Source organism: Pantherophis guttatus, chromosome 1 (genome assembly GCF_059756535.1).
Source record: "Pantherophis guttatus breed Tessera chromosome 1, ASM5975653v1, whole genome shotgun sequence".
NCBI lineage: Eukaryota > Metazoa > Chordata > Lepidosauria > Squamata > Colubridae > Pantherophis > Pantherophis guttatus.
Genome location: NC_142063.1, coordinates 34,607,303 through 34,709,253, shown reverse-complemented (window position 1 = coordinate 34,709,253; position 101,951 = coordinate 34,607,303). Strand labels below are relative to the sequence as shown.

The following is a 101,951-nucleotide window of genomic DNA, read 5'->3' as shown; positions in this document are numbered from 1 at the left end:
ATATGTGTGTGTAATATGTGTGTGTTTGTGTTATACATACATATATATACGCGTGTATGTATGTGTGTCTATCTGTCCTATGGTTAGCCTCCCTTCTGATAACATGACCCAGAGCATAATGTATGCTTCCCAATGCATATGTTCAAATATGTAACATATTATTATACAGAATGGTTTTTTTTAGCAGGTGCCCTTTCTTTACATATGTCTTCCATATTTTAGAAAGTTTAGCATTTATGGTCCCAAATTCTTCTGAGAGATAAGGGTCATAGCACCCCATCTTCCAGTTCTAACCCTTCAACCACAATCTTGTGGTGAGTTGGGTTGAGAGAGTAACAAGTCAACGAGCTGACACCAAGTCACCAAGACAACCTCGGTGGCTGAAGACGAATTGGATCACTCCTATTCTTGTCTGACACCTTATCCGCTCCACCACTTTAAACAATGGCTTAAGGGTAGTAGTAGATCTGTATGAAGGAGAACAGCTTTCCTCAACTGGGGGCAACCTGAGTTGGTCTAGAAGGTCTAGAAGGATGGTCATTCCCAGCTAACATGACTATAGTTTAATATACAATACTTGGGATTTGCCAGGTTAGGGATACTGAACTGCACTGTTTATTTTCTGCTCATCCACTTCTTTCGTTAAATTTTGCATCACTAATTAAGAGGGCAAATAAATGAGAGCCAGGAAAACATCTGTCAGGGGTTGGGTTTCCGAGAAAAGATGACCAGTGCTATTGTCTAAATCATTTTTCTTTTTCTTTTTTTAAAAAAACTGCCTTTGATTTGAAGCCCTATTGCTGAAAACTGTTTCCATGAGAACAGGAGCTGGGCCTAGACGCTAAATTGAAAGTTGCTGATGCAAAGAGATGAAATACTGTAATATGACAAAGGAAAGTGAATTGAATGGTTCATTGAAATATGTACAGGCCAGATTATATATTCTGCCAATCAAGTGCAATCCCTTTCCGGGATGTTATCAATTCAGGCTGCATATCGGTATGTATTTTAATGTGAAAAGAGACCTGTGTAAACAGAAAGAAAACAGAACTGTACATGTAAGAAAATAGAACATCAAGTGAAAGAAATTTTACTTTCTGGGATGAGAAACTCTGTTTGGGGAATCATTTCAACATTTAATTTCCTCACTGTGGCCTAAATTAGGGCAATCCCCAGAAAGCTTCAGGACTTGATTTCACTAAGTACTACAGTGAAATAAAGGGTTGAGAAGAGAAAAGTGTCCCGCTTAACTTTAGAAAGTTCCACAGGGGAAATGTGTCTTTTGAAGTAAGGGTTTTACAGACATTTAAAAACCAATCAATTTACTGTTGCATAAACTTTCATGGATCACTCAGCAGATGCATGTGAAAACTTATGCAATAATGAAGGACTAACTTTTAAGGTTAGTCCCTGCCCTCCACCAGTAGGTTTTCTTTCTTGAGTATCGTGGGATTTACCTTTTAATTTATGACTATCTGGTTTGACTGTCTGATTTGATTGTTTTGCAATGTTGTGGTTTTTAATGGTATTTTTGATTCTGTTCTCTGCCCCTTTGGTGGAGAGGGCAAATAAACATCATGCTGATGTACCTGGTCTACCTATGTTCTGGTGGCCATTTTCTTATTCCAAAAATTGTGAAAGGAAGCAATTGTTAAAGTGATCTGGGCAGAAAAAAGGAGCCAGTCCCAAAGATACATACTAAGGACCTGTCCACATGGCTTAGGTCCATCTTGATTCAAGAGTGATTTTCTCCCTCTAAGAAATGTGGGAGTTGTAGTTCTGTAAAGAATAGGAAACAAATGGTAGCTAAAAACTCAACAATCTTGTAGAAAACTCTACAATTAATATACACTGTTCTGTGAATATAATAATATAATAATACAACATTATACTACAGTACAATACAATACTATATGATGCTTGCTTCTTTACCAATAGTTTTATATTATGTCTTAGATACACCTTTTCTTAGCCATTGTAAATTCTTTGACTTGGATTATCCTTGCTACATAATGAAAAAAAGAAAAATGCATCTCTTTCATCAGAGGGTTTTTTTTTATTGTTTTTGACATCGATTTTTTTTGGATTCTATTTTTTAAACTTTTGTTAGCCTTGAATACTTAGTGGCTTGGTACATATTGAAAGAAAAACTTGAGCTGTATTAGAACTTTCACCTCAGTGGTAGAGGACATGTGCTCAATATGCGGAAAGTTTCAGGTCCAGTCTCTGGAATCTTTATGTTCTGGTAGGAGGTGATGGAAGACACCTCTGTCTGTGATCATAGAGAACCAACATTGTCAGACTAAATCCTATTGCAGTGTTCCTCAATTTTGGCAACCTGAAGATGGGTGGACTTCAGCTCCCAGAATTCCCCAGTTTAGCATGAGTGGTACGGGAATTCTGGAAGTTGGAATCCACAGGTCTTCAAGTCACCAAGGTTGACAAGCACTGCTCTGATGAGATAACCTTAATGGATAAAGGGACAGCTCTGCATAGCCTCCTACTCTCCCCAATTCTTGGGAAAACTAAAAAGGCAAGTCTTTTTTCTGTATACTGAGGCATTGAAAAAGCACCTTCATGGTTTTTCTCACCAAATATTATTGTCCTTCAATACTTCTTGAAACCTGTGAAAAGCTTACTGCTCCCAGCTTCAAAAAGTCCCCAAAACAAAAAAACCCTCTAGCTATCTTCTGAGCGCATGTCACATTTGCAGTTAGAGAATCTACAGCTTGTAATAGATGCAATTTCTTGCAATCACAAAATGTTCCTGACCTTTTGGTGGTCATAAAGCAAATGTGCCTTTACTTATGTCAAGTAACATCAAATTTTCTTTCCTGTTGGCTCAGAAGAATGAAGTTATATGCCATTCAGGCTAATAGGAAATTTGAACCAAGTATTTGATTAGAACAGTTTCATTTAATATTTTAATGGCCAAAGCTCTGCCTCGGTGTTCTTTTCAATATGTCTATTCCCTTCCCCACTCCCCCATACATATATACGGATGCAAAGCAAACTCAATAAGAAAGGCGACTTTTAGAATAGTGGTGGTTTTAAATAGGGTATTGTGGGAATTTATACAAGACTGAAGCATGTATGAAGTATGGCTATGCCATTTAATTGTTCCTTGAAGTGAATGAACCTCTAAATCAATCTGAATGAATTCTTGGGTATAATTCGTTTATTTTCCTTTTTTCTTTACCGGTATGGAAAGACAACTGAACATTTACATTGCAAACATTTTTTTTATATGTGGTATAGTACTGGATTGTTGATCCAGTGGTGGGGCTAATTTAACACCCCTGAGCCAAAACCAAACTACACTTTGTTTTACTACAGTATGATCTGTAAATCAAGCATCTGGGGCTTGTCAGGCATTGTTTATGGATTAGCTTTATGTGTGAACCCATCTGTGGTAGTGTATTCAAATCAAGGTTAAATAAATCATGGTTTAATTTAACAAAGAATTAAATCCAAAGTTGTAACTATTACTTGCTTCTAAAGTATTTTTTTTTCATTGTCATAACAATCAGTTTGGCTTGGATTACACATCACTTAATTTTATCTATCCAAAATCCACCCCCTGAAATTAGTTTTTTTTTCAACACAGAGATAGAATATATGTCACCTGAAGAAAACTCTAATCTCTCTCCTGCAATGTTCTCTTCTCATGGCTAAACATATCACTTCCCCTTTTTCATTAGATTTCTGTTTCCATACCACTAAATATCCTCATTGCTTTCCTCCAAATCTATTTCAGTTTGTTTATAGATCTAAAAAGGTTCACTGCCCAGAACAGTACTAATGCAAGATCAAAGCATGGAGAAAGTTGGTTTACCATCTATACGTCACCTGGGGAGTGCAGTGGTCCAAGAAAATACAGCATCCTGAAACAAATGAAGATTTTCCTCTCCCTGTAGCTAAGACCCTATATTTAAAAGATTCTTCACTGCTTGAAACCAGGTTCATTCTTATTGTCCTTGCCCTTCCAAATGGGTTGAAGAAGCCCTGTTTTATTTCCTATTGCAATGTTGGAACCAGTGATGTTCAGTGTTGGATTAGTGATCTAATTAACAGATTTGAGCAATCAGGATTGGACTACATGCAGCCAACTGTGTCTGTCAATCCCTACACATTCAGCTGTGGGAGTCATAGCAGGTACAAAGTGAAATAAGTTTTGAAAACAAACTTGAATAATACACAGTTGTATGGTAGCTTCCCCAAAGTGATGTGCTTCAGATATGATGAGCAACAGCTCTCATAGTGTCTAACCAGCCTGGTCAAAGGCTAACAAATGAAACCAATGAACTATATGGCATCAATAACAAAAAAAGAACACACCCATGTCAACTATCTATTAGGGAAAAATAGGGTGGAAAAATATATGGTAAATAATAGGGTGGCCTATGGACAAAGCACATTTTGCTTTGTTGTGAATTGCTTAACCAAGTGTTCACCACAATTAATACAATATGGGTAGATTCACATGGGTAGATCTTCACAAATTTAATTCACATCTCTTCCTATAGGCAAAGGTAACATAAAAAACAGCAACAATATAATGAATATTCTTCATAGAGGTAAAACAGAATGATGTGATTTACTCATTTATAACTGTTTTAAGCTGTTCTATTTCATTGGAAGTACAGATTCTCTATTGTTTGAAATGCAGAAATGGTAAGGTATATTTCAATCCTTTAAAACAAAACTGTAGATTCAATTTTTCCATTCTATGTGTTGGACTGAAGCTCCCATTATAGGGATTTTCCCACTCAGAAGCATCAGGCTGGGTAGCTATTGTAAATAAATTGAGTCCTTGGAAAAATAAATAGAAAATGTGATATTTCAGACCCAAACACTATTTATCTGTGTTTGGGTGCCTCAGATAGCCGGATGTGAGTCCCTTTTCGTGAAGTGGGGTCGTGGGGTGCAGATGGGTCTGTTGATCACGTACCTGGCTCCCTGCCACGTGGCGACGACCCTGCCCGAACTCCTCAATGTTATAGCCGAGGTGGCGGCTGATACCCCCAGACTTCTGGTCATGGGGGATTTCAACTTGCCATCCATTGGGGAAACTTCTGAGGTAGCTCGGGAGTTCATGGCTTCCATGACGGCCATGGACCTGACCCAAGTAATTCACGGCCCTACTCACATGGGGGGACACACTCTGGACTTAGTTTTTGTCTCTGGTCAGTGGTTGAGTGGCCTTGATATAGGGGATATAGATACTGAACGCTTGTCATGGTCTGACCACTCGCTCCTTCGACTTGACTTTCTGACCGCCGCACCCCGTCGCAGGGAGGCAGAGCCGACCAGGTGGTTCCGCCCCAGGTGCCTGATGGATCCTGATAGGTTCCAGATGGAGCTTGGGCCATTTCCTGAAACTCTAGCTCACGACTCAGCTGATGACCTGGTGGCCGCCTGGGATAGTGCGGCTGCCGGGGCTTTGGACCGGGTCGTGCCTTTGCGGCCTCTGACCCGGCACCGAACTCACTTAGCTCCTTGGTTCTCCGAGGAGCTGAGAGAGATGAAGCGCCGGAAAAGACGCCTAGAGAGCGGTTGGAGGGCCAGTCGTTCCGAATCCGACTTGACACTGGTAAGGTCTCATATTAAGACCTACCTAGTGGTGATAAAAGCGGCGAAATCTAGCTATTTTGCCGCTCTTATCGCGTCATCAGATAACCGCCCAGCCGCCCTGTTCAGGGTGACCCGCTCCCTTCTCCATCTGGGAGCGCGGGAGGACCCCTTGCAGGGCTGAGCTGAGGATTTTGTACAGTATCTGGATGATAAAATAACTCAGATTCGGGAAAACTTGGCCACTGACTGGGTTAGTTCAGACGAGATGACTGAGGCAGGCCTTGAGAATGTTATCTGGGAGGAGTTCGATCCTGTGGCTCCCGAGGACGTGGACAGGATCTTGGGACGGCTGAACACCACCACATGTTTATTGGACCCGTGTCCCTCCTGGTTGGTGCTGGCTTCCCGGGAGGTTACACGAGGCTGGCTCCAGGGAATTATCAACGCTTCTTTGAGTGAGGGTGTCCTGCCGGCCGCCTTGAAAGAGGCGGTGGTGAGGCCTCTCCTCAAGAAGCCATCCCTGGATCCGGCTGTTTTGGCTAACTATCGTCCAGTCTCCAACCTTCGCTTTATTGCGAAGGTTGTTGAGAGTGTGGTGGCGCGACAGCTTCCACAGTACCTGGATGAAGCTGTCTATTTGGATCCGCTCCAGTCCGGTTTCAGACCTGGGTACAGCACGGAAATGGCATTGGTCGCGTTGGTGGATGATCTCTGGAGGGCTCGGGATAGGGGTTACTCCTCTATCCTGGTCCTGTTAGACCTCTCAGCAGCTTTTGATACCATCGACCATGGTATCATGTTGTGCCGGCTGGAGGGACTGGGAGTGAGGGGCACCGTTTTGCGGTGGTTCTCCTCCTATCTCTCCGACCGGTCGCAATCCGTGTTGACAGGGGGGCAGCGGTCGACCCCGAGGCGCCTTGTTTGTGGGGTGCCACAAGGGTCGGTCCTCTCGCCCCTCCTGTTCAACATTTATGTGAAGCCACTGGGTGAGATCATCCGTGGTTTTGGGGTGGAGTTCCATCAGTACGCTGATGATACTCAGCTGTACATCTCCACCCCAGACCATCCCAACGATGCCTTGGAAGTGATGTCCCAGTGCCTGGAGGCCGTGCGGGTCTGGATGGGGAGAAACAGGCTTCGACTCAACCCTTCCAAGACCGAGTGGCTGTGGCTGCCGGCGTCCCGGTATAGCCAGCTGACGCCATCGCTGGTTATTGGGGGTGAATCATTGGCCCCCACGGAAAGGGCCCGCAACTTGGGCGTCCTCCTGGATGCACGGCTGTCCTTAGAAGGGCATCTGACGGCCGTGGCCAGGGGTTTTTTTTATCAGGTTCGCCTGATACGCCAGTTGCGCCCCTTTCTGGATCGGGACTCCCTACGCACAGTCACTCAAGCACTCGTCACTTCTCGTCTGGACTATTGTAACGCTCTCTACATGGGGCTCCCCTTGGGGTACACCCGGAGGCTCCAACTGGTGCAGAATGCGGCCGCACGGGGGATTATGGGAGCGACTGGGCGCTCCCATGTGACTCCTCTCCTGCGCGAGCTGCATTGGCTTCCGGTGGACTTCCGGGTGCGCTTCAAGGTGTTGGTGACCACCTTTAAAGCGCTCCATGGCTTAGGGCCGGGGTACTTACGGGACCGCCTTCTGCCACCAATTGCCTCCCACCGGCCAGTTCGCTCCCACAGAGAGGGCCTCCTCAGGGTGCCGTCGGCTAGACAATGCCGGCTGGCAACCCCCAGGAGGAGAGCCTTCTCTGTGGTGGCACCTACCCTTTGGAACAATCTACCCCCAGAGATACGAGTGATCTCCGACCTCCGGACCTTTCGTCGGGCCCTAAAAACTCATCTCTTTCAGTTAGCCGGTCTCTCTTGATTTTATGATTTTATGGTTGGTTTTAAATTTTGATATGGATTTTAAATTGATAAATTTTAAACTATGGGCCAAATTTAATTATTTTAAATCTGTTTTTAATCGTATTTATGTATAAATGTTTTTATTTTGGCTGTTCACCGCCCTGAGTCCGAAAGGAGAAGGGCGGTATAGAAATTCGAATAATAAATAAATAAATAAATATCAACACTATTTATTTTATCTCTCTATCTATCAAATCTTAGAATCATCTTTCAGTTATATGACTCAAATATTCCATTTAAAATAATAAAAATATATAGCAACTACAAGTATTTGTAAAGATAAAGGTTCCCCTCGCACATATGTGCTAGTCGTTCCCGACTCTAGGGGGCGGTGCTCATCTCCATTTCAAAGCCAAACAGCCAGCGCTGTCCGAAGACGTCTCCATGGTCATGTGGCTGGCATGACTAAACACCAAAGGCGCATGTTATCTTCCCACCAAAGGTGGTCCCTATTTTTCTACTTGCATTTTTTACGTGCTTTCGAACTTACTAGTACTTAAATGCCAAATATGGCATTTAAAATAATAAAAATATATAACAATTACAAGTACTTTTATTAGGAGCTGAAATTAATAAACAAGCAACAAGCAACATAACAAGGAAAAGGTTCCCTTACACATTTGTGACCTTCCCTAACCATTAACATCTTAGTATATGTTTGTAGTCTATTTGAATTCATTTTGTTTTTATTTCTCTTTATTTCATTTTAATTCTGTTTTTATTATACACTTTGGTAAGCATTTATTTGTTTGTTTATTTGATTAATCAATCTATATGCTGCCCAAATCTTATTTGCAACTCTGGACAGCTAACATCAGATTAAAAACAAGTAAACAAAAGATCACCAAAACCATAAATAAAAAAACATGTCGCAATTATTCTCTTAAAGCTTGACAGGATGGGTTCATCCACAGCTTGGGCCAGTCCCTGGGTGAAGAATCTGCTTTTCAAGCCTTGATCAAGGCCAATAAGTTGGAGCTTTCCAAAGTTCAGTGATGTGGTGTTTCATAGAACAGGCACAACCACCAAATACATATGCATCTAAAACATATAGAATGTTTTATCAACTGCTTCATAAATTTTAAAGTAAGAGGTACCATATAAATATTTACAATAAACAGCCATGTAATAAATCCAGGTTATGCTGATTTGAAAATAAAACTTTTTTGAATATAGAGAAAAAAGTTCCAACAAATATTGCAGATGGATACTAATAGGTTTTGCACACCGAAGAAGAAAATATCACTTCAAGAAGCAAGAAGAGTGCGAAGAAAAGAGACACTTCTTCCTTTCGCATTTGCTCCTGTTTCTCTCCTCTGCCAAAGTATATCATTAGCTTCTTTTTTTAGCAGCTCTTAAAAACTAATTAAATATGCTCACAGAGGGACAGCTTGAGGATGGGGTGGGGCACAGAAGGAGTGTGAACCACCAAGTGCTCCATAAAAACACTTCGTGAAATTGAGGACTGGCACCGTATTTAACAAACTGAAAAAAGCTATTCATACCCTAAAGATATTTGAGAACTGCATAGGGAGAAAAGAGAAAAGAACAAAGGCAGACTCTTCAGAAGAAATACATTGAAGAAGTATAGCTTCACTTATCTACAGTTGACCAAAAAAATGAAGAGAAAAAAAAAAGTAAAGGTGGATTAAAGCTAAAAAAAAAGTAGTGTTTTTCTGAGCCTTTAATTAAAATACAGACTTGATGTAATAACTATTTCTCCCTGATCCTATCACTTTCACTCCTTGATTACAATTAGGAAGTTTCATCAGGATAAGTGTCATTTTTACTATTACTACTGCTTTTTTTTTTTTTTTTACAGATTGGTGATTTTAGGAAAGCGGTATGATAATGACAGGATTTTCTCATGGTTATAGTTATTATTTCAGATAAGGAGGTCCAGAAGTCAAATAAACTAGCTGCTACCAGCCTGGAAGTAATGGTGAACCAAAGTCTTTTTGCTGTTGTGTGATTGGGGCTGAGAATATTTGGTATGGTTGTCTTGTCCCTTCAAGAGAGGGCAGGAAAGAAAACCAAGTTTTCTTAGAAATTTTTCCCATAATCAACATGATCCCAGCGCTAATATATTCTGGGACTGAGGAGTTCTAAGAGCAGAGATACAATATGGGCATGATTGCAATTCTTAAGGTCAGATATTTTTTTGCAGGTTACTGTCTATGCACATGTAATAGAAAAAAAAATAATTGAGTGAAAGATAACATCTGAATTGCCTTAGATTGCTTGGATGTAGCTGTTGTGATTTCAGAGAATGTTGACAGACACTTTTTCTTTTATCAAAAACTAGGTGTGTGCATAAGAAAGATTGCATAATTTCCCCCCCTAAACACTGAGCTCAAGAACCATGTATTAAAACAACAAATTAAGGGAGGGTGTCCCCTTAGATAATCTGTGAAATGCTGTTGATTTTCTGACAATAAGGGGGAAATAATAAACTATTATCGTTTCTTATACAGCTGGAGCCCGCCTTTATGCTTGTTATCAATACTGCAGAAAATGAGACAGTTTTGATTACTCATTCAAGCATAAAATAAGACACTTACTACTAAATCCAGAAGTTTCCCAAGTAACTGGATCACTTTATACTTCTTCCATTTCTGATGTTATTGAGTAGTTTAAAGCTGTTTTAGCCAAATCATTTTTTGACAAGGTAAATTACCCTCATTACTGCTGAACATTTTCAAGATAGAAGAAATCATCTCATAAATTAGATTCCGAAATACGTTGGATGGTCAACAATAGATGCCAAGCAACATGATTAGTCCAAGTAATATGTACTTAAAAATATTAATAACATTTGTGATGCTATTTTTTTTTTTAAAAAATGATTGAATTGTTTTAATTGTTGCTTCCCCCAAATTCTTTGCACAGCTTCTTTGCACAGCTTCTTCGCTCTCTACATGGGGCTCCTCTTGAGGAGCACCCGGAGGCTCCAACTGGCGCAGAGTGCGGCCGCGCAGGTGGTTATGGGAGCGACGTGGCGCTCCTGTGTGACACCTCTCCTGCGTGAGCTGCACTGGCTCCCACTGGTCTTCCAGGTGCGCTTCAAGGTTTTGGTTACCACCTTTAGAGCGCTCCATGGCTTAGGACCTGATTATTTACGGGACCACTTGCTGCCACAAACGGCCTCCCACCGGCTGGTACGCTCTCACAGAGAGGGACTCCTCTGGGTGCCGTCGGCCAAACAATGTCGGCTAGCGGCCCCCAGGGGGAGAGCCTTCTCTGTGGGGGCACCTACTATCTGGAACGAGCTCCCCCCGGAGATACGGAGGACAGCTTGCCCGGCACATTTTCTACAAATATTTACAAGTAAAGTTTCAACTAAACATCAAATAATTACCTCCCATTTTCAAAAGAGAGAATCATAGCACTAAGTCTGGGTTTGAGAGAAAGAACCATATTCTGTGGAGAGACTCTTATGCTGTGAGGTCTCGATCCCTCGCTCCATCAGAAGAGTTTTAAATCCAGAGTGCAACTCATCTCAAGAATCTTGGAAGTTCTTAAAGTAATGATATCAAAAAGAGATTTATTTATTTATTTTATTTGTCAAGAATGTATTTGATAATAAGTATAAGCATGGATTGGATACATAAAATTGGTACAAATAGAAGAAACATTAGGACAGGGACGGTAGACATGCTGGTGCTCTTATGCACGCTCATGTATTCTCATCTTGTGCATTCTCATGCATCTGGCTGCCACTAAGCTTCCAAATGTGTTTACAGGAAAGATTGGGCTTTGCCATCTCAGAGAGTTTGATGTATTTGTATCTGATTGTCAGAAATAGGTCCCAACTTTAAATGGATTCCAGACCAGTGGTGAAATCCATTTTTTAAACTACCGGTTCTGTGGATGTGGCTTGGTGGGCATGGCAGGGGAAGGATACTGCAAAATCTCCATTTCCACCCCACTCCAGGGAAGGATACTGCAAAATCTCCATTCCCACCTTACTCTGGGGCTAGCCAGAGGTGGTATTTGCCGGTTCTCCGAACTGCTCAAAATTTCCCCTACCGGTTCTCCAGAACGTGTCATAACCTGATGGATTTCACCCCTGTTCCAGACAATATATGTGCTTATATGCATATTCATGAAAAACCGTTAATGCATTACCCATTTCTTCTCCCAAGGTGGGATTCAGAGTATACCCAGATACCTGCTCTGTTTTCCTTCATCAAGAAGTACCTTTTTTGGATTGAGAACCTTATTTAGCGTGTAAGTAGCATGCGAAACATTATACTTAAGCACAATATTCAAGGCAAAGCCATGGCAAAATTAAATTCAATTAATGGATTATTCTTCTCTATTTTACATATTTTCTTCCTCCTGTCGCAGTAAAATTTACAATTTAGCAGCAATTTAGAGCTTAGCTTTGGAGACCATACCCAAGATTCTCAAGAACTGAATGAAATCCTGGAGGATTGAAGTAATGGGTATTGTAATATGATTGTATCTATTTTTTAGTCATGTTTGTGACTAATTATTACTTGTTTTTTTCACAGATCAACTACATTCTTGTTTCCTCCCACTCCTCCAATTGTTTATTTTTTATTAGAAATATGGCATAGCCTGGTGATTTGCAGGTGACCATATTCAGTCATTTGTTACAGATGGATTATGTATAAACAATTTTATCTGTAAAAATGAGATTAAACCTGATTATGCAATTTTGCTTAAGCATCTAATAAAAGAAAAAGTTTGCTATAGAAAACTATTAAAGCAGTCCTTTGTAAGGATTCCTACATGAGCATTTTTTAAAAAAAGGAGTAATTCAAGCTCCCTTCTGATTAGAATCAGTTATTTAAAGGACATAGACAATTACATCATTCAACCACAAAAGGATCTGATGGATATGAGAACAATTCTTAATCTGCAATTTTGATTTCGGGTTTAATATTCTATTTCTACACGTGCCATAGCAGGTCAAACCTATCAACAATATATTGTAATTGAAACCAGTTTAGGGCCAGTAAAATATAAAGATGGATGATGATCTCCATCAAAGCATGGGACACTTTTTATCAGACATATTTGATTATATTATTTGCTTTCTTGTTTTGGGGGTTGCAATTGTGGTGATTACAAATACTGTAAAATAAATAAATAAATAAATAAATAAATAAATAAATAAATAAATAAGCAAGCAAGCAAGCAAGCAAGCAAGCAAGCAAGCAAGCAAGCAAGCAAAACATGGTCCAAAAATTTGTAATCTGTAATCAGGAAAATGATCCAATTTCCTATAGATGCTAATGTGAACAAAATAAGTTCTATTCAATGTAATGGGATTTACTTCTAGATAAGGATCATGTGATTACAATTTACATGTATGTATGTATGTATGTATTTATTCCACCCATCTCATCTAGAGGTGACTCTGAGTGGCTTACAAATATTAAAACCAGTAAACATTAAAAGGGATAAAGCAATAAATATGAACAACAACAACAATAGTAATAATAATTTATCATGAAAAGATGGTGAGGAGAAGGGAGCATGAAGATCATGGGGAGAGGTGGGGTCTTCTCCTAATCTAATAGCCACCTCCAGAGTGATACCTCCCCCATTGGCACCCCAGACTAATTTATAGAGTTAGTTCACTAGAGTCTTACAGAAGGTCAGGAGGATGAATAAAGATCTCACCTCAGGATATTCCAAAGGGCAGGGCCCATGGCCAGAAAGGCTTTTCTCCTGCATCGCACAATGTGGAATTCCTGAGAGGGTCCACAGCATGCCCTTTCTGTTGGCACAGGTGGGTTGGGCTAATACCATCGGGATGACATAGCCCAGATAGCCTAGACCCATGCCATGAAGGGCTTTAAAGATGATAACCAACACCTTGAATTGGACCCAGAAGCAAACAGAAGCCAATGTAGTGGAACATCCTAGGGGCCCCAAAAACAGCCTTGCCATCACATTCTGCATAGTTGGGCAACCTTTTGCAGATGCAATAATAGTGGAGAAATAGTGATGTTTTGCCACTCCTTCTGTCACGAGGTGGGCCTTAATAGTAGCTCTAAGTTGTGTCTGGTCAGAATCATCTCTCATTTTTCTGCAACAGCACTCTAGGCATCTCTTAACCCTTTTCAGAATATGAAGCTCTTCCATGAACCACAGGGAGGGTCAGAAATGATGGGTCAAGAGGGGCTAAATAGACACGATCCTGTCCAAGGTCTTGACCTCCGTTGATTCCAGGACATTACAGATCTTTGGCAGGATCATGCAGATAAAGTCCCCAGCATTTCCTTCAATTTCCTCTGGAACCCAATCAGGCCCATTAGTCACTGGGCACAGACCACCTAAATGGGTCCATCCTCCCTGCCAAAGGGGGTTGGTGGCATAAGGACAGCAGGGAATGAGCTGACCATGGCACCATGGAAACCAAAGGTCCGCAACAGGTCATGTTGCCATTGCTCCAACAAGAAGGTCATACCTGGTGTCTGACCACAGTTCAGAGTTAGACCTAAAATGATCTGGGATAGGCCCATGGCTGCCATGATCTCCTGGGCTGTTTCTGAGGCCAAGCCCAGGGATGGAAGATTGAAGTCTCCCAGGACCATAAGCCTGGGGAAACCTCACTGCCAGCCCCAAGATGGCCTCCAGCAGTTCTGGCAGGGAGGTTGCTATGCTCCAGGGAGGTTGGTATAGTAGAAACACTCCTATAACACTTCATCTTATAGCTGAGTATGTCCAACAGTTTCATTCCCCATTAAACCACAGAGGTAGGTACTATTAGATTTGCCCTCTACCAGAGCAAATGAAAGAATATTAAACTGAAAGAAGATTCCTTGATGGTTAGACAGTGTCGATGTAGTAAGATATTTAGCTGGGAGTAGGCTTATATTCAATCTCCAGGATTAGAGAAAAAGTTTCACTTACAGTATTTTGCCATTCAGGGTCCAGAATTTAAAGGGGAATCTGGCCCTGATCATAGTGTTCTTAAAGTATTTCTGGTTTTCTTAAAGTGTTTTTGGTGTTTCTTCTAAAGAAACTAGTGTTTATTAAAGTGGGTGCCTAGGATCTCCATCCTGGGTTGTATGTGTCTGTCTCAAAATCAAAATGATTTACCAGCCTATGTTGAAAAGTGATATAATATTAAAATCTTTTCAATTCATTGTGAGAAGCAATTGAATCAATTTAAAATTTTAAATAGGATAAATATCAATAAATATTGAGAAATATAACCAATAAAACTTAAAACAATAAAATATAACCCTAAAAACTTACTTTTTTCAGCTAGCCGGGCTGGCCTGATTCCATGTTGGTTTTAACATTTGATACTGATTTTAATTGATATGTTTTAAATTATGGGCCAAATTTCATTAATTAGTTTTAATAATTATTTTAACTTTTGTGTACAAATGTTTTTATTTTGGCTGTTCATCGCCCTGAGTCCGAAAGGAAAAGGGCGGTATACAAATTTAATAGATAAATAAATAAAATAAATAAATACACACAATTGTTCTTTTGGGGGCTTTTAAAAATATGGAGTCTTGAGAGAAAAAAAGTTAAGAGAAACAGAAAAAAAAAATAGCAACCAAAGTGAGAATTAAGTCAGCAGTATTGAAATTCAGCAGAAATTATTAGAGGAGCCAGGTCTATGGAAGAGCAGTTAAGCTTCAATCAAAAATGAAAGTTGTTCCCAAGTCTCCCTTTTATATAATGGCAACATTAAAGATGCACCTGGAAATCTGCCATTTGGATTGTACAGCTTCTAGAGAAGAATTATTTGGATAGGGACCAAATTATGCTCCACATAAGAGATGATTTTAAAAACGGCATGAAACGGTTTGATGACAATAAGCAGGAAACTGGCTTCTTTTGAGTCTGAAGTACCTGTAGCCCTTTCCGATGCTGCCTCCATGGCCTTTTCAGCCTCCTTGCCTGAATCATGAATGCTACTCCCAGATATTTCAAGCAATTAACTTACTCAGTGATAGTGCCCTAGCGTCTTTTGCAAATATTACAGTCTTTGTCTTTTGATAATTAGTCAGAAGATTATTTTTAACAGCACAGTACTCAATATTCTCCTGAGACCAATTGGTGACTGTAATAAAGCACACAGTGTCGTCTGGGTAAAATAGCATTGATGCACCGTTTCCACTATTTTAGGAGGTTAAGGGTGTAAATCATGCAAGGATGTGACTAAGCAGTTAATATAAAAGGTGAACAGTAAAAGCTCTCAGAGAAAGGAATTAATAATTGTACAGCCAAGTAATGTACAAGAAGGGGGAGGTAATATTCAGGAGAGAAAGTGGTGAAGGAGTCATGATGGGAAATGAGAACTGAAAGGGGGAAAGGTGGGGGGCACCTTCTGAAGGCTTAGGGCTTCTCCAGGCATCCAGTTTAATGTCTGTTCTCCAGTCTACCAGGGGACAAAGTAAGACAGCAGTGTCCCAAAGACCAACTGCCTTTGGAAAAAGCACCTTTGGGACAGCCATGACCTAGATGACTGAGAATCTCCATAGACATTAAGCCAGCAGTGATTTGTTCAGCTCCAGAGGTGGGTTTCCACAGGTTCTGACAATTTTTGGAGAACTGGTAGCGGAAATTTTGAGTAGTTCTGAGAACCGGTAGTAAAAATTCTGACTGGCCCCACCCCCATCTATTCTCTGCCTCCCAAGTCCCAGCTGATCAGGAAGAAATGGGGATTTTTCAGTAATCTTCCCCTGGATTGGGGACGGAATGGAGATTTTACAGTATTCCTTCCCCTGCCATGCCCACCAAGCCACACCCACAGAACTGGTAGTAAATTTTTTGAAACCTACCAGTGTTCAGCCCCCATAACCACTTTAAATTCTGTCTGAGTAACAAAATAGGACTGATCTAACAGTTTACTGTGGGGCAAGACATAACAAGTAATGTGGGGTGAGTTTGGGGGAGAAGGCAAGTTTTGAGAGATGGCTACAGCAATGGTTTAACTAACTCTCAGGGGCCACTTCACAGCTGGTGGGGATTTGACTTCTGCTTTACCATGAAGCAGGGCTGGGTTGACACCATATCTTACCAACCACTACTCCCTATATCACAGTTATTGACTCTCCACTTTGGGGGATCAGGTGGACAAGACCACATGGGACAGTTTAAGCAAACCCACCCCCCCACGGGTAGTTCTCAATTTATGACTGCAATTGGGACCAGAATTTCCATCATAAATTGAGTTGGACCTGACTTGATGACAAATTATGTTGGCCATGAAACAAATCGCATGATTGTTAAAGAAATCCAGCTTCCCCGATGGACATTTTTGCTGGGAATCAACAAAAAAGGTAGCAAATCAAGGTCATGTGATCGCAGGATGATGCAACCGGTCATAAAACTGAGCTGGTTGCCAAGTGCATGAATTGTGATAGTGTGACCATGGTGCTGTGACAGTCATAAGTATGAGTATAGGTCATAAGTCACTTTTATGATGCCAACGCAACTTTGAACTGTTGTTAAATGAATAAGTTGAGGATTGGCTGTCAGCCAGGAGTTACTCCTTTTGTTTGGTGTTTGTGTGTTTCTGCAGATGGAGTGGCAGGTGGAATGATGCAGTAGCAACATGCAGGATTGGAAATGAGGAACCAAGAAAGCAAGTTTTGGAGTTATGATTATTTAGATCTCTTTTTTACCTTTATTTTCCAAATGTGAGCCTTTACAGCCAGCACATGTTATTTAAAGCAACAAATATGTGGCTCTTTTTCCTGTGCTTTTGGCAGAGGGGGATTCAGCCTTATGCTTCTAAGAATATGAGACAGCTTGCCCCTGGGCAGAGTACACACAATGGGCAGTATTTTCTTTATCAGGTTGCAAATACATTATCACAATATTGCCCTGCAGAGTGGCTTGTCTGTTGGCAGCACATCTTACCCAGCAGCCAACACCAGATATTCAGGGATTAAACAATCCCCCTTGATATGCCAATAATCAAGCAGAAAACAGTAGCCTAATCAAGAAATGTTTGCCCCCAGTCCAAAAATTCCAAAGTTAGGGTTCAGCTATGGACTAGGAAGAAAGAAAGTTGTGGCATTAAGATTTCACCTTTAAAAATGGTTAGCAGGGCATCTTTGAGCTGAAATTGGAGAATGTGTGGATATGGTCTTAATGAGACTCATAAGGAAACAATTAACATAGATGATGGATGCCAGTCTTATTTTGGGAAGCAAGGAAGGCTCAAGCCTATTGTCCTTTCAGAATGTTAAAAGAGTTTCCAATGGTTGGTAGGGATATTTTCAGGCCATTCATTCATAACTCTAGTGCAGGAAGGTAGATGTATTTACTATATTTATTTATTATTTGATTTATATAGCTGCCCATCTTGCAACAACACACAAAAGTAAGACAAATATTAACAAGGAATAAAAACCTACAAGGGTTGCTGAAGATAAGCCCAAATAAAACAATCAATAGAAACCTCTCAATGGATCATCTAATCCCCTAAACCTCAGGCCCAGGTCTTCGATGCTTTATGAAAGGCTGACAGAGAAGGGGCCAGTCTAATTTTGGGAGTATGGTCTTTTGAAGGAAATGCACTGTGACAGAAAAGGCCTGCTTTCTAGGTCCCATTAGATCAGGGTATGGCTGGCTGAGGAATTCTGAGAATTGAAGTCCAGAAGTCTTAAAGTTGCCAAGTTTGACTGTAAAGTTGCCTGCATTAGACTGTATTCTTTAATTGAAAGGACCCTACTGTTAAGCCTTGTGGGATGGGTAAAAATAACAGCAGAGAGGCAGTCCTGCAAATAACTTAGCCTCTTGGTATGTGTGGTGGTTAGAATAGAATAGAATAGAATAGAATAGAATAGAATAGAATAGAATAGAATAGAATAGAATAGAATAGAATAGAATAGAATTCTTTATTGGTCAAGTGTGATTGGACACACAAAGAATTTGTCTTGATGCATATGCTCTCGGTGTACATAAAAGAGAAGATACATTTGTCAAGAATCATAAGGTACAACACTTAATGATAGTCATAGAGAACAAATAAACAATCAAATCATATTAGGAAACAGTCAATATAAATCTTAAGGATACCACAACAAGGTTAGAGTTGTATAGTCATAAGTGGGAGGAGATGGGTGATAGGAATGATGAGAAGATTAATAGTATTGCAGATGTCTTGATTGACGATGAAGGAAGGGAAGCAACAGAAGCATAGTCATATAATCTAAACATGAATGAAAAGTTGTTACAATATTCACAATTGGAGAAACAATATAGTAATGAGTAAGTTAGTCCCAAAGCCAAACCAATCTGATCCTAATCAGTTCCAGAGCCAAACCAATCTGATCCTAATCAGTTAAATTCATAGAGCCCTTTGTGACATGATTGTCAAGTATAGTCAGGATTACCTTCTCTAATGAGGATTGGTTTATAGATAGTTAGATAGTTAGATAGTTAGATAGTTAGATAGTTAGATAGTTAGATAGTTAGATAGTTAGATGGATGGATGGATGGATGGATGGATGGATAGATAGATAGAAATAAATTAGTGATCCTCCAATTTGAGGAGGTTAGCTGGACTGAACTCAAAAGCAATGTTTCTTGGATAAGGCTTCTGTTTATGGAATAACTTATCCCCAAGTCCATCCATCTGCTGAATGATTTAAAAACAGTACTTATGATGTTTTCTTATTTCAGCCAAGCACCAGAATAAGGTAAAATAAATAAGAAAGACAGTCAATTAGAGAAGAAGGATCTCAATCCAGGCAAAGAGTTAGAACACAACAAAGTTTGTCAGACAGCCAAATTTAATGCTGCAAAAGTAACAAGTTACTTAATTCACAACCTGAAACCACAACTCCCAATAGATATTACTGAAGGCTATGACTGCTTCACCCTTAGTACTAATTAACCTGGCTGTAAAAGTAGGTAGGCATGCAAGATGACTTTTCAGTAGTCCTTAAGGGCAATCCCAGGTTTTTTTCCTAAAGTAAGATTATTTTATATTCTAACATCATTATATTGTAATAACATGCTCAGTGGCCAAGATGCTGAGCTTGTTGATGGAAAGGTTGGCAGTTCAGCAGTTCGAATCCCTAGTGCCGCATAACAGGATGAGCTCCCATTACTTGTCTTGGCTTCTGCCAACCTAGCAGTTTGAAAGCACATAAAAAATGCAAGTAGAAAAAATAGGGACCACCTTTGGTGGGAAGGTAACAGCGTTCTGTGCGCCTTTGGCATTTAGTCATGCCGGTCACATGATCATGGAGACGTCTTTGGACAGCTCTGGCTCTTCGCCTTTGAAACGGAGTTGAGCACTGCCCCCTAGAGTCAGGAACGACTAGCATATATGTGCGAGGGGAACCTTTACCTTTACCTTTAAAGGCACTAATACATGGTAACTCTTTCCTGTTCTGGAGAACCTCAAAGATCTGACAACATGGGAAGAAAAGTTCATACTCCTAGAAAGTTATAATAAATCCAGGACTGGCAGCTGCAAGGTTGCACAGGTTATGAAGCTCATGAGGAGAAAAGAGGTATCATAGACAATTAAGAGCAGGTCTGTACATGGGTAATATTTGAAGAGGCCCTGAGCTTGAATACTTGTGATTGCTGGCCCTGTTCATAAAAGTTTTATGTCATGAGAAAAACCATTTTCTGAAAGATGAAAATGCAGAGATGTTGAAACAAACAAAGTGGGTTCTTCTGAGCAACTCAAGTTCTTAGCAAGCTAGGCAAAGAAAACATGTTGTAATCTCTCATCAGTCCTAAATTTCCTCAAAGCAAACCACTCCAAAGCTATGTTTATGCCAAGTATTGGCACTGAACAACAAAGAAAGCTAAGTTTTCGATAGGTCTGGGTGCCTTATAAGCACCTCATCCACTTTATGTAATTCAGGTTTACTTCTTTATATACTCTTCAGGACCTCCTTTCTGAACATTTCTAGTCTGAATGACACAAAACTTACTATAGCTGAAGAATTTAGTCCTAAATAACTACCTATATACTGTATGAAGAAGTTCAATCGAGTATTGGGCTGGGAGGAAACAGTTGATTGCTTTTTTTTTTAAAAAAAAAACGTATTACCTCTTCATGCTTATCATATAGTTTTAATTCCAGGCTGGAGTTGGGAGAAGTATGAACTTTAAATCAGATGAAAAGAACTATTCAGAGTCTATCTTTTCGCAGAGGTACTCAGTGGTGAGCTGGGTGTCAACTAGAGGCAATATAGAAGGGGAAAAAAATTGACTTCTCAAATATTATTACTATATCTGAAGATGAGCAAACATATGGCAGCGTATTGCTTAATTTGCTCTATGAAAATAAAGAATGTCTCAATAATTTGAAAGGGGAAAGAAAAGAAAAGAAAATTCTCATTGGAAAAACGTTGGACTTGGTTAATACTGAATGAAATTATATAGTTTCTGTACTGTATGTAACTCTATAGAAATGAAATGAAAGCTGACTAGATCAGATCTTTGATGGCTCCTGTCTATACTGCCAACACTGATTGATAGAGGCTGTCCAAGGTTACAATTCATCTTTTCCAATTCACAGGAGATTGTGAAGACTGAACCTGTGACCTACCTGAAAAGCTGTGCTTCCTAACTCAGCCTCAGCTTCCGTTTCCAATGCAATAGTTGCAGCTATAAGCTAAGGGAGGAGGAAGGAAGAGGACTCATGCCCATTGCATTATTGTGTAATATTAAAATATACCGATTTGGATCCAGAGCAATATATAAAATTCTTCAACCTGTTTCAGGCTGCAAATGTCTCATCTGGGGGCTGAACATTTTATTTTGTTTATTTTTTTTATTTATTCCAAAGATTTATAAAGCCATCCATTTTATAACCAACTATGGACAGCTCCCAATTAAAAAAAAAATCTAAAAGTTTGAAGATAATCTGAGTAATTTTAATCCAGTTCAATTTTGGTCAACTGTTAAAAGTTCTAGCTAGCTGCAAATCTGCACTTGCAAGTGGAGGAAAGTAGTAAGAAACCTGTGGAAACATAAAGCTTTGCAGTTCATTGACAGTTATTGTCCCTTTCTATTTTTGTAGATTTAACTGTAAGGGTGATAGTGATGGTAGTAGAGATTAGATTTATGAGGAAGAAATATTTCCAAGTAATGTTTGTAGTATCAATAAAATTGATTATTCAAGTAATACTTATTCTAAAAATATTAAAATAATAGCAGAGTTAAAAGAATCAACTCAAACCACCAGCAGCACATAAAACAACTTACATCACGAAGGAGACAAAAGCAACTACTGTCTCATTCAAAACTGGTCTCTATTTAGAACCACAGAATGATAGAGTTGGAAGGAGACATTTAGGCCAAAGTGCTCATTAGGAACCCAAATTAAAATATGTTAATTTGCTTTAAAGAGCCTTCATGGCATAGAATCGTGTCATCACCACATCACCCTGATTTCATTGGCCTGTCTTGCCAGATCTAGCAGACAGAGCATGTTATGAGTTGCGTTGCTTGGAAACTAACCAACCCTAGGTTAGGCAGGGGTGGCTTTCTGCTATGGTGCCCATGCTGTGGAACCTTCTTCCCCCTGAAGTGAGGTTGGCCTTGTCACTATTGAATTTCTGGAGATTCCTCAAGACCTAATTATGCCAGCAGATCTGGGAACCCCAGTGCTCGGGTGAATTAGTGTGGTTTTTAACATCCCTTCTATTATTACAAGGGACGCGGTGGCTCAGTGGCTAAGATGCTGAGCTTGTCAATCGAAAGGTCGGCAGGTCAGCGGTTCAAATCCCTAGTGCCACGTAACGGGGTGAGCTCCCATTACTTGTCCCAGCTTCTGCCAACCTAGCAGTTTGAAAGCAAGTAAAAAAATGCAAGTAGAAAAATAGGGACCACTTTTGGTGGGAAGGTAACAGCGTTCTGTGTGCCTTTGGCATTTAGTCATGCCGGCCACATGACCACGGAGACATCTTTGGACAGTTCTGGCTCTTCGGCTTTGAAACGGAGATGAGCACCGCCCCCTAGAGTCAGGAACAACTAGCACATATGTGCGAGGGGAACCTTTACCTTTACCTATTATTATTCTTTGTTTTAGTTTGGATTTTATACTTTGTAATGTATTTATTTTATTTATTTTTATTTGTATCCTGCCTTTATTCTGTTTTTAGCTCTTTTGTACACTGCCTAGAATTGCTTGTTTGTGAGATAGGTGGCTATAATTAATGTCCCAGAAAATGAATAATTGGCTGCCGTTTGACCATACTTATGGAAGAGAAAATCCACCACTGGTCTGGGTAGTTGAATTCACTAACAAGCTATTTTTACTAATAGAAAGTTTTTAAACTTTGAACCAGATTTTGCCTCCCTGTAATATAAATCTAATATTTTATGTCCTACACTCTGTAGTGATGGAAAACAGACCTTGATTTTCTTCTCTATAATATTTTAAAGGTAGTAGAAGAGTACTTTCATATCCCACTTCTGCCTTTTATTCTCAGGGTTAAAGATTCTCAGTTCCTTTGCTATCTCTTCATGTGATTTTGGACTGTTTCAGATTCTTTGAATTTTTCTTAAAGTATGGTGCTTGGAACAGGACATAGTAGTTTCTCTCTCTCTGTGTGTTTGCCTTTGTGTGTGTGTGTAGGTGTGCAGGTATTAGGAAACGTCTGATTTATTCAAGAAAAAAGTGGACGTATCTAATAAGGAAGTTATCCAACTAAAAAAAAATAGAGATAAACCCAATTTGACAAGCCCTTTTCCTGACAAATCCATGCTGACTTCTAGTAATTGCTTAACTGTTTTTCAGGTACTTACAGATTCATCTCATTATGATCTACTCTAGAATTCCTGTAAATGTTAGACTGATAGCCTTCCTTTCCTTTTGGAAGAACATTTACATCTCTCCAAGGTTCCTCAAAGAGAATATATGACGATTCAGTCAGCTCATCAATTTTTGTCCCCTATAACAGGCTCCTAGAAAGCCTCTGAAGCCTGGGGAGAGCGAAAAATGGGCCTTCCCCACCCCCACAGAGGCCTTTCGGAGGCCAGAAACAGCCTGTTTCCCAACTTTCTGTGGGACCAGAAGGCCCAAAAATCAGCTGGCTGGCACGCACATGTGCGCTGCAGCTGAGCTAAGGCAATGCTTGCGTGCCCACTGATATGGCTCCATGTGGCACACGTGCCATAGGTTCGCCATCACAGACATAGGATATAAGATATTCTACAACAGTATTTCTCAACCTTGGCAGCTTGAAGATGTCTGGACTTCAACTCCCAGAATTCTCCAGCTGAGCTGGCTGGGAAATTCTGGGAGTTGAAGTCCGGACATCTTCAAGTTGCCAAGATTGAGAAACATTGTTCTAAAACAAGGGTGTCAAACTCATGTTGTCACAGCGTCATCACATGATATATTGCGACTTTCCCCCCCTTCGCTAAACCAGGTGTGGGCGTGGCCAGTGCGTGACACATCTAGCCTGTGGACCTCAAGTTTGACAACCCTGTTCTGGAAAGTTAAATGTATGCAAAGTAAAAAGATACTTCTTCATGTTGACTACAGTATTCTCAAGATTCAGTGGTACCATTTCATTTTGTTCATCATAGTTACTTGGTAGAATACACACTTTCTTGTTGAAGAAAATTAATTAAACAAGAGTTATATAACCCCTTTCCTCTTTGTTATCAGCTAAAATTTTACTATTTATTTTCACTGAACAGCTGCTATAGTGATGTTTTTATTGTTTTTTAACTAATCTCAAATTAGTTTGAGCCTGAGCTTTTCTAGACAACAGCTTACAATTCTTATCTGCCTGTCTATACATTTTCATTGATGCCTTGACTCCTTTTCTATCTCCTATATCAGTGATGGCAAACCTATGGCATGCGTACCACAGGTGGCACGCTGTGCCCTATGTGCATGTAAGCTGTTGCTCTAGTTCAGCTCTGTTGCGCATGTGCACGTGCATCCCGCAGGCCAGCTGGTCATTGGATCTTTGCTGCGCATGTACAAGGGTGTGGGGCATGTGCATGGGGCCCCGCATATGCATGTACAGAGCGGGATGCATGTGGGGGGCTGCACACACATTGCATTTTGGGGGCTTGGGGGTATGCGCGTGCATTCATGCACACACACAAGCTTTGAGCACTCAGTGTGGAAAAGGTTAGCCATAGTTCTATATATATGTCCTTGTAGATTTCCAGACCATCAGCAAGTTTTTCTGAAGCTATGAAAATGAAATGAACTGAAGATGACTCAATAAAACTCCAGCTGACAGTTATAGTAGAATGAAGACCTGGCAAGTAGACCAGCTCTTTGTAATTTCCCAGGCAATGGCAAATAAGGGATTGAGAGATGAGAGAATAGCCATCCTTGTCAAACCACAGTTGATGCCTTCAGAGGGACCCTAGATTTGCATACTATCCTTCCTTTTCTAATCACTTTCAGACATTGCTTGTTGATTGCTTTTCAGCTGTTAGGCACCTTTGGATCAACAAGTCTGAAAACCGAAGTGATTTTTTGTTATGCTTCATGAAAGAAGCTTTAAATACAATTTAATGGCTTTTTTTTTAAATAAATAACAAAAGGGTGATTAGAAATTTGATTTTGGAAAGTTGAAAACTGACTATTGGTCCAAATGGACTTGAAATAAAGTTTTGGAATAAATTATAAGAATCCTTCCCGTAAAAATGCTTTTATTTTGAATTATTTTAGAAATAATTCCATTATTTTAGCAAAACATCATAGGAAGGAACTTTGAAGATCGGACACTAGAGGGAACTAGAAGGAACTAAAATTTAAAATTAAAGGAGAACTTTGCTTTGATTTACTAATAAAGAATGGAGCAAAATATTTTAACAATGGGCATATTGAAGGTTATTTGTGAACAATGGACTCATTATATAGTTCAAAAATATTTAGTTACTTTTAAGAGCATTTGACTCTATAGATAGTCTGTGTTTAAAAGATGTTATGGAAGAGGAACAAGTTTCACCAGACAAGACTGAGACTGAGCTGAAATTGGATTTAAAAAATGACAGCCTATAAGAACGACATGGAAAAGATTTTACACTGTGTATATAAAAGAAACCGGCTGATATTTTCATCATTACAATTAATTAATAATTGAAAAATAAATACTTAAAATGGGAATACAAATAACAAACCAAGAGAGTTTGTTATTTTGTGCCAGTGTTGGCACAAAAATCTTTCCTAGCTAAGACTACTGTACATTAGCCCAGGCCTTACCTGGACCGACAGTCCATAATAGAATGCTCCCTCTATAGCAGAGAAAGAGGGAAGCCAGGGAAGCCATGTTTAGTCACTTAAGCTTTTTAGACTTTTTCATCTTAAAAGTACTGAAGCTTTTTACAGCCTTGCATTCCTGCCAGGCTGCACTGTTCATTTTATTTCAGCAGCTGCTTGTTTTGCTAGTATTCACATTATTTTATCTTTATGAACGCATGCTTTAGCGGTTGCTTTGCAACTAGAACGACCTCACTAGTGTGGTAAATTTTTAAGAGTGAGAGGGATTGGGGTCCAACAAAATGGGGACAAACAAAAAAGAAAGTCCAAAATCATCTGAGAAGTCAGATCAAGAAGAATGAAATACATAGGAACATTGACAGAGCAATACTGAATTCTTTTTCTGAAATTTATTCCTCAGTTTTTTTAAAAACATGAATGTCTGAATTAGGTTCAGTATTGAGCTAAGCTTGTACTCAAGCCACGTAGTGTATTCAAGACTTAGTAGTGTCCAGTTTCGATTCTGAAAAACAAGTAACAATCTCATAGGATGGCTTTATTCCCTCCTTTTCTTTTCAGATGAAGGAACAGATCGTGCAGAGGAAAGGACCCCAATCAACTGAGCCAATCACTAGACCAACATTTATAAGGGTTGAATACAAAGTTAAGACATATTTTCAAAATAGAGATGGATATCAGCAAAAAAAAAAAAAAAAAAAAAGAGGTTGAGCAAGCTAAAAAAAAAGTTCATGTATAAAAGGTACCTATGCCAGTAATCCTGGAAATAAGATTATGAGTAGGTCTTAATCAAACACTCTAGCAGGATGGTATCTATCGTCTGTTTCCTCTTTTTCCCAACATAGTAGGCGCCAATGTTTTGCTCAATCATCTTCCTGGTTATTGGGAGATGGGCCCAATGCTGTTGTTGGAAGAAATATCCATCTGGGTTCAGTTCCACAGGAACAGGAAGCTCAGGAAACATATATATTTATACCCTGACTTGGGCCCCGCCTTAGAGCTTCCTCTTCTTGTGGAAGGGCAGGTATCCTGATTGGTTGTCAGACTCCCATGGGGCCATGCAGGGGTAACTTTATAGGTTGTCTTGAGTCCCAGGCTTGGTTGAATCTTGCTGGAGGATGATGTAATGAAGAAGGTTGTGTTCTGAAAGGGTGTTGGCCAATTCCTATTATGGCTTAATGGCTTTGTCCTGGTTTGGATCTTGAGTGAGGACTAATCCTATCATGTCCTAAGGGTGGAAGTCTTTTGTTTTGTAGATAAGCTAGCCCAGCCTTTTGTCTTGTAGATAGCTTGGCACCAAAATATCTGTTGGGGAAGCAGGGAGCTGAGGTTCTGAGTTTATGTCTTTATAAACATGTTTCTCCTTTAGGGAAAATATAATATTCTGCCTTTTTAATATTTCCTAGAATATTTCATTTTTCCAGGAGAGGGGTGGATGCTAACTTTCTACAATGTCAAATAAACTTTGGGATTTGTCTTATTCCACAATATATCAAACAGGTAGGAATTTGAAAGGTGCATGCACACACGCATGCTATATTTAATATTTATATTTAATACAACTATTGAGCAATCAAAATATAATTATATATTGTAGATTCAAATATAGATTTCTACTGGCACCTTTCTATTAAATATAAATAAGCACTAATATGTATCTTGTATTTATGAAAAAGTGAGCATTCATTTATCCTCACAATATTGATACAGCGTATTAATATTACACATATATAGACATGCAAAGATATATTATTAATATAGTACACTTGGTTTTTATTTCTTTAAGATAAATATTAAGCAAACACCAAATGCATACCAACCCTGCGCCAACTGTCATGTTAATTTCTGAACACAGCTGCACACTTCATTCTCCTTGCTACTTTATTGTCATTAATTATTTGCTGTAGGAGGGAGGCTCATAGGCAGGTATTCAGAATGCCTGGATGTTCCTGACCTTCGCTCGTTCCGCCGCGATTTGAAGACCTGGTTGTTCCACAGCTTGGACTGATGGGGGTTTTCTTAATGAATTTTAAATTGTTTTAAATTGGAATTTTAATTTTATATTGTCTTTTAATGAGGAACTGTGCATCTTTACCGTTGTGAGCCGCCCTGAGGGCGGCATATAAATTGCATTATAAATAAATAAATAAATAAATGTTCAGTTTCTTCTTGGGAGATTTTTATAAGCTTTCAAGCCTTCTAGTTATTTGAGGAAGGCCTTAGGAGGTCCTAGGAGAAGGACTCTGTAAAGCTGAGTCTACAGCCTTGATCTTATCCCCATTCTGAAGGCTAGGGCAACAAGGTTCCCATAGCCTAGGAAAAATTGAAATATCAATCAATCAGAATAGAGCTGGAAGGGACCTTTGAGGTCTTCTAGTCCAACTCCCTGCTCAGGAGACCCTATATCATTTCAGACAGGTGTGGCTGTCCAGTCTTTTCTTAAAAGCCTCCTGTGATGAAGCACCTACAGCTTCTGAAGGCAAGCTGTTCCACAGCTGTTAATTGTCCTCACTGCTAGGAAGTTTCTCCTTAATTCCAGGTTGCTTCTGTCCTTGATTAGATTCCATCCATTGTTTCTTGTCTTGCCATCTGGTGCTTTGGAAAATAAGTTGACCCCCCTCTTCATTCTGGCAGTCCATCAAATATTGGAATACTGCTATCATGGCACCCGCAATCCTTCTTTTCTCTAGACTAAGTAAAAGTAAAGGTAAAGGTTCCCCTCGCACATATGTGCTAGTCGTTCCCGACTCTAGGGGGCAGTGATCATCTCCGTTTCAAAGCCGCAGTGCCAGTGCTGTCCGAAGACGTCTCCATGGTCATGTGGCCAGCATGACTAAATGGCAAAGGTGCACGGAACGCTGTTACCTTCCCACCAAAGGTGGTCCCTATTTTTCTACTTGCATTTTTTACGTGCTTTCGAACTGCTAGATTGGCAGAAGCTGGGATAAGTAATGGGAGCTCACCCCATTATGCGGCGCTAGGGATTCGAACTGCCAAACTGCTGACTTTTTTGATCGATAAGCTCAGTGTCTTAGCCACTGAGCCACCGCATCCCATTTTTCTCTAGACTGGCCATACTCAATTCCTGTAACTGTTCTTCATACTGTCTCCAGGTCTTTAATCATCTTAGTTGCATTTCTTTGTCCTTTTTCCAAAGTCTCAACTTTGTAATGTGGTGACCAAAGCTAGATGCCGTATTCCAGATGTGGTCTTACTAACGCTTTATAAAATGGTACTAATGATTTTGATTCTATGCCTCTGTTTATGCAACCAAGGATTGTATTAGCTTTTTTGGCTGCTGCCACACACTGCTGGCTCATGTTTAAGTGATCGTTCACTAGGACTCCAAGATCCTTCTCACTGTTACTCTTTTTGAGCCAGGTTTCACCTAATCTTGTTCTTTACCTCAGAAAGGTTAGGGGATGGCTTGAGAGAGGACAGATGCCTTCAGACTGATGCTAACCCTGACAATGATTATTGTTAAGCCAAGGAGGCAAAATGTAGGTAACTCTTCCTTTTTGAACGAGTTTTATCTGAGAGAGTCTAATTTGTTCTTATCAGGCCCCTATTATTTTCTTTATTACTCTTATTATTTTTACAATTTCTGAGCTCTACTAAATTGCTGCTAAGGAGATTGTTGATTTATCAGTGGCAGACAGAACTGAGCTTTAAAAAGCTGCATGATATTAGGTCAGATGAATGAAAAAAGTGTGCACAGTAGGAGATGATTATGATTTTTCTTTCAAATGTTTTGTCCTCATGTCTGTACAGTGGCAACATGGCATTTATTTTCTGTATTTTAAGCAAGACCCTTTCTTATCTTAGAGATTCTGGATTAATTTTGATTTTGTATGCAACATGATTCAGTAGGCACAATTATCTTATTTCTTATAGTTGATTATGGTGAGTTAATGCCTTTTAAACTAACCTGAATGTAAATTCATGCATATGTATATATGATTCAAATTATTTAGAGGTCTTGTCTTGAAGCATTGCCCAGTCTAGACAGGAAGAAACTTCCTGTTTTGGAAGAGTTGAAAACAAATAAACTCCTTCACATGTTGGTAGTTCTTATGCTTATACAGTATCTTTCATTTGGACATCTAAGCAGTCCAGATTCAGTGTAGAAAGTTTTAGGGTGATGGTCTAAGATTTATGCAATATTCTGCTTAGATGGATAACCTCCCAGACCTATGAGGACAGAAACATAGAAACTTCCTTCAATCCCAGTGATAAAACTCAGATTAAGAATCCTGGTAGGGAGAAACCAGTGGAACCTGGGGCATAGCTAGAGTCAAAGGATATCTCTGATTTTAAGGCTTGTGCTTAAACAGAGCAGATATAGCATAACCAGTGAAGTAATGGCCAAAAATGAAATAAATAATTTTAAAGTTCCTAGAAAGGAGGCTGAAGCTACAGTATATAGGTGTCAAATTCAATTTCATTGAGGGCCGCATCAGGGTTGTGTTTGACTTCAGGGGGCCAGGTGGGCGTGGCTAGGGGTGGGTGTGGCCAGCTCAACATCATTCATGTCAGTGGCACCTATGGTGGCCTGAGTGCTCTGCCAGTGAAAACAGGCTCTTGAGCTCCGTTTTCAGCTGCCACAGCCTCCTGCAACTGGCCCTCCCAAGCTCCGTTTTCACTTGCAGAGGGTTGCAGGAAGCAGCCGAAAACAGAGCTCAGGAGCCCGTTTTTGCTGGCAGAAGCACCACAGGTATCCTTCACTGTTTCCAGGGCGACCCCGTGGGCCCAGATCTAAGTACCCCATGGGCCGGATCTGGCCCCCAGACCTTGAGTTTGACACCCCTGATATAGGTCATAAGAGTTTACAAGTCTACTTCTTGAATCAGGTAGCCTGTAGACACCATTGGAAATGCTTTTCCTTCATCGCTTGTGGAAATATATCCAAGAGAGAATTTCCAAATGGAAATAAATCAAGAATTCACCTCAATAATTTGAATGACTCCTCTTTTTGAGAACAACTGGCTCACTGAACAGTGTGTTTGAGGAAGAATGGATGATGAACCTGTTGTATCTACAACCATGCAGGGGGAAGTTATACACTAAGCTTTAGCTGCACATACCTGTATTAGAAAGGAACCAAAGGAAGATAATTGGCTGATGACCTGCTATGTGTCTCACCATTTCAGTGGACAAAATGACTATAGACATCAACTGTTTTGAACTCTTTATTAATGGCTGACATTGCATGTTGTTGCTGCTTGTGTATTTTGTTTTGTGATTGAGTCTGTATGTAAGTTTTGCTTTTTTTCCTTCAGATTTTTAATGGGTTTTCTTGACTTTCAGGGGGTCACTAGCCAGCCCGATTTTCTCAGTAAGACAGAAAAAACAGTGTTTAACTATTTAATTAAATAAGAAGACACATACATTGACCTTTTTGAAAATTAAATGGACAGGAAGCAAGTGGTTTCTCATAGATACAGTATATGTAGGGCTCCAGGCAGCATGTCTGTTAGCTGAAACTCAGTGTGATGAAACTGCATCAGATTAAGTAAGAAGAATTGTGAGAACATGGGTAAAGTCACAACAGAGGACACTACTCTGCATTAGAAAATGGGTGGTGGGAAGAGATCTACTAAATTTAGAAGTCATCAGTTTAGAATTGACCTAGAGAAAGAATTAAGTCTTCCTTAATTTTCTCTTAATGATTTGAATTGGTTGGGCATAACCTCATATGAATCCTGTAAACATAGCTGGCCTGAGTTTTATGTAGAACATATGCACAGTGTGCTTTTTGATATAGCTTATAAACTAGCAAAGGATGATACCAAAAAAGAGTGTTATAAAGCCCAATCAACTCTGCATTTATTTAATTATAATGTTTGTTAAGATTAGAAATTACACAAATAAATACAAAGACAGTACTAATTAGATAAACCCGGTAGGTTTATATATGAATTAGAATACATTGATAGCAGAATAATGAAATGGTATTGTGGACTGTCCAGGATCTGCCTATAGATGGCAGTTCCTACTTTTGAAGGATCACCGTTTTTTTCTTTTGGTATTTCTCCTCTAGGATGAATAAGCTTATCAATATTTCCTGTGCTTGCTTCTGCCTAAAATTTAAAAAGCAAAAAGTAGGATAGTCCACTGGATTCAACAAATATGACTGAAATTTCCTGTAAGTAAAAAAAAAAAAAAAAGAAAAGAAAAGAAAAGAAAAATGAATAAATCAGGTTGAAAGGATAAGCTAAATCCTGCTCAGAATTGTTAGCTTTGTTCATTGCATTACTCTCACAATTTTATATATATAGGAACATAAAAAAACCCACTCCTTCCTTTGGCTTTTTGGAGATGCAGGGCCCACTGAAAAGGAGTCTACCTTTTCATTCCATTAAATATGACAGGTCCAAGTAAAAAAGGGAGAACAACTGAAATCTCATTTGTATAAATATATATTTATACATTTACTTCTTTGGGGATTTTTTAATTTTTTTTTATCCTTATCCTTTTCATTTTGCTTTCTAATTTGGATTTGTAACATTATAGGATCTTAAACTGGATCTTAGCCATTTTAAGGATCTTAGCTATTGCAATTTAATTTGTATCAGGGAAGCACAGTGGACAAAAGTGTCATATAACAGGCACTGCCATATTATTGAGTCCAGGAAATACCTCTGGTGTATTTATGACTTCTTAATCCTTACCTAGATATTACTGTTTTAGTGCTCCATCCTTTAATTACACATCACTCTACTTTTTCCTCTACTTACTCTACATAATAACTATGTAGATTAATATACTATATTAAGGCATTTAACTATATGCAACTATAATAAGGCATTTTCTTCTTTTTTTTTTACAACATGTATGCCTATGCTATTTATTACAAAAGGGTAGAATATAAAAGCAACTAATATATTTGCTTTATCACACTATGATGTAATAAAATGACTCCGACAAGCTCTTTTTTCCCCCACATGAACTATCAGAATAGCAAACGCCATAGTAATATCACTAACCTTGCCAATTTTCCCAATAAAGTTGCTTTAATACATTTGTCCAGAAGAACCTCTGCTAAACTGGTGATATAAAAGGGCTGATCTTCCTTACAAAAAGAAAGAAAAAATATTTTTCTTAAAACAGGTACAGTTTTCTGGAGGGTGGGAATAGCTAGTTGTTTTTATGGCATACAATAAGGTGCAGATCAAGCACACTTTCTAATAATCAGTGATCAGTTTGGAGAAGAAGACAGCACAAATCATACGCTCTATGCTTTGCCCTCCTGGCATTGTCAGATGCATTTCAAGTGAGATAATCCCAATTCCTTTTCCAAGATATAAACTCCCAGGGGAGCTCAAACTAGAAGAATTTCACTACAATCTGTGTACACACAATAATACCTAAAATCTAAGCTCCCTTTCAGTTTCTCTCTCCACTGCAAATCAAGGGACAGAGAGGGTTTTATTTAGATCAGGAGCAGGTATCTACCTACTGCAAATGGAGACAGTAGGAAAGTGTGATTCAAATGCATCCTACGATAATTAGGTCTTTGTTGTCAGTTAATAGATAATCCTCTCTGCTGACGAGAATACATTAGTTTGGAACAAATGCTTACTAGTGTGAGCGCTGGAACGGGCAGTGACTAACAAGCTTCTGAAATTTGTTATGTCAGGAAGGAGGAGGAACTTAAACCGAGAGCTCTCGCTTTTCCCAGAGAAAGAAAACACTGAGCATACATGTGTGATCTTGTGCTCCAAAGCTGGCAAGATATTGCTTCATAAAGACGGGCATTTGGGTTCTTGGTTGTCCTGTGGTGTATTGAAAGAGTTGCTCCTGAATACAGCTGTTGCATTGGTGAAATTAAGGGAAGAGAACAAAACAGCCACAACAAAAATGCTGGAAGTGAAACCTTGCTCAACATTTACTTAATGTTCATCAATGATTACAAAGTCAAGCACAGTTCATTGCAAGGCACTCAGGTATGTATTGGTATTTATATATTTCATCTCTGTGTGCATGTCTACAGCATATATGTAAATAATACATGAATACTATACATAATCATAAAATCAGTGTGCCAAAGAGGGGCACATTATATGTTTGAGAATAATTCTGGAAAAAAGACAGTTTGCCAAGCTTGAGATGGTTTTTTTCTCAGCTTGAGAATGACATAAACAAATGTATTTATTTAAAGGTCTCCCGGTCTGTAGAAGTTTATGATATGAGCTGTTAAGTTTTCCTCTCTCCAACTGAAACCTTGAGAAGAAAAATCTGGCAGTAGCACGAGTGCTCAAAATTTTGTGTCAGTACTTCACTCAAAATTACAGAGAAACTATAGTCTCCAGAAAATAAGCTTAATTGTGCCAATAAGTTTTCTGTATGTCAGTAAAGTTTCTTTGACCTCACAGTTATTGCAATAAATATAGGGCTTGAGTGATCTTGTAAATAGACCTACTGAGCTGTCTGTTGAAACGTCAGATAAAATCTATTTGCCCTAGAGCTCTCAGAGGAATATTTTCTTTCTTTGTGTTTATGACCCATTGTTTCTGGAATATTACAGAAGAGCTTAATAAAATAGCATTTATAATTAAATAATTGCTTTTCAATTCCAGCATTCTTCATTAGTTTTGGATATGCTACCTTAATTTCTAGTTTGCATGCAGATTTCTCGGCAGCATTTTTGGAAGTGAGTTGTATTGCTTTCTTCCTAGGGTTGAACAAGAGCCACTGTAATAAACTTAGGCTTCCCCCCTCCTTCTCAGTCCAAACAAGGTTTATCTTTTTTCTTTGTTGGCAATATAAGGGCTTTTTTTTTTGTATTCCACCATTAAAAAACCCCATGAATTTCTAATTTCCTGAAGTGGGGTGTTTATATAAGAAGAGATCTCCCAGCGTATGTAGAAATGGGTTGTTATCTCTTGGGCATTCCAGCCATTATTACTTTTAGCTGTAATCCCAGGTTCATTTGGGTGGCAGTACTTTGAAAAAGGAGACATGTATAGAATTGCAATGTTTGTTTCACCTATATATTAATATGACAAATAGATATATTTATCATTTCACTGGGGAAAAAAAACCCAACTGACTTCAAAGTAAACAATTCTGAATAGATTGGAGAAAAGTATGCCTGATAAATATGTATTTTGGGCACGAAATTCCCATGTCTAATGTCCAAATGTATAGAGTTCCTGTAGTTATTTGAGCAGTATAATCAAAAAGTTTTTTTGTGCTGAGAAGGATGACATTTCTGATTTTATCTTGAGATAGCTCATTTAAAATTCTAGCCCGAGAAGTGAATTTCTGGAATAAAACTTAACATCCCTAAAATGGGATCTTTGGTTATTTCTTAGGTTTGTAACTCACTTTACTGTATTGTCAAGGCAGGTGACACTCCTAACAGATGGGGACCCAAAGCTTGAATGATGTGCTTTTGTGCTGGCTGGAGGGGCCTCTTGAATCTGTGGTTTTTTTAAATCCAACTTCTGTACGCTAAAGGAGACTTGGCCTCCGTATTTCTGAAATATTAATCATCTCATAAGTGTGGGTCTAATTCATTATATCCCCATTGTATAGGGAGTCTCAGTTTCAATTCCTGAATTGAATCTCCTTCAAGATCCAGAAGGGCCACTACCAATCAGAATATAGAACTTTTGGCTAGAGCGAGCAATAGCTCAACTTAAGATAGCTTCATATGATCTATCTTGGGAACACTGCCCCAGAGCATCATAGATTTCATTCTGGATCCTCTTCAAGTCTTTCCCAAGCAACATTCCACACCCCCCACACCCCTCACCCTGTCCCGTGGAAAATATGCACAGTATTTACTTATTTGTTTCTCAGTAATGACAGACATTCAGACTGTTGCTTGATTCACTTCTGCCCAGTGGGGCAAAGAAGAAGAAACATAGAAGATTGCATATGCAGTCCTATTCAAAGCAGAAATTATATAGCAAGCATTAAACTTCAGAGTTTTGTTGGCTGATTGTATACATTTAACTTCATAAGGTATATCCATAATTTCATATTCATAAAGCATGTACCAAGTTAAAAGTAATTACAGGCTTAAGCCTTTTTGAAAAAAAATGTAATGCTGACTGGGTGCTTGTTCACATATTTTGAAACAGAAATTATAGCACTAGAAATGATAAATGGCAAAAAGCTGGATAGCAATTCAGCTATCCCCCCAAAAAGGTATGGATGAGCCAGAACAATTGGTCTCCTTAGAATACACAGAAATGCAGGTTCAAATTTTGTTTTGCAAAACACAATTGTCATTTGTATCTCTCGATTCTCATGTGGCTTTCTTGATTTTGGGTAAACATGAACTGGACAATGCAGTAGCACAGCAAAGAAATACATATTTGAAGGTTTTCAGTATGCAAGTTAAAACGCAAAATTATGCCAGCTTCTTTGTATGTATTTTGTATTTCTTTGTACTTCAATGGCTAAGTCTGTTTACAACAAATACATTTAGACAATGAAGGACATTGGGTGTAGGTATGGGTATATAGAGGTAATTCGGATAGGAGAGCAAATGCATCTCCCATATTTATTGGGATGTTTGCTTTCATTTTCCCAATTCCTAAATTATATTTTGCCTTAGTCTTTCCTAACCTGATGCTCTCCAGTTTTGTTATGACTAACTATACTTCTAGTTTCCAGAAGATGTAGCCAACACTTAATTGAGAACATTAGACACTGAAGGTTACATTATTTCAGGGAAACAGAGCAATTTTAATTAATAGTTTGGATATGCATTTCCCATGTTTTCAAAATGGAAAAGATACAAAAAAGATGATAAACCCTATACGACTGAAATAATTTTCTAATATAAAGTGAAACAAAAATACTTCCCACCTAAAATTCAAGGAAAAAACCTAACCCCATCTACATGTATTTATGTATAATTGCATTGCTTCATCTACACGCAGTTTCTTAAAAACTGTTCGATGTGCCATGCAAGCCACTAAAAGGTGACCTATCCTTGGTGTAGGGAATTAAGGTCTTTCCCTACTTGATTGTCACTCTTGATTACTCTGTATTAGTGATTTCCCCCTAAGGCATTTGACATGCTGTGTCAGTTTTGCTGTAAGTATAATCTGAGGAGACGATACTCATCAGTCATTTTGTTAAAATAAAAATTAATAACTTTATTGTCATTGTGCGTGTATACACACTATACCCATACAACGAAATTCACTTAACACCCAAAGTCCAGGTCCAACACACGTAACAATCCCCAAACACACTCCCACCCACCACAATTCTCCACCCCTAAACCACCCAAATATCCATACAACAGACCAAGTAATACTGTCCAACAGCTCACTGATGGTGACCCTTTAGTTCATTGTTGAGTGCAATTATAGCTCTGGGATAAAAACTATTCAGAAAATGTGTGGTCTGAGTTTTAATTGTTCTGTATCTTCTGCCAGAAGGTAACAGTCCAAAAAGATTGTAAGCAGGATGGGAAGAGTCTCTGAGAATGATACAAGGCAGTGATACCCGGCCAGCACCTATTAGCTATATTTAGCTCTAGTCTCTGGGCATTACCATTCAAGGCCTATTCTGCTTTAGGTAGCAGAAGTACCCAGTTCTGTCAAAGTCTGTGGAGTTAGTATTAAATCCCTGTTCAAGAACAGCTGGTGAGGGGTTATGCCATGAAATACCAGGGAGGGAGGGAGGGAGGGAGGAAGAGAAAGAGAGGTCATATACTCAATTCCACTGTGCAGTTCTGCTGCCACCATTGATCAGCTGCAAATTTGACTTGATCCGGGTTTTTGGGCCTGAGGTAGCTTGGCAAGTAAAAAGCCTCCTCTCCTCCTTCCCCTGCCACATTTCCCAGCTTCAGCAGTTGATCTCTAGTCAGGGGGCAGGTAGAAGTGGAAACCAATTCTAACAAAAGGCTGGCCCTGAAAATCTAGTCATCCATCAACAACCTCATCAATGACAGCAGTGCTATGATTGGAAGATGGTTTTCCTGTCAGCTGGGGATGTTGAAAAGGAAGCCTGTGGAGACGGGACAGCAGTTTCCTTTGCAGGAGGAATGAGGACATCAGCATCCAGCATCAAACCAGAATAGATCCTTTCAGCATTGGCAACGGGGATGGCAAAATCTGTGCCAGTTTAATTTTCTGCTGTACTCCACATAAGAGTTGTAACTTTGACTTTGACTTTGATTTTTATTAGATTTCTATACCGCCCTTCTCCCGAAGGACTCAGGGTGGTGTACAGCCATACTAAAACACATATAATTTACAAAATTTAAAAAACCATTAAAATCAGATATACAAACATTTGGCCCACAAATTAAAACTATCATACACCCATTTAAAATTCATATTCATGTTAGGCCAGCCCGGCTTGTTGAAATAAAAGGGTCTTCAGGGTGCGCAGGTCGGGGATCATACATACCTCTAGGGGCAGCTCATTCCAGAGGGCTGGTGCCCCCACAGAGAAGGCTCTCCCCCTGGGTGTCGCCAGTCGACATTGTTTGGCCGACGGCACCCTGAGGAGCCCCTCTCTGTGGGAGCGAGTTGGCTGGTGGGAGGCTGTCGATGGCAGAAGGCGGTCTCGTAAACTCTTGTATTGTAACTGAGCTGTGGAGAAGACCCTTCATAGGATAAAAACCAGGAAACTGATTAAGTACCATCTATACATCCTTGATGCTTGGAATAATTGTGATGCCCTAATGGTTAAGCCTATACTACTTTGTAATGAAGTCAATGCATGGTACTGTGTGGAACACATTAAGGGAAATGATGAGCGGTTCTCCTGGCTATGTTTCCCTTCTAACCAAGCCTTACCTGCAAGTGGGGAAAAAAACCATCAGTTGCTCTCCTTAATGTATGGTGGGGCAGAGCAGTGGTGGGTTGCCCCCGGTTCAGACTGGTTCTATAGAACTGGTAGTAAAACCAGTGGGAGGCTCTGCCCACTGACCCTGATGTCACCAGAAGCGATCTGTGCATGCGCAGAAGCAAGGCGCGTGTGTGAGCGAAGCGAGCGTGCGTGCATGATCCCGTTGCGAACCGGTAGTAAAGGTAAGTAGAACCCACCGCTGGGGCAGAGTTATGGGAGTATAGGTGGATTGAAGCAGTGCATATAACTGTCTGCCAAATTGCTAAAGATCACAGCTATGGGAGGTGTTCTGCACCTATGATTGTCAGTCAGGTCAGTGCTGAACAGAAGTGTAGTTTTTTTTAGATAAGGACCTTGCATAAGACTGATATCAGTTTGGAAAGTGCAGGTCAGCATTATGTGGATAAAATTTGCTTTCAAAACTAGGCATCTAGTTTCTCCCCCAAACCACACCAAAGTGCCAAAGAGGACAGTGAAAGGGAAGGGATGTGCCCACAACATCTTAAATTGGCCAATAGGAGCGGGACAGATCTCAGCTCCTATTGGCATCATCAACCAATGGTCAAGGGTGGGCAAATAAAGAAGCAAATAAATTATTTTGCCTATTATTCAGCCTTTCATACTTTCTTCTTTTTGACAGATGTGTCCAATCCAGGGGACTTCTCTGTATTGTTTTATTACCATTAATTTTATTATAATGTTTTGATTACTGGATTATGTATCTTGCCTAGAGTTCAAATTGGACTGAGATGATAAATAAATACAAGAAAGAAAATAATAATAAAATAAATAAAAAGAACATTATTATTAATACTTTGATTGTTATATTTTCTCTCCCTCCCCCCCCACCCCCCCAAAAAAGCTGTGGGTTGGAGTTAAGAGCATGCAGTGTCGTAAAAAAAAAGGTTCCTGGGGCATGTTGTGCCACAGGTAGTGAAAGCTGAAGAGGAGCCCACAGATGATTCAGTTGCCATCTGCTACAACAGAGTAGATTGGCGTTATTGGTCCCAAATCGCCCTGTCAATCCTACTATTCATTGAGAGAATGTACAGGTAATGAGCAAGTAGAAGCACAGCCTGCCTGTTCAAACCACTGTTTGATTGCTCCTTTCCTTGCTCCTTCAAGTCACCCAATGAGAGACAATGAATGAACAGACTCTCATTTGGTTCCTTACTCTGTGCCTGGGTGTGCTAATCCCTGCTTTGTTGCCCCAAGAGAAAACATATACTTCAGCAAGGAGAGCACTGCAGAGGGAGAGTGTAGGTGAATAGACCTAGATAGAGGCATCTGGCATTTGGCCTAGTCCTTGGTATCAATAGAACATCCTCAACATGGAGACAGCATCTGCTTCTGAAGGTGCTGATGCAATGCTGATGCTACTTCCTCTTGTTAACTCTCTCTCCCTGGAGGGGCCAAAAAGGAAGGTGTCCTTAATCTGCTCTACACTGCTTTTACCCAGAGAGATAATCCTGAGAAACAAGTTCCTCCTATGACCAACATTTTCTGCACTGCCAAAAGAGCAAGTGCACCTTCTCACTAGGTAGCACTGGATCCACATTCCACTCTACAACAGTGGTGGGTTGCTCCCAGTTCTGTCTGGTTCTATAGAACCGGTAGTAAAAATGGCGGAAGGCTCCGCCCACCCGCCCATACATCATAATTGATGATCTGTGCATGCGCTCCCATTGCAAACCAGTAGTAAAGGTTTGAATCCACCCCTGCTCTACAACGAGTGTGCTCAAAGGATGGGTGAGAAAAAGAAAGGATGAATATTATCGTTGATTTTTGGTTGCTTGCATATTTCCCCACCATCCCCCAAAGTGGTAAAGTTTAGAAGAGATCTTATCCCCATGGGATAAAGACTATTTTGGGAACTTCCTAATTGTAGACTTCCTTCCAGCATTTGTATTCCAACTTCTCCTCAAGAGGCAACAAAAGAAGCAATGGCTATTGGGGTTTACTAATTACTTCCGCTTGTCCAATCATTTTGTTTTTTTTTTTCAGTATAAGATTGAGGAGCTTAGGAATTCTTTTAGAAATGTTACTAAATTAAATATACATGAATGAATGTGTCATCACATGGTAAAAAATATATTGTCTCGGATTTTTTTGGCTTGGATGGCTTATTTGACCTCAAGTTCCAGGATTCCTTAGCTGGCTGAGAATTTGAGGCATTGTAGGTCTAACACATCCTGTGGTTGTTGGGTTGAGAGAAGGTTAGCATGTGGTGCCCCTCCTCAGGTTTTTTTTTATATAGGAAGAGATGTGTCAATCAGATCAAATGATACAGCTATGCAAGTGGCAGTAGTAAACTGAATTACAACTTAGGCATCTATAATGCCAGAATATGTCAAAGACTTGATCCATTTCGAAGTTATGATTTATGTTCTTAATTTATGTCATACCTTATTTTTTTCCATGAGTTTGGAAACTGTTCACTTATATCAGCATTTATCCAGGTATTACTTATTATTCACTGGTTCTAGAGCCATGGTGGTGCAGTGGTTAGAATGGAGTATTGCAGGCTAACTCACTGCTCACTCCAGGAGTTCGATTCTGAATCAAAAGTTGACTCAGCTTTCCATCCTTTTGAGGTTGGTAAAATGAGGAGCCAGATTGTTTGGGGCGATAGGCTGACTCTGTAAACTGCTTAGAAAAGGCTGTAAAGCAGTGTGAAGTGGTATATAAGTCTAAGTGCTGTTGCTATTCTGTATTTGTGAATTTGTTTAGTCACAAAAATGTTTTTGTAACCTCAAAATCAGTACTTGTGGTACTGTTGTGCATATTTGTGGACATGTGGAGTGACAAACCATTGGAATACTTCCAACTTTCACTAATTTGGTATTTGTATTTGTAGTATTTTCACAGAATATAGCAACTCGACTTACAACCGTTCCTTTAGTGACCGTTCAAAGTTATAAAGGCACTGAAAAAAGTGACTTATGACCATTTTTTCACACTTATGATAATTGCAGCATCTCCCTGATCACGTGATCAATATTTGGATGCTTGGCAACTGGCATTGATTTATGATGATTGCAGTGTCTTGGGGTTATGTGATAAATTTTTGCTACCTTCTGACAAGCAAAATCAATGGGAAAGTCAGATTCACTTAATAACCGTGTTACTAACTTAACAACAGTGATTCACTTAATAACTGTGGGAACAAAAGTCATAAAATGGGGCAAAACTCACTTAACAATTGACTTGCTTAGCAACAGAATTTTTGGGCGCAATTGTGGTCATAAATCTAGGACTACATGTATCACAAATAACAAGAACTGCCTGTATTACATCTTTCTAAGACAAAACTAACTTAAATCAGATTATAGTAATCTACCCAATACATATTTCTAAGGTTCTCAGGGAGTTTCTTACTCATATACTGCAGGAGTCATATTCAGACATTAAAAAATTAGAGAATATTTGAGTGCTTCACATAAACATTGCTTCTCCTGGTGATATCATTTCAATGACATCTTATTTTCTGATGTCAACAATATCCAAAGCAGATACAATTTCTTTCTGTCTTCCATGTGACCAGGGCTTGTGTTGTTAGGTGTTTGTGGATAGTTGTAGGCACAAAAATATATCTGCTGGACATTTTGAGTTCTTCATAGAGCCTGTGGCTGCCAATGAAGTGGTGCTGTTGTGGATTGAACGCTAATAACTAAATTGGACTATGACTGCAACATTATGTGGTATAATATCCAGAAGCTCAATTGCTTCTTTAATCTTTCATTAAACTAGTGAATTGGTCAAGACAAATATGCAAATCTAAGGTGACAGTGATGAGGGTTTTGATGACAGAAGACAAGTATAAGAGGCATGCATATGTTTGCACATAAAAATCATAGAACTCACTTTCATATTTCAGATAGGAGGAGAATTTGCTTTTCTTCAAAATGTGCTTTGTTTTGAATCCAAGATGAAAGCTTCATTCTTCTTAAATTTGTGGTATCTGTGATGGTGATAATTCAGCACAATCAATGGTTGGAAAATGTAAACTTTTTCTATTAACCCACTACTTTTAGGAGCCAGTATTCATCTCTTCCTTCAGGCATAGGGAGAGTGGGTGAGAACAGCTCTCTCCTGCTTCTGCAAGTGTCCGTGAGAGATAGGGAGCTTTTCCTCACTTCATAGTCCACATATTAAATTTTACGTCTGTAGCAGTTCTGCAGGAGAGGATACTGAGCAGAGATAAGTCAAGAAGGGATTCATAGGCCTTTTGACAACTTCAAATTTCTGAAAGGACTCCAAAAAGGCTGTTTAACTGGTGCAGAGAAGAAGAGTTGAAGCAGCCTGCTAAAAAAAGAAAACCACAAACAGACAAATATAGATGATGAAACTTTCCCTAAGGAAGGACTGTGGATTTTTTATTCTTCTGGAAGAAATGTAGTGAAATTATTGTCCAGCTTCTCTGCCCACATCTGGGGCATCTTAGGGTATTTTTTCCCTTCTGTTTTGCTGTTTCTGTTGAAGTAGGATGGTGTGCGTGCACTTGGTGCGTCTTTGTGGAAAAGTTATTTCTCTCTGTGTGAGAGACTGGTAGATATGTACAGATGAGGGAATTGATTAATTTTACGAACAATTTACTGAGTAGTTTTGAATTCAGGCAGTGCTAGCTTATCAGTTAGTGACTTCTTGCACTTATATACTGTATATTCACATACATATAGTCCTACACAGTATAACTGTGTACACATTCATGGAATTGAAATATTGGATCGGTGGGCCTTGCACACAAGTTTTGTTTCTGTTTATCATTTTCCTTTTTGTCTACTTTTTTATGTTTCACTATGTGGGCCATCTTAAATTCACAGCTGTCTTCTTTTTGAGAAAATGCATCTTTCTGATGAACCAAAACAGAGGGAGAAAATATAATCAGTAGGAAATAATGTATTTTTTATTCTTAAAAATGACTTCTGATGATTGGCAAAGGGCTTTGGGGATCAATACTATAAACGTCTGAGAAGATCCCAGATATCCATGCCAGATGGGATGCCATCAATCTCTTTTGGCAATATTAGTATCCTTTAAAATAAATCTCCCTTTAAAGAACATATTTTGAACTTAATGTCAACATTTCTTCTCACATAACACAGCCTAATAATATCAGTCATGAATTCCTGTCTCTTTGCACTACTTTGCAATTTTTAACATGTTAGGGTTAAGGCAAAAAACTCATTCTGAATAGATAATAATCAAAACGTGCTTTAAGAATCCATAGAAGCATAAAATTGATGCACTGTGCATTGGTATCACTGCGATCTCTAATGTTTGTGTATTCTGCTGACACAAAGTACCCCCTCCAACCATAAGGCCCCCCCAGGCAGTTCTACATTATTTTATGCAGATTTTTTATTGTTGAAAGTTTGATGAGATATTGTCCTTTTTCTGAGAATTACTTGGGGCTCAGGACATGGAACAGTGTATAAATAAAAATAAATAAATAACATGATGACTTTATAAAACTTTTTTTACACATGAAGGCAACAGAAGAAAAACAAGAAATATCAGGAAGAATATGTGAATTATGCATCAATTTTACATGCTTTGGCTTAGTTGAAATGCTAACGAATAGCAACTAAACAAATATTCGTTCATGCTGCTTTGGATTTACAGGGTATTCACATTATTTGTGAAACATCTGCAAAATCTCAATGTCTTTATTCAATCTTACTGTAATAAATATAATTTTTCTTCACTTGTCTTTTTAAAACATTTTTTTACCTCATTTAGCAACAACCAATATCATATTATGGAAGTAAGAGACCTTAAAGTAGATTTTCCAGATCATTCTTTCAGATACCATCTATTTCTTGTTTATGTATGGATGTATTTTGTGTTTATCCCAATTTAATTATTTGTCTATGAATCTCTCTGACCATGACATCTGCATCGATTCTGTATTTGATCTGAGAATAGTTGGTATCTTGGCAATGGGAGAACAAAATAGAATAATTAGAAACACAGAATAGCACCATAAAAATAATGTAAGAACCCGCTTTCAAAGTTTGTGGAGATGATATTTCATGAAATCTTATATTGGATATTATTGTTCTTTTATTTTAATTAAATTCGTGCCCTTACCTTGCTTTTCTTATGAGAAAAACTGAAGTCAATATAATTTTAGTCATGGCACAGTTTTATTATTCAATATCAGTTTTATTATTTAAGTTACATATTAAGAAAGTAATATGATTAATTGCATCCCCCCCCAACCCCCCAAAAAGAGAACTAAATCAAATGCTTTCTGAGTATCTGGCAAGCTCATGGAATGGATCTTTCTCTGTCTTTCTCTGGCAATCTTACTCTCTTACTAAAAAATATTTTCAATGATTGGAAGCCTAGCAAACACGGTATAATGTGTCTTACAGCAATTGCAGTGTAAAGGAGATAGCACTCCACATTAAATTGACAACATCTACTCCGATTTTGGTGGCTTTTCCTTCTATTGCAGCTCTCTAAAATGTAATTTATAATATTCAGCATATTCATCAACTCTCTTAATATACGGATTCTAGATCTAAAAATTTTACTTAGCCAATTTCTCCCTTAACTTTTGTTTTCATGTTTATTCCACATACAAGTTCCTATTTGCTTGTGTATTTTAATTAACTATTTTTTTTAAAAAAAATAAAATGACTGAAACAGCCACAGATGTTTTCCATCATTGCTGTTTCTTAGCTGTTAAACAGATTTTGCTCTCTTTTTCATAGCAGCTTCTTTTCTTTTGCATCCAACTGTATTTATATATGAATGTTTAGCAAGGGTTATCTTTTTAAAGTATCTACGAATGCTGATTTAAGCAATTGAAAAATATCTTTGTTCAGCCTGAGCCTCTATTCTATTTTAATATTTTGTTTAAAATTATTTTTCTTGTTTCATAGTTGTATTGACTGTATTTCCATATAAACAGAAACAATATATTCAAATTAATGGAGACTTCTTAATTATAATAAAACTATATCAAGTATAACACATCAGTAAATCAATAAAGCTGATAATATTAAGTATTGTTGTTAAGAAATTAAAATATTGGGGTTTTTTAATTTGTCAGTAAAAGCTGAGAAACATTATCCTACTCAATCAGCAGTTTATGCTGTAATATTATTTATATCATATGAATTTCATCTTGTAAATTTATACCATACACAATCGCTATAATTACATTACAATTAAACACAGTTTTTCTATAATCTGTAACATCCAATTTTGTTACTATTCATTTTATATATTGCAATTTTTGGATTTACATGGCTAATATGGCTGATATGAAAAAATTAATTAAACTGAATTAAACATTGTTGAGTTGTCTAATTCTGGGATTAAGGAAAGGATTGAATGGCAACAATGCATGTGCTGTAAATATAATGTAAAATTTGTGCTAATATCAGGGGAGGGGGGAGATCTCTACCTGAGATCTTAGTAAGAGGAGAGTAATGAATTTTGTGGTCAAATTAAATCTGAAATTGACAGAAAACGCAAACAAAATTAGCTGTTTGTGGCTGGAGACTGCAATGCCATTGCCTTCTTTCTAGGGCTGACAGAGAGTGATTTGTTCAAAGTCACCCAGCTGGCTTCATGCCTAAAACAAGACTACAATTCACAGTCTGGCTTTTAAGATCATCTTAAAAACCAGCAGTAAGGAACTATGTTGCACACTAGTACATAGTAGGTTACTTATGAAGCTTTGGAAAAGATATTCAGATCAGTGGTGGGTTTCAACATTTTTTACTACTGGTTCTGTGGGTGTGGCTTGGTGGGCATGGCAGGGGAAGGATACTGTAAAATCTCCATTTCCTCTCCAATCCAGAGGAAGGTTAATGCAAAATCCCTATTGCCTCCTGATCAGCTGGGACTTGGGAGGCAGAGAATAGATGGGGGCGGGGCCAGTCAAAATTTTTACTACCGGTTCTCCGAATACTCAAAATTTCCACTACTGGTTCTCCAGAACTGGTCAGAACCTGCTGAAACCCACCTCTGATTCAGATGTTGGAGAAGGCTCTTGAAAATATCATGGATAGTCATGAAAACAAACAAATGGATTATACAATAAATCAATCCAGGCTTCTCATTTGAGGCATCAATAACCAGGCTCAAATTATCATATTTTGGACACTTTGTATGAAGATCTAACTCTCTTGAGAAGTCTATAATTCTCAAGAGAAAGAGAAGAGGAGAACCAACACCAAAGTGCATGGATTTGATATTAGCATTGGGTGCATAATTGGAAAAATTAAATTTGAAAGGCTACGATGAGGACATCTATTATTCTGAAAAAGGTCAATCTATGAAGTCACTAAAAGGTGACACTGACTTGGTAGCACATGATCAATTAATCGATAGGAGGTCCAGCTGAATTAAGACCAAACATGTACTTTTGTACTGTTTATTTTATTAAAGGTATATTTCATGGCATGGTTAAGATGATTATCTGCCTGTTTGTAGACTTAAGTTAAAGTGGAATTTTGCTGTTTTCTGATTAATCTGGATTAGCCACTGTGTGCTCAACTGAAAAAAACAAACACTGCAAGATAGAATATGGCATTTAGAGAAATTCTGGGGAAAGAAATGAAGACAGATAAACAGGGAAAAAACATTACGGTACAAACATAGAATTAGGCTTAATTTACAGGCACATGTGTTGATTAACAATTGTATTTTCTTTTGTTTTAGAAATCTCTTTTAAGATGTATTTTGTTCTCAGAAGATGCTGTCTAGGTAAGCTAAACTCTTTTAATGGGAATCTGATTTTGGGAACAATCCAGGTTTATGTTTTTGAACAGCTTCCTCCTATCTAGAGTCCTTCAGCTATAGTGGAATTATAGTACCTAGAATTTCTGCCAACTTGGTCAACAAATATCTCTTGTTAGGATGACTAAAGAAAGATGGAGAAACATCAGTATTTTCTCTTGAATTACCCCAGTGGCTGATTAATTAAACCATGTCTCCTGGACAAATTGCAATGATTTGCCCAGAAGTGGGCACAGTTGGTCTTACAAAATTCTTTTTTTTTAATTTGTAGAAACTGAATTGACAATTTCTTCCAATTGTTCCTGGAAAAGAATTAACTCTACAGACTTTCCTAATGAGTGGGGTTTGTTCTTAGCAATGACAAGGAGAAATTAAACACTTGAAATACCTTAAAGTTGCTGGCATAGGAAACTTTCTAAGGACATATATCATAATATTCATCTTTACAAAATCCTATTTATTTTAAAATAGGATTTAAATCATCTATTATAGACTGGGCAAAGACCAAAAGAAAGATATTTGAATTTGAATTTAAACCATCTATTTATATCAACATTGCCAACATTAGAAATAATGGTCACTCTGGGCTGCAGTAGCCCTAACTGGAGACCGCTGGGGGCTGGATGATGCGGACAAGCTCAGGGTCAAACCTGATCCCCCGCTAATTCTGGGGATATTCCATCTCTGACAGAATTGGGTTCCCTGTGCAAAACAGGATTATTTTTGGAAGTCTTCTGGACTCTGTAGTCCAGTAGAAAAGAAGGTTGCAGTTATGTCTTAGAGGGCTTCATTTGTGTGTGTCTGTTTATTTAAAAAAAAATCCAATTCTTGTTTTCTCTCTTTTATAAAAAATGAGTCATTCTTTAATAATACTATTTTAAAATACCATCCTGAAAAAAATTAGGACAATTTTTTCTTACAACAAATGATAGTGTTACTGGAGCATGGTCAGATAGATTACATCTGATCAGCTGAGGTTTGAGATAATAAACAATAATCAAGCTGGGGATAAATCTGATGTAGACTTAGGGAAAAAAGACATATCCTCTCTGGCAAAGATTGCAACCTGACCATTTAAAGTCCAACATATAAGTATACAATACTTCTTTTCTCATTTGAGAATTAAACATAGCTGAAACAATATTATAATCTACAAAAAAAGATTTAAAACTTGATTAAAATCTTCAGCCATAATGATCTCATACGGAACTAAACTAAGCCAAGCCAAGCCAAGCCAAGCCAAACCAAGCCAAGCCAAGCCAAGCCAAGCCAAGCCAAGCCAAGCCAAGCCAAGCCAAGCCAAGCCAAACCAAACTAAACTAAACCAAATCAAACCTCTAAACTAAACTGATATTCAAATTACATGAGGAAGACATCTGGATGATCCTTTGTATAATAGCAAAACATTTTTGTTAGACATCCTACTAGGTCATTTATTTTTTTCAACACTAGGTGTATTTTTTTTTTATTGCAAAAGTTTTACAATTACATTTTCACTCCATTTCCCCCCCCCCAACCCACCCCAACCTCCCCAACCACCCTAACCCTCCCAAACCCCCCCTAACCCTCCCAAACCCCCGGACTTCCATAGAATATAATCCAATCAAAACCCCCTTTTTATAAAACTTGAACCCCTCCATCCCCCATATAATTTTTCATCTTCACAAAACTCAAATATTTCTATCTTTATATAATACTTTCAGTGAAAAGCTATTTGATACTTCCTAGTTTGATATTTATTCTGCACATAATCTATCCACTTTTTGCACTCCCATTCATAAGTCTCTTGTGAGCGATCTTTTAAATATGCTGAAATCTTCACCATCTCTGCAAAACTGGCCATCTTCAAAGTCCATTCCTCGATAGTGGGCAAAGCTTCATTTTTCCAATATTTACCTATCAATAATCTCGCTAGGTGTATTAAGCTTATCAGCACTGTATTTTGGCTATCCTAATACAAGATTTGGAGCCACAGTGTAAGATTCAGTTGTTTTGCAAACACAAGAGTAATCTGTAAAAGTTCACATGCTAAAGTTGCCACAATTCCTTGCACTAGAACATATTGGCTTCTACTTTCTGATTGACTAAGAAAATCAATGTCTTTGATATTATGAAATTGCAAAGTAATTAATTCCTTTGGTATTAATGGGCCAAAGATATTAGGAAAACTGAATATGTTTTTGCTGGGACAAAGAGAACCAAATATTTGTTGCAAGTCAACTAAATGTGTTGCTTTGGTGTTTTGCCTGGAAAATGATAGAAAACAGGAGTGGGAAGAGATTTCTCTGCATTTAAGGGCTATTCTGTTATTTCTTGGTTTCCCTGTGTTGATTTAAAAATTAATCAGCTAGAAAGAAAATAACCAAAGGGAAAATAATCAAAACCACATGGGAAATGTCTATGATATATTTACCTACATATATTGAAAACCTCTATTTTTTCCCCTCTGTTTAGGAAATAAAAATTTCTACGGTACTCACAGTGCGTGAAAACCTTGATCTGGAAATTCTAGTCCAGAAATTAGCATGTTTTACAGGAGCCTTGTATAGGCTAGCCTTTCTAACTAATTGCCCTCCAAATATGTTCAACCAATCCCAGACAATCAGTTTGGAGAAGATAAGTGTAGGTCAATGTTTTTCAACCTTGGCAATGTTAGGATGTGTGGACTTTAACCCAGATTCACAAGGTTGAGGAAACCCTAGTGCAGTGATGGCTAACCTTTATGCCATCGCGTGCCAAAAGCGGGGGAAGTGCAGGGGGTTCCCACGCGTGTGTGCTCACACCCATAATTCTATGCTCCTCATCCCTGCACATGTGTGCGTGATCCCCCCTGCGCTTCCCTTGCTTTTGGCATGCGATGGCATGGCGGGCCCGGTAGGCCCATTTTTTGCCCTCCCCAGGCTCCAGAGCCTTTCTAGGAACCTGGGGAGGGCGAAAATGGCCTTCCCCACTCCCCTGGAGACCCTCTGGAGGCCGGAAACAGCCTGTTTGCCAACTTCCAGTGGGCCCAGAAGGCCCAAAAATCAGCTGGCTGGTGTGCGCATGTGTGCCAGAGCTGAGCTCACGTGCCCACCGATATGGCTCCGTGTGCCACCTGTGGCACATGTGCCAACATGGCCCTTGTGTAAGTGATCTTAGGGTTGGGTAGTCAGTGCTGTATTCAGAGCTTTCCCAGCAGAAGGCAACAGAAGCCTGTTCTGCCTCAACAGATCAGCAATCTGTCTCCCTGGCTCCGCAAAAGTTTAAGACTGCAAAAATGAGGTTAAGGGCTTATAACAGTCCATTCAGCATCTTATAACTCATCATCTCTCTGGTCTTTCCAGCCTGTTTAAAGTGTCAATTGGATTTAGCTCCCTGCTGAGGCAACATCCTCTTATAGAAGTGAGGATGAAATGAAAATTGGTGAAATATGCTGGCAACAAATGTTTACGAATCAACAGATTGCCGAAATAACGGTTAGAATTCAAAACTGAAGGAAACAGTTTCACCTCTAATGTTGGAATGATCAGATGAGATGTTAAGACTGGTGACATAAAAGGATAAGCCTCCGCTGCCTGCAGTAGTGTTTTCTTCTAGTAAAGAGGAGATTTATTATTTTGTACCAACAAGACAGTCTGTCTTTAGCAAGTATGAGATGGACACTCTTTTAGCTGTCCTAATTATTTAGACTGAAGCCAATTCCTAGTTTGTGGAGGCTGTAGGCTCTCCATGGTACATTGTCACAGATGGCCATCTACTTGATACGCACCAGCTCTTCAGTGCTTTACAAACAGCCAAGAGGGTCGGGGCCTTCCAAATCTCAGGAGTTGTGCTGATCCTGTTCCATAGGATCAGTGCCATGATATCGCACACATATTTCCTGGGTACCATTAAACGTCATGACTTACTAGAAGGGATCTGGATACCCATATGGATACAATCAGTGGATAAGCAGAGATGATTGGAGATGTGGTCATACAGATCTGGCCCTTTGCCATGAAGGACTTTGTAGGCTTCAGTGACTGAGGATGTTGCAGGAGAAATACTATTACCTATGCTACTCAAAGCCCCTATCACACATTTCATTTAACTTTTTGACTGAGGAACTAGGATTTCTAGGAAGCTTTAAATATTGTAAGTTGGCACTCTATCTCCTTAGTTCTTGTTTACTCTTAGTCCTGGCCTCTTCTATTCTCCCCTCCATTCTGAATATCTCAGTTAATGGTATGACCCTTACCCCTTTCCACTTGTAGCTGAGCAGCGTATTGCTACTCCTACTGCATTATCTTCCTTCTCTGTGCCTCTGGGACTGACTCCAAGGGATAAGCAGGAAAGGGGCTCAAAGCCATTTAAAAAGTCAAAGATTGATGGACAAAGTAAGAATTGAAATGCTTTTTAAACAATAGAATGGGGTGATGGTGATAGTTTCATCAAGCTGGCCTGACCTAAATTTTTCCTCTTTTTAAATGGAAATTTTAAATTTGGTTTTAATTTATTGGGGTTTTAAAATTGGTTCAGCCAAATTTATTTAATTAGTTTTATCTCTATTTTAAATTTTGTATCTATCTGTTTTATTTTATGGCTGTTCACCGTCCTGAGTCCTTCGGGAGTAGGGCGGTATACAAATTTAATAAAATGAAAAAAAAAATGAATGAGAGGAAGCCAGTGTTAGTGTCAGATCTACCACCTTCGGCTTGGCGCCTTGCTGGCATTCTGCTATCAATTGGGGAAGGGAGGGGGGAACAAAGGGGCAATAAAGTTGTATACCTTTATGATGGGAAATTGGGAGGGGGACAGACAATTGAGGAAAAACAGAGTGTTTTGGAATCCAGTTCGTGCTGGCACACTGGCATCTTCAATCAAGGAGAGTGGAATTTCACCAACACAAATGCCTCAGTGTTTCCCAAAACTTCTTGGCAGTGTCAGACTGGGTACACACCAGCGGACCATGGGGGAGGGCTAGGGGAAACCAGGGGTTAGTTCTGTATTGATGTGCAGGACCTTTAGATTACGCTTGACTTTACTGCAACCAACATCTCTTAGTAAAAGTGCCTTTTCACTTCAACCAAATGGAGTCGAGAGTTTTACTTTTCTGGGAGATTGGATTGAGGCAGATCTGACAGTTAGTTTCAATTAGGGTCTAGTTCCCAGTTTAGTTTCTGACCCCTGATCAATAGAAGATTTATATTCTAAGCTTCAGAAGCGGTGATCTCAAGATAGCTTCCAAATTATATGAAAACTATTCTATTTATATAATTTACTATACCTCTTTGAAGAATAACAAGAATAACAATCAACCAATGCACATATCAAGTAAACATTTTTTGGCAACCCTTATATCTACTGGAGGAAAAACCCAGAAGAAGATGTTGTAGTAGGCAGAAGATATTCTGTGCTAGACTCTATCTATCACATGTATAGTCCTGAGCTTCATATATTGTCTTCTATGAAAATATATTCCATTAGGAACCCACATCAAGTGCTGCAACCTATGGGTTCCTTTGCAGCTCCCTTCCCCCAGGTCTCTAGTCAACATGCCAAGTCAGTATAGCAATAAATTGGCAGTCCTTGTGATTTTAAAATGCGTCCCCCCAACCCAATATATTAACATAACCTCACCAGAAAGCAAATTTAAAATGAGGTAAAACATTTTGGCCCACCCACTTGGTACCATCATGGCGTTATTGTCAGACTTCTTGTTACTCACAATCCAGTGGTGAGATTCAAAATTTTTTACTACTGGTTCTGTGGGTGTGGCTTGGTGGGCGTGGCATGGCTTGGTGAGCATGGCTTGGTGGGCATGGCAGGAGAAGGATACTGTAAAATCTCCATTCCCTTTCCACTCCAGGAGAAGGATACTGTAAAATCTCCATTCCTTCCCCACTCTAAGGGAAGGTTACTGCAAAATCCCCATTTCCTCCTGATCAGCTGGGACCTGGGAGGCAGAGAATAGATGGGGGCGGGGCCAGCAAGAATTTTTATTACCGGTTCTCCAAAAGACTCAAAATTTCCACTACCTGTTCTCCAGAACTGGCCAGAACTTGCTGAAACCCACCTCTGATTAGAGTATAATTTAACTGCCAGTTGGGTTGACTTTTGTAACTTATATGTGAAGTGAAAATGGCAGCTTGCCCTTCACCTCAGATAGCAAAATGCTTAAGGGTTGGAGAAGCATTGCAATCATGCAACCTGCAATTTTCTGGGCCTGAAATGTCCATGGTGGATATCTCTACCAATGTAGGATGAATCTCGGATGAACGTATATCATTTCTATGTGGCATAACATCAGCACTGACATATTTGAGTGTTCACAGTGAAACTTGTCCCCTTCTTCAGATTAACAGTATTAGTCATTATTACTAAATTATTTTGATTGGAGACGAGCAGCCTTTGGAAGTCTGGAAGCCTCACTTCTTTTTAAAAGGGCAAAAGCCAAACAGTTGGTGAAGCCAAGATCTGAATTAAGCTGGGTTGTATCATGCATGCATGTAGGCAGAGCAAAGTTTTCCTTATTTTTCATTCATGAGTTTTGGACTGGGAGTTCTGGGCTGTATTTCTTTCTTGAATCTAATATTGCTGTTGATGCTGTAGTTTTTGTGTGCTTCTTGCCTCAAATTAGGGAGAAACCATACTGCTGAGTTGTGCCTGAGTTAGGGGTGGAAGCAGTGGTGAAATCCAAATTTTTTAGTTCTGTGGACGTGACTTGGTGGTGTGGTGTGGCGTGGTGAGTGTGGCAGGGGAAGGATATTGCAAAATCTCCATTCCCACCCCACTCTGGGGCCAGCCAGAGGTGGTATTTGCCAGTTCTCCGAACTGCTCAAAATTTCCGCTACTGGTTCTCCAGGACCTGTCAGAACCTGCTGGATTTCACCCCTGGGTGGAAGACTCTTTAAAACCTGGCTCTGGAGCCTCAAGTCACCCACCTCTGATTCAGATGAATGGGAGATTTCAAGAGAATTACCTTTCCCATCCACAGGCAGTGGAACTCTCGGTTCTCATAGGATCACCACATTTATGTTTGAGTAGGACTGTTTCTGTAGTCATTGGTCTGCTAAAGCTGCTTACTGTTCATATTGTTGCCCCAGACGTGCACGGCCAGGAAGTGAGGGTGAGGTGGGGGGAATTTTCTTTTTTTAAAAATGTATTTTATGTAGCCTCACCATTGCTGTTTTCCAGATTAAATGTTGGGGGAATGACTGATTAAGAAAGTGACATTTGGCATCCATCTCACTCCAGCATGTCCCTCTGTGCATCGTCTCACAAGGAATGTTCTCATTTGCCACCAATTCAAGAACTCGGATGTAGTAAAAGAGAAGCCAAAAGCGCCATCTCTGAGCAGAGCTCTCCCATCCCTTTCAGCTGCAGCCAGGCTGCTCTGACTGTGGAACACAGCCCGATCTACATTCCATCCTGTTATATGGAGAACAGACCGGACTACTCAGCCATGGCTTTCTACAGCCCTTCGATGATGAATTATAACATTCCGGCCAATTTCAACGATTCAGAAAATGCCACTTTAAGGCAGGCGGCGAGTCCGAGCATGTTGTGGTCCAGTTCCGGTCACATCTCTCCTCTGACAGTTCACTGCCAATCATCGGTTTTATATGCAGAGCAACCAAAAAGCCCTTGGTGTGAAGCCCGACCTGTGGATCACGTCTTGCCTATTCACAGGTAATTTTTAAAATTATCTACCGTTATCTAGTGCTAAATATTCCATCCAGTGTAGTATAACCAAGAAACAGAGTCCCAAATGCCTAGGCAAAATGTCTGAATATTTGTGGTTATATGTAGGTCATGGGGTGAAAGAAACAGAGTGATTTCTAAAAGATGATAAGCCTTTTCCCAGACTTGGAAATCTGTCTGATAGCAGCTTGAAGGGCCCATATCTGATTTAAATGGAGAAAATAGCACAAATTATTTCCCCAGAATTACTTCTGTGATCTTTCCTCTACCTTCAATTTGCTTTCAAAGTTGGGACAGCCAATCAGAGATACTTCATGAATATATATTTTGCCTGTCTGCTTTGAAATATTTTTTTTTAAAAAAACTTCTTAATATTTTTTCATGTTCTTAAGTAACTCTTATTTAAATGAGAATAGCTGAACACAGTTCAGCCACAGGTTTAAATATTGGAAGTTGGAGCTAAAATGAAACTTGAATTTTCAGACATTTGGCTTGACATTTAGGGGATGTAAGAGAACAGAAATCTTGGGAAAGGGCAATAAATATATTCAGAAGAGGACTATTTTTAAAAATATTACTGAGTTTTTGATAATGCAAAATTGTACCTGCATAGTATTTGTGATGTATGCTAGCAATAGAGTTCAATGGGATTATTTCTCATTTCAAGGCTGATTTTTTTTTCTTTTAGGAAAAAAGGAGCTATATTTATTAAATAATTTACTTTTTTCTGGAGAATTATTTTTCTGGACCATCCATTTTCTCCCATATGCAATGGGTGGAATTAGCATATGATAGACTCTCAGTACAATTGGAGAAGAGGAACCTCAAACAAATCCTGCATTTTGATCCTACAGTGGTCAACTTGGGAATTAGGGGAAGTACACAAATAGGACATTAACACAGTACCCTTCTCTTTTCCTCACACATTGGCATGCAGAGGGGCTGATGCTGGAGAAAATATACAACTATCAGGGCAAGTAGCCACTGATGGTTTTCTATCCTTCATTAATTTGTCTAATGCCACGATAAGACTCTCCATATCTGTGGCCATTGTTTCATCCTGTGGTAGTGGTAACTTTATTTTGTTCAATTGATTTACTAGAGATGCACGAAGCATTTTGGATTAATTTTGCATTTTGAAGTTAGAAGTTTTAAATGCCCAGCTTTGCGTTCTAGCCATTCTGGACATGTTACAACTTGGTAATAGCTTTATTTCAGTTTGGAACAAGTGCTTTAAGCTTAAAAAGGAATTTTCCAACCATTCTGGAAGCACTCAGAATTTGATTTCAGACTACCCCTATAATCAGAGGCATTTTAAGAATTCCTACCTATTCTGAATTTCCCATCATTCAGCTTTATTGTATAACTTCTGTGCTTGGAAATAAGTTTGTTTTCATGGAAATCAAAATGGTATTAGGGAACTCTAGGGTAGAAATCTTTCCAAGTATAGAGATTTAGTAGGTTAGTGGCTATGAAAGAGACTAAAGTTATGGGACAAAGGATGATAAATTTTCTGGATAATATAGAATTTCTTCTGCAAGTAACATACAGTCTACTTGTTCAAGAACAGTTTACTAATAAAATGACTATGGGAAGATTCCTGGTGTAACAATTAGGAAATGGTGAAATACCTGAATGAGGATAGGATAGGGAGCCAAGCTGGTCTATTATTAGCAGGGCCAGATTTTCCTGTAGGCTAACTAGGCTTCAGCCTAGGGCCTCAAGATCAAGAGGGGCCTACATTCAAATTGTTAGCAAAATTAAAATTACACTTTCACTATAGGGCCTCATAAGTGGAATAGCCTAGGGCCTCTTTTCATCTAAATCCGGCCCTGATTATTAGGCATAGTGAAAAACCTCCACCCCTGCCTGGAGGAAGATGGACTTGTTCCCTCTGAACTTTCTTTGTGTCAGCCTGCTTAATTAGAAAATAATATTGCATGTACCCTGAATATGAGCTATCCTTCTTAGCTGGTCTGACTCTGGATACGGTGAGGAAACCAGCACATCATATGTATTAAAGTAAGACTGGTAGTCCAGTCACCTCAGCAGTATGAGATTTTTTTTTTTTAATTTGATTTATATGCCGCCCTTCTCCGGAGACTCAGGGCGGCTTACAATGTGCTAAGCAATAGCCTTCATCCTTTTTGTATATTTATACAAAGTCAGCTTATTGCCCCCACAACTGGGTCCTCAATTTACCTACCTTAGAAAGGATGGAAGGCTGAGTCAACCTTGAGCCTTGGCAAGATTCGAACCTGCAGTAATTGCAGGCAGCTGGTCTTAATAACAGGGTGCTTTAAATCACTGTACTACCAAGGCTCCTTGGTAGCTGGTGAGATGGGTGAAGGACATCTGTTTATCCTTTGCCTCAGCTAGCAAAATGGTTTTGACCATTCCTGAAAAGAAAAATTATTTAGTCCAAGAACTTTGGACTAAATACTGTCTCCCACTATCATGCAAGACTGAGGTCAGCTATAAAATAATGGATAAGAACATCATGTATCGTTTTTGGGACTCCCAAAGGTGCTTTTCAAATGGCAACTGGACTTTCTGGTTTTTTTGAAAAGCATCTTGGCACAACCATGACCTGGATGATTGAGAATCTCCATACAGATTTTGGGATTCTTTATTGAAAAGGGGTGGGATAAAAATGAAGTAAGAATAGAAATTTTGTGCTGTTGATGGGACTAGTTTGGATTTCAGACTGTTTCAGGTCTGTCTCAGTCATCTGCAACAAGCTGTCCTGTTGCTTGTCAGCAACAAGATGTCTTATTGCTGTCATCCCCAGATATCATGGGAGATAGTAACTAACACATCTGAAAGGAACAGGCTGGAGAAGGCTACATGGGACACTTTTAGTTCCTCGGCAAACCACAGAATATCTTATTTGAGTGGAATTGTACAATGAAACCCTCCATTCCTTTTGAAGGGTAAGTGTAACGTGTGATTTCTCATCTTCAAAATGCTCTGCCTTTGCACATATTCTCTTTCACAGTTGCACTTCCCCTTCTGTTTCATTTTTGTGGTGCCGTCTTAATGCTGTGTTCATGATATCAATTTATTGCCATGGAAACAATGATTGTGGTATTGAAAATTCATGAATTGTAACTTAAATTAAAAGTTCAAAGATGGGAAGAATATGAACTACATGGAGCTGGCCCCTCCCTTTACTTGATTAAGTGAGCATAGGGCATTTTATTTTATTTTTTTTCCTAATGAAGGATTTTGTTTTCAAATGTGACATATAAAACTCTGCTTTAGTTGGGAGAATTTTTTTTAAGAAAAGGACACATGCTCTCTTAAGCCTCTCCTTCTTTCTGAAATATTTGTCACAATTAAGAAACCTATGGGTGCTTATATGTGGCCTTCTCAATGTAGTGGCTTCTCTTCTGCTCATCTATTCTTCACATCCCTTTGGACTTGCACATTGTCCCTGATTGTTGACAAGAAAGGGAGAAGGTTATCAAATCCCCTTTTACTCAAGAAAGAATAGAGGACACTGGGTTTGTCTCTGAGGTAAAGACTGTAATTCATATGTACTATGAAGTATAAATGTAAGCAGGGATGTTCTGGGATATGTGCGTGAATAAAACAGAGTCAGGCTAGAGCCGTGTTTTCAAACTTAGCAATTTTAAAATGTGTGGACTTCAACTCCTAGAATTTCTCAGCCAGCATGGGGAAGTTGAGATCCACACGTCTTAAAGTTGCCAGGTTTGAGAAACATTGAGATGGAAGATTCAACCGTGTGACTGAAACATTTGAAGACTTTGATGATGATAAGTGAAATTCTCTTTTCTGCTTTCTAGACTTTTTTTTTTACTTCCTTTCCCCCTGGGGATGGCTGTGCAGCTAAAGCAATGTTTCAGGCCTCAAAAGGGAACAAAATGCATGTTTTAGTCTTTAAAAAAAGTTCTTGCATTTATCAAATTTCTGATTTGGTGGACCAAAGCTTACTTCTTGCACATTTGTTGGAGGAATGTGTCCATGGGACAACCAGAGAGCCATAGCAAGGACAGCAAATGGAATCAACCTCCCTTCATCCCAAAATAAAATCTATACTATTCAAGACCAGTCAAAAAAATTTATCACAGGAGCACCTGCTCCTGTCCCTGGCAATAAAAATAGAATAAGAAATCAAATAATAAAAGTGAATGAATGAATGAATGAAAAAAACAAATAATAAAAAAATGCTTTGCAATTAATACTCTTTGTGGTATTGATTTTTCCTGCCTAAGGAACTGCTTCACTTGGCCAAACAATATGGCACAAGTAACTTTGCATGTCTTTGATAAACTCCTAACTGTGCAATCTTCATTCTGCTTAATCGCTGTGCTAATTATTATATTCACCAGCCCAAACTAAACTGCTTAGTATGATTGGGAGGAGAATGTGATAGTTGTAATCTAACAAAACATCTGACTTCACATATCTAATGCTTGTCAAATACTCCTGCTTAATTACGTACTCTAATAGCTGATGCTTGTGGCGCGTTCTGAAAAATAAGTATTATATTTTTATGACTCTAATCCATGCAAGTTTCTGTAATTTTAAGCTTTCTTTTACTGCAATTCACACTCTGAAAAACTTCATGTGGATGATTTTTTTTTAAAAAAAGAACATTGTTGAGGCAAAATACACATTCCTTTGTATGATTTGATGACAGATTTTCTCCTTTTCTGCCACCAGAGACACCCTGAAAAGAAAAAACAGCAGCAGTGATTGTACCAGTCCCACCACAAACAGCCCTGGTTCAAAAAGAGATGCACATTTCTGTGCTGTATGTAGCGATTATGCCTCTGGATATCATTATGGGGTTTGGTCATGTGAAGGCTGTAAAGCCTTCTTCAAAAGAAGCATCCAAGGTAGGGAAAACAGGAAATCCCGGGGAAAGCAATTAATTTGAATGCAATGATTTTTGTAAGAATATGAAGATAAATTACACAGAGGAACCAGAGAGGTGTGCAGAAGAGAGGCAACAAAGTCAAGATGACAGCCAGCATCAAAACCCCGCCCCTTTCATAGGCGGATCCTGATGCAATCAAAAAAGAGGCAGCACTTCAATTATGCAGTTATAACTATCATTTGGAATTTTTGACCCAATTCCCCTGCAGACCTCTTTGAGACCCAAGTCTTAATTACATTAGCACAATATTTTGAAGAGGGCTAAAGGCCATACTATTAATACATATACTGCAGAACTGGATTTTTAATTTTTTTTCTATTTCAGGAGGAGTTTCTCTCCTTTTTCCCCTTCCAAAACAAAGTGTGAAGTTTAGTTTGGATTTTATTTTACAATTTGGGGTATTTCTTTTCTCAATATGTTGAAAATCTTGCACCTGAAATTAAGGGACAGTACACAAGCTGACACTCCCTAACACCAGCCAAGCAAACAACTAAAATATTATACCCTCTGCATGATTATTGCAGATTTAAGAGAGGCTTTAGAAGAGATTTAGCAATGTGCATGATAAATTGAATTATTATGTATAGTTACTAATAATTTAGCATTAATTATAGGTCACTGTATTTCTTTCTGTTATTAATAACATCTTATAAGGTTTCGGTTTTTTTAATCACTGAAGCAGGGCTAACTACTTAAATTTTAAATGTAAGATCTCTATTTATTGTTTAATGTTTTATATGGCATTTTTATTGAATGATTGTAAGGTGCCTAGAGTTGCCTTTGGCGAGATAGGGGGCATTTAAAAAAATGAATGAACATGGAATGGAACATCATCGAAAAGGGGATCAAAGAGCATTTTCTTGCACATTCAATTTAAGATTTCCTTTTCATTTCCAATTATATTAAAACAATAGATTCAAAATATGTAAAAGTACCAGGCGCTCTTCATTTTCAGATTCACCATTAAAACTGGATTCATTTCTTCCCTTCAGCATATCAGCTAGTTGATGGAATCTACTGATTAAAAATCAAAGTCCCATTTTCAGTGGCAATTATGAAAAAATCTCACAGTTTGATTCTATGTACATTTTCTCAGTTTTTTGCTCACTTCAAAAATATTTATGTACATTGTTTCAACCCCAGGACAAATTCCTTCCCTTAACTGGAAATCTATGTTTCCAGTTAAGAAAATATCATTGTTTCAATAGGACTTACTCTGGGGTAACTGCAGTTAGAAATGTTCAGTCTCAGATCTGTAAGATCAGTATGAAATTGGATGCAACAAATTAAGGTAATTGAAAAAAGTGAAAGTGTTTACCTGGCATATGATTTGGTCAACTACACTTTAGAACTGGACAAGATAACCTTTTGAAGGCCATGACATATGTTGGAGACTTGGCATGACAACATTTTTATCTTTTTTCCAGGGGACCTTTGATTCTAATCAACCTTCACTGCCAAACACTGTGATCACATCTGTTCTACACAGACTGTGTTTTCCAAAAAGGGTTCAGCAGTTTTGCAAAACAAACTTTTCTACAAGTAATAAATTGGGTTGGGGTTTTTGTGTTCTTTTTGGTATCAGCATCAATGTATAAACCAGCCCCTTCATTAAATGCACAAACATGATAAAACTGATAGAGTCCAAGCTGCCTTTTAATTGGAATGACATCTCTGAATAATGTGAGGAAACTATTCAATTTCCTTACAAGAGGAAGCCATTTTGGAAGCAGATTTGGAATGGACAAGTGGTTTTCAGGAAGAAGGAGTGGTTTACAGTTGTATTCTTCTCCTTCCACCCTTTTTTTCTTCCAAGTAACCATCAAATTTGTCTCTATCACTTTGGACTTTTATATGTGTGCTTGTTAGAACTTATAAACCTGAAGGTGAGGAAAACAGATGAAATGAAGATTATAGCAGAAAAACAGAGTTGGAAGGGACCTTGGAGGTCTTCTAGTCTATACCAACCCTATACCATTCCATACACGTGGCTATAAAGTCTCTTCTTAAAAGTTTCCAGTGATGGAGCACCCATAACTTCTGAAGACAAGCCATTCCACTGGTTAAATGTTAAGCAGAGTTATATTTTATTAGGACACTGAGATTCAGTAATGGAATACACATCTACAATATAAGAAAAGATAAACAATCATTTTTGTAATCTGCATCTAGGTCTTAAATGCATGTCAAGTTCTTATTCTTGTAGCCAAAGTCTATAATAAAAATCTAATAAGAATCTGTCTTTATTCTTAACATAAACTGAGGATTATTATGGTAATCCTTAAGAAGATAGGAGAGGTAGAATGGCAAAACTTATTGTTTAGTACCAACCAATTACATTTTTACATGATCTTTTTCCTTTTCCTCATATTCACAATCATTCTTAGGCTAAACTAGGAGAGCAAAATTTGCCCATAGCCTCCTACTGACCTTGATGTCTTATCAGACATTTCACTCAGAACATCATGGTCTAAGTCCAGGCATTCAACCCCAAACATCATATATAACCTCTAGACAAAGGTTGAGACAAAATGTCACTAAGAAAATTTGCCTTCATTTGCCTTCATTTTTGAACAGCTATAATTTGCTTTCACTATCATTTGCCCAGAATTTGTATTATCAACTTCCCCTTTAAAAAGAAGCCTGCTTGTCAAATAAATTTAACAAAAACCATCTGCTTTGAGTAATTCTCACTATGAATTGGTGGGAATATAAGAACTTTCCCCACAAATTGGCATTTCTCTACTTCTCCACAGAAGGAAATAACTGTCTTTCCAGACTCTCCTTGGTCTCTGCTGAATCTTTGTAGAGAGGTTAAATCTAGTCCAAGGATGAGAAACCTACCAAAATAAAAGGAAATGTTTTAATTCTCTCATGTTGTAGTTTGCAAAAACAAAACAAAAGCCTCTTTTGCTGATCACAGTCCTTTTCTATGATACGCTTGCCACAATCTGCCTGTTTCTACTAAAAGGTCTTTCAAAATGCATCTGCTGCTTTCATTTTAGGAACTGAAGCGTACAGGATTGTCTTGCTCTTTAGGCCTTTTACATGCTTTATTTCTCCACCCTTTCAAATAAGTTCTCAAAGGTTATACACCTACTGTATAAGACTTCTATTACTCTATTCTTTTCCTTAAGCACCCCTGCCTCCAACGAAGATCTTTCTCCAGCTGCTTGTTAGTTGGAGGACATGTTCATTCTGGATCTTCTCAATTGGCAAGCTACAATCCTAAATGCTCTGGTTAAGCAAAGTAATGCAATGAGACAGCCCTAAGGAACATGCAGCCGTAACGAAACCTGCATCTACACTGCATGAAGATAAAGAGAACACATTTTCCCCATGTTCTGTGTTGCTAAGGTGCTCTTTGTTAGCTCAAAGACACAAGTGACACTTCTGGGTCATTCTTCCTCTGTTCAGTATGCAGTCATCTCAGCCTGCAGGACTCAGCCTTCATTTGGGATTGGAAGCCTTTCACATGGCTGCTGTCTAGGGGTTCTACAAGGACAGTCTAACCAGCTAACTCAAGAAATAAAATACCTTTTCTCAAAAACAAGGACTAAACCTAAGACTTTATCACAGTATTTTTAAAATGTACCTTCTTTTATCCCTCCCTCCAGGGCACAATGATTATATTTGTCCAGCGACAAACCAATGTACAATAGATAAAAACAGACGCAAAAGTTGCCAGGCCTGCCGACTCCGGAAATGTTATGAAGTAGGGATGATGAAATGTGGTAAGTTCTTTGCTCCTTTGGGCATTTTCTCTTATAGGGTTTCTCATATAAAATTTTGCTTGAATTCCAAAGCAGATGCACACTGTGATTGAGAACCTCAGTCATGCACGTGCAAATTCCATGAACGTCAGTAGTAGGTAGATCTGAAGTTTTGTTTGATTACTGAAGCTCAGCTTCATCCTAATTTGGATGAGAAAAATAATTTGGTGAAGAACTCATCCCAGCAAATTTTTATCAGTACTTTAAGCTACTGTGCTAACTTCCCAGTTAGAACAACTTTCCCAACTTCTTTCCTCCAGATGTGTGAGATTCCAGGTTCCAGAATTGCCTGGGAGTTTAGCTGTTAATCATTTAGACAGTAAATTCTAATTGCAACAAAACATCTAGGAAAATATTAAGTGGTTAGACTATGACAGAGGCATGAATGGAAGTCTTCCATAAACTGTTTCCTGTGAGACTTTAAAGAGGGTAGTTGAAGATAATATTGAGTTTCAAATTCTCATGACTTCTTCTCTCCTGTTTTTCAACAAGTCCATTCAGAGATATGCAATAATATTGCAATAATCTATGGGTTGAGTGTCCTTCTTTGAGCTATTTGAGTTAGTGTAAGTACCCAACTCACATGCATTTACTATGATGTTGCTTTTTGCCTTCTGCCCACAGAAAGACCCACTTGGAGATAACTGACTGTGCAGACTTAAAAGGACTCCTTGATTTGTCAAATATCAATAGATTATGTGATTCCTGCTAGTATTTTTGCCCAGACTGTAGCCTTGGCCACATTTTTATTACCATACTGAATTAACATCTAAGCAAAGTATTCTAGGGAGTGAATGGTAATTTGTGATCTGTGAAATTTTTGGTTGATGCAATAAGCCTGATTTGATACACATCTTATCTTATCTGCTGACTTTTCCAGAGACTTGTAATGTGTACATGAGACATGTAATGAAAAAATACCTTTCTTACTTTCTTATCTCTATTTTGTTCTGGTACTGTGAAGCCTCTTAAAACATCTTACAGTTTTAACATCACAGTTCCATGACAGCTAAGAAAATTTAGTGGAAAAAAAATCAGTGAAAAATTGAGCCTCAGAAAAAAAATCAATGAAAAGGGTTTAGCAATGCATGTAAATACAGATGCCAATAAAAGTTGCAAAATTTTTATTTTCAGCAGTACTCCAAAAATGATACACTTAATCCAGGGTCCTGATGATTTTCATTTGAAATTATGGCATTTACTATATAGCCTGGATTTCATTTCTACTTTCCCATTAGAACAATAGTGGCCTAACATACACGCTTCATCTCCAAACATCCAACAATCCTTCTGCATCAATGAGCATTTTATGTGTAGACTGGCGACCCCCAGGGGGAGAGCCTTCTCTGTAGGGGCCCCTGCCCTCTGGAATGAATTACCCCCGGACATACGAAGGATCCCCGACCTCCGCGCCTTCCGTCGTGCAGTGAAGATCCTGTTATTCCAGCAAGCTGCTCTGATGGGATAAATGATTTTAATTGGGTTTTAATGGGGTTTTAAAATTGGTTTTATAATGAGAGTTTTAAATTCGACCTATGATTTAATTATTTTAATCTGCTTTTAAATTCTATTTTGTACATTGTTTTTATTATGGCTGTTCACCGCCCTGAGTCCTTCGGGAGAAGGGCGGTATATAAATAAAATAAAATAAAATAAAATAAAATAAAATAAAATAAATAAATAAATAAATGTGTTGAGCATTAAGGACTGCTGCAGAGAGTTTTAAAGCATACCAGCATTCAATGATTAGGCACAATAATAAGGCGTTACTACAGGTCTGCAATTGTCAACAATTTTGATTAAATGTATTTACAGCTGTCCCTTTCAGGATCTGTAGAGACAGCCATGCATCCCAGGTGTTGGTAGTGGAGTCTGCATATATTTTGGGGGAATTGACACTTCCACACTTTCTGTATTCATGCTAAATCTTTGCAGGGAATAGAGGCTTTAAATAGTAGCTAGGAAGCGTTTTCCCAACTGTTTTAGTAATAGTATGATGTTCCTATCCTGTCCTATATTTTCCTCCAAAAGCTACTTGATACTGCCACAGATGGCCTGGCACAATAATGAAGTTGTCCATATATAAATGTGTACAGAATGTACGTACTTAGGGACTATGAGTTCATTGGTTGGTGGAGAGGAGGAACTGTTTAGCATATTCAAAGGATTCCTTCATAAAGCAATACGATTGGGCATCTCATATCTTTCCAGAATATGCATGTAGATAGTACAATTTTTAAATGATTTTTTAAAATATAGTTGCTTCTTTTCCTCACAATTGTGAATTATGTTTTCATTCCAACTTTGATTACATTCTGGTCAGGACATCAATAGCAGCCAATGAACTGCTATTATTTAACACAAAATGTTTATGTGCAAACCACTGTTTGAAATATTGAAAACATATAAATAGATATTTGGAACCATAATAAAATGATAAAGAATTTAAGTGATGAATGACAAGGCATCTTCCTATGCTTACTCTTTTTTTTCAATAAACAAACAAAGCAAAACAAAACCCAAGCACAAGTAACCAAGCCAAGTGTACAATAAATTTGCATAATCTTCATTTTGTTTAATTACTCTATTAACTACTATACTCACCAGCCCAAACTAGTACCTGTTCAAATGACTGGCTGGAGAACATGGTAGTTGTAATCCATCATAATATCTGAATATATGTAGTGCTTGTTAAATATTCTGGTTTATTATATTACATAACTGAATTGCTAATTCTTGCAAAATCCTGGTAGGTTTGGAAGATGAATATACCTAAACTCAGATCAAATCATTTCTTGATACTTTATTTTATTAATCTCTCAAGATTTAAATATTCTGGTTGTAATATGCATTTTTGATCATACAGTATACATACATTCATTTTTTATTTTATTCATGTAAGTGTACAATAAATCATTTGAGAGAGAAGGTTTATATTTTTTCAAAATACAAGAATGGTTTCCTAAATTTCTGAGTAACAGAATGCAGGGCAATTTTTAAAAGTAAAATATTACTAACATTGTGCATTGCAGATGAATTTTTTAAGCTTTTAATATGTTTTCCATGAAGAAAACAGTGTCTTACTTATTAGGAGTCTTGCCCATAAGTTCAGCCATTATCTTTTTATTCTGGGAGAGAAGAATGGAATATACATGCATGCATATATACATTGAAATAAAAGCTAAGTTATCTCAGCCTAACTATGCAGATTATTTGCAGGACAACTGTACAGTAGTATGTCAGCTTTGATTTCAGGTTGCTTAGATAAAAATAAGCATATCTGAACAGCAGAAGGGACCAAATGCTCACCCTGATCACTTAAAAGGAAAACCTTCTATTGTTCAACATGCATCTGTTAATTCAAAATAAATCAGCATTAACAATACACTGAGCTGGGGTGTGAAGTTAGAACTATTTTCTGCCCTCATAATCATGAAGGTAAGAATCTCATACTTATTCAACATGGTTTGGTCAGGTTACATTACAATTTCAATCAAAACAACACAGTAATTCACCAACCCATATGTGACATTTATGACTGGGTATTTAGCCAATGGCTGAGCATTGATCATTGTTGAACAAATATAAAATGAGTGATTTCCCAAAAAGAAAATTCCATTGAATAAGTTTAGAATTTCACTGTTCATTCTGAGTGAGATCTTGCAAATTATAGCGATCTCGAGTTTTCCATAGTCAACCAAAGTAAACTATAAATAACCAAATAGAGGCCCTTATAATATTGTGCAGTTCCTTTTGAGAAGACATGAATCATAACAATAAAACTGAGAAATAACAATATCTGCATGAGATGAAAAAGGAAGAGAAAGTTGAAATTAGCCACTTTCCCAACTGGATACCCTCCTGATATGTAAGAATACAGTTCTGTTAACACCAGCTGCCTGCAATTACTGCAAGTTCAAATCTCACCAGGCTCAAGGTTGACTCAGCCTTCCATCCTTTCGAGGTAGATAAAATGAGGACCCAGTTTGTGGGGGCAATAAGCTGACTTTGTATAAAAAAGAACATAAATAAATAAATAAATAAATAAATAAATAAATAAATAAATAAATAAATAAATAAATAAAGTTTCCATCATCCTCAAATGGCCTACTTGGAGAAGGCTGATCTCTGCACGATTTCAATTCTTCCGGTATATGAAGTTGGAATGATGAAACTTATGATGACCCAGTTATGAAATTAGTGTGCAATGTTTAGCGAGGTTTACTATCATCTTAAATATTATATTTGGATTGTTGTAAGTATAAAACAGGAAGCTTTATAGCTTTAATTCTAACTTCTGTGGACCTCACTCCATATTTAAGAGGTCTCTAAGTTGTGAGTGAGTGAGTGAGTGCACCGGCGTGCCTGTCATCCCTGTCACATTTTGATTTTCTAGTTTTCTTTGTTCAAATTTTCTTGGACAAATAAATAAAAAAAATAAAAAGGAGATGCCCTTCTTTAGAGAAAAGGCTAGATATGAATACAAGTATTAACCCTCACAACTTCAACCTTAAACTGTCTAACGTGGACCTCACCCCATTCCTAAGAGATCCGTAAAGGGGGTGTGCACAAGCGCACCAGCGTGCCTACCTTCCCTGTCCCTATTTATTTGTATTCATTTCCTTCGTTCATGTCCATGTTCATATTTATACCTGCTATCTTGTACTTGTTTGCCAAACTAATAATAAAATAAATAAATAAAAATTAAGAGCCCCAGTGGCGCAGTGGTTAAAGTGCAGTACTGCAAGCTACTTCTGCTGACTGCCGGCTGCCTGCAATTTGGCAGTTCGGATCTCACCAGACTCAAGGTTGACTTAGTCTTCCATCCTTCTGAGGTGGGTAAAATGAAGACCCAGATTGTTGGGGGGCAATATGCTGACTCTGTAAACCACTTAGAGAAGCCTGTAAAGCACTGTAAAGCGATATATAAGTCTAAGTGCTATTGCTATTAGAATTGTTGAGTAAATCCTTGCTACTCATAGATATAATTTCTTGTTCATCTTTGAATTACACATCTCCTCTGACTTAAGAAGGTGATGCTCCTGTATTTGCAAAAATGTAGAACACAGTGTTGTCTCAATGTGAATTAGGAAGTAGACAATTAGGAGATAGACAGGTAAGAGAGGCCAAACATGTAAGAAGGACTAGAATCAGATTTTCCAACCTTGGCAACTTTAAGACATATGGACTTCAGCTACCAGAATTCCCCAGCTTCAGCAGTTTTAATGTCTGCAATTGATGTCTATTTGCTTATTCTTTATTTATTATTCTTTATTAAATTTATTTTCTGCCCATCTCACCACGAAGTGACTCTTATACTATATTTTGCTTGTATGTTTATATCTAAAAGAAATAATTCAAAAATAAGGCTCTGGTGTTCATTAATCCATCTGATAATGTAGCTCTGTAATATATCCCTAGAACTTTTCACTGCTATTATAAGGGGAAAAAAATAATATAATAGTCTGAGAACCTATGATCAAATATTTAAACAGAAAATGGTATGAATAATTTTAGATTTGAGAACAAGTGAAACAGGACCAGTGATTGCTTCCATTGAAGCTTTAAATAGATCTAATGCACAGTATTCTTTTAAGGCTTAACAGTTTTAAATCACCAATATGCCCTGTACTGGCTGAAATTAGCCTTTCGCTCTTGAAAATGGAAATTGGCCATGGAACGCTAGTGTGCCAAAGGACTGTGGCAGGAGATCCATGGTTCTGTCAATGAAAGTGGTTATGTGAAAAATGGCAAATGGGACTGGCACAAAAATGTTATTGCTTTTAAAAGGGAAACGAGAAGCTTAGTTACTTTCTTTGAGTAATCTTTGTCTATGTTTCTGCAAAGATAATGGGCCAAACTAGTTATGGATCTCAGTCTGAAATGGAATGGGCATTGAAAACCTTACACATTTTGTGGTGGTGTTGAGACTGTCTAAAATTTACCTTAATATGGAGCAAAGGATTTATTGTTTTTAAGTAGTCAGTTATTTGTTTTTCCCAGAAATATACTGGTGGGAGCTTGTTAAATTTTTGTGGCTTACCTGAATCTTGTTAGGAGAAAAAAACAATCTAATGTTGTGATCATGTAAAATAATTTAATGTTGTGATTGTGAATGATAGTGATACAATGTGGACAGGGGCACTGGACAAGAATCTTCTCACAGGACCTAGTTCTGTTTCTGAGTTCACACATCTTGCTGCATAACCATAATGTGATTCATTTGATTTTGTCTTCCATAAATGAATTCAGTCATTGTAGTTTGGAACCAGACTTTTTGATTGAGTAAGATGTAGCCACTCAGCCAAGTGGGCTTTATTCAGTAAACATAGTTAAGCAAACTTGATTTTGCACAATGGAGGAAATCAATCATCAACCAACTCCAACCAACTAAGGCTAGCGAGACAACTTTGCTCATAGATCTGAATTATATTCTATCAACAGCTAAAATGACTATAAGTTCCAGTGGACATATTGAGAACACCAGATTTATGCATGCTTTGAGTATGTATTTTCAGTCCTATGGCCCCTTGTGTAAGGGATGTAAAGTTACTACCAGGAATCCTTCTATTGATTCAGGGATATATAAATGCAGTAATAAATTGCAATGTCTGCTCCAAAATGGATGATAGAGATAAAAGTGGGCTATAATCTAAAGAATATATGTTTTTATTGGGCTGAATTCTGTAATTTGGTTTTGTATTGAGAATAGTTTGGAAAAAATAATAAAGAAATAGTTTCATCTTGAGAACTTTTGTCACACCAGTGGATTCTTGAAAATTAAAAGTGGGACATTGACAATAATCCACAATTTTGAATATGGGTAGGAGAGGAACAAAATCAATACAACATGTAAAAAAAGAAAATAAACCCAGTGCCTCAGATTCAAGAGTACAATTTAAGGAAGAGATCAGAGGTGAGTTTCAGCAGGTTCTGACCAGTTCTGGAGAACTGGTAGCAGAAATTTTGAGTTTGGAGAACCGGTAAATGCCACCTTTGACTGGCCCCACCCCCATCTATTCTCTGCCTCCTGAGTCCCAGTTGATCAGGAGGAAATGGGGATTTTGCAGTAACCTTCCCCTGCCACACCTACCAAGCCACACCCACAGAACCGGTAGTAAAAAAATTTTGAATCCCACCACTGGAAGAGATGATACATTTATTTAGAAGCCTTGAGAAACCGAGGCATACTTCCTCTCAAATCTGTCCTCCCAGAAACTCCGGGTGTTTTTTTGCCCACAACTTGTCTTACTTTTTTCAGTGCTGGCTGGGTGCTCCTTTTGCATCGTTGGAAGAACTGAGAGGATGCGGAGTCCCAGCGCTTCAGCTTCTGAATCTCTTTTGTCAACTTTCTGATATTGACACCAGAATGAGCTGGGATGGACAGAATCATTTATTCAGGAAGAGAGGAGGTACTTCCTCTTTTTTTGCCTATATAATGTCCATTTTCAAGACATCTAGATTAGGTAGAGGAAAGCTGCGGGGGGATGGAAAGTTGCTTTAATTTGGGATGGATATGCGCTTGTTTCCCACCTAGGTTTAAGAATCATTTAAAATCCAAATAAGTCTTTTTTTAGTTTTATTGTTGGACTGGGATTATCTCTTTTTCTTCTTACTGTCAATTTGCTTTCCTCCCCGCTGCCACTCTTTAGACAGTTTTCAACTGCCTTCCCCAATCTTGTGCTATTAGTATTTGAGAAAGTTCACTTTTCATAATTAATCCCCATTGAGTATGATCAAGAGTAGCCAGCTGGTTTCATATGGAAGACAACATTTGCAGAAGCCTGGATTAAAGGACCCCGAGGGTCATTCACCCACTAGGACAGTGAGATAGACATACCAGTAATTGGGTGAGATCATTTCTGGTGCTAACTCTGCACAATGCAATGTGTCTTTCTGTTTTTCTTATTTTATTGATGAGGATGGCAATACAGCATGTGCAAATGAACTAGGCACTGATTTCTTATATATGTTAGTATCTACATGTGTAGGTATGTGTCCGTTCAATTTTTCATTGTTAAAAAATGAAACTTGACTCTCAAAATGGCAGGAATATTATTTAGTATGTATCATAGTTTGGCAGCATCAGAGATGGGGTTCAGCAGGTTCTGACCAGTTCTGGAGAACCGGTAAGGAAAATTTTGAGTAGTTTGGAGAACCGGTAGTAAAAATTCTGACTGGCCCCACCCCCATCTATTCCCTGTCTTCCAAGTCCCAGCTGATTGGGAGTAAATGGGGATTTTGCAGCATCCTTCCCCTGGAGTGGGGCGGGAACGGAGATTTTACAGTATCCTTCTCCTGCCATGCCCACCAAGCCACACCCACAGAACCGGTAGTAAAAAAAAATTGAAATGCACCACTGGGCAGCATATTATATTCCAGAAGAAAATAGTTTCAGTTCTATGAATTATTTAATAGGCAACCAATTTATACAAACTGCCAAAAGTTTTCTTTTTTTGCATGTTGTAATCATGTGAATGTTTCCACCACCAATTTCTTTAGCTAAATAAATACCACCTAGGTTTAGAATTTATGAAAGGAAAAAATAATTCCAGAGAACCAACAGTCTGTAGAGATTGTCAGTTATCCAGGTCATGGTTGTCCCAAAGGTGCTTTTTCAGGAGGCAACTGGACTTTGTTTTTTCTTTTGAAGACGTTTTGCTTCTCAACCAAGAAGCTTCTTCAGCTCTGACAGGATAGTGGGGAATGGAAGGATTTATATCCCTTGCAGACAGCGGCTCATCTGCATAACAAGAAAGCCCAGTTGCCTCCTGAAAAAGCACCTTTGGGACAGAGAACCAACAATTAAAAAAAATTCATACATTTTGATTATTTACATGAAAAAGAGATTAATAAAATTGCTAGTCATTAATATCTTTTGGTGAGTGTGAACTAGGGTTTGGACTGAAGATGATGTATTTTATAGATGCTTTCGTCTGTTGCAACTCTTAGGATCTTACTAATTTTCATTTTTGGTTTAAAAGGGGGGTAATTTCTGGTTGTTATTGTTGTTGAAGGAAGTTTGAAACTAATAATTATGGAACATGTGTTTTGTTTATGTTCCAGAAGGAAAGGGAATATGGGCTGAACATATGCAAACATCTGTAAGAAGTGTCATCTTTGTTATGAGGGTGACAGTGCATAGTGGGCAAACCATTCTTCTGAATTCTGCTTTCATGAATTTGGTTGCAAACCAGATTGCAGAACTGTGTGGAAATTTGCTTTCCCCCCAATATATATTTTATATTTTCCAAGTAAAAAAACTGATACACAAGTGGAAGTATTAGAGAACAGTTTACAGAAAAATCCATGTGAATTTCCTCAACATGCACATATTGATCTGGATCTGGAATGAAATAAATTCATGGCTGGAACAAAATATTGAGAAAAATAAAAATTGGCAAATTCCTCCATTCCCAGAAACACAGTGTTCTCAGTTTTTAAGTAGATAAGATTTCAGTGATGTTTTGCTGTGTTTGATTGGTATTTCTGAGTAATAATATCTGCATTATTCTTTCTATTTGAGAGTGTGCGGTTTCCTAGGTTTTCTGTTGGATTTGGACTAAGAGATTTTCCCCCCCTTGCTTTGTAAAATTTAAAATGGCAAGGTATGATGAAAAAGAAAGGAACATTTAAACAATCAGGAGAATCATACACGATAGCCTTTGCCAAATTGATACCCTCAAGATGCATCAGGCTATAATTTCTTGAATAGCTGGATACTGTGGTCTATGCTGTCTGGAACTGCTAAGGACTGCAATCCAGTACTGCAGGAGAGGACCAGTACTGATTAACAGATTAATAGAGTTGGAAGGGAACTTGCAGGTCATCTAGTCCAACCCCCCACCCAAGCAGGAGACCCTACACCATTTCTGACAAATGGCAGTCCAATCTCTTCTTGAAAGTCTCAAGCGATGAAGCTCCCACAATTTCCAAAGGCAAGCTGTTCCACTGGTTGATTGTTCTCACTGTCAGAAAATGTCTCCTTATTTCCAGGTTAAATCTCTCCTTGTTCAGTTTCCATCCATTATTCCTTGTTTGGCCTTCAGGTGCTTTAGAAAATAGCTTGACCTCCTCCTCTCTGTGGCAGCCCTTCAAATATTGGAAGACTACTATCATGTCTCCCCTGGTCCTTCTCTTCACTAGACTAGCTATGCCCAGTTCCTGTAACCGTTCTTCATATGTTTTAGTGTCCAGTCCCCTAATCATCCTGTTTGCTCTTCTCTGCACTTTTTCTAGAGTCCCAACATCTTTTTTATAGTGTGGTGACCAAAACCAGATGCAGCATTCTAGATGTGGTCTTATTAAGGCTTGATAGAGTGGTATTAGTACCTCACTTGATCTTGATTGTATCCCTCTGTTAATGCAGTTTAGGATTGCATTGGCTTTTTTGGCTACTGCTGCACATTGCTGGCTCCTATTTAGCTGGTTGTCCACTAGGACTCCAAGATCCCTCTCACAGTCACTGCTATTAAGCCTGGTTTCATCCAGTCTATATGTGTACTTTTGGTTTTTCTTGCTTAAGTGTAGGACTTTACTTTTCTCTACATTGAATTTCATTTGGGAGATGAAATTGGAGAAGACTGGGAGAATTCCTGGGAGAAGACTAAAATATAGAGAAGCATGTTGGCTGTCCAGAATCACCATTAAATCCAATTTGTGGCCCAGCATCCTAATTGATCACCCTGTAACTGGGAATGGAGAGACATTCCCTCCTGTCTCTGTCACTTCTTAACAAATAAAGGCCAACTGTGCCACCTCTGCTCTACTTGGCAGAGAGGATAAGAATGTTGTGGTCAGCATGGCTCAGGTTGTTCTTTGCATTTCAGAAGTTAAGCTGATCCCTTGGGTCAGACTGTACAAGTTCCACATTTACATTTACTTCTTTTGGGCAGAAAAGCCTTGTACACATTTAGCATGAAGTTAATTTACTGAAATTAGTTTTATTTCATAATTGTGGAAAATGTATATATGGATGTATGAGCCAGTTTGGTGTAATGGTTAAGGCATCAACTGGGAGGCTGAGAGTTCTAGACCTGCCTTAGGCATGGAACCAGACAGATGGCTTTAGGCCAGTCACTTCCCCTCAGCCCTAGGAAAGAGACAATAGCAACAGCACATAGAATAGCAATAGCACATAGACTTATATACTGCTTCATAGTGCTTTACAGCACTTTCTAAACAGTTTACAGAGTCAGAATATTGCCCTCAACAATCTGAATCTTCGTTTTATTAGCTTTGGAATGATGGAAGACTGAGTCAACCTTGAGCCAGTCAGGATTGAACTCCTAGCAGCAAGCAGAGTCAACCTGCAATACTGCATTCTAACCACTGTGCCACCGCAGCTCTTAATAACAAGCGATGTTCCCAAAACCTTGCCACAAAACCTGACACAAAGGCACTGCAGGGATTAGTCTGGGCAGTCGTCAGGGTCAAAAACTGACATAAAGGCACACATGCAGAAAATAATATTATGTGACTATACTTATTCTGTATTCCTTCCCCTTTATACTTAGTTCCAGTCAGATTACTGATACAAGACATATGCATGGGCTACTGTATGTACAAGCCATTCTCTTACAAACATGCCATTCAAAAGTTCACTTCCTTACCCTGACACAGGTTTCGTTGAAGATGCAATCTGACACAGTCTACTAGGTATTCTGTGGCTGTTCACATAGAATTTGGGGGAATGAGATCAGATTGGCCAGTCTTTAGAGTGGCTTTAGAGTGGTATGGAAACATTGTGTCTTGTCCAATCCATAAGGGCTCTCTAGCAGGACCATTTTCTAGAAAGAGTCTAGTTATTTCAAACTAGGTTCTTCATGTATCTTTCCTACTTCGTTAGTTGAGTTGAATCACAGACTGATCCAAATTAACTTTCCTCCAATGCTTGCCTCAGCAACATAATTATTGTTCTCATAGACATATTTCTACTGTATACTTTTGTGAGTCCTGATTGTCTTTTGAAGAGAGTGGCACATGCTCCTCCACGTGCAGAAGAGAAATAGTGGGCAGGCAGGGTATTTAAACTTACTTTTAGTAACAGTTCTAAGTGCTGTGATAGGTAGTTGGAGGCCAGAAGATAGTGGACCACAGGAAAGTGATGGATAAAAGCATAGACTATGATCCTCTCATACTTCTCTGCTTTTAAAACAGCTTTTCCAGTGTGCACAGCAGCAACAATGTCCCTAACTGTGAATCTTAAAAATGTGGGGCTGTTGTGTTTGAAATTCCCCTTCAGCTTCCATTTAACATCCCCCACCCCACCCCCAGTCTCCCTAGGCTTCACAGAGAGCTGCCTCATGGATGCAGTTCCAAACAAGGCTGAGGAAGATATGAGGAATGGTCTATGGCTACACACTGTTGGAATCAGAGTAAATGTCTTGGATGGAAACTCCTGCTGAGCTCCATGTAGATGCCAGGAAATATTTGTTTGCTGTCCGTAGTCAGATCAGGCAGCTAGTTTTCTGGCTACACCATATAGTATTTTGCAAAGTGAGTCACTGTTCGTAGAAAGGTTGATAAACTATGTTTGAGCTGATTCCATTTCTATTGTATTTATGGATAGCTTTAAATGCCAAGACAGAAACTGTGGTGGTATCTGTAAATTTAGCTTGATTAAGCCATGGAAACTTTGGCAGTTGGCAACTTTTTGGATTGAACATATAAATGGCAGTAGAAACTTACAAGCAGGTATTTGAAGAATCCGATCCAATTTCTCTCTCTCTCTCTCTCTCTCTCTCTCTCTCTCTCTCTCTCTGTGTGTGTGTGTGTGTGTGTGTGTGTGTGTGTGTGTGTGTGTGTGAGAGAGAGAGAGAGAGAGAGAGAGAGAGAAAGTTTCAGGATGAAGAAAAAAGAGAAAATTAGATAATAGAAAAGTTTTAATAATGCAGTTGTTGATCATCTGCTGGGGAAGAGATGGACTCTATGTATAGGATGATCCTTTTGTAGGATCTGCTATACTAGGCTAGGGCCAGTGGTGGGTTGCCCCTGGTTCGGACCGGTTCGCAAGAACCGGTAGTAAAACCGGCAGGAGGCTCCACCCACCACCCTGGATGTCATCATAGGCGATCTGCACATATGCAGAAGCTTCTGTGCATGCATAGAAGCTTGGCATGCGATCCCGTTGCAAACTGGTAGTAACAGTAAGTAGAACCCACCCCTGGCTAGGGCATACTGATTATGGAAGAATGACATGGAACTGGGAAATTGAGCGCTTTGTTCTCTGGACGCAATGTAACTAAATCAAGATTTCATTATGCTGAACTAGACTTACATTGTGCCTTCATTCTAGCAAATTTGCAGCATCTTTCTGCATCATGCAAGCCCTTTTATGTGGATATTATATTTGTCCAGAATTCAGAAAATAAAGTTGATTTAGAGCCAAATTAATTGCTTGGCTTCCTACCATCTACCTGGGATCCTGATTTCCAATCAGCTCCTCTCTTGTTGCCAGGGCTCTTTTCTGATAATAAATGTATCGTACCAGAGAATCAAGGTCTACAATAAGGACCTTGATAATATCCTATGAGCCAGATTTGGCCCCAAGTCCTCTTTCAATAGCTTTCAAAACCCCCCAAACAAGAAGCAACATAAGCCTCCGATAAGATTAACACCTATTTTATTTTTTACTGTTTTTATTTTTGATTACCATGCTACTAGAAATCCTTGGAGGCTGATTTTAAAAAAAATATTTGATGTAAAAATGTTGCTTTGTTTAGATTGATGGATATATCATACCAGTGGCGGAATCCATTTTTTTTTACTACCAGTTCTGTGGGTGTGGCTTGGTGGGCGTGGCTTGGTGGGCATGGCAGGGGAAGGATACTGCAAAATCCCCATTCCCACCTCACTCCTGGGGGAAGGATATTGCAAAAAGTCCATTCCCAGCCCACTCTGGGGCCAGCCAGAGGTGGTATTTGCTGGTTCTCCAAACTACTAAAAATTTCCATTCTCCAGAACCTGTCAGAACCTGCTGAATAGCACCCCTGCATCATACCCATCACTAACTTGTTTACTTCATGGTGCATAATAGAAGATCACTCGGTATTTTATTTCCCATTTCAATTTCTTATTTGTTTGTTTGTTTGTTTGTTTGTTCATTCATTCAATTTCTATAGCTGCCCAAGTCAACCAGATTCTGAGCAGCTTACAATTCTAAAATGATAAACAATGATATTATTTATGATGTAAACAATAAGAACATTACAACCGTAAAAAAAAAGGTTAATGCTTGCTAAAGTTTTGCTAGTTGAACTAAATGTCACACATACTTCCTCTGATCTGGGTATAGGGATTGGGTGTGTGCAAACTAAATTGGAAATTGCTCACCGGAATTTTCCAACATGGATTTGGTAGACTTTTGGAAAATTGGCAATCAACTCTTCTGATACCATTTAGGTACACATGTATAATTAACCTAGTGCAGAGGTCTTCAAACTTGGCAGCTTTAAGACTTGTGGACTTCAACTCCCAGAATTCTCCAACCAGCTATGCTGGGAATTGAATTCTGGGAGTTGAAGTCCACAAGTCTTAAAGCTGCCAAGTTTGAAGACCTCTAATTCTAGTGATTGAGTTACTGGAATATTAAATTAGGTCAATTATTTTTCAAACTTTCAGGTTCAAGAAGAGAGCGTTGTGGGTATCGTATTGTTCGCCGTCATCGCAATCCAGAAGATTTGGTGCATTGTGTAGGCAAAGGGAAAAAGAATAACGACAGTATCACCCAAGCAAAAGAAGCCCTGGGCAATGCAATAAGCCCAGAACAGTTTGTCTCCATATTACTTGAAGCTGAACCACCAAATGTGTTGGTGAGTCGCCCCAACAGGCCATTTACCGAAGCTTCCATGATGATGTCCTTGACGAAACTTGCAGACAAAGAATTGGTCCATATGATTGGTTGGGCGAAAAAAATCCCTGGTAAGGAAATATGACATTCGAAATATAAATATGTATAAAAAGTATAAATATTTTTTTAACAATACTTAGGCCTACCACAAGAAAAAACATATCAGTGATCGCATTATTATTTGGTAATACAAGCTCGGTAAGGCCATTGTTTGGAGCAAAAGTAGAAACATAGAATGTAAACTTTCACAGGATCAAGGAGATCATCTATGGTGGTCTAATCCCCAGCCGAGTACAGGCATATGCTACTACAACATCCTTGACAAAACTATCCAGCATATTTAAACATTCCCAGTGCAGGTGAATGACCAATTTCCAAGACAGGCTGTTCAATGCTTGAACGCCCTCAAGTTCAACCAAATGTATTGTCTTGTAATTTAAACCCACAGTTTCTTGTCTTGTCCTATCTTTTGGACCAACTCTGAAAAATTCTGGACCATATTCTATATCCGGGGTCCCCAATCCCCAGGCTGAGGCCCACTATCGGGCCTTGAATGGTTAGGAACTGGGCTGCAGAAGTGGTGGATGAGCATGTGTGCATCCCAGGGGTGGGTTCTACTTACCTTTACTACCTGTTCGCAACAGGAGCGTGCGTGCACATTTCTGCGCATGCGCATGTTTCTGCGCACGCACACATTTCTGTGCATGCGCACGCTTCTGTGCATGCACAGAAGCTTCTGCTCATGCGCAGATCCTCCATTATGACATCTGGGCAGGTGGGTGGAGCCTCCCGCCGCTTTTACTACTGGTTTGCAAGAACCGGATAGAACCAGGAGCAACCCACCACTGGTGCATCCCCACTTGCCTGAGCAGCGGGCAAATACCTGTGCATGAACTCCATTTGTGCGAGAGGCAGGCCCGTGTGCCCACTGTTCGTGCAAATGGAGCTGTGTGTGCATATGACTGCCACTCATGCGGACTCTTCCCCTCTCCTCTACCGGTCCACAAAGCCATAAAAGTTGGGAACTCTGTTTTATATGAAACCCTTCAAATATTTGAAGAAACTATCATGTCTCCTGGCAATCTCTGAGTATAACCATACTCAACACTTCCAAACATCCTGAGGGTTTTCTTTCTAGGATCCTTATCATTTGTTGCTCGCTTCTGATGTGGTTGCCACTACCCTTCCTAAAATGTGGTGCCCAGAATTTAATGTAATATTCTAGGTGCAGCCTAATTAAAGCAGAATAGAGAGGAACAAGGACATCTCTTGATTCAACATTATATTTGTGCTGATACAATATAGAACTGCATTTGCTTTTTTTGCAACTGCATCACATTGTGGGTAATATCCAGCTTATGAGTCACCCAGATACTTTTTGTATTCTATCCTTTTATATTCATACCTCTGATTTTTCCCAATGCAAATAGAGGATTTTGCACTTATCATTGTGGAAATTTAACCTTGCTAGGCTTTGCCCAGTTTGCCAAGATCCTCCTGATTCTGTTTTCTAAAGCAGTATTTCTCAATCTTAGCAACTTTAATGTATGTGGACTAGTCAGAATGCTTGGGTCAATAATCTGATCTACTCCTTCATTTCAAGTATTTTCCTCACTTTTCCTGGCTGTATCTTTTGACAAGTAGACTGGAGAAATACTACTTATGCTCCCAGTGCTTTAAATTCCTCTGTTGATGCAGCCTATGTCTGCATTAGCTTTTTTGGCAGCTGCAGCATACGTAAGTGGTTGTCCACTAGGATGCCTAGCTCCCTCTCACAGATACTGCTCTTGAGCCAGGTACCAACTAAACTATTCTATACCTGTGCATTTGGTTCTTCTTGCCTAAGTGTAAAATCTTACTTTTTCTCAGCACTGAATTGGATTTTGTTGAATAAGACCCAGTGATATATTTGGCCCTTGTTTGTTTCAAGTAGACAACTTGGGGTCCCCTGAGGTTTGTTTTTCATTTTAGCATTTCACTTAGAACCCAGGTTCCTGCTTTGGAAAAGGTTTCACTCATTTGTATTAAAAACTTGAATTTCTCAATTGCTATCTTTAAACAGCTGTGACTTCCCAGTGTGAGTCAGGAAATTATCTAGATAACAAGTGGCTTTTTCTATCGTTTGTATCTATGTGATTCTTTCTCCTTGTTTTTTGACCATATACCGGTACTTCATCCAACGTTTAAGGTTTTCTCTATAAAGAGAATATAGTCTCTTTAAAGAATATTACTTTCAATTGATCCATTATGACTGGTGCTGCTTTTAGTTTGCTTAAAAGCCCTGGTTAGCTAATTTGGCAGGGGTTGTTTTTTACATTTTTAAAGTAGAAGTAATCCCAGCTCTTTGAGAAAAATACAGCCAAACATGAAGCAAATCTCTCAACGGTTGTTTTCTGGCAAAGAGGCCAAGAGCTGTTGCTAGTCTTTTAAGCCTTATGGGAGGGGCCAATCATCTCTTGGCCCTACTCCCGAGTCATCCTCTCTGCTATCTGCTTCTGCCTTCTGCAGCTCTTCTCATATGTGCACTAGGAACAGGCTCCTCCTGTTCCTCAACCTCTCTACTGTCAGCCTCTGAAGGCTCCGAAGTCCGCACATCACTCCCCGATGGCCCTGGTCCCATCTCTGCCTCCGATGGAGAGCCCTCATCCGGACCTTCCCCAGCCTCCAGGACTGGCCCATGTTCTTCCTCAGCACTCATTGCTGTCCGACTCCGCTGCCAGCTCCACAGGCTGCTGGCGGACCACAACAAGGACTAACTGCATTGTATTCTACATATATTTGATGGTATTTACAGTATAGTCTATTCCAACCCTAATACAGAATGGGCAGGAGTCAACAAAAGACCAACCATATGATTTGAAGGACAGAACATATGAAGACAATTAACACAACTGTATTTTGATTCTACTGTCAAACTGTTTTTTATTGTCACAAGACTCTCCTAACATTCAACCACAATCAGTTCAGCTTCGCACCACAACCACACAACTTTACAACTAGGATACAAAGACAATAATACTTCAGACATTACTACAATAATGCCTAATATTGGTGACATTTACCTATATAGATTTTGATTTCAACAATCTGAGCACAGTTAACAAAAGTTATCTAAAATTTTCCTAAATGTTTTTTAAATAAAAAAAGTTCAAAAGTTTAACAGATTTTGCAGCTGAAAAAACAATATATATATGTGGTGAAGGGGGGGGGGTTTAAAAATGAAGGTCTTGGTTTGCACAAAAACAGTACAGTAGCCACTTGCCTATTGCTTTTCATTAAAAATCTTAAATGAAATTTGGAGGTATTTGATATCCTGAATGGATGATAGTAATTTGACTTTGATCATTGGAGAATTCTGGACATTTGCACTCAGCTGGGAAATGAATCTATTTTCACTTTTGATTACTTTCCCTGCTTACTTTGTCACTCACAGCGATGGAGATAGAATGTATGTAATTCTGCTGCCCCTCTAATTCAAACCATTTTTGTAGTAAATGCAGTTGTTATTTTTTTCCTCCCACTTTGAAAAAAAATCTCCTCTAACTTGTATCCAACTATAGTCATATTTAGAAGAGCACTTTGAAATAAATGTGGCTTAATGTAATCATGATTAACTGAAGTTCTACTGATTTTGATAGGTCTACCACAGTCATGACTAAGCCATTTTTTTTAACAAGCATTTGTCTTCATCCATATTGTTTCTTTTGATTCAGAGTGGCCTGTTTTCCTTATTAATCTGACTATCAGGAGAAATACTAGCTAAATTCAATCTGTATAATCAAATTGGCATTCGGTATTTATATTGTAGGATACAACTGTGGTGTGAGAAAGTTGGAAGGCAGAATAGAAGTGTGATCATCTTAAAAAATTGATACTGTAGATATTAACATAAACCTTTTTAGTCTGGATAAATGTCCACACAATATTCCACTTACAAAATAAAGATGAATAACCTTTTTACAACTACAGAATGCATTTCCTCTTCGAATACAATGTCAAGGTAAAGGTATTGGATTTAAATAAAATAAAATAAATTTAATAAATTCAATGCAAGAATATCCGACACATTTAGGAGTTTTAATATTTTATCTCAATAGCATTTATAATTTGGTGGCAAGTTTTGAGAGGTTTTGAGGGCTGCACCCAAAGGTTTCAGAAGACTTTGAACTAACTTACAACATGGTAAAAATCTGCAAGAAAAAGCACAAATTAATTTAAGAATAAGAAACCTAAAAAGGAGGAAAAATTTAATTATACAAATACTGTTTATATTTATTTATTAAAATTTTATATTGTCTGGCTCTGGGCAGGTCACAGATTGTTTTAAATTTAGGTTCATGCAGGTAGATTTTAAATATATATTTTTGTAAGAATATATTTCTAAATATATGTTACATTAAAAATGCATGTGATATTCCTTTTGGTAGTTAATTTTTTATTAATTGGAAATTGCACTGTAACATTTGAAAAAAGTAAAACATCAGAAGGATAATTAGATTACATCCCTCTGAAATATAGGCACAACAAAAGTCACTTTGAGCCTTCAGAAATGTAGCAATGTATAAACTGAAGCAAACTAGCCAGTAAGTAGTAAATAAATCAATAAAGTAAAGTAAAAGAAGTAAAAGAAGGGATAAATAAAATAAATACTGTAGTGTTCTTAGTGCTTAAATCTTGCTTCTACCATCTTATTTAATAAGAATCATTCCCTACCAGAGCACATTTTCTTTAAAGAAAGAGAGCAGTGAAGTTTCATTCCACATCCTTATGTATTAATTCTTACAACCTTCTTCTTCTCCTCTTTCTCCTCCTTTTCTCTTAAAAAAAACAACACTTTTTCATCTCTACCATGATCTTCTTAAGTGAGTGGTTGATTCTTGCATTGGACAGTAAGACAGGCAGGGGTGAGTTCCTGGGGGTTTGGCAGGGTTCGGGTGATCCTCTAGCCAAGGATTGCCAGGGTTCGGAAAACCCCCAAATGCCTTCCCTGGCTGGCCATGTCCATACTGCCTTGCCCCACCCCGCCCCACCCCACCCCTCCCAGGAGTCTCCATGCAGCCTGTTCATCATTCCAGATAAGTGCAGGGGCTGCACGGAGGGTGTGGGAGGGCAAAAAATGGGCCTACTGGAGGTTCTGGAAGTCTTGAAACGGGCCTGTTTCCGGCCTCCGGAGCCCAGGGGAAGCTGTTTTTGCTCTCCCGGAGGTTCAAGGAAAGCCTCTGGAGCCTGGGGAGGGTGGAACCCCCCCCCCCCCGCTGTGGTGCAGGTGGATGACTAGGCCATGCCCACCCCGGCCACGCCCACCCAGCCACAGGGCAGCAAACCCGTTGCTAAAGGATCTGAAGTCCACCCCTGAAGATGGGTGATATATAAATTTAACAAACAAACAAAATAAATAGCTAAGAGAGCTTGGTGCTGTTCTGCTGAGATTTGGGGAAGATCTTTTCCTAATCTTGAGTAATGTGGTTTATTTTTGTATGCCTTTCCTTCTCTTATTTTTGTCTTTCTTCATGACTTAACAATGTGATGAAGTGCAGCATCGTGCAAAAAGGAGACTTTGTTATTGTCTGCAGATTGATTTAATCCAATGTCCAAAGTACAAAAATAATTTGCCATTAAATTTATTACATGCATTCACTCTCATGTTCCTAAGAAAGAATTTTTAGATAAGCAGTTGGTTTCTTTATCCACCACCATCCATCTATTTCATTTATTATTAAAATGTATTTATATGCCGCCATTCTCCCAAAGGACTCAGGGCGGCGAACACAAGTTAAGAAACAAGTACAATAAAATCATAATTTAATCCAAATAATTAATTAGTAGTAAATAATAAAGCCCAGAATCAGTCTCAGCCTATTTGTTTGAAAAGTTATTTAGTAGTAACTTCAGGTAGCTAAGTGTATATTAGCCTGTAAGTGAAATGGGAAGAGCATACAAAATTGCAAATTAAATGCAGAAAGGAATGTTGAAAGATTTCCCCCAAAGGCTGATTAATCCGATTCATGTGGACTCTAAAACACATGAAATATCAAATCCTCAATTGAGTGGTAGGAAAAGAAATGGGAGGTGAAGGCAAAACAGGGAAATCGTCATAGATGTAGGATCAAATATAGTTTTGTGGTTTACATCTTGCATTGTCCCCATCAATACCATAACATTTAAGGTATATAGAGGATTGACTTAATAAAAAACATGTGATGTTAAATATGTTCCATCAATTAAACAATGTTACCTTTTGGGATCTGTGACCCTTATTGTCTGGAACGATAACCCTCTAGAGCAGTGTTTCTCAACCTTGGTAGCTTGAAGATGGGTGGACTTCAACTCCCAGAATCCCCCAGCCAGCAGCGCTGCTGGCTGGGGGATTCTGGGAGTTGAAGTCCACCCATCTTCAAGCTACCAAGGTTGAGAAACACTGCTCTAGAGAACCATTATGTCATTTAGGAAATTTTTAAAGACCTGGCGGTCCTTTCAAGCCTTGGGCACCAGATAATTGTAGTTATGATTGATTTACCCTTGCTGTTTTGTTCTTCAGGTTATTGTTTTTACAAAATCTTAACATGTCTGGTAGAATCCTTCGCAGTAAGCATCCAGACTGTATTTATTTATTTATTAGTAAACCACCTTTATAAAGCCAAAATCCACGTTTGCCACCCAGTATAGATAATAGATAAAGGAAGGAAGGGTCCACTACTCGGAATCAACAGTTGACAAACTTCTAAGGATTTAGGTCATGGATTTCCTAATTTCAAGTGAATCAAGAAGATAACTTTAAATTTTAAAGAATTTATATTGCTCTGGAGACAAGGAAGGTGTATATATTTGGGTATTCATGATGTAAGTATGCCTTCTTTCCTTTCCCCCTTCTTTTAAAGGCTTCATAGAGCTGAGTCTATATGATCAAGTAAGGCTTTTGGAAAGCTGTTGGTTGGAAGTATTAATGGTGGGTCTAATGTGGAGATCCATTGATCACCCAGGGAAGCTCATATTTGCACCAGATCTTGTCCTTGACAGGTAAGAGATAAGTATTGTTGTACCGGCATGCATGTTTGGAAGTTAAAGATTTGAATGAAAATGCGTTAACAAGCAAAGACAATCTTTTACTATTTTCAGGAAGGCCCAAATATTTTCTCCTGCATGAACTATCATGGTTAACATTCAATTCAACTTCACTCCTGTTCATTCCCTCCTGCAGATTTACTGGCAATGATATTAAAAGAAGCTTCATCAATTCCTGAACAAGTGTTCAGTTGGAGTTAACTGGAAAGGCTATAGAAAGTACTTTGTAGCAATCTAGTGTTAGGCTGGGCAGGTTTTTTTTTATAGCCACAAACCATTTTTTGGATTGTAAGAAACTGTAGGTGGGGCGGTACAATTGTGATTTCACTAGTCAAAACAAGCCTGGAATTTTTGGTCATTCTAGAAATATGTGTGGGATGTTAGGTTGAATGAAATATAATTTTAGGAGGAAGTTTTAAGCATCAGAACAGCAAGACAGAAAGAGAAACTTCTGGAAGCAAGAAAGTTAAAAGAATATGATCATGAGTTAGCTTGTAATGAAGGTATGATTTCACCTTTTATAAGATGAACAAAGATTGTGTTGAACATTTAATGCTTAAAATACGCACAGCGTACATAAAATATGAACCACTTAGTAGAGGCAAAATGTGACTATATGTTGGAATAAAATGCAGTATTTTGGTGGAAAGCATGCTTTGTATGTCAAGTAATCCTCTGACTATTTTCAAATTAGGGATGAGGGAAAATGTGTAGAAGGAATTTTGGAAATCTTTGATATGCTCTTGGCAACAACTTCAAGGCTTCGAGAGCTGAAATTGCAGCACAAAGAATATCTCTGTGTCAAGGCAATGATTCTTCTCAATTCCAGTGAGTAGAAGTTTCAGTCATGTCAAGCTGTGCTTATTATTGAGACAAAAAGTTGGGTTGTGGTAGGAAAAATTTCAAAGGACGCAAGAACTGTTCAGGTGAATGAAATAAAAACACCTAAAGTGCTTTCCCTTCCTTATATTATAATGGTTTTATACCTAAGACCTAGGTCAGTGATGGCTAACCTTTTTGCCATCACGTGCCAGGAAGGGGGGGCAGGGGAGGTTTGCGCGCGTGCACGCATGCCCACACCCATAATTCTATGCGCCCTGCCCGTGCATGCGTGTGCGACCCTCCCCCGCTGCCCCCCCGCTCTTGGCACGCGATGGCCCGTTTTTCTTTCTCACCTGGCTCCAGATCCTCTCTATGCATCTGGGGAGGGCGAAAACAGCCTTCCCCACCCCCCCGGAGGCCCGAAATGGCCCATTTCCCAACTTCCAGTTGGATAGGAAGTGATGTTTTTTGCTTTCCCCAGCCTCCAGAGACTCCCGGAGCTAAGCTGGCGTGCCAGGCAACATGGCTCCATGCGACACCTGTGGCACGCGTGCCATAGGTTCGCCATCGCGGACCTAGGTCATTATATTGTGCCATTCTGCATGATTGTGTGCCTGCATCCAATTGTTTTCCCAGTTGTTTCTATGGAATTAAGTTTGTATATTCCAGACCAGTGTTTCTCCAACCCCTCTGGGGGCTGTTCTTTTGATTGACCCCCAAATACAGGATCTGATGATCAAATTGAGCAAGTTACTTCTTACATTAAAAAATGAGGGTGTTAAAACATATTTCTCCCTTTCAAATTGATGGCGCCTGTTGTAATACATGCACACACATGTGTATGCATGTTCATATATAAGCTGTCTCTCTACCATTATCAAAAGCAATAGAGGACTCTTTTCACTATCAGTTGTATTGGAGAAAAGAGGCCTCCTTTACAATCCAACGAGCCCATGAATCAGTGATGGTTACAGTTGTGCTTGAGAGGCTAATCATCATAACAAACTCAAGTGCCTATCTGGATGAAATGCTTCTAAAAGCTTCGAAAACATATTTGTAGTCAAATTTATTTTTATTTTATTTTAGGGACCTTTAGATAGCTCTCATTGAAAGCAGGCGAATTTCAAAACCTTTTAAATGTTGTCTTGTCTGAATTGTGAATATGATATTTACTTTTATAATTAATTATGGCATTATTCTGAATGGGGCATTCACGTGAGCCACTCTTTTTCTATTTAAAACTTACATAGAGTATCTGCATTTTCAGAGAAGAGCCATTTTCTTAACAACTGCTTAGTTAATTTAGCTAATTAGCTAAGCTAATTTAACTGAACGTAATCACCATTAGTGTTTTTAGGATGTTGTAAACTATTGTTTTGCTCTAAGGCATTTTGTCTTGGACACTTCAATGTGGAACAATGTAATGGTCAAAGAAAAGATTGAATAACCATCTATATTGAGAAGGAAATAAAGAGACTGACAAAATGAATATAAGCTGCATAGTAAGCAGAGTTGCACATTCTTAAAGCCTTTGCATACTGTGTGTTGCCATTTATGAACCGCAAATAAATCCTGCTATGCTGATTTTATGCTTGATTGCCTTCCTGGCTTTTATCTCATGATTGTTTGCTTCCCTATTGTCTCTCCAATCGCACACAATATTTTGCAAGATGAACTGGGTTTTCCAATGATTCCATTAAAAAAAAAAAAGGGAACTAGATGGGTGTTGGTATAAAGCAGCCCATCAATGCTCACTTCTTCTATTTTAACTACTGCGTTTATTACCCTACCCACCTGCCACTGCTCTGTGTTTTCAACAGTAGCTCTTCTATCATTCTTCACAAAGAATAGAAGCATAACCATTTCTAACATTCCTTCTCCCTGTATGCGCACAATCCATATGATACTTGAGGGATATGGGCCATCTAGAAACATGAAATACAAAAGAATAAAAAATGTTTATTGGAGGGTCAGTTTATAAAACATATCTTCTGATGGGGCAGCTGAAAGAGTAGTTAAATCTTTTTTTGAAACTATTAACAAATGAGAGAAGCCAAGGCGGCAGGGTGGGGTGGGGGGGGGCCTTTATGGCATATGAACAAGCTACCAAAACTCTGTTCCAAGTGGTCTCTGAACTGGTCTGAATGAAATAGAGTTGGAAAGTAAGAAATAAGGCAGAATCCCTTATTCAGAAGAGCTGAAGAAGCTTCTTGGATAAGAAGCGAAACATCTTTAAAGAAAATTCAGAAAGTCCAGTTGCCTCTTGAAAAAGCACCTTTGGTTTTATTGATTATCATAGTGATCAGTATATTTGGTTACACTGATTACCATAGTAGGAATTGTGTGACTTAAAGTCACAGCCTGGTATCCTGAAGAGGGTGCAAGGCTATAAAATGTGGTTGGTTGGTTGGTTGGTTGGTTGATTAGCTACAAAACAACTTACTTTTTAATCTTGTCTTTTTTTTCTCCCAAGGTTTTACATACATAGAATAAATGTATGTATGTAATAAATACTAATAAATACATAAAATATTTATGATTGCTGTGTTCTTTAACAGTATGATCATCTAGTCTTATGACATCTTCTAGATTTTTTTATCAATGAAAGAAGTACAATTTACATTGTGACTCATAAAACAAATATGTTCTGATTAAAAATGATCTACTGTTCTTTACAAGAGAAAATGACTTATCAGAAATCAATACAACACAAATATGACTTATGTAAAAGTATACAATTGTAGAATTATTATATTAATATGTATTGAATTGTTTAAAATAATTAAATATTAATGTTCATGCATTCTGAAATGTACACCTTTTGCCTATGATTTGTATGCAGGTACATCACATTAAGAATAACAATTTTTCTACTTGATAGATATTTCATGATTATTATGTTTTGCTGGATTTTTTTTTTTTAAAAAAGAATAGATGATGTCTTCTCTCAGATCTTGTTACCAAGAATAAACAGCCTAAGGATCTCCTTCCTACCCCCTTCCCATTCTCCCCCAAATCTATACGACTGCAAATGAGGAATAGGTAATTGTATTTTGTGAGCCACATGTGGCCAAAGACCAGTGGTGGGATTCAGCCAGTTCACACCACTTCGGGAGAACCGGTTGTTAACTTTCTGAGCAGTTTGGCAAACTGGTTGTTGGAAGAAATCATTAGGGCAGAGAACCGGTTGTTAAATTACTTGAATCCCACCACTGCCAAAGACCCAGCTTTTTGAAAGATTCAGTGTCTCCCAGAACATACTGCCGACATTCAGCAACAATTTGGTGGACTTTGGAAGTGTGATATCCTGCTAAGTCTTAGCATGAAATAAACAGCTAGACTTTTGGCTAGACTGAGCATAGTGTCATTTACAGTGCCTGCAGATGCCATTGTATGCACAACACACTCTCATAATAGCATCCACAGAATTCTAAAAATATATTAAATCTAATAGAATAAATCCTTGGAATGTTACCCACTAACTTCCTAGATAAATATGACCACTAAAAAGACAGTGGAAAATTGAGATACCTTTGCATAAATAGCTGTGTGATATATGTATGTGTGTGTGTGTGTGTGTGTGTGTATAGGTTCACTCAGTAGCAGATTTATTAGTCTTAGAGATATCTCATTATACTTTTTGTTTGTTTTAGCAACCAGAGATTAGAATCCCATTCCTGTTAGTCACTGAGTTGGGCATTCTTTAAGTTTCCATGTCTGTAACAATTAAATCTCTAAGAAGTCTCTTAGCAATTAGTGTGCGTGTATATGTGTGTGTGCGTGTGTGCGTGCGTGTGTGTGCATGTATAGAGAGATGATAGATCGATGATAGATAGATTGATGATAGATAGATAGATAGATAGATAGATAGATAGATACCATGTTTTCCCGAAAACAAGACCTTGTCTTATTTTTTTTAATCCCGAAATAAGCGCTTGGCCTTATTTTCAGGGAGGTCTTATTATTTTGGGGCCCGTGGAGCAAGATGGGGCTCCTCTTGCCGTCTTACCTGATTTCCAGCTCTATGTTTAAATATTAAATATTGTTTTTAATTAATGGGGCCAAATTTATATATATATATATATTAACTGTATTTTAATATTTGTACTTGATGTTTTTACTTGGCTGTTCACCGCCCTGAGTCCTCAGGGAGAAGGGCGGTATACAAATTCAAAATAAAATAAAAATAAATAAAATTTTCAGGGAGGGCTTATTTTCGGGGGGAGGCTTATTTTAGCGTATTCGCTCAAAAGCCTGATTGGGCTTATTATCAGGGGATATCTTATTTTCGGGGAAACAAGATAGATAGATAGATAGATAGATAGATAGATAGATAGATAGATAGATGATATAGGTAGTACATTTTCCCCAGCTGAACTGTAAATCTCTTTATAGATATTTGGGCATCAGAATTAAACCAATTTGAATGGAGTAATTCATCTGGTAACATAAATAGCTTCTGGATTTGCTATATCTGTATGTATGTGAAATAAAGACAGAAGAATACAAACTTGCCTTGCAAATGGATAGCAGTATGCCACCGCTTGTTTTGAATAGCTTTAGATAACTTCTCCACCTTTACATCACAGTGTCTGAAGTGCCAGTGTAGGTCTAACTGACCTCACAGCTACTAAACAAGCCAAACATTTAACACTCCATTTTACTTGCCTGGAAAACAGCCAATCTGCTGCCGTCCCATTCTAAGCCCTGTAGAGCTGACTCCAAAAGTGATACCTATAAATTGCAGCGACTAAGGTCATTCTGTTGCCTGTTTCTTTCTTCTCATTGGTTCTCACTTTTCACCCTTGGAAAGGGCAACCATCTCAGCTATCAGCACATCAAAAAACAGCCTTTCCAACTCATGCATGTTCATATAATTAGGGTTGCCAGCTAACCAGAAAGAAATTGAACTGGCTGGAATGAGCAGGAGATTTAGAAGAGTCTGTAAATTTTGTCTCTGATTTAATGGACCCCTATTTCGTGGACTTCACATGCAGTGGATTAGATTTCTGTCCAGTCATCCCGCCCCATCCCCCGTGATGGACATTTGTTGCACCTACCAGTATCTGCTGTACTTTAGACAGTTAAATTAATTTGTGGCAATTAATGTCTTTTGTGTAATGACATTTTTATAAAATAACACAAATCACATTTGTGGAATTATGTTGCAAATGATGTATTTTGTGTTACAATGCAAATTGTGTACTTTGAATTTAGTAGACAATTAGGAATATCAGAACTCCTGCCTCCTAACTGGAGATTTTCCTGAACTAAGTTATGATTTACTTTCACAGGTATAGCTCACAGTGCAGAGACAAAAATAATTAGGAGCCGTACATAACATTTCACATCACCTTTCAGCTACTTCTTTGGTCCTAGTTACAGTATGTAGTATTATGGGCCAAGAGAATATATGAGGAAAACTAAGGGAGAGAACAGTTCCTACTTATTAGGAAAACTTTGTTCAGGTACATTTAGTACTTGATAAGATCCAGTAAGCATCAGGGGTGGGTTCTAAATTTTTTTACTACCGGTTCTGTGGGCGTAGCTTATTTTGTGGGCGTGGCTTGATGGTCATGTGATAATTCTTTAGGATTTAGCAGAGGTACTGGTCTACCAGGTTTTTAACTGCTTGCAGAGCTGTACTGATCTACCCATTTATTTTTGCAGGCACTGATCTACTCATGTATTTTTGCAGGCACTGGTCTACTCATGTATTTTTGCAGGCACTGATCTACTCATGTATTTTTGCAGGCACTGGTCTACTCATTTGTTTTCTTTTAACACTGATCAGCTGTAGGGCGGCCCTTTGAAGCCCCGCAGCAAGAGTTTAAACAGTTGTTTTCCCTCTAGCCATCAGCTGGGATTCAGGAGCAGCAATAGATGGGGGGTGGGGCCAAATAAAAGGTAAGAATAATATGGGGGGTGGGGGGCGGAGGGCGAGGGGGCAGAACTGGTTCAGTGATGTCTTATCGTCACCGCTACCCGCTCGGCAGAACCAGGCGGAACCGGGAGGAACCCACCACTAGTAAGCATGTTTACAATTTTCATATACTTTGTAACTGCAATAAGGCGGAAACATGGGTTAAACACAAGCATCCCCCCCCACCCGCTACTCTTCCCAACTTCCACCCACCACCAGCACCACCGCCACCACTTTTCTCTGGATTTTTGAGAAAGATTTCTTGGAAATGAGAAAGTTCATCTTCACAGCTACTGGCTCAGAATTGACATTAAATTATTATCATTTTTTCATTCAAGGCTAATATGGTGTCTGTTCTCATCAATGTTTAATAATGTTCTCTATTTTTTAAACTATATATTTTTTAAACTCTATTTTTTAAACTATTTTTCATTACTTGCACATGATAATTTTACAGATGTCCTCATAAATAATTTTGGTGACTGTGTTATGTCATTGTTTATAATCAGTTTCTGTGAACTTCTTGCATGAGCTGAAAATATGATCTACTATTTCTTCTGCTTCTTTGCACAATATGCATTTTGAATCATTTTACGATTTTTCAATTATGGCCTTGATTGCATTAGCTCAAATAGCTTGCTCTTGCACAGCTAAAATCAACCCTTCAGTTTCTTGTTTCTTGTTTTTTTTTATTATTTTAGTTACAAGCCATTGCCAGGCTTTATTTTTATCCATTGTCCCCTAAATCTTTTGTAGACATTGACCTTGTAATGCTTTTCCTTGCCAGCATTTTATTTTGTTATTACATTATTTTGATATTCATTTTTTGTTTCCTGAACATTTAATACATTCCAATTTTTAACTTTTTAACTTTTCTTTTTCAACAGTTATTTTGACATGAGGAAAACCTCTGCCTTCATTTTTGTGGGGGCGGGCTAACCTATCAATATCACTATGAGGATATAATGCATAGTGAATAGTCATATATTTTCTTGTTTTTCAGTCCGAACTGTCTAGTTTGGCTCATGTACAAGCATTGTATTATATCACAAGTCTGTCCAAGTATTGATAGCTTTAATAGTGTCTTCTCCATTCAGTTTTGTCTAGCAATTTTCTTACTCTTTGGATGTATTTTTTTTACTAATCTCATTTTTAACTTGACTGTGCTTGATTTTATCCAGCTGTAGAATGTCCAGATACTATTAGACTTCATCCTGATGACTTCTGATGGTTTGGTCATTTGGCATTTCAGTTTCATTACTGTCTGTGATTTTACCCCAATTTATTGCTACTATAGCACATTTATCTAGACCAAATTCTATTGCTATATCTTTGCTAAAAAATTCTTACAATGTTTGTCAATTACATTATTATCATTATGGTCCATCGAGCAGTCAGCTGTTTGACGGTGTTAGAAGTAGCATTGCAGGCTTGGAAGCTGTTCCAAGTAAAGCTGCCTTTTGCAATTGACTGATAGTGAATTTATCAATGCCGATGTATTCAAGTGGTGTTCCAGTTGTTTTGGGATTGCACCAGAGGTGGGCTGCACTTTCTATAACAAAGAGTTCGCTGGTCGCTTCGCTTGCACGCGCCCCTTTGGGAGAGAAACAGAGCTTCAAACAGGCTCCTAATCAGCTCAGGCAGCTCCGGTGAGAATAGCAGGGGGCGGTGCGCAACGCAGCTGGGCCAGCAAACAAGCCAGAAAGTACGTAATAATGGATAGCATAGAACAGGGGTGGATGGGCGGGCCCAGCCAGAGATCAGAGCTAAGGGTTCGCCCGAACCTTTGCGACCATGCAGCAGCCCACTACTGGATTGCACTCAAAGTGCCTATTACTATTAGTACTATACTACTACATCTGTTATCTTGCCACAGTCATTTTATTTCTATTTGCAGGTGTTTGTATTTTATTATCTTCTCCAGTTCTTTCTCTTCTATTCTGCTGTCTCCAGGTACTGCCATGTCCAGTACACAGATTTTTTTTGTCTTTCTTATCGACAATTGCTAAGTCTGGGATGTTATTTGACAGGTGCCTGTCTATTTGAAGTCTAAAGTCCCAGGGCATTTAGCTTTTTCATTTTCTATTACCTTCTTTATTTTAATGGTCCCACCAGTTCTTGTTTGTAGGCAAATGATACTTTTTGCGGATATTCTGATAGACCATTTATGCTACTTTGCCATGACATTGTTTGTAGTCAGTTTCTGCAATCTTCTTGTAGCAGCTAACCAGGTGGAGCTACTGTCTCTTCAGCTTCTTTGCAAAGGGGGCACTTGCTATCTGTTGCTGTCTTCTCCAATTCTGGTTTTGTATGCATTTGTTCTTATGGCTTGGTCTTGTGCAGACAGAAGTAGCTGTCTCTTTCTTCAACTTTTCTGATATTATTATTATTATTATTATTATTATTATTATTATTATTATTATTATTATTATTTATTGGTTAATCTTTAGTGAGATTCACAGCCTTTGAGGCTGGTTAATAGCTCAGCAGCTCGAGTCCTAACCAAGGACCTAGGAACTGTTAAGGTATCGTCGGAGGATGTAAGCTGTTCCGAGTAAGGTGGTTTTTTGTAGAGTCAAAATGTTCAAGTCCGGCAGATTTAGAATTTCTAAATAGCGGGGTAGCCCTTTGGGTATTGCTCCAAGGGCTCCAATTACAATCGGGACAACACACGATTTCTTTTTCCACAGTCGCTCAACTTCAATTTGTAAGTCCCGGTACTTTGTGATTTTTTTCTTGCTGCTTATCTTCAATTCGTGCATCACCAGGTATTGCAATGTCAATGAACCATACTTTTTTCTTTTCAACTATTGTTATGTCAGGTGTGTTGTGGACCAAGTGCCTGTCAGTCTGAATCCTAAAGTCCCACAAGATCTTGAGTTTCTCATTCTCTAAAACTTTCTCAACCTGATGTTCCCAGTTCATTATTATTATTATTATTATTATTATTATTATTATTATTATTATTATTATTATATCAGAAAGTAAGTCTATAGCTTAGTTACAGAGTAGTTGCTCTGTATGTAAAGATTTCTAAGTTTGATTCCCAGAATCTTCAGGCTGAGTTGAAAACTTTTACATTTCCTACCTTAAATCTTGAAAAGCTATCCCTCGTTGTGAACCATATAGACCCAAAAGAATAAATGTTTAATTCAGATTTAATCATCGGAAGGGAAGGAGGATTCCTTATAACATTTATTTTTTGTACTCTTGTGCAGACATGTATCCACTGTCATCTGCTACAGAAGAACCTGAAAGCAACAAAAAACTGAGCCATCTGCTAAACTCAGTGACAGATGCGTTGGTGTGGGTCATTGCAAAGAGTGGGGTCCCTTTACCCCAACAAACAACTCGCTTGGCAAATTTGTTGATGTTACTTTCTCATGTTCGGCATGCAAGGTAAGACCATTCTAGATGGTGTTGGAGATGTCTTCTTGCAACTTGTTATCTTTTTTATCTAGAAAGAGTGCAGAGAAGAGCAACAAAGATGATTAGGGGACTGGAAGCTAAAACATATGAAGAACAGCTGCAGGAACTGGGTATGTCTAGTTTAATGAAAAGAAGGACTTGGGGTGACATGATAGCAGTGTTCCGATATCTCAGGGGCTGCCACAAAGAAGAGGGAGTCAAGCTATTCTCCAAAGCATCTGAAGGCAGGGCAAGAAGCAATGGGTGGAAACTAATTAAGGAGAGAAGCAACCTAGAATTAAGGAAAAATTTCTAGACAGTTAAAACAATTAATCAGTGGAACAACTTGCCTCCAGAAGTGGTGAATGCTCCAACACTGGAAGTTTTTAAGAACAGAATAGATAATCATTTGTCTTAAGTGGTGTAGGGTTTCCTGCCCAAGCAAGTGGTTGGACTAGAAGACCTCCAAGGTCCCTTCCAACTGGGTTATTCTGTTTTCTGTTTTTCTGATTTTGCCTTTGATAGTGAAGGAGGAGAGATGACTTCCTTGCATTACTTTTCATTTCTGCTTTCATTTCTCCTTATGAATTATTACATAGCTTTTTATATATGTTGCCTATTAATGTAACTGTAAATATATATAATCCATTTGTGCATAATATACACAGCAATTTCACTTGCATAATACAACATCTGTAACATATATGATTATCATTATATATTGGATACCATATTGTTAAGTTCTGAATTGTCTTATAAGCAAAGTATTCTGCTTAGAAAAGGCGGTATGTTTCTGATCTATTGCTGGAGAACAACAGGTAACTAAAGCTATTGCATTTTGTTTTCCAACGCATGTCTCTTTTTGAAGGCCAATTAGTTCCTTTTGAAAAATAGACTTTAAAAAAGATTAAATGATAAAAAATTGCTTCAGTTTTCATCTAATCTAATACATTATTTGTGGAATTTTATTTTTAATGACAGAATATTCTGTCATTAAATATTATCATCCTATATAGATGAATTGTAATTCAATTGTAAGGACAAATTGAATTGAAATATTAAGTTAAATTAAAATGTAATTTTGAGGGTTTATGGGGGTATACAAATAAAAATAAAAGAAATTTATTTTTAAGAAGCCAGTCAAAATTAAAACTAATATAAATGTCCATTAATTCTATGGATTAAATACATTAAAATGCAACTTTAAGAGTGCTGGACTGAGCAGTACGTTTTTACTTAATCATTTTTAAGCTATTAAAATTATTGTAACAAAGATTTTATAAATATAATACAAAATTCATGGAAGGCAATGCTTTCTATGATGTGATAATAGTTAACTTTTCCCGAAGAAAGCTTCATTCAGAATTTTTGCTTAAAAAACACAAGGCCAAGTTCAAGTTGCTGAAATATAGCCAGCTTCCAAAGCTGATAATTAAATGTTTTAGCAGTACTTGTAAGAAAAGTGCATCTTATTGTACAAAAATATTACATTGTTCAATTATGAAAATGTTTAGACCTTTACACAGCTCGGTGCCCAGAAATATTTTTATAACAACATTTGAGCTGGCATATTGCATTGCAAGTTTATACTAACACTAAGTGTTTGTTACCTCATATTTAAATATGAGCCAGCAGTGTGCAGCAGCTGCCAAAAAAGCCAACACAGTTCTAGGCTGCATAAACAGAGGGATAGAATCAAGATCATGTGAAGTGTTAATACCACTTTATAATGCCTTGATAAGGCCACACTTGGAATACTGCATCTAGTTTTGGTCGCCACGATGTAAAAAAGATGTAGAGACTCTAGAAAGACGGCAGAGAAGAGCAACAAAGATGATTAGGGGATTGGAGGCTAAAACATATGAAGAACGATTGCAGGAACTGGGTATGTCTAGTTTAATGAAAAGAAGGATTTGGGGTGACATGATAGCAGTGTTCCGATATCTCAGGGGCTGCCACAAAGAAGAGGGAGTCAAGCTATTCTCCAAAGCACCTGAGGGTAGGACAAGAAGCAATGGGTGGAAACTAATCAAGGAGAGAAGCAACCTAGAACTAAGGAGAAATTTCCAGACAGTTAAAACAATTAATCAGTGGAACAACTTGCCTCCAGAAGTTGTGAATGCTGCAACACTGGAAGTTTTTAAGAAGATGTTGGATAACCATTTGTCTGAAGTGGTGTAGGGTTTCTTGCCCAAGCAGGGGGTTGCACTAGAAGACCTCCAAGGTCCCTTCCAACTCTGTTATTCTAATCTATACCTCTTAATTGTATATATCACTGACTGTAACAGCAGTGGATACACAGTGGAACTTCAATAAAAATTACTCTTGCACTAATTTTGTAACACACATTGTACAGAGAAGAATGGATTCCAATGTTTTGGGAGAGACCATCCATTGGAATTAGGTGGCTAATACATTTAAGCAAATAAGCAACCTTAGTGAATCAAATCCCAGGCTTTTGTCAGCTTGCCATTCCTAGGTCATTCTTTAAAAGAACAGCCTTCTGTTTGAAGGCCTTTCAGAAGCTAATCCTTTCCTTGAAACACCAACTATCTGAACAGCTGTCCAGTCTCCACCCAGGTTAAAGAAAAGACGGACCATAAGGAAGACAGAATTAGCCCAGTTTGGCTGGCTAGAGTTGGCTTGGACTGTAGCTCTTGGAAGTATCAATTTAATGAACATCTAAATCTTAAAAAAAAAAGGGCATGCAGGTTCTATTGCTGTCCTTGGATGCGCATAACTGGCACTGGCAAAGAGGAGGGGCTCTCTCTATTCAGAGATTTATCCAGGTAATCCTCAACTTGCAACAGTTCATTTAGCGACTGTTCAAAGTTACAACAGAACTGAAAAAAGTGCTGTTACGACTGTTTCTTACAACTTTTGCAGCATCCCCATAATCATGTGATCACTTTTTGTGACTTTCTGACAAGCAAAGTCAACGGGGAAGCCAGATTCACTTAACAACCGGGTTACTAATTTATCAACTGCAGTGATTCACTTAAGAACTGAGGCAGGAAAGGTCATAAAGTGGGGCAATATTCACTTAACAAATATCTCATTTAACAACAGAAATTATGGGCTCAATTGTGGTCATAAGTCAAGGACTACTTGTACTTTGGGTTGGCAGGCATATGAGCCTTGAAAAGATCAAAAATCAACAATGATGCTAGAAGCATCTTTTTGGTGATATAGTTCCATAAGCAAGACACTGCTACCAAGAAAGCTCTCCCCATCTTAATAGAAGAAATACAGGGAAGCAGAGATAGCTCTTTATACCATCAAAAGAATAATGTTGCTTCTCAGTGGATCTGATTGCAAATGGTGACTGATAAGAGTTGGCCCCTGCTTCTCCCATTCCCCTTGGCCCAAACCCAGATTGGCTTGACCTGCCATTTAGCGCAGTAAGGCCTAGAACAGTGTATGACTTTTTGGAGCACCCAATTTTTCAGTAGTTCACTCTGAAGTCTCCTCAGAGCAAGTTAAGAAGATAGTCAGCTTAAGTGAGAAATCATGCATTGTTCACTTCAAAATACTGAGTTAGGACACAAAACTTTAGCTTCAGTGTAGCTGAAGTCATAAGAAACAATCCTGCCTTACTAGAGTAGTGCTTCTCGAGCTTAGTGATTTTAAGATGTGGGGACTTCGATTTCCAGAATTCCCCAGCCAGCTATAGAGGCAAATCTTATTTGTGTTGCTTATCAGAACTAAAACAACTTGTTTCATCCTCAGTCTCTCAAAATAGCTGAATGACAATGCCATTAATAATCCTCATTTTTTTCTTGGTGCAAGAGCAGAATAATTTTGATTAGATTACCTGGTTCATTTTTTTTCCCTTTAAACTCTTCTACCCAGCTCTTCCATGTAAGTTGTTTACTTTGTGATGGCAATGAAAGTCTGCTCTGTGGTTGTGTTAATACATTGACCTGGCACTGGAAAATTTATTGATACTTTTTAAAGGACACATTAAAAAAGGTTGAGTCATTACGTGGAATTGGCTTAATGAATATTGTCTTTTCCATCAGTGAAAGTAAGAAATAGCACAAGCTGGCTTTTGACTTATTTTGCTTTTTATAGAAACTTTTCCATTAACCCAATTTCTGGCTGCTCAGAAACTGAAAAAAATCATTGTTTCAGATTAGTAACTGACCAGCAGCATTTGGACAGACCTTACTTCAACCAGCAAGCTACATTAGCCAGAATGATAATTTTCATTTTAAATGCTTTTCTTCCACTTACTTTACTGGGTAAATAGCAATTAGATCCAGGGTTTCAATGGATCCATAATGTATCTGAGCTCCATCTAATCTTCCTGCTCCTTCCCCTCCAAATCAAGTCTGGTTTATCCAATCATTGGTTTTCAAATTTGAAACCACACACCCAGTGATTTATAGAAAATGAAGAGTTTCCTCATCAGTCCTCTATGTGCTATTCCAAATCAGCTCACAGCTTGCCTATCCTTGTGATATTCTTCATTTTAAGGACTGAACCGGTCACATTCTGGATCTAATCTGTCTTCTTTGAAACCAGAACCAGACAATGTGATGGCTTGGGGGAGGGTCTGTTTTTCTTTTGGCTTTGATCTTGCTTCCCCCTGCCTCCCAGCTCTGGGATACAAGCAGATTCTTCCTTAATATCTGTTGCAATCTAAGTACGCTAGAAAAGGAGTAGAGGCAACCTGATTGAACTTCAGGCTTGTAGTCAGGAGGTTAGATGAGCCTGTCACTGTGAGTTTGTCTTTTTTAAGATGAGAGTTGGGTTTGTTCTCAGCTGCCATTTCTTTTTGTATTTTCTTATCGTGTATGTTTGGTTAGGATTTTATACTAAGCGTGCTGCCCAGAGTCACAATTGCGAGAACACCAGAAACTCCTAAGTGGCAGACTTGCTTGAATTCTGTTTTTGAACTTTTCTATTGGCCACCCAGAGAAAGGATTATTGAATCATAGTCTTTCTTGCCCAATCCTAGTTTTTCAAGTCAGCTAAAAGTTAGCTTCAAAATAGTTCATGAGATAAAATGGCTTATGAGGGATACCAGTGTCTCATCCCCAGAATGAGTTTCCAATGCTATAGAAGGTGAACCCTGCATTAAAATTCCTGTGAGTGCCATGTTAAAAAAATTTTTTAGAAGACCAAATGATAGTCCAATCTTTCATAGTGTTTACTGAATTCCTGAATGCAGTCATGAAGTATTTAAAAATTTCAATTTTATTTTATAAATGTTCTTTCAAGTGTTTTCTGTTTTAGTTTTTAAAGTTTAATATTAATGTTTACTTTTTATTAATTTTAATATTCTAAATCCATTTTTGTTTTGCATTGCTGGCAAGAGCTCACTGGTTTCTCCTTTGTTGGTACTATTCAAGCGAAGTGGTCCTCTATCAAGGATGCTGTTGTAGAATTCCTGCTTTGAGCAGGGAATTGGGCTAGATCAGGGGTGTCAAACTGGCAACCCCGGCTTGGATGCACACGCGGAGGCCAAGCCCGTCCCAGCTCTGTGAAGGGGAAAAACCTCGCAAAACGTCACGTGACGGCAACGTGATGCCGCGAGTTTGACATCCGTCGGCTAGATGGTCCAAACAAATACCTTCCATATATTCTGTTATGCAACATTGTGCAGTTGTGTGAATCATTTAAAAATCTTGTAGAATCTCCTAGAGCACCTCTGTATTTTAAATCTCAGCACTTCTTTCTGATCACAATGTTTTCTTTACAGTAACAAAGGGATGGAGCATCTTCTTAGTATGAAGTGCAAGAATGTAGTACCAGTCTACGATTTGTTGCTGGAGATGCTCAATGCTCACACTGTCCGTAGCCACAAGAAAACACCCGTCTCCAATCTTGAGAATAGCCCATTGGAACCAGCAGAGACAACAGATGAAGTCCAGCAGTGATTTCACAGAAGTCCAAATCCAGGAAAAACCCAAAGAAAAAAAAAAGAATGAAAGAAATATCCAGATCAAAACTTTGGATATTTGCTGTTAAGAAAACTACGGCATCATTGCAATTTTTACTGGACCATTTGTTAATCTTTTTCAGACTGAATGTTGTCTGTCAACTTAGACAGTTTTAGAAAAGCCCCATGTGGTTGGAACTGAACAACCAGCTGATGATTTGTGGTTTTATCAAATGTTGCATTTCTGGAGTGCCTTCTACCATAGAGGAGACTATTTAACTGCCAAAACAGCCTTAAGCTTCATGGTATCCTAGGTAGATGCCAATATAAGCTTCTTTTCTTTTCTTTTTTTAAAGGAGAGCTGGACAACTCAAAAACCTAAAATCTCACAATGAATATCTGTCAGGGC

General features: G+C 38.5%; 1 protein-coding gene across 1 annotated transcript; it reads left to right on the top strand.

Annotated features, from left to right (window-relative positions):
* The first annotated feature begins 33,249 nt into the window (after window positions 1-33,249).
* ESR2 (estrogen receptor 2) lies at window positions 33,250-101,652 on the top strand. The gene is made up of 10 exons (XM_034433572.2): window positions 33,250-33,609; window positions 47,171-47,215; window positions 54,404-54,898; window positions 59,600-59,775; window positions 63,434-63,550; window positions 78,212-78,511; window positions 85,319-85,457; window positions 86,197-86,330; window positions 95,466-95,646; window positions 101,363-101,652. The coding sequence occupies exons 3-10, from the start codon at window positions 54,465-54,467 to the stop codon at window positions 101,538-101,540; spliced, it is 1,659 nt and encodes a 552-aa protein (XP_034289463.1). The 5' UTR covers window positions 33,250-33,609; window positions 47,171-47,215; window positions 54,404-54,464; the 3' UTR covers window positions 101,541-101,652.
* Window positions 101,653-101,951: the final 299 nt, after the last annotated feature.

Bases quoted from the DNA above. Each gene is read 5' to 3' on its own strand.
- ESR2 (XM_034433572.2), top strand. From the start codon at position 54,465: ATGTCCCTCTGTGCATCGTCTCACAAGGAATGTTCTCATTTGCCACCA. The intron at 85,458-86,196 runs GTAAGAGATAAG...TTTTCAAATTAG, and splicing joins CCAGATCTTGTCCTTGACAG to GGATGAGGGAAAATGTGTAG. The intron at 95,647-101,362 runs GTAAGACCATTC...TTTTCTTTACAG, and splicing joins TCTCATGTTCGGCATGCAAG to TAACAAAGGGATGGAGCATC.